This window comes from Acomys russatus, chromosome 21 (assembly GCF_903995435.1).
Source record: "Acomys russatus chromosome 21, mAcoRus1.1, whole genome shotgun sequence".
Classification (NCBI taxonomy): Eukaryota; Metazoa; Chordata; class Mammalia; order Rodentia; family Muridae; genus Acomys; species Acomys russatus.
Genome location: NC_067157.1, coordinates 52,679,106 through 52,794,651, shown reverse-complemented (window position 1 = coordinate 52,794,651; position 115,546 = coordinate 52,679,106). Strand labels below are relative to the sequence as shown.

At 46.3% G+C, this 115,546-nt stretch overlaps 2 protein-coding genes across 3 annotated transcripts; one reads left to right on the top strand and one right to left on the bottom strand.

Annotated features, from left to right (window-relative positions):
• The first annotated feature begins 38,552 nt into the window (after nucleotides 1–38,552).
• Nucleotides 38,553–70,625, top strand: Slc22a2 (solute carrier family 22 member 2). Of its 2 annotated transcripts, XM_051164481.1 has the most exons (12): nucleotides 38,553–39,105; nucleotides 41,254–41,357; nucleotides 47,147–47,301; nucleotides 49,924–50,092; nucleotides 52,686–52,800; nucleotides 54,211–54,317; nucleotides 56,611–56,825; nucleotides 58,166–58,274; nucleotides 58,731–58,843; nucleotides 63,432–63,531; nucleotides 65,984–65,990; nucleotides 70,261–70,625. In XM_051164481.1, exons 1-12 carry the CDS (start codon nucleotides 38,692–38,694, stop codon nucleotides 70,447–70,449), a joined length of 1,797 nt encoding a protein of 598 aa, XP_051020438.1. In that variant the 5' UTR covers nucleotides 38,553–38,691; the 3' UTR covers nucleotides 70,450–70,625. The 2 variants fall into 2 exon arrangements, with proteins under 2 accessions (XP_051020438.1, XP_051020437.1); XM_051164480.1 differs by lacking the exon at nucleotides 65,984–65,990 and having other exon boundaries at nucleotides 38,563–39,105; nucleotides 70,255–70,335.
• A 13,627-nt stretch (nucleotides 70,626–84,252) lies between these two features.
• On the bottom strand, nucleotides 84,253–114,895 carry Slc22a1 (solute carrier family 22 member 1). The gene is made up of 11 exons (XM_051164337.1): nucleotides 114,357–114,895; nucleotides 106,486–106,589; nucleotides 105,883–106,037; nucleotides 103,624–103,792; nucleotides 101,972–102,086; nucleotides 101,731–101,837; nucleotides 98,179–98,393; nucleotides 96,358–96,466; nucleotides 92,577–92,689; nucleotides 91,212–91,314; nucleotides 84,253–84,504 (listed from the first exon to the last, which is right to left on the bottom strand). Exons 1-11 carry the CDS (start codon nucleotides 114,768–114,770, stop codon nucleotides 84,438–84,440), a joined length of 1,671 nt encoding a protein of 556 aa, XP_051020294.1. The 5' UTR covers nucleotides 114,771–114,895; the 3' UTR covers nucleotides 84,253–84,437.
• Nucleotides 114,896–115,546: the final 651 nt, after the last annotated feature.

Sequence of the window (115,546 nt, the reverse complement as noted above, 5' to 3'; positions counted from 1 at the left end):
TAGAATTTACAGTATCGAAAGCTCATGGGGAAGTCTGTTTTTACATCTGTCACTCCTCACAAATACTAGCAAGATGTAGTCTTGTATTTTCAAATGTCACCCCTAACCCCTCCACCCCTCTTACACCGCTGGCCCCTTGACCCCTCTGACACCCTCATCCCGTCCACCCCCTGGCTCCCGCCAAGCCCCCACCCATGGATTGAGCTGTCCTGTGACTCTATCTATGGCTCAGTTTCCCTGACTATACAATAGGTTGTTTTAACCACTGCTGTGTTAATGCAGGCTGATTTGTCACAATTGTCACCCATTGTTTGCTCTGCTGCCCTAATCTTTGAGGACCTCCCACAAGTGTCATTGACAGTGAGCTTTTCTCTTTTAAGTCAGGGAAAGTAGACTAGGGGGCTTTCGGGGCCACCATTGTGTTACTTTGTATTTATATTTAATTGTCTAGCAACTCCATGTCACCAGTGACATTTCTTGAAATGTCCTTTTCTGGCCCATGAAGTCACCCCAACTGGAACTGACCAGTCAGGGGAATTCTCATTTGTATCTGCTGTTCTCACGTCCAACAAGCCTGTGAAATATCTGTCAGCACTTGATGAAAACATCTGTAGGGTGACTCTTCCCTCTCAACCTTTCTTCTTACCCAGACCCCAGTACTCAGTCCCATCCCAGCACAGAAGGCAGCAGACAAGCCGACCCTCTCTTTCCCAGAACCTCCTGCTTCCGGGCTAGACTCAACTCCTTTCAAGTGAAGACTTGCCTTCCTCACATACCTTCCCAGGGTTGTTCCACCCTGTTCCAGGCAACGGCATTGGAGTAAGTGTGACCTGCCAGCATTTGTGGGAGAAATGGGACTAGAAAGGACCTCCATGGTCAACATACGCCTCTCGTCTGTTTGTGCTTGAAGCTACGAGACTGCCTCCAACAAGGTTTAAAGACCTGGCACTAACTGGCTTGCCAAGGTCAAAGGACTAGCTCGGGGAGGGACAGGAACCCTCACAGCCTCCTTCTGCTGGGGTAGGCGATACTGGCCACGTGGCTCTCTTGGTGTGTTTCCTAGGAGAATTTGTGCCAATTTCATACACCGACTTTCAGGACCCAGCCAGCTGACACTTGGCTCTTGTGTCAAGGACACTCTCGGGACTGGCTAGCAGCAAGAACAGTTGCCTGGAAATAATGTCATCCTGGCGTTGATCAAACCCTCAGAGTGAGTCCTGGGTCTGGACCCCGGGGTTATCAGCAGGGGCACAGGGCACTTAGGTAGCTGACAGCTCCAAGCCTCAGCAACCCCCCACCCCCAAACACCTCAGCTCACATGTCCTAGGCCTTAATTAATCAAAGCTTCCTCTAAACATGAGTTTGGTTTTAGCTGTTTTAACTTCAGATAAAAATGGAACTTTTGTTTAGATGGCAAAATATGAGTCAAAGAGGAAGACCAGCTTCAGTGACAGATTTCATTGGTAGGTCTGTACGAGGAGCGACCTCAGGAATGTGGCCAAGGGTGTGTCATTGGTCCTGGGCCGGTGGTGGCTGCCAGATAATTGTGTTTTCAATGTCGGTGAGGCATCCTGCCACTGTCACATAGCACAAGGAAGGCTCTGGACCCTGGAGGGACCAGCAGCATGACTCAGGACCCCCTCCTGGTTCAAGACATGATAATCCTACAAGATCCATTTAATGTGAGATACAGGGACTGGAGTGGTGGCTCAGTCGTTAAGAGCACTGGTATCTCACAACCACCTGTAACTCCGGTTCCGCAGAAGCTGATACCCTCTTCTGGTCTCTTCAAACAGCAGGCACACACACAACACACAGACTCGAGCAAAACACTCATACACACACAAAAAAATAAAGAACTTAAGGTGAGCTACAGCTCAAATCTCCCTAAGCCAAATCCCCCCCCCCCAGGGAAGCCCTTACAGAGGGTGCTGGGCTAGCTAATGTTGGTGGGAAGGGAAAATGTGGGGAACACTTCCTTTCCTCTTCCCGTGGGCACGCCTGCCCCACCATGGGGAAACTGGAAACAGGAAGACCTAACGAATAACACAACTAAGAAGGGCAGGGGGGGGGGAGGTTTCCTGCCCATCCACATTCCTAGCTCAGCCTCAAAATGGTGCCAGAGATTGTTGACAGCTGAGGCCTGCAGGATGCCCAAGACAACATAAGGATACTGCTCAAATCTCTAGCATAGAGCTGAGCTCAAGACCCAAGATCCATGCAAAGGAAGGGACACTATGAGCACAGGGGACCACACACCCCAGTAGATGACAACCTGGCCTGCCCAAGGACCTGTCTTGTAAATACTGACAAGGTACATTCTAGGGGTCTGGGGTAATTATCAGCAGCCAGGAAAGGGCTTCCCAGGGAGGTGGGAAATGGATTTTTCTAGAAAGAAATGTCCTGATCTGGTTAGGTTCCTGTGCTGTGATAATAAAAGCGCTGAACAAAACCAACTTGGGGAGAAAGGGTTCATGTGGCTTACAGGTTGTAGTCTGCTATCAAGGAAAGCCAGGGCAGGAAGCTGAAGGCACGAGCTGAAGGGAGAGCCTGGAGGAGCGCTGCTGACTAGCTTCACCTCCTGGTTTGCTAGCTGCCTTTTCTTATACAACCCAGACCCACCTGGCCAGGGAGCACTGTCCTCAGTGGGCTGGGCTCTCCCCCATCAATGAGCAATCAAGAAAATGCCCCACAGACGTGCTCACAGGCCGACCTAATAGAGGCACAGGCCCAAAGTTGGCGCTTGCTTCTATTAGGGACAAAGCTAATGGAGACCTGGGCAGAGACAGGCTCCACCCAGTACCTGGAAGCTGAGGGCAGAGCCCCCTGCCGCCCCCCCCCCCACACACACACACAAGGCAAGACCTCCCTACCTGTTTTCCCAGTCACACACACCTATCTTCTCCTGCCTGCCCTTCCCTTCAGGGAAGCCCTGGTTGCACCCTGCTCTGGCGTCAAGATGCCTTGTTCTGAGGTCCCTGAGCACCTAGGCACACTGCAACTTAGGAATGGCCTGTTAGCCTGCAGGCTCTAAGTACCAGTGACTGAGCCCACCTCTGACGATTGGAAGTGGTGTGTGCTGTGCCCCCTAGTGGGGAGCTTCGGTAATGAAAGGAACGCTTCAATTAAAATGACTCTAGAGCCCACTGGAGGGACTCAAACACCTCAACACGACCCCTCCCCAACCCAACTAGAGGCTACCAAGGCTCCATGGCTACTATGGTAATCAGCCTCCTCTCAGTGCCTCAGTTTACCCACTAGAAGAAACATCTGTTTCTCAGAGATGTCATGGGATTCCCAGGTGCTATTAATGTCTTTAATTTAGATCCAGCAATCAACCCATCTTGGGAATTGGTCTTGTAAAAAAAAAAAAAAAAAGTATACACTAGCATATGAAGGCACATACAGGGGTATTAATGGTAGCAAGACACAGGAAACAAATGACACAGATCATCAAAGGGAACCTGATAGTGTCCGTCTGACATACCCCACACCAAGGAAGGGTGGTGTTGCCCTGGTGAAATGACTTGGAGAGATGTGTTTGAACTGTTGGTAAAACAAGGCTCTTTCTTCCCGCTCCTCTCTGCCCTCCCCTTCTCTTCCCTCTCTTCCTCCTCTTCCTCTTTCCCTCTGCCCTCTCCCCTCCCCTCCCTTGACTTTCCCCCCTTATATTTTTTCCTTTCCCCTTCTCTTCCTTTCTAAGTAACAGTCCTAGAGCCACCGAGGGGCTGAGTGAGGGGAGTGTGGGAGGCATTGAGTTCAAGCAGGGTGAGGAAGATGTCCTCCTAGCGTTCTGAACATCAAGGTGTCTGCACTGGTGGGGAGCCAGGTAGTGACTCGGGGTGTGAACAGCAGCAGGGTGGCCAAACGAGGTATTAGCCCAAGAAGGGAAAGGCCCTGCTCTCATGAGCACTTTGGTCCAGGTGCCCAAGACCCTAAAAGAGGGAACACCTAGCCCTGGTCTCAGGCTTGGCTCTGGTGGAGCCTCGCATTTACAGTCAGTGCAGGCGCACCCTCTCCCGGAGCCTGCTGTTCTACTGGCCACAGTTTCAGGTGCCCACAGGTATCTGTACTTCAAGAATATTAGATAGAAAATTCCAGAAGCAATTCATGCTGTTTTAAACTGCATGCTTCTCTGAACCGTATGGTAGTAGAATCTTGTAAAACTGTGCTGGGATTTACAGATGAGTTACAGGTAAATAATAACTGCCCTGGGATGGGACTTTTTTTTTTTGGACAAGTGTTTCCATGCTGTATATGTGACCAGCCTGCTGGTTATTTAGCAGCTGTCCCCCCAATGCCAGGCCAACTGTGACAGTATTGAGTGATGTGCGCATTGCCCTTATTTTCATAATGATGATTCCCGGTCACTGGAGCAGTGCTGCCACAGTGGGGTATGCTAAAGAGAAGCCATGAAGTGAAAACCCCTCCACTTAATAGGGGGAAACATGCCGACGTCACTGAGAGCTACAGCAAGAACAAACCTGTGCCTGAAACCATAGAGAAGCAAAGAGAAACCAATGCTGTTTTCTGCCATGGTACATAGGAAGTGCTCGGTCGAGACTGGGGAGTATTTCTACCTGAAGAAGATTCAGGGTGCTCCTGCTAGGTCCTTACTGATGACCAGGGAGTCCTTACCATTTGGTTTGCTCTGGCATCCATCTGGTAGAGCACTGGGTCTATGGAAGTAATAAGAGGGCTAACTTGAAGGCAGCAGGACTGGATGATGCTTAGTGCTTGCTTCAAGCCTGGTTCATCACTGGAAAGTGGGGTTGGTAGTGGCGAGCCCCCAGCTGCTGCAGGACACGCCACAGCTGTTCTGCCAGGAGTCCAGCCCAGCGATCCACATTAACCAGCTCCAGAGAGTAGGGAGGCCTGTCCCCCCTAGGGACTCTGCTCCTTGGAGTGACATTGTGGGAACGTCAACGTCAAGGAAGCTTGTGTCCTGACTTCCTGAAGACCAGCTCTTCCTTGGGAGACTTGCTCTTCTTAATACACTTCCCACATGACCTCAGGCTGGATGACCACAACCGGAAGATGCCTCACAGCTGGCTCTGCAGCCAGCCCAGCCCTTCTTCCTGTCTTTCAGATTTGCCAGGACTCAGTAGCCACCACAAGGGGGAGACAGCGACTCAGCCTCCTGGGAGACCAGGATCTGTTCAGAGATGGTTCCTGGTCCAACTTCAAACTCCTTGCTAAATCTGCTTCCCTCTTGATGCACATTCTGGTTGATGAGGCAGCTGCTGAGTGGCTCACACCATTGGCCTGGATCAGATCTTCTTCAGAGGCAGCTTAATCTAGCAATGCCACGTCTCATTGTATATCCAAAGAAAATGAGATCAGCCCCTCAGAGGGATAGCAACACACGACGTACACAGCAATATTACTGCCATGAGCATGGAGCCAACCTACAAGTCCACAAAGAAATGAACAAATAAAATATCACACACACACACACACACACACACACACACACGTCTAATGGAGTATTACTCAGTCTTCAAAAAGGATGAGGTCCTGCCAAGTGGGACAACATGGATGAACCAAGATAATACAACCTAAGTAGATATAGAAATAAAAACAGAACACAATCTCACTTACATGTAGATTCTAAAGAGGCCAAACCCGGTGAGTGCTGGTTGTCTGGGCCTACAACGGCAGTGGGATAAAATATTGGTCAAACTTACATAAAGGTCACCAAGCGTTAACCACACAGGGTGAATGTGTTCATGATGCCTGTAGTTAACTATGCTGTCACTGAAACTTGCTGAGTCTACGTAGGTCTTAAGCAGGAGAGATGGAGATATTACAGACAGACCTTACTAGACATTCAATCTTAGAGGCTGAGCACAGAGATGAGCCACCATTGCGGGGACAGATCATGGTCCAGAAGAGCTGTACACACAGAGGGTTTCAGGGACATGGGATGGATGCTCCACATGAGGCATGCAAGTAGGATCATGGCCCTCATGTGAACTCATGTTGAAGACCTCCCTACTGGGGTAGAATACTCACATTTTCACCATGTGCTGGCCAGACCATCTAGGAAAGCAAATCATTGAGAGGCCCAGAACAATCGTGTCTCCAGAACAATCCAGTCTAAGAGACCCACTTGAGAAGCTAATCTTTGAGAGGCCATGGCATGCATCAAAATCTCTAAAAACGTCTTGACACTTTGCTTTTCAGACAGGGTTTCCCACTGGCCTGGAACTCACTGAGGAGACTTGGCTGACCACCAGAAATCCTCAGAGATACAGTTGGGCTCTGCTCCCTAGCCTTGGGGACAAGTGTGAACCATCATACCTGGCATATTTGTCATAATATCCAGAGCTTGAACTAGAGTCCTCGTGCTAAAACAGCAAGCCTTTTACTTTAGGAACTATATGCCCAGTGCTCACCCCTTTGTTCCTTTTGTCCATTCATTGCTGTTGTTTTTTTAAGTAGGGTCTTGTTATGTAGCCCTGGTGGACCTAGAACTTGTTATGTAGTCCAGGCTGACCTTGAACTTGTAGGTGATTACTCCCACGCCCCACTCCTGTCTCTGCCTGTACTGGGATTGCAGATGTGTGCCATCTCACACAGCTCTGGGGTTGTTCTTACATGGTCCATGGTACCTTAGAACTCACAAAGCCCTCTAATAGTGCACTGTATTCACCTGAAGAAAATTCCTAGTAGGTAAAATATCCCAGGTACTGTTTTCAAAATGCCAATGGCTGAGCAACGGACAGGTACCAAGAGCCTGTATTCCTGCCTGATTAACTTGGTCCCTTCCTTTTCTCAAACTACATAGTAAAAATAACGAGTCACTTTTCATATGCTGTGCGTGTGTGTGTGTGTGTGTGTGTGTGTGTGTGTGTGTGTGTGTGTGTACCAAAGAGTATGTGGGAGGCTATTTGCTGGAGCATGGGCAGCTCATCAGTGCCTACACCAATCAAGACAGTGACAGTCTTCCCAGTCACCATCTATCTGTCCCTCCAAGAGGGGTGGAGCTTCATGAGGCCTTCCCCATTCTGTGAGGAAATATTGACAGATCCAGGTAACCATAGCTTCAACCACCATCTACTGCAAGAAGAAGCTTCTCTAGGGGAGGCTGAGAGAAGAACCAACTCATGGTTATAAAGGTAAGTGTTGAGGTGAGTTTGCTATTGAGCCCGCTTAGCTAAACCAGTAGCAATGGGTTCTTCCCTAGGGCCCATGACTATACTATCTGCAGATCTACAGTAGCAATATTTAAGGTCTTTAATAGCTTCTCATTACTTCAGGGGTTATTCTGGGAGATTGCTCCATAGGGGATAAAAATCCAATTACAAGAAAAGCTTGTCATCACTGTAATTAATTCAGGCTAATCTAGATATACCGTCTAGACAGATCTTACCCATGTCCATGAGTTCAGGAGTTTCCAGCAGCTTTTCCTTGTGGAGTCTGAGGTGCCCGCACATGAGAGCTAGGGAGAATGGTGGCTCCTCATGAGGTGTTCAGCAGCTGTCCCAGGGTGCTTGCTCTGTCCTTCCCTTCCCTCCCCAGTGCACACAGCACAGCACCCAGGCTGGAGGCAGGAACCCAAATGATTCCCATCTAACTGTATGCCCAGCTCTGTCGCGTGGACTCCCTCAAGGTCCTGTATCATCTGCAGCCCAGGCAGCCCAAGGTTGACAGTGAAGGAAGCAGGGACAAGCAGTGAAGGGATATCTGTGCTCAGTTCCCCAGTGGAGATCCTCATGCCACACAGGTTGGGTGGCAGCAAGGCAGTGTCTCCCCTGGCTCTGCTCACACATGTTCTGCTTTCTGTTAAAATTCCCAAGAGGAGCTGGCCCACGGACAGAGGGCCCCTTTCTGCTGTAGGTAAGAATTTTTATCATTAATTCACACACACACACACACACACACACACACACACACACACACAAAGAGAGAGAGAGAGAGAGAGAGAGAGAGAGAGAGAGATTCTCAACTCTGCAACCATTCAGTTGTATTAAAAACTAATTTTTAAATTAAATAATAAGAATACTTGTGTGTGTGCCTTACAATTATTCAGGTATTACCTTTCTATTGCTTACGTTTGTCTTTTTTTCAACAGAAAATGAATGTGGGTTTACCCTACATTTTACTCCATTAAACATTATCAGGCATATGACCACAAAGCCAAGCTGTGCTGTTAGTAATTTTCCAGTCTATATTTCATGTTTGGGTGGTGAAGACACCTTAGCAGAATTAGCAGGAGTGTATCTGGACTAGCAGGCATTAGCAGGGGGCTAGTGTTTTCTGTTCATTTGTAGCTGGACCTAAGTTGGCTCCAGACATTTTTCAAAATGAACCGTCAGATTTTATTATTATTACTGTGGTGGTGGTGGTTGCTGCTGCTGTTATTTGTTGTTATTGTTTTTGAAAATAGAATCTTCTCTCATGCAATACCTCCCAAGCACAGTTTTCTCTTCTTTCCACTCCTCCCAGCACTCTCCCTACCTCCCTTCTCACCCAGATCTAACTCCCTCTCTGTCTCCCTTCAGAAAAGAGCAGGCATCCAAGAGACAACAACCAAACATGACAAAACAAAATACAATACAGGGAAGAAGCCCTCACATGGAGGCTGGACAAGGCAACCCATCAGGAGGAAAAGAGTCCCAAGAGCAGACAAAAGAGTCAAGACACAGCCAATCCTATATTTAGCAGCTCCACAAAACACCAATTTAACGGCCACAACATACATGCAGAGGACCTGGGGCAGACAAATGCAGGCCCTGTGCTTTCCAATTCAGTCTCTTCGAGCCCATATAGCTCTGAGGGGAGGGAACCAATGGAGACCTCCTGCTTAGACTCTCCTCATAATGTCTGGCTGAGGGTCTCTGCATCAGCTCTCATCTGAAGCTATGGGCAGCCTCTTTAATGATGACTGCACAAGGCACCAGTCTATGAGTATAGCAAAATATCATTAGGAATCATTTCATTGATTTTTTTTTTAGACCAGTTGTGTTTGATTCTACCATATGTCTCTGGGCTATCCAGTTCCTGGCTCCTGGCAGCAGTATTACAATAGGCTCTCTCTCTCTCTCTCTCTCTCTCTCTCTCTCTCTCTCTCTCTCTCTCTCTCTCTCTCTCTCTCTCTCTCTCTCTCGGAGTGGGTCTCAAGTTAAACCAGACATTGGTTGGCCATCCTGACGAAGTCTGTGCCACCACTGCCCCAGCACATCTTGCAAGTAGGACAACATGTAAGTAGAAGGTTTTGTGTCTGGGTTGATGTCCATGTTTCTGTTTTAGTAGCCTGCAGGGTCCCTTCCTAAAACAAGGAGACTGGAACATAAGGGTGAAAGCTCCATGCAGGCACCAGCTCAACCTTTCCACATTCAATGAGCTGTTGTGAATATTGTCCTTGGCAATGGGGCCCCACTGTCATTTTGTGGAGAGCCACCCTCTATCCTGGGTTATTTGTGGGGCGGGGGGTCTACATAAAACCCTCTCAGCCAACAACTCAACACAGTGCAACCTAGTCCTGACACTGGGAGCCTTGCCTGGCTACACAGGATGGCCAGTTCAGACTCCACATCACCCATTATGAGGAAGCCTTACTAAGATGATCTTCATCAATTCCAGGAAGTGTCCATCGCAACAGGTTCTCACACCATCCCTCAAATTCCTCCCAACTCCAACCATCTCTCCCCACACTCTCTTCCTCCATTCCATCGCCCCCCCTCTGTAATCCCTCCCACTCCCATCCTTACAGGCCCCAACTCCACCTGCGAAATCTATTCTTTTTATGCTTCCAGAAAGATCCTTGCATCTCCCCTAGGGCCATCCTCCTTCACTGACCTCTCTGGGACTAAGGACTGTAGCTTCGTTATCATTTTTTAATGGCGAATACTCACTTATAAGTGAATACATACCATATTTGTCTTTCTGGTTCTGGGTTACCTTACTCAGGATGATTTTTTTTTTCTAGGTCCATCCATTTGTCTGCAAATTTCATGATGCCATTTTTTTTTTCAACAGCTGAGCAATACTCCATTGTGTAAATGTGCCACATTTTCTTTATCCAGTCTTTGGTTGAGTGACATGTAAGCTGTTACCAGTTTCTGGATATTATGAATAAAGCTGCTATGAATGTGGTTGAGCAAATGTCCTTGTAGTAGGATGAAGCATCCTTTGGGTATCTGCTCAACAGTGGTGGAACTGATTATTGAGGTAGATTGATTCCCGGATTTCTGTAGAACCACCATATTGGTTTCCAAAGTGGCTGTACAAATTTGCACTCTCACCAACAATGGAGGAGTGTTCCCCTCACCAGAATGAGCTGTCATTTGTGTTTTTGATCTTAGCCATTCTGACAGGCATAAGATGGAATCTCAAAGTCGTTTTGATTTTCAGTTCCCTGATAGCTAAGGATGCTGAACATTTCTTTAAGTGTTTCTAAACCATTTGAGTTTCCTTGTTTGGGAATTATCTGTTTAAATGTATACCTCAATTACTTAATTGAGTCCTTTGTTTTCTTGATATCTAGTTTCTTGGTTTTGAATTTTTATTTCTTACAGGCCTCTCTGGACAAACATGAAGAGTTCACACTGCCCACTGTGCTCTGAACCCCGCTGCTGGGACAGGCACGTGAGGCTCCGCAGGGTGAGCTGTGTGGATAGAAGCCCCTCCCTCCCACACAGTGGTGGAGTGGGGTTCTCTGATTTTTGCATCCTATGGTGCGTGGTGCTGTGTTGTGTTCTCTGCTTCTCTTCAGCCCTCTAGACCCCCTACTGTCTGCTTTCCAGTTTGCTAAGATTGTTTTGTTTTAATTTTCTGAAACCTGCTCTCTCCCCTCCACCTGCAATCCCTGAGGAAGACAGATGAAAGGGGAAAAGAGGCCACAAGGAGAAAAGGACACGATGCTGAACAGTGTCTGTGGCTCTATATCCAGATTTGTCCTTCTAGCCAATACAGTTTTCAGGCACCCTTTAAAGTAAGATTATCTTTAAATGCTGTCCTTATTCTAATAAATTCATTTCTATGTGTGTACATGCATATATTCGCGCGTGTGTGTGTGTGTGTGTGTGTGTGTGTGTGTGTGTGTGTGTGTCAGAGGACAACCTTGGCTGTCATTTCTTTCATGTCTTCCACCTTTTGTTTAAGACCATCTCTCATTGGCCTGTATCAAGCAGTGAGGCTAGCTGGCCACAGAGCTCCAGAGAGCATCCCGTCTCGGCTTCCATCTCTGCATTACAAGCAGATTACAAGCACACACCGCCATGCTCAGCTTTATGTCTGGGATCTGGAGGTCCAAACTGAGGTTCTCACACTTGCGAGTGCTTTACTGATCAAGACTTTGCCTCAGTTTGGTTTTTTGTGGGGGTTTTTTTGTTTGTTTTTGTTTTTGTTTTTGTTTTTTAAATGAAACCTTGTGAAGTCTTCCCACAACTCCCAGAGCCTGATAACAGATGAAGAAGCAAGGGTGCCTTGTCACAAGGAGGTGCCATCTAGGAGGTGGGATGGGGTGAGGGGAAGAGCACAGGGGGATGGAAGGTGGGTACCCTTCCTGTGGGGATCCCAGGCCCTGAGAACTCTGCTGTGCAGCCATGTAAAGCCAGCAACCCTGCTCTTCCAGAAGATGGAAATCTACGAGGTGACAGGCACTTCACAAAGCATCTGTCCTTGTCATCCTGAAGCATCACACCAAAGGGAGTCTATTGAGGACTCAGAGCAATAACACATCCAGAACTGCGCTGCCCAGTGTGTCTTGGCCCCCATCTTAACGGTCCATGCTTCTAGGAGATGTTCCAAGCTTCTCTTTGAGCCCCACCAGGGCAGCTGGTCCCTGTTCAGAATGCTGGACAAGAGCCACCACCCCCATATGCCAGTGGGGTACAAGATGTAGCTCCTGCATGGGGCATCAGACTATTATCCCCAGACCTTACTACAGGACAGGCTGGACCACTAAGTCAGAGTAAGGGGCCCTTGGATGTAGCAAGGGCCAGAGGGGGCCAAGGACCAGTTCCTTTATCTCCCATCACCCGTGACTGGAATAAAGCCATGAGCACCTTCAGCAGCATGACCTTTCCTCTGTGGTCTCTTCTCTCCTTTCCCCTTTTCTTCTCCCAACCCCTCAGGCCTCAGTAATGGAGGGAAAGACTGTTTTCTTTTCCAGGAAAAAAAAATAATGGAAAAGACAGGCTGAAGTTTAGATTGGCCTAATAATTTACAATAAACTAGCTCACTAAAATTCCAAACTCGGAGTGTCTATAGGACATTTATATGTATGACTGTGTGTGGCCAGGATGCGTGAAGGTATGCAGGGCCACACCGTTGGCAGGTATGAAAGGCTATGCCTTGTCTCCAGGTGGGGAGTGCCACGCTGTGAGCTTGCGAAGCTGCTGACCTCTGAAATGAAGCTTTCCAATCCTAACTCTCCATCTTGGGCTCATAGCAAGCTCATTCTGCATTTTTTGTTTAATTATTGTTTTTTCAGGACAGATGGGACCTGCATCTCCCATCACCGCTGATGGGAACTCTGGAGGTTATGGAAGAGAGCAGTCCTGGGGCGCAGTGGGTTGTTTGTGTGGGAATGGGGGAGATCAGCTGCTTTCCTACCTAGGGCATTGTCCCTAGAGGGCTTTCAAGTTACAATATCAGCAAAAACAGCAGAGAAGCATAAAAGTGTTTCAAGCTGGTAGTGGAGGGGTCTGTGTCATTGAACTCTGACCTCTGGGCTCACAGCACATACTTTGTAAAGCTGGCTCCCCACAGGCCATTAGAAAAGGGCCCTATTTTTCTATATGTTTGCAGAATACTTTAAATAAATTTCACTTTAAAACAGAAGCTCTTGCCAGGGTGTGGAGCTGTGCATGGTCACTAGCTGCCATGCTACCAGTCCAGCTACCTGCCCTGGTGCCCCTTCAGGCAAAGGTGACTCTAGAGTAGGGGGCTCCTATGATGGGGCTCCTGCATGTTTGTGTTGGCCCTTACAGACTCTTCTGGGGTGAGGGTCATAGCTGCAGCATGCCCCCACCCTGTGCTGGCAGTGTTCTCAGAAAACAGCCTAGAAAAACAGCATGGGAGGCTGGTCAACTGTCAACCCTCTGTTTCTACCTTCCATCAGTGGAAATATTGAGAATACTGAAGTACTCTGAAGATAGTTTTTCCCTAAATGGTTGTGATTTTCTACTTATCACACACAAAGTTTAATGCTAAGTTTTGAAAAAATACTTTATTTTTAGTTATGTCTCTGTGTGGATAATGTATACACAAGTACAGGGACCTGAAAAGACCAGAGGCGCTCCCTGGAGCTACACTTAAATCCTTCTGTAAACCACTCAGCACCTCTGCAGTACACTGAGCCATCTTTCAAGTCCCAATGCTAGTATTTTTTTCTAACTAAACAAAGTTAACATCATATTCATCTGGAGAACTGCATGATTAAGAATAAACAGTGAGAAAGAAAATATTGATCTTTTCTACAAAAGATTTCGGGCGGTGACACACTTGTGTTAGAAGCACCACAGAGGTGACAGGCAGCTCCTTGGGGCTCATGGGCCAGTCAGCCTTGCCTACACAGTAGCTCCAGACCAATGAAAGAAACTGTTTCAAGAGAGAAAGTGGATGCCCACCAAGGAGACGAACCAAGGTTATCCACTGGACTCCACATGTACACACACACACACACACACACACACACACACACAAACATACACAAAGTTAAAACAATTTAGAGACACATTACAGAGGGAGGTCATGTGAAATGGGAAGATAAATGAAGCAGCAGAGCACTTGTAACCAGCTCTTATGACGCAACAGCAGTGCACGGTTTATAAAAGCGGTGTTACAAGTCACTGAAGATGGATATGTCTTACATAAGTGATGTAAGAAAGTTTTTTTTTTACAAATTTTGGAATAATAATATTAATATCTTGTCTTATATCTTAGTAAATTCCTTGTGAATTAAGTGGTAACATACAGAAAGCAATCCCTGAAATAAGAACATATCAGCTTCCGGGTAAGATGGCAGACTAGAGACTGGGAGTTACTTGTATATGACGCAGGGAAGAGGAGCAGTCAGGACAAGGAAAATAGACTCCGGTGAGGACGAGGACAGTTATGAGGTATGATCCAACTAACCAGAGAAAAAACCGACAAAATTACAGGAATTAATAAAAGTATCTCATTAACACCCTTAAATGTGCAGGGACTCAGTTCACCGGCAGAGATGCAGACTGGCTAGCTAGATTAAAAAGAAAGACACCAACTATCTATTGTCTCCAGGAAATATAACAGACTGGCAAGGACATCCAGACACTGAGAGTCAAAGGCTAGAGTCCACTAATGAAGCAAACAGAAGTCAAATTTCAGAAATCTGTCTTAGTTTCTTTTTCCGTCACTCTGATAAAATATCCTGACAAAACAACGTGAGGAAGAACATCTTTCTTTTAGCTCACAGGCCAGCATGGTGGGACTGAAGGCAGTAGGAGCTTGAAAGAGCCAGTCATACCACGTCTACAGTCAACAGGAGAGAGCAGTGAATGCAGGCATCCCGCCTGGCTCTCACTACCCACTCAAGCGGTCCAAAACCTCAGCCAGAGGATGGCATCAAGTAGAGTATAGGTCTTTCCACCTCAATTCAAGCAGTCAAGTAAATCCTCCTCCCAGAGACCTGTCTCCAATGTTAGTCTAGATTTTGTCAAGCTGGCAAAATTATTATTAGCCATCACACTGGCATAGCTATTCTGACATCTAATACAGTAGATTTAAGTCCAAAATTAGTCAGAAGACATAAAGAAAGCCACTACAAATTAGTAAAGGGACTGCTTCATGAAGAAAACATAACAATTGTAAACACATAAGCACCAACAGTTGTGCTTTCCAACTTTATAAAAGCAAACACTAATGGGTACAAAAGGCCACACTGTCCTGATAAAATAATAATAGGCAGTTTCAGTACCTCATTCTTGCCTTTATACTGTTCGTGCAAACTAAAAATTATCAAAGAAACTTAAGAGTTAAACTACATCATAGATCGAATGAACTTAACAGATAAGAATACATTCTTCTCAGCGGCACACGCAGAGTTCTCTGAAATAGATCACATTCTCGTTCACCAAGGAAGTCTTTTCACATTTTTTTATTTATTTTTATTTATATGTATGGATGTGTTGTTTGCATGTATGTCTGTGCACCACTTGCATGCCTGGTGCCCAAGCCAAAAGATGTCATCGACTTCTCTGAGACTGAAGTTACAAATGGTTGTGAGCTGCTATGTGAGTGCTGGAAATCGAACAGACCCAGGTTCTCTGGAAGAGCAGCCAATGCTCTTAACTGCTAAGCCATTTCCTTATAGCCAGGAAATCTTAGCAAAAAAATTCTTGTATTTTATCAGATTATAGTGGAATAAAAGTAGAAATAACTAGCAAGAAAAACTTTAGAAACTATAGAAATACTTAGAGACCAAACAATAAATTCTTGAATGACCAGTAAGTCATTGAAAAGATCAAAAAGTAATTTTAAAATTATTAAAACCAAGTGGAAATGAAGGTACAACTTAGCAGAACCTCCAAAATATAGTTAAGGAAATTCTAAATGGAAAGTTGATATCTGCATATACTTATATTAAATTGCTAGAGAGATCTCCTAAAAATAACCTAATGGTGTATCTCAAGGTCATAGAAAAACAAGAACAAATCAAACTCAAAAACAGTAGCTCTAAAGAAATAATAAAAATTCAAGTAGAATTTAATGAAATGGAGACTACCAGAAACACAAAGAATTAATAAAACGAAGAGTTGGGTTTAAAAAAAAAAAAAAAAAAAGCAAGAATCAACAAAACCTCTGGCCAAATTAACCAAACAAAAGGGAAAGAAGAAATAAAATTTAGAGATGAAATGTGGTTGTTATAACAGATTCCAATGACATTCAGAGAACCACTAGGAAAAATATTGAAAACCTATATTTAAAAAAAAAAACCCTGAAACATTCCAAAGAAATAGATAAATTCCTAGACACATATGATGTACCAAAATTAAATCAAGAGGATGCAAACAAGTTGACCAGAGCCATACCAGTGCGATTGCACCCATAAGAAGTCTCCCAACGAGAAAAGCCCAGGACCAAATGGGTTCACTGCTGACTTCCACTCAACCTTCACAACACCAGAGCTCCTCCACCTGTTGTATGAAATAGAAACAGAAGCAACGCTACCAAATTCATCCTATAAAAGCCACTCTTACTCTGATACCATACCCAGGTAAGGATATAACAATAAACTATAAATCAGTTTCCCAGATAAACAGGAATATAAAAATTAGCAATAAAATTCTTACAAAACAAATTTAAGAATACATATTAAGGTAACGATCAAGTTGCTGTCATTCCAGGGACTCACAGATGGTTCAGCAGACACAAATCAAGAAGTATAATATGATGCATAAATAAACTTCCAGCCCACAATTTCACAGTCATGGCAGTTGATACAGAGAGCACTTAAAAATAATTTCATATTTACTTGCTTTATGTCTATGAGGTTTAGCTTACATGTGTGTCTATGTTTCATGTGTGTGCCAGGTGCCTTCAGAGATCAGAGGAAGGTATTGGATTCCCTGGAACTGGAGTTATAGACTGTTGTGAGTGGCCATGTGTGTGCTGGGAATCAAACCCAGGTCCTCCACAAGAGCAAGTACTGTTAATCACTGAGACATCTCTCCAGGCCTCAGGAAGCACTTTTGACAAAGTTTATCATCTGTTAATGACGCTGTTCAAATCCCTGAAGAAACTAGGAATATAGCGAACAAACCTCAGTTCAGGAAAGGCTATATAAAACAAGCCTATGGATACCATTGCACTAAATAGAAAACTGCTAGCATCTCCTCTAAAATCAGGAACAAGACAAAGATATCCACTGCCTCTTATTCAATATTGTGCTCTAAAGCTTAGATAGAGCAATAAGATAAGAAAATAAACAAAAGAGATGCACATAGGAAAAGAAGATGCCCAAGTATCTCTATTAGCAGATGACACGATCCTGTACATAAAAGACCCTAATGAAAGCTCTCAGTGCTAATGAATACTTTCATCAAAGCAGCAAGATACAAAATCAATATGTGAAAAGCTGAGGCTCTCTATACACTGAAAAAAAAATCAGGGGAGAAAATATCCACAAACCTTAAAATAAGGCTAGGAATGAGCCCAGCCAAGCATGTAAGAGATCTATCTATGCAATAAAAACTTGAAAGCACTGAAGGAATTAAAGACATCAGAAGACAGATGACATTCTGCTCTCATGGACTGGCCAAGCTAACGTTGTGCAATTAGTATATATTGGCTGAATACAGTTACAGATGAAACACAATTTCATTTTAAAGTCCAAAAATATTCTATTTTAGAGAAATAGAAAATGAATATTAAAAATTCACATGAAAGCACAGAAGACTCCAAATATGCAAAACAATACTAAGCAGTAAGAATGACCTCAGAGATATACCACCTGATCCCAAACTATACTGCAGAGCCGCGGTGACAAAAACAGCATGGCACTGACACTAGGACAGACACCAGGACCAGTGAAATGGAACAGGGGACACAGAAACAAACATAGTTTATAGCTGTATAAATTTGACAAAGATATGACAGAATACACATTGGGGGGAATGCCTCTTCAACAAATGTTGATGAGAAAAAAATAATATGTGGAAAAACAAAACTACGTTTATAGCTCTTATGCTGCACAAAAAAATCAATTACAAATAAATAAAAGATCTTAATACAATATCTAAAACTCCAGAATTTCTGGAGAAAAAAATCTAGACAATAGCACAGAAAATAAATCCAAGAGGTTCTGCACAGCAAAGGGACATATTATCAAAGCCAAGATACCTACAGAACAGGAGAAACTCTTTGCCAGATACACATCCAACTCGGGATTAGTCCCTAGAACCTATAAAGAACTCAAACATTTACATTCAAAAGATCCAGTCAATAAGTGAGCTAATAATTAGAAAGACAGCTCCCAATGGAAGACATACAAATGGCCAACTAAAAACTGAAATGTTCAACATCCCTTCCCTATCAAGAAAATGTCATTGAGATTTCATCTGCTCCTACTCAAAATGGCTATAGTCAGGCTTGGGGGGCAGGGGTTGGGGCAAACAAACAAAGGTAGAGCTGGAGAGACGGCCCAGTAGTGAAGAGCACTGGGACCTGAATTATTCTCAGCACTTACACTGTGGCTCACAAGCATCTGTGACTCTAGTGTCAGGGGATCTGTTTTCCCCGAGCAGCATGCACACCCAATGGTGCTCATACATACATGCAGGCAAAACATTCATATACATAAAGTAATAAACAAATCTTTAAAAAAGACTGAAACAGTAAGTACTGGCAAGGCATTGAAGAAAGGAACACTTTATATAGTGCTGGCTGGAACATAAACTCAGGCAGCCAGTTTCCACAGCGGAATACTATGGAATACAGTTGTGGAAGTTCCTTAAAAAGCTGGTGACAGAAATATCATGTGACCCAGCTATATCACTCCACAAGGTGTACACCTGACAGATTCTTAGGCCACATACCCACCAGCCACACTTACTGCCACAGTATTCACAGTAGCCAAGGCAGAAAAGCAACCGCAGCTCTAGCAGCTGGTAAATAAAGTGTGGTACATTTAGACAATGGAATTTCATTAACCGGGGGCATTTGTGGGAAAATGGGCAGAACTGGAGTTAACTGTTAGGCAAAATAAGCCAGTCTCAGAATGACAAATGTCACATTTTTCTATTGTATGTAGAATTCAGATTAAAATATATATACACATATCTCCATGTGTGAGAACGAGAGGTGTATGTGTGTATGTGAGAGACAGAGAGAGGGCAGCGGGGGGGGGGGGGGACAGGACAGGCACGAGAGAGATGAATGGAGGAATGCCACTTTGAGAGGGAAGAGATCTAAAGGAAGTGGCAGAGGACTAAGAGAGCATCACGTAAAAGAGAAAAGGTGTTTTTGTTGTTGTTTTGTTTTGTTTTTTGAGCAATAGGATCAGCAAAAGGAGAGATGTTGTTAAGAACCCAAAGCTTGTTATTTTGTATGTTATTAATCAAAAATACCCCAATACAATAATTTATAGTCTATGTCAAAATTCAATCTCATCACAGATTTCTTTAAGGCAATAGAATTTTTTAAAACTATTCAGATTTTGGTCACATTTCTAGATCAAACCCCTACAATGCCAAAGACCAAAAATAAGTAGCAGAGTGGTGGGGGAACCACCAGCACAAAGCTCCAGGTTCTTTAGCACACCATTATTGTGTTGTTCCCAGCCCTGACAAAGGACAGGCTATTTCTGGGCTGCTGTGTGCCTGCCTGTGTCTGCGTCTGTTTTTCTGACCTCTGTGTACCCATGAACTACAGACATGGGACGACCTTGTACGGAAATTCTACCACAGACTCGGAACCCTTATGAACGACTAAGGAAATGTCAAAATACTCCAAGACCACACACGTCATGTGAGTGGTGTCCCCAGATGCTGTGTTTCTCTAAGCCTCAATTTTAAACACCAGCAATCCGGGGCAGGGAGCCTTGGGTCATAAAATTCTCAGGGGAAGAAAAGATGGGATCTAAATAAGTGAACTTGGCCAACTTTCAAGGGGTCTTTCACAGGAACAACAAGACCCCAGTTGATGGGGGCATCTCCCAGGACAGAACTAGAGGTGCCTCAATGTCAGTGAGAAATCACCGAGGGGAAAATCCCCTACATTTGTCCGTAATTTAGCAGTTATTACCTGGCAAACTCATCTGGTCAATTCCAGCATAAAAACTAGAATCATTTTTGCTCACAGAAATGTCAATGTGTGTGCAATGACACTCACACATGTGCACATACACTCACACAAACATATGCACATTTATTAAAGATAATTCTTTTTTAAAAAATTAATATAAGTTGTTAGCAAGTTGTGTGAGTGGAGAATGCTGATACATTTGTCATTCTTTCTTCCTGAGATTGTACATGCTGTGTGTCCAGCTGCTGCCAGCTCCTCCACCTCACCCCCATCTCATGATAGACTAAGCCCCCATGAACTTGAGAAAAAAGCCTTTCCCCCCTAAGTCATGTTTTTAGAGTATTTTATCACAGCAATGAGGAAAAAACTAAGTCCCAGTTAAAAAAAAAAAGAAAAGGCACAGATTGTCAGCATATAAATAAGATAAAATCCAATTAAATGCTGCTTATAAGAAAAATAAATGAATAAATAAATATAAAGAAAGAAAAAAAAAACCAGGTTAAAAAGCTAAGGCCAACACTAGACAATAGCAAAAACAAAAGAAAAAAAAAAAAAACCCTGGAGTTTCTGTCCAACACAGGAATCTATGGACCAAGCAGGAACCAAGTATAAAAGGACTTTCAGTAGCATAAAAGGTTAATTAATTAAGTGGATAAAATCCTGAAAGTCTGTGTACCTAATAACAAAGCTTCAAAAACCATGAAGCAAATACCAGCTGAGGTGACAGGAGAAGCGAGACCCTGCGATTACAGTCACAGATCAGGAAGTGACAGGCGAGCAGCCGCTGAAGGAGCTGAAACAGGGCAACAGTGCTCCACAGGCCACCTATGAGCCGGATAGTCCCATCACTTCCCCAACGAGAAAAAGACTTCTGGTTTGGTTTGGTTTGAGCGTTGAGGGGTTTTTGTTTTGGGGTTTTTTTTTTCTTGCAAGTATATATATAAAGATGCTTACCAAGCAAGCCATATTCTTGGCTACAAAATAAGCCTCACTAAATTTGAAAGTTCATACAAATGCCCAGCTTCTGTATGACAAGTCAACAATATCACCGCAAAGTCCGCAAATATTTAAGAATTAAAAAAAAAATTCAAAATAACATATTTTTACACTTGAAATATGTTCTGGCCTGCGGGGTCTTCAATGGGTACCTGTGGAGGGGACAGACAAGTGGGGGGGACAGGAGACACAAAGAAATGAGGGCAAGTCTGGATTCTGATCAAACCCTGTTTATTGAAAAATTTCACAGAGTTTTTATAGGCACAGAGGCATGGGTATTTGCGTAAGCAAGGGTTGCTATGGATACCTAACTCTGGAATGCTCCAGCAGGTGTCTACCTTTACAGCTGCTATAATTGTAGAAGAGAGAAATTCCAGAGAGAAAGGGAAACTGTGAAAGATGTGGTTAGTCAGGAAAACGGTCCTGGAACTGCTGCTCGCAGGCAGCTGGCCTTTAACCTGATTTTACCAGTAGTCTTACTGGAAAAGCTAGTTTATAGCCAGAAAGGAGTAGCTCTTACTATGAGCTCGGGAGGTCTTAGAATGACTGTCCCCCACAATAAACCACAACAGGTGTCTAACTGCCTAACCACAACAGGGTCAGCTGGTTTCTGGTAAACGACAGACTGCTGGAGAAATAGGAACCTAGGCTCTAACAAGATGGCTGAACATTGGCCGTATAGCCGGTCCCTTACAGAAATATGTGCTAGGTGCTGTACATCATTTGCACATCAAAGGGCTCATTTTTTTTTTAACCTAGTACAAAATTGGAGGCCTACGTCTCCATGGTGTAGCCACAGCCACCTCAGAGAGCAGTGCTGGCCAAGGATGCTAAGATCCACACCAAAACACAGAAAGCGCCCTGTCCTGAAGGAGGCTTATTCATGAAGTCGCTTAAATATCCACAGGGGCCTATTGTGTGCTAGGGGCCCCTCTGGGCAATGAACAAAAGAGCCACCCCCATGTTCTCTTAGAAGACGTGCTTAAAAGAGTAAAATGCCCACAGATAAGCCAAAGCAAGGTAAAGAGTAAAGGACAGTGTGAGGAAGGAAGGAAGGGTCTAGGATAAAGGGAACAGCAGGGACCTCGCTGGAAAAGGGCTTGGCCCATGGGTATCTGGAGACCTGCAGGTGGGCAAGGAGGCTTATCACAAAACTCTTTTTCTTTACGTTCTTTACTTTTACAAGTCTTACTCTTTATATTTTATTATTATTGTGCATGGTATAGTATGCATATGCATGTGGGGGAGTGCATATGTGGGGGGGTGTGCTTCCTTTATGTGTTTATACACATGATGTCTGTGTGTACATGTATGTATAGGGGTGTGGATGCATGTGTGTGCATATATGTATGTGCACATGTATGTGTGTGTGTGTGTGTGTTTGTGTGTGTGTGTGTGTGTGTGTGCACAAGCGTGCAGGCACATTTGTGCCACAGTGCACGTCTGTAGGTCAGAGGACAAGTTTCGGGAGTCAATGTGCACAGCATGCACTTTCATGTTGCTGGCCCATGTCTTGTACTTGAGAGAAAGGGAGAGCCACAGAGGGGCAGGGGAGAAGGGTCTCTTGGGCTGGTGGGTAGGAGACAGATCTTGAAATGAGAGGCCAGGTGAGCATCCTCTGAACCAACCCATGAGAGCCTGTGACGGCTTAGGCCAGCAGGTGGCAGTGAGTACAGGGCGATTTTTGCATACTTGCTGAGGTGGTGCATGAGATAAGTGGCATTCAAGGGACACCTTGGTGTCTCTAGCATGAGCTACTGGAAGAACTGAGAGCTCAACTGTACCAACTCGCACGTTTGCTTCCAAAGGTCACCTTTCCAAAAGCTGAAACTCTGAACACAATTTTTTTTAATTTTTAATTTAAATTTATTTAGATTGCATGTTGATTGTTATCCCCCCACTTGTATCTTCCTGTTCCCACCCTCCCTCCCTTTTCACAATTTCTTTTTTACAAAGACTTTTGGTGGAGACATTTTAAGCTTACAAAAAACAAACAAGCAAACAAACAAAACCAAAACCAAAACAAACAGAAACCGCCATCTTCCTGAAAACTGGTAGCAGTGAAAATTAAGTTTTCAAAAAAAAGAAAATGAATTGAGATCTCTTCTGGCAGTTAGCAGAGAGGGAGGAGATTGGTGGCCTTCCAGTGTGGTTTGTGCAAGGACAGTGCTGTGCTGGGTAGGAGTATAATGTGAGGGGTCTGCCATTTGCAATTCAATGCGCACTCACCCAGCCGTCCATGGCAACTTGGAGCAGAGCTATAGAAGTCGGCTGTGGGTACCTACGTCAGCCACTAGGACAGGGTGCTGTAGAGGCAAGACCAGATCTTGGGAAAGAACATGTATGGCCTCACTTTCAAAGCCATGGTAGACAGCAGCTCATTCTTAGTTAAGCAAAAAACTTGGAAGGTGCTCATTTAAGAGTACAGAGTTGGGGCTGGAGAGATGGCTCAGAGGTTAAGAGCACTGGCTGCTCTTCCAAAGGTCCCGAGTTCAATTCCCAGCAACCACATGGTGGCTCACAACCATCTATAATGAGATTTGGTGCCCTCTTCTGGCATGCAGGTGACATGTAGGCAGAACATTGTATGCATAAATAAATACATCTTTAAGAAAAAAAAAAAAAGAGTACAGAGGGACAAGAGCTCAGGAGGTCATTCACTGAGAAAGGAGGTCATGGTTTGATGTGCCTTAAGCTCTTCCCTCAGTGATGCAGATTCAGCCACGGAGAACTGGATTATAGGAGAGGCCAAGGAGAGACACACATGAAATTAATATAATAGAAGAGACACACACACTGAGATCCAAAGGGTGAACAGTCCAAGAGAGCAAGCAGCTCATCCTAGAACAGGGACATGCACACGACAGGCCACCCCACAGCCTAGACAGAAGCACGTGCTATCATGTGTTGTCCAGTGCAGTAGCTACTGACTACAAGTGGCTGTGTAACCTCACACATGAGTCCCTTAAAAGGAAATAAACTTAAATTTCAGTTTCTCAGTGACTATAGCCAAATGTCAAAGGTCAGTAGTCACACATGCTGCTGTCCTGGCAAGGACAGATGCACAGTATTTTCATCATCCCAGAAGAGTCTAGGAGCTTCTGCTGTTGGCTCTACCTAGCCGAGAACAGCGCTCAAGTCCTGGTAGGTTTACGTGACCCCAGGCAGCTCTGTTCAGCTGCTCTCAAGCTGAGGCGCCAGCAAGACAGAGCATGGGACACACAGGGGGAATCTCAGACCGTCACCAGTGCCCTGGTGTCCTGCTCACCTTATACCCACAGGAACTGGGGAAGCAACTACTGCAGAGGCCCTGGCACGTGCTTCACTATTAGCATTTCAAATTCATTTTGTGTGTGTATGTGCTCATGTGGAAGGTTGCACGTGTGTGTTTAAGTATGTACATGTGTGTGGAGACACTGGGCTTCCAAGTGTGTGCCACCGGACCCAGATCTTTCTATGGAGGCTGGAGACTGATCTCAGATCTTCATTTTTGCAAGGAGGTCGCTTTACTGACAGAGCTACCTCCAGAACCCCTTATGAGAACATTTTTTTTATGTCTCCATTGCTTTTCCTTGGCTATGAAGTCTGGCCTGGCCATTTGTTTCAGTGTGGAGACAGATCAAAATGGAAGGCATAGACAGTGGCCCCTGCTCTCAGACACACAAGACTGGGTGGATACACTGTTTAAGCTCTCAGGACAGCAGTTTCTTCCACCATAAAAAAAAAAAAAAAAAACAGCTAGATCATAACTGGGGATGCTATAATGCTACCTGATTTACCAGAGTCCTAGAAGCTGAGGGAGTAGGGCTTGATTCTCAGGCCAGATTCTCAGGAGGAAACGGAGCTCTGAGGGTGTGCATACTCAGTGCCCCCACCTGCCCTGGAGAGCAGCCTCAGCTTGTACATGTGGGGAACCCTTCAATTCCCTTCTCAGAAGTCGTGAGGAGACTAAGGATCCCCCCAAGACAAGCTACTTGTCTCAATTCAAAAGAATGTCAGAGCCATGAATGGAACCAAGAACTTCGGACACAGTCAAGTGGCTCCACTGGGCCCCCATGCTGACCCTCTTTGCACTACACATGAGGACTAGGAGGCAAGGCTGCCACTGTGGAGTTGCTTATGCTAGCAGGAGTGTCCAGCTTCCGCAAGAACACAATTCTGGTAAGGCTGCAGAAGATTGTGTTTCAGAGCAAAGGTCAGAGCTCTGTGCAGCCACTAAACAGCCATGACAAGATTTCACATCCATGACATCTTCAGCAGGCCTCTGAGTATGCCTGGTTTCTGTCCAAAATGGATGGTGTAGCCACCCTCTGGCTCCAAACAGGCAACTCACAATATGGAGACTTGGTTTCTCCTGACTGGCGGCAGCTGAGAGCCCTGTGCTTCTACAGGTCCTAGCACAAGTGGGTCAGGGTGCTAAGCTGGCTCATGGCGTCAGCAGCATTCCCGAGTTATCTCCGGGAGCTGCTTGTCAGCAATGTCAGGCAGAGAAAAGCACCTGCTGTGGCCACTGGCAAAGGCCACTGCAAGAATCCATCCCAGCAGGCAACACTAGCAGCCCTGGGGGACAGCAGACTTGTGAATTTCGTCACTGGTATACTGACATAAATTGAACAGAGTTTGAATGTCACTGGCTATGTCCTGGTGTCTTGGTGGTCTTTCCTAGACACAAGCCTGGGACACAGTGACAACAGGCCTGTGGGGTGTCAGATTCCAAGTCGCCCTGGGGACCCCGAGTAACCTGTAGAGGAAACAGTCACCTAGGGATCAGCAGGGGATCAATCCCCAAAAGAACATTCCAGAGCCTGGTTTCATTCTCTCTTTGCTGCCACTTGTTCATCAGCGTGGTGACTTAGAGACAAGTGACAGGGCCACAGGGTTTCAAATAAGTGAATTGACTTGTTTTTGCCCCCGAGGCATTTGAATATATACTGCCCAGAAGAAAATATCTTAAGAAAAAGCAGATGTTTTCATGAAGCGAACTTTAACCTCGCACAGATTACTCCCCGTTATCAGAGGAGCAAAGCTATGCTATGGATCCACTTACCGCTTGGCCAGCATCCAGCCACACAATCCCCTGTGTCATGGAGAGCAGTCAGGTACACAAAACCCCTCTGAGACTGGCCCACGGGGTTGTTTTCGCAAGGAGAGGGCAAGATAAGTAAATATTGTCCTGAGAGAAAGAGTGTAAAACCTGGGAGGGATCAACTCAGAAAACATCATCCAAATGTCAAGAAATATCAGTTCTTCAGCAAACTGGAGACGTGGCAAACAGCACAAGCTGGCCACATTTAGCTTTGCGACAGATGCTCCCTTACTGTGTTTCTCTGTGAGTCTGAGCCCAGGGCTCAATTCGAAGAAGACTAAATGCTAGCTAGCAGGTTGCTAATCAGGACACGAGTAGAGGTCCTATGTCTTCTAAGCCACGTGACCTACCTTCTCTGGGACTTCATTTGCTTTCTCTATAGTAAGGACTCAGCCTGATCATCCTCATCCGGAGACATGCACGTGTTCAGACTTAAGAGGCTGCTGATACCTATTGGCTGGAAGCAAGAGAAATTGCATAGCACTCTACAGTATGGAGAACCGCCCCCCCCCCCCCGCCAGCCACAGACAGCTGGCCCTCCCCAAATTTAAGCCACACTGAGGTTAAGAAACTCTGGTTTCAACCACATCAGATGACATTCAGCAAGGTGACATTTAACTCAGACACCTGACAGCCCTACAGACTACCCAATGGGTGTTTTCTCTTCTAGGTCCCTTAGTTTGAAATTGCCCCCAATTTATTTCTCTTCATTATAAATAATTTTTATGTCTTACCAAAATTATGTGGCTAAAACACTCAGTTTTAATAAAAACAAATAAAACTTTCTAAGGCTTTGGGAGGAGACCTTTAGGGAATATTTACAATTACAGGGGCCCTCCTGTTGGTCTTTCCGGTAAAAACCCACACTCCAACAGTAGCATTAATATTTGGGAAGATACTTTAATGGTTGTTGGAATTGTGTTTTCCAAAGAAATGAGTCATCAAATGATAATTTCTTTGGTGCTGAAAGCAAGCGCTCACCTCACAAAAGCCCCATCCAGTGGGAGGGAGGCAGCGAGAGTGTCTGTGTGAGGTCTCTGTAGCTGAACCTACACACACTCCTTAAAAAGAAAACTAAGGTGGAGACGGGTTCCCTACAAAATGCTCTCGTGTCTTTTCCAGAAGATTCTGTGTGTTTCTCCCTCCCCCTGCCCCGCCCACCTCCCCACTTCCCTTCCTCTACACTTCCCAAAGCCTGGGTGAGAAGCTGGCTTCCTCAGGACCTGTGGTGCTTGTGTTTTATTACACACCCTATGTCCCTTCTCTGTAGCTCCCTGGACTTTCCTGAGAGGAGAGACTTGCTTCGATTCTTTCTGCATTCTCAGTGTCTACCCACAGGGAGCCCACAGTAGGCGCATTAGAAATCCCAGCTGACACGGGTGTCCATGGCAGACTCCAGCACGCCACACTATCTCCAGTGCAGAAAAATACAGTGTGTGGCACCATTGCATACAGACCTCAAGCATAGAAAAGGCTCATAGAAGCCAGGCTCAGAGAGGAACTTGGATTGGACAGGTGGCTCTTGGGTTTCCAGGCGCATGGGTGTGGTAGCCTCTCAGTACCAGAGTTTAATGACCATGGGGGAACAGATGTGCAACCTCAAGTCTGTAGGTCATGAATGGTTGAAACTGAGTCCCCAGACAAAGCCAAGGAGTGAGATGATCCTGCCTCTCAATCCAGGAAAACAGGAGTAAGATTTGACAATAACTTCATGAGTGTGGTGGTTAACCCCAACTGTCATTTTGGCAGGATCTATAGTCACCAGAAGTTGAAGCCGTGGGCTTGTTTCGGGGGGATCCCTAGGCTGGGCTAGCTGAGATGGGACAGTCCACCCTACATGGGGGCGGTTCTATGTAGATTGAAACCACCCAAACTGAGCGAGGAGAAAGCAAGCTGAGCATAGCATTTGTCTCCCGCTGCTTCTGCAGGAGTTATGGGCAACTCTCTCAGGCCCCTGCCACCATGCCATGGCTGCCATGACTGGCTATACCCTCCAACTGTGAGTGAGTCAAAAACAACCTTTCCTTATTCAAGCTCCTCTTGCCACGCGTCTTGTTGCATTGATGAGGCAAGCAGCTAACACGGTGGAGGTGTTACAAAAAGTCTGAAGGGAGCCTTAAAATGTGTGACCCAAGAATGCTAAGTTAAAGGAAAAAGAAGAGATAAATGGGAAAGAGGAAGTCTCTGAAGACAGACTCAACCACTAAATAAAGTGCCTCTGGAAGGTCACCCGGCAGGCTCAACACACAAGAAGGCCAGAGAGCCGAAAAGCATAGACCAAAAAAAAAGAAAAGAAAGAAAGAAACAGAGGCCCACTCTCTACTCCTATAACAAGATGCCCATGGTCAGGTAAATTATAAAACCAGTACAACAAAACCCATCCCCTACAGGTCTAGAGGCCAAGACTCCAGAGCTTGAGGCTCTGGCACAGTCAGTATCAGGTGAGGGATCCGCTGATGTTTTCTTTCTGTGTGCCTCACACAGCAGGAGCAGGGCCCCGGTGAGAAGGAACCTCTGTGGTACTATGTACAGTGTGTTGTCAGTCACAAGAGTAGAGTCCTCCAGACTTGGCAGATAGATTCCTGAAGCTTTCGCCTCTCAAACTGAACAGTCCGAACCCAAGGTGGCCCCGCCCCCCAACTTACAGCGTTTCAGTTTTATGAGACAGGTGTATCAGAATAGTAAATGCACTTAGGGAGGGGGAAGGCAGGTGCTCACACATGTGTAGCCATGCTTGTGTAGACCAGAAGGGCAGCCTCAGCTGGCCTTCCTCCCTAGGTACCATCCAACTTGCTGCGGGGAGGGGCTGTTTTAGGTTGTCGCTGTAGTTGTTTTGAGACAACGTCTCTCTCTAAGACCTGGAGCTCTTTGACTGACCTATGCTGACTGGCCTGAAAGCCCCCAGAGATTTCATCTCTCCACCTGTGACTACAAACCCCTAAATCCACCTCTTTATGTGGTGCTGGGGGATCACAGTTGGGTCTTCGTGCTTGCAATGCAAGCACTTTACTGCCTGAGCCATATCTTAATTCTTTAAAATGCATTTTTAACTTAACACTGAACAGACTCAAGAAAGGCTGTATTGATATACAGTCAAAATTTACCATCTCCAATCCGTGAAGGCACCAACATGTGAAGTTTTGGAAAATACCAATACTGTGACCATGGCAGACTCTACCCTGAGATTATGAACACGCAGGCCACTATCACAAGAAGACAATCCAAAGGGAGCTCCCTCCATTGATACAGCATAGACCCGAGACTAAGAGCTAATGGCCCCCCTGGCTCCCTCTCAGTGGGTGTGTTAGAGCATCCTGTGGCTGCTGTAACAAAACGCCACAACTGGACAGCTTAAACCAACAGAAACGCCTTCCTGCAGCTCTACGGGGCAGTCTGAGGTCATGGTTGGCAGGCCAACACCACCTCTCACACCTGCAGGGGGATCCTCCTGCCTTGCCTCCGCTAGCTTCTGGTAATGGCCGTACTTCCCCGGTTTTCCTTGGCTTCTAGCCACAGCACATAGTCTTTGCCTCCACCTGTGAATCTTCTCCTCTTCCGGGAGGGATGCCAGTCCCACTGGACAGGGCCCACCTACTCTGGCATGAGGTCATCTTAACTAGTTAGGTCTGTGCCAGCCTTGTTGCTAAATGAGGTCACATCCTAAATGCTGGAGGGTAGAACTTCAGTGAACACTTGCAAGATGGTTCCCTTCCATCCTTCTTTTAAAAACTAACAGTGATTGTATTTAAAAGCTTTCTGACAGAAAGACCTCAGTAGAAGGAAGGGTCGAGGGAGATGAAGCACCCCTTATCTGTAGCCCAATTTTCTTAACAATTATATTTTATTACAAACTTATTAACCAAGAGTACCTCACTTATAGCCCGACTAACCTAAACAATAGGAAAAGGAGATTAAAGAACACAATAATGAAACCGTAAGGATATCAGTTCTGAGGAACGATTCTCCTGGCATAATCAGCAGGATTTCTTCTACTAGAACCTGGAACAACCAGAACCTGGAGCCTCAGCAGGAGCCTGAAGCCCCGAAGCCTTCCCTCAAGTGGTTCTCTAGGAGTGTCTCGAAGTGGAGCAGTGAACAGCCAAAACTGTCCCAAGTCTCCAAAGGCCTCGCCTCTTGTTTTTGGCTCACATTTATATCTCCTCTCAGAATTTGTTCAAGAATGTTTTTCAGCTGGTTAACAACTGATCTCCCCTACACGGTGGTTCTACTTCTAAGGGAATAAACATCACCTGCTCTCTCACAAGTCTTTTTCTCATCCCCCACTTGTGATCTAAACAAACAAACAAAAAAAAAAAACATGTTTATCTCTCCTTCACCTTGCCTATCAGGTTTGAAAGAGAGGAATCCCAATGACAAGGTGGGTGGTGAAGGACGCACTGCTTTCTCCTGCTCCACTCTGAGCCCAGAGCACTTCCACAGAGCAGTTTGACAATAATGGAGTTAATCCCAGATCCAGCAGGTGAAGGATTTAGTACTGTGAGCCTGCCTCCATTGGATCTGGAGAGTCAGACGCAGGTGCTCTTACCCACTGGGCCATGGCTCCAATGCGAGATCTCTTTAAATCTCAGAATATCACAGTCCATTCCTTGCTCTTCGACACTGGGTCTTTACGGTAAAATGGTCCACAACTCAAGAGAGACAAAGATGCGGTCAGCATCTCCTGCAGCTCTTGTTTTACAGGCCAGGCCATCGCAGCATATGTAAATGTCTCCTGAGACAAGACAGGTTTGCAGACCTTGGCTAATTTTGCCATGTTCCCATAACAGATGTGGCCTCCGCAGAGCATCCCCCTCTCAGGTGTCTGGTGGGATGGAACTAAGAAACAATGCGATCTTTGGCTCTGAGACTCTTTACATGTATGTGTGTTTTGCCTGCATGCATATATGTATACCATAGGCATGTAGCGCCCACCTGTAAGGTCCAGAATTGGATCCCCTGGAACTGGAGTTATAGATGGTTGTCAGCTGCCATGTGGGATGCTGAGAATCAAACCTGGGTCCTCTGGAAGAGCAGCCAAAGCTCTTAACCACTGAGCCTCTCAGTTCCCACCCTGAGCTATTTTTAAGGTGTTGATGGAGTGAAAGGAAGTTAAAGGAGCTGTCCTCTTCATAATCCATTTACGTATTCCTTTGTCTGCAGTTGCTATGGACATTTCTCTTTTCTACTTTTAATGTCACTGTATTTTCAGTACTTTGTAACTGAACCCAAGGCTTTGTACATAAGACACAAACAGTACCATTGAACTATGACTCCAGATATTACTTTTTTAAATGCTCAAACTTTTTCACCTCGAAGGAGCCATTAGGTTGTGTTGTGCTGGTCTGGATTGCAAACCATGGTGTAGCAGGGTCTTCCCACGCATCCACTCCCACCTGGATTCCAGAACTGGCATGAGCAGAGAATTAATGACCTGCATGTACCACATACCCCTAGTCAAATTCAGCATTGACTCAGATGGGGTTGAAGGCACAGCCCACCCCACCAGGCCCTGAGGAATTCTGCCCTAAGCAGTACTTTCTTCCTTAGGAAGTGTGCTTGCTTTCAGCACTTGTAATCACAGCCCTCATTTTATGACATAGGAAAAAAAAGTTGAGATGATGTGGGGAAGAAAGAGAAGCAGCACTACAGTCATTACCTCAGCATGTTCCTTCTTGAGCAAGAACAGTCAGACAGCATCTTCCTCAGCCTTGGGTCCTCTAAAGAAACAGAGGATGAGCTAGTGGGGGCTGTCCATCAGTGCCGCTCATACCGTGTGGGAACACACACTTGTGAAGGTGTGAGCCAGCCCTTCCTGGTTTGTCTCCCTATTTTACACAATCCTCGCCTCAATTGCCTGCTCAGCTCCTCTAGCAAATTATCCCACACAGGAGGCCAGGGCTCTGCCCACTGCTGGGCACTGTGGGCTGCATTCCTTGGTCTGAATAAATGATGACTAATTTCTCAAATTAGCAATTTAACTCCCCACTGTGGTTCTTCTGTTACATTCTGAGGCTGTGTATCTTCGACAAGACACATAAAGTGCAGCCCTGGAGTTTGGCCCACTCTTGACAAGGCCCATTTGTAGTCCCTAGAGCTACCAGCATCAGTCTGCCTTGCTAACTCATTCCAGTGTCTTATACCCAGTGACCATGCCACAGAACCATCAAAAGTCCTCATCTCTCGTTGGTAGACAATACAGTTCTTGTCATCATTTTGTGTCTCAGTCTAGAGTACATGAGTGTTATGTTTCCATTGAGCCGTTCTCAGCCCCCGCTGGAGCTGTCTGTGTCTATTTAGGGACCTAGATGGTCGCTGTAAATGAACACACAGTGACATCTGCTTGTGGATCACAGGTACCTTTTGGACATGGCAGGAAGTTTGTCTGATGAGCACCAATGTGTACTGTTTTAACACACCCCCAATATTCCCATGCTAATTTCCATAAGATTCTGCCCCATATAAATATCTCTTATTAGACTGGCCATTGGCCATTGGTCTTTGCCCATGAGGCAGTAAAACCCAACTCAGGACTTTACCACCGCTGAATTCTTCAACATATGATGCAGCCCACCAAGCTAGTTTGTTTTCTTAATTTTCTTCTCCTTTGTTTTTTGAGTGATGCCCATCCAAACGTCATCTGTTCACCCTGGAACTGCCATCCGTGAATGGAGCAGCTCTTGGGTGGTTGATTGACACATGTGCATGGAGCAGAACACAGTTAGAGTGATGACTGAGTGTAGAAACACGATTAGCAGTCCCAGAGTCAGCCCCAGGGTGGGATGCTCCCTGTTTCCATCTTCCTCTGCCTTCATGATAGTCTGTAGTCTGCTTCTCCCCCTGGAACTCCTTCCTCAGGGCACCTCCACCCCAGTAGAGAATTTATTGGACAGCACCTAAGACATGATGGGCGTTTCCGGTTTTGAGTCCCCAATCCTCAGAGTAGCTTCAATTAGTGTCTCATGGGAAGTCAGGCAATGCCTCTCCAACAGAAGAAGTCTGGTAGCCGTTGCTGGGAGACCCTCAGAAGGTTTGACCCTAAGTCTTAGACTATACTACCACATAGCTGTCTACACCAGCACCCTCACTTCCAGTCAACACTGTGGAGCCCAGCATGTCTGGTTAATGCAGCAAGGATGGTAGACCCTCAAGTGCCCAGCCGGGTGCAATGTCTATCCTATAACAAAATCGGGTAAAGGGGATGTAGCTGCTTCACACGAAGCCTTCTCAGACATCCCCAGTTTCCTAAAAACTCCCACCTGGACACCATCTGCCCTTACTTTATGAACTGTGGGTTCCAATAGGAGTCTGATATCTGGCCTGAGTTTCCAGAACCAGGTAGAGTAAATGCTCCTGCAGACAGATATAATATGTACCTTCATAAAAGTATCCAGACAAGGGAACCACAGCTTCTTTACACAAAGCTTGTTTAAATGCTTTTAACATTCATAAAGCATAAAGCGATTTGTGTCTCATGCCAGCCCAAGCCAGCTCTTCATAAAGGGGTACTGGTACCTCAGTAAGTAGGGGTGACATATCAAAGGATATATATTGATGGCCTGGTAAGTAGAGATGACATATCAAGGAGTCTTGAGACATCTCCTGGCCCTTGGCCATTTTATACTAGCAAGCATAAAGCTTTGGGTCCAGAGGAAGGTCTCTGGGTAGTGGACACTGCTCCTCCTGTCAATCATATTTTAACTGGTAAGATCTGGCTACCCTGATCTGTCCTCAACATGATCCCTATTAGGTCATTTTAGCCATAGTCTCTCTAACGCTTGATGTAACCTCTCAGTAATTTCCTGTCTATTCCTTCCACTACGTTTCTTTCTTAGTAACAGAAGGTGCTACATAAACTACCAAGGAAGGAAGCAATTAATAGTCCTACCCAGCTGTGACCAGCACGTCAGGAGATCCCTAAACATGCAACAATGGTCTTTTTATCTTGGTGATAACCAACAACTGTCTAATTGGACTTAACACCCACTCTGTAGGAAGGATAGAACACCTGGTAATGGAAACCTAGTCTGCATGGATTTTAGAGGAGAAACCTGCGGCTTCCACTTTGCTAGGCCAGCATAATCCCTAACTGCAGTCTAAATACTCATCCTTAGACCCACGCATAAGTGTAGCTCTCACCCCTCATCAAAGAAGCCTCTCTTTGCAGCAGGTGGAAACCATTACGAAACGCTACAACTGTCAAAATGCAGAGAAGAACTGGCTGTGGGGAGCCTGGCCCCAGCTGATAATCTACACCACAGCCCTTAAACCAAAAGCAAGGGGGGCATCACAGAAGATGAGGCAGAAAGACTGTAAGAGCGAGAAGGCCAGGAAGTCTGACGCTAGGTTGTGTCTCCTAGAAATGAAGGGGAAAGCACACCCAGAACACCTCAACAATATCACTGTCTGAATAAGACCGGAACAATGGCAACATCAATAGATGTGCAAATGTGGGGAGGAGAAATCAAGGGCCCCACCTGTAGACAAAGAACTGCAGGCAATTGGGAAATGTTCAGAGGATAACTAGGTTTCCCCAGGGATAACTTAGTTGATTATCTAATACCAGTGGTCATCCCTGGATTCATATGCATACAAGCGACACTAAGCAGACTCGGTGAGCTTGCACTTACATATTTATGCACATGCATATGCAACAATACTAATTAAAGAAAAAGAGACCATGGCTTTCAGGAGAAGTGGGGGAGAACAGGAGGAACCGGAGAGAGGAGAGGAAGGAAGGAAATGATGTAGTCATATTTTAACTTTAAAAATCAGAAAAAAATAATAATTTAGAAGCAGGGGGAGGTTCCTACCTATCCATATTGCATTCAGAGTTACAAAACCCCGTTGCTCTGGTCCCTATGTCTAGGAAGATGACTTTGAAAAAGTCTTCCTTAACAAATGTCACTGAATATGTTTTGCTGTAAGTGAAGCTAACTATTGTCTTGGGTTCTTTTCTTGTTGCTGTGATAAAAATTTGCTGGCAAAAGCAACTTAAGGGAGAAAGGGTTTATCTTGGCTATGAATATAGTCCATCGTGTCAGGAAAGGCGTGATGGCAAGAATAGGAAGCTGGGTGGTTATATAACACCCAAATTCAGGAAATTATATAAACAAGAAGTGGAAGGCAGGCACAATGGTACATGCCTTTCATCCCAACCCTGGTAGACAAAGGCAGGTGTATCTCTGAGTTTGAGGCCAACCTGGTCTACAGAGTGAATTCCAAGACAGGCATGGCTACATAGAAAAAAAAAACCCTGTCTTAATACATACATACATACACACATGGAGTCCCAAGGCCCATACCCTGAGAGTCACATTCTCTACAGAGGCTCCCTCCCTAAAGGTTTCATAGCCTTCCTGAACAGTCCCACAAGGTGGTATGAAGCATTCAAACATGCGAAACCCTGGGGGCCATTTCACCTCCAAGCCACAACACTAGTGTCTGCAGAGGTCAGACTTACTGAAATCAGACTTTGGTCTAATATCAGGGTTGGACTCAATATGCCCTTTCACTTCCCTTGACTTTTGTAGACGGCAATGACCAGTGGCTTGAATATTTCACCTTTGCCTTATTAGTTTCCTTGTGCTTATAAATCTAGGAAAAGCTCCCAGGGATCGGGGACTTGGTCTATACACAAGTTCCCTGGCAATTGTCACCATGAGTAGCACAGCTATGTACCTGGGCTGACCCTGAGGTCACCCGTGAATCAAAAGGGCCTTTGACCACCCCCCATTTCTTTATCTTTTCTTTCCCCAAACTACAGGTTTCTGTGGGCCAAGATCATCCTAGCAAATCCTTCTCCGTGTGTGCCAACTTGCGCCATAGGAAAAGTCAGGCTATAAAAAGATAGGAATAAAGAGAGCTGCCTACATTTATCTCTCTAAGTTAATAAAAAGCCATTAAAAGATGGCCAAGGAAGCTCCCAGAAGCAGGAGAGGCTCATTGTTAGCTATGGAGTTTGTGGTCTTCATTTTGTCAATCTTCTTCCATTTATATCCACTTTGTAAAAAGCGTGTTAGGAGCTCAGGAAGTGGCTAAGTAAAATGTAAAAGGGAGACTACTGTCCCAACAAGTGGGAAGGGTCAAGACGATGAGTCTAGACATACCACGAAGAAGCCTTCTCAAGCAATCACTTCCAATAGCGGGGTGAGTTCAGAGTTCTGGGTCAAAGAGGCTGTGAGCATCTACAGGTCCCACATGGCTGGGCTAACCCTGGAGAGGCAGGTGATGAAAAGGAAGACAAGATAGGAAAGGTCTGGACAGGAAAAGAGGGGAAGAAAAGAAGGGAGAGGGTTGGAGCACAGGACTGAACGTCTACTGACTTATAAACAGACCTGCTGAGTCCTGTGTGGTCACACACATCAGCCCTGACTTGGTGTAATCCCCAAGTTTACCGGGGGAGTTGAGAGTATGCCTGGCGACATGGCTACATGTGAGGGCCAAGCTGCGCTGTTGTATCCTTCCTGGCCCTACTTGACTGACTGCTGTAGACCCCGTTCACCCTGCTGACAATATACAGTCTCTGTGGCTCCCAGGACATCTGCTTCCATCATCCTTGCTTTGGGTGGATTCCATGTGACTAGGGGATGGATACACTGACGCCAAATATCAGAAACCATTCCTGAAAGCACCCTGCATGACAAGTGGCCCCAAGCCCTCCTCTCTCTGCTCTGTCCTTCCATCTCTAAAGTGCCTGTGGCCTGGCCTAACTTCCCTGTTTGGCTAGCTGTGCCCTTTGGTGTGGAGAATCTAGGGAAATTAAAGTTGGCATGACTGCGGGCCGTCCCCGCCACACTGAACAGAAGGCAGAAACCTGTGGACAACATATATTTATGTTACAAGGAACCTGATAGACAATTGAGAAATACTTCTGCCATTGATTACAATAAATTATCCATTTGTGTGGATTAAGCGATCAGCATCCCAGATTACCCCTGGGTCATTTTTCTGAATATGGAAACATCCTGCAAATAAAGTGACAAGAATACAAGATGTCCATACTGATGGGCTGAGCACCGCCCAGATAGTTCCGGGCTGTGGCTTCTCCCATGGGGCAGCATGGAGCTGCTGGTTTGCCTGTGTGGCGCTAGTCTGTCACCTAATAGCATTGATTTTACAGCTGCTCAGCTCTGGGCTTCACTTCTGTGTTAATGTCTCAATGGAAACGTGTCAAATGATGGCGGAACCAATGTTGTAAGTGATCTGAGCGCCCTCCTTCACCTTATCTGATTGTTCTTTCTAGTTCAGGGTGAATTTCAACATCATTCCTTGGCATGAGATGCTGTTCCTGCCTCTCACCTGGAGGCCTCTTGCTCACGGGCGTGAAGATCTGGCGTCCTGATACAGACGGTACCCATGAGTCAATCACAGGTGCAAGTGCTTGTGAATTTCCCAGTAGGAGGCAGCCAGGACCATGTCTGGTCCCCGGGAAGTACAGAGAGGTTTGACAATCATAGTTGCTTTTTAACTAGCCCACTCTCACAGCCTGCCCAGTGAATAATAGATGTCCTCAGCCCCTGACGTCGTCACTTAGGATGCCTGGACGTGACTGAGGAAATCCCTAAGTGGCTCTGATCCCACTCACTCAGCAGATAGCCAAGGGGCTGAGGGGCCCAGGTAGTGGAGCACCTCTGGGAGGCAGACAAGGTCATTGGAGGCAGTCTCAGACATCCTCACCGGTGTCCAGCCAGCAGCTGCAGGGAGAGGGAGACTGCTATGGGTCACTGTTTTTGGACTGAGCTGTCACCCAGAAGAGAAGGAGGAGGGGGAGGAGGAGGAGAGGAAAGGCAGGATAGAAGAAAGAGGGAACGGGAGTGAGAGTGCACAGAAGAGAAGAGGGGAGAGATCGGCAGAAAGACAGGCCGCATTCCTGTTTTATCATGCAGGTTTGTCAGCAGGCCACCCTTCTCTGCTTTTCTTGGCAGCATCACAGTGCCCTGGGATTTTTCTGTCCAGTAGGAAACACACTGCTTGTTTACCTGGCTTTGGATGCACCAGCATCCTAAAGGAACATCGTTACATTAGGGTAATTAACACAGGTGGAATAACCTACAACAACAACAAAATGACAACGGAACAAATCCACCCATGCCCTACATTTGCACTTGGGGTGTGTGTGTGTGTGTGTGTGTGTGTGTGTGTGTGTGTGTGTGTGTGTGTGTGTGTGTGTGTGTGTGTGAAATGTGTTATTCTTTCCTCACAAGGGGATGAAGAGGAAATACATATCAGGGTTGAAAGGCAAGAATGCCAAACTGGAGTGAACCCTTTGAAAAGTCAAAAACGATCCAATCTGAGAGAAATCAAAGCAAGCCACCACAGCATGCTGCTCCCATGTGTGTCACTTACAAAAGGATCCAGGAGAACATTCAAGAATATTGGAGGTGAACCCAGCCCCTGGTGCATGTGCAACCAAGTGCATGTGCCACCTCTATCACACCTTTGCAGGAGAGACTGGCTGTGTAGGTGACATTAGTATGTATTAACTTTCTGGCCACTTAATGCGCTAGAGAAAGATTAACCGGCTGTGGGATGTTAAGGGACTCAGATTTCTCCCTGTGGGATACAGAGGAGGATTGTTTGTAGTGCTGGTGTGAGGCAGAGGCGAGCTCACAGAGAATGAGGCTACGGTAAACACATCACACTCCAGGGCCCGCTCTGGGCATTTCCGGACAGCAAGGTCTTCCCCCATTGGAGAGGTACAGTTGGAAGTTGGACTGCCCAAGGAAAGTCTGACCCGAAGGCTGGTCCCTCTCTAAATAAACTAATGCTCACCCTTTGACTCTTGGTCAAGAGTCGTCCTGAGCTGACCGTAGCCGCCTTCAGCAGCATTTTGAGCTCTGCAGGTGAAGCCTCAGGACCAGCTGCCTCCAGGAACCATGCCGACCGTGGATGATATTCTAGAACATATTGGGGAATTCCACCTTTTCCAGAAACAGACATTTTTCCTTTTATCTCTGCTCTCGGGTGCCTTCACCCCTATCTATGTGGGCATTGTCTTCCTGGGCTTCACCCCTGACCACCGCTGCTGGAGTCCTGGGGCGGCCGAGCTGAGCCAGCGATGCGGCTGGACTCTGGCAGAGGAGACGAACTACACCATGCCGGGCCTGGGGTCTGCAGGCCAGGCCTCCTACCTCAGCCAGTGTATGCAGTATGAGGTGGATTGGAACCAGAGCGCCCTTGGCTGTGTGGACCCGCTGTCCAGCCTGACTACCAACAGGAGCCACCTGCCCCTGAGCCCCTGCCAGCATGGCTGGGTGTACGACACTCCCGGCTCCTCAATCGTCACTGAGGTAAGTGAGCTCAGCAATCAGGATGGGGCGGGGGGGGGGGGTAAATAATCAAGTTTGTCTCCAGGAAGAACCAGGAAATACATGGTTCTTATACTTGCCCAGACGTGCTTTCTGGACCCGTATGCCTTATAGAATCCTAGTTTCCTGGTAAAAACATGCAGCCTCTCACTTGCCTGAGGTAGTTAAGAGAGAGCTCCCTGGATGCTGGCAGGCATGATTCTGGTATGTGCAGGTCTCAGCAGTGAGCAACACACAAGCACACAGCGGGATGCCCAAAAAGCAATGCCCGTAGCCCTGCTCTTACACCACCACACACACGTCACCAGACCCTCCCTCAAAATGTGTTCTGCTAAGGGGTATCCCAAGATGCCCTTTTCTCCAAAAATGGTTTTTCCTCTTTAGCGTAGCCGAAATGCCCAAAGAAAACTTTGGGGCTGGGGGTTAGACCATGACACAATTATTTTTTGTTTTGTTTTGTTTCTTTGTTTTTTTTCAAGACAGGGTTTCTTCGTGTAGCCCTGGCTGTCCTAGACTCACTCTGTAGACCAGGCTGGCCTCGAACTCACAGAGATCCACCTGCCTCTGCCTCCCAGGTGCTGGCATTAAAGGCATGCGCCACCACTCCCAGACACAATTATTTTTATTAAAAAGTGTAGTCACATGGAAAGGCAAGATGGCTTAGAGGGTCACAGCACGTGCCATGCAAGCCTTACAACTTGAGGTCAATCCCAGAACCCACATAAAACAAATGGAGAGAACCAACTCCACAGAGTTGTCTTCTGACTTCCACATGCATGCAGTAACATGTGCACACCTACTCACACACATTATACACACACAAATCACGATAATATAAGTGTTTTAAACAAAAGAAGATACAGATGCAGGCCGAGAGTATTGCCTTGTAAGCATGAGAGCCTGAGTTCAATCTCCAGAACCCACAGGAAAAAAGGCAGGTGTGGTCATGTAATCATACTTCCTGCACCTAGGGGAGCAAGGACAGTTGGGTACCCAACACTTGCTAGCCATCCAGCCAAACCTAGTTGGCCAGATTCAGGCCAATGAGTGACTCTACCTCAAAAAAAAAAAAGTAAGATTGGCTCTTCAGAAACGCCAGTGGGGTCACTCTGGACCCCTAATTGTGTGTACACACCTGTGCACACACAAACATTCACATACATGCATGCGCACACTTGCGATCTAATTGTGAAGCCTCATTCCATAAAGAGAACAGCAAGCGTGGAAACTTACTGTGGAATTGTCCCGCACACACAAAGGAAGCTGTTAAGCAGCGGTCGGAAGGCACTGCCTGGGTCCTGTGAGGCTAGCCTGGCCTTCAGTGGAAGAGCTTTATGGGGCAGGGCGGGGCGGGGACCCTGAAATGGTCTTCACACCACATCAAGGCTCCTGGAACGGCCACACTCTGCTGCTCTAAAACAGCTCTGCAGAGTGACTCGCCTCACCCCTTTGTACGGAGGTCAGGAAACCGAGGCCACAGCAGAAGAATTTGGTGGCAGAGTAAGAGATAACAGAGTGAGTGTTGGAAGACCATCGCTTGCTTGCCAGGTGATCACCATTCACTCTCCACCTGCCTTCAGAGCAAACCCGACCAAATGTACTGATCTGGCAGGACACCTTGAATCCCCCTATTGTTTAAAGGGGGCAGGGGACGGAGTAGCTAAAAGATGCTCACTGCTCACTTCCTCACTAGCTGCACATGGGTATCAAGTGTCTGCCTCCACTCACATCTGTGTCTTACGAATGCAAGGAAGAAGATGGCTTTGTCTCCGAGTCACAACCTGCTTTAGGCCGATGATTAGGCAATAATTAGCCAGATGCCAGCCTCATGCCAGATGGCATGCTAAATGGATTCCAGGGGAAGTCTTTTGGAGGAGTATAGATAATTAGCATGGGTTAGGACACAGCTGGATTATTGGCAGTTGGATCAAGAACTGTTCGGATAAGTACCACACAGTAATCAGCTGAACTCCTGGGCTCCCAGGAACTTCCAGTTAGAAATATTCCGCGAGATCTGTGAACTGATTTGTATCTGAGATTCTAACAGCATTTTCTCCCTCTCCCCACCTCCTGCTCTTCTCTCCCCCACCCCCCACCCCCTGGCTTGGACCACCCCTCACATCTGGACAGTTTAACCTGGTGTGCGCTCGCTCCTGGATGCTGGACCTGTTTCAGTCAGTAGTGAACGTGGGGTTCTTCATCGGTGCGATGGGGATTGGCTACCTGGCAGACAGGTAGGTGAAACACCTGCGGGCCTTTTCAAATAACCTACAGGTTCAGACAGCACTTGGGCTCACCTACCCTGTGTGAACCCTTCCCTGCTCCAAACACACAGATGGCCGGCTCACTCCCACCCACCTTAATGGTGGTTGCTTTTATAATCATGGATTTTTTTTTTTCTTCAGCTGCTTTGATAATAATGACTCATGTTTTACACTCAGATCCTACAGAGGTCAGGGGAGGAGGTTTCCACCACCAGGCAGGAGGTTTTCCTTCCGGGCTCTCTACCAGTTCAGGGCTAGAAGAGAAGGTAACAAACAGCTTAAAACCCTCTTGTGGTTCTCAGTCTCTTCTTCGGCCTCACTGTCCCCCAACACAGTCACGAGCCTTCAGGAGCTCTGAGCTCCATCCATATGGGCTAGCTAATTTTCATATATCAGAAACCCCACCTCTAGACCCTCTGGCTCCATCTGTCTGTATTTAGTCTCTCTACTGGCCAAGCTGTGCCTCCTGGCTCTTGGCTTATCACCACTGTGGACTCCTACTCACTGTATAAATTTTTTTTTACATTTTCATATTTTTGTGCATTTCATTTCTCCATTGATTTTTTTACCTTTTTGATTCATATATTATTTCATCCTCCTCCTTCCGTTTCCTCCCTCCAGTCCCTCCAGTGTCCCCCAAAACTCTCAAACTGAGACCCTCCTCTTCTTCAATTATTGTTGCTAATACACACATATATGAACAAATATATAACCACAACCGGCTGTGCCTGTCTTTGTTGTGTGTATATGGTCTCAGGGCCGACCAGGACAACTAGCCAAGGAGCTCATCCCTGGGAGAGGCTAATTCTCAGTCTTAGCTGCCTCTAGTTCTTTGTCTAGGAGTGGGTACCGGTGAGATTGTTTCCCCCTCCCGGGTTACTATGTCTACTGACATTGTCAATGTCTGCATCTTGTCTATGCAGCCATTTCTAAAAAGAGGCAGTCACACCGCATACTTTAGACGCCCTGGTCCTCTGGCTCCTACAGTCTTTCCAGACCTTTTCCATGATGTTCCTTGAGCCACAGATGTGTGCACTGTGCTGCAGGTGTATTCACTGGGGCTGCTTGCCCCATCATCCATTGACCTTTGCATTGTGTTCGGTTACAGTTTCCTGCAATGGTCTCCATTTGCTCTAGACAGACAGACACTTCCTTTTCGAGGAAGAGTAACGGCTACACTTACCTGTTGGGTATAAAGATAAGACTTGGAATACAGTTCAGGAAGTTCTTTATAGCAGACGTCTTTGCTCTGCAGATGACCATTAGCTAGTAAGGGGAGTCCTCAACAGAGAGAGGAGTGAGACTTGTGGATACCTGGGTATCAGGGTCAGTGATACAATATTCATAGTGCCCCCCCCCCACCGTGTGCAAAGCGCTTTCCATAAGCCAGGCACTGAACTCCAAGACAGCACCATTCTAATTGCCAGCAACCTAATAGCATATTGATATGCACCTGTGTATTTGCGTGCACACTACATACTAAGATGATACGTTTGTATGGTTCTGTATGTGTGTATACAGAAAGACAGGCTAGAAGAGCATTCCTATCACCTAAGTACAGCGAGTGCATGACCAGACGTGATAACACAAGTAGGAAGTGAGATACACTTTCCACTTTGCGTGTTGACTGCACTTGTTTTCAATGAAATTTAGTTACAAGTGTATATAACTCTTAATAATGGCCATATTAAACAAATATAAATATAAATATGTTTGACTAAGAAATACGCAGCGACTGCGTCCTGTGCTTGCTGCCTTTTCAAGCCTCCCGCAACAATCTTTCGACTGTGAACACAATCTAAGTGTAAGACAGCTTTCTTCGGTTATACATCAAGCTGGCATCAAAACTGCAGAGGAATTAAAGGCTCGTAAGAATGTACGGGCTTTACAAGAGCCTGGGGCCTCGTTGGCAGCAGGAGGGAGGATCAGTGGAGGAGGAGGCACCATGCCAAAAGTCGCAAAGCGTTTGTAACTGTCTGCTCAGCCTCTCTGGCGAGGCTCTTCCTGGGACTGGCTGTGGGAGGCTGTGAGGCGGACGGGAGCTCATTCGTTTTTATTGTGATTACACAGAACTGAGAGCAACTCTTTGCACGCTGCCCAGAGAAGTTAAGACAGACACGTTAATGGGAGGTCCAGGGTCCAACCTCACTCGCTGGCCACAGGCCAGGCAGCTCCTGGTTCATCCACTCCTTGGTACACCAAGGTGGACATTAACACCAGATCTCCAGGACGTGTCACGCATGCAGGTGACGGCCTCACTCAGGAGGCTGCAGGAGCCTGTTAATGATTCTCATCCCACTCACTTAGGCCAGGTCCAACCCCTCCTCACAGAGAAGAACCCCACCAGTTCCCCTCCCCCTCAAGTGAGCTCATCAGTCTGTTCCTATGAGGGCAACGTCTAGAAAGCTATTACTCCACATTGCTCCTCTGGAGGCCTCAGTGAGTCTCTGCTTCTTTCCCCAAAACTACCTGGAGTTTTGCTGGTGACCGAGCTTTCTTCTGTCCTACACGCATGCAAGAGGACAAAGCATGACTAGGAAAAAAAGACATGCCTGCCTGTATCTTCTGCATGTTTAATTCCCACTACTGGCTTTAGACTTCATGAAGTAAGTCAAGAATGTCATGGAAGCTCATTTTATCCACACACGGTAACCAACATTAAAATAAAATATATTGTCTTCCTTCAAATAAATTAAAATATGCCCTAATAGCTGTTGGGTATGATGTTTAGAAGAAATCCAGGAGGATATTTCGAAATTATCCAAATAATAATACTGGGGCAGGGGTCGGGGGGTGGGGAGTAAGGAAAAAGAGAGAAGGAAGAAGGAAGAAAAAGGGAGAAAAGATAGGAAGAAGGAAGGAAGGAAGGAAGAAGGAAGGAAGGAAGGAAGGAAGGAAGGAAGGAAGGAAGGAAAATACATTGTCTTGAAGAAAAATCAAATTTTCCTGGGTCAGTTTGTGGCATAGATTTTGAAATTGGTTGTTTCCTAAAATGTCTTATTTATTTCTTCCCTCACAACTTCCCAGAGGAGGGTTTTGAGTGTCACCTGACACACAGAAAAGTAATTGTTCATCAGTTCCAAGTATGGTTCTCTAGTAAGAAAAAAAGGGCTCCATTTGGTGGTGTGCTCGCAGGCATTTGATGGCAAAGCTTCTGGAGGGATCTGTCCATCACAGGCGCCCAGAAGCAGCATGTGTGCCAGGGCAGCGCAGTGAACGTAGACAGCCTCAGAGGCTCTGGAGAGCAGTTATGATAAGCAAAGTAGGGCGTAACACGTTGTACGCCTGTTTCTTCCTTTGTTTAAATGTAACTTATTTAAATTGTATGTGTCAGTTGAATTTTAATTTGCAATTCTGTCCCAGTAGAAGCAGCTAAAAGCAGAGCCTTTGGGCTGTGGTCAATTGTAACCAAACGTTTAGAATCATTGGAGATAAACTCACCACCAACTATACAGAGGAGCGTTTGCACTAGGCACCTTCATTTGTCCTCACTTGGGATCATGGCAGCCTTGTAAAGTAGATTTTACTACTTACTGTTTACAGAGGTAGAAACTGAGGCAGGGTAGAATCGAAGCATTTCTTCCCAGATATTAATGAATACAAAAGTCACTCCAGACTTTAATATAGGTCAGGCCGTGACCCATCTGTCTAGGTGAGCCTGGGGCTCTGCACCTTTACCCAGCTCCCAAATGATGCTGTTCACCCCTCCCCCATTCCGAGAGGTCCTGACCCCTATATTGAATAGTAAAAAGCTAAAGGATACCCCAAACTGGTACCCAGCCTCTCTGGCTCTGTCTATTTTTCATTAAATAATTTAAATTACTCTACAGTGCATGTAGTGGTGGAAGAGAGGTATCTCAAGCTACTAACTCAGACTTCTTAGGAAATGTCTTAAGGAAAAAACCCACTCATACACACACAATAAAATAAATAGCCCAAGCGTGGTTGTATATCCATGGATTCCAATACTGGGGAGGCAGAAACCCTAGGCCAGACAGACAGCCTAGCCTACTTAGTAGTAGGGGAGAGACTCTATCTCAAAAAGCAAGCTAAACAGCATCTGAGGAATGATGCTTGATGCTGGCTCCTGGCTTCCACATGCACACCAACACATATATGCACACACATATACACACAAACACATATGCACACATGCATATGTATGTGTGCACACACATAAACACATCTACATATGTGCACACATATATTTGCACACATGCACATATATGCACGCACAAACATATGCACATACATATATGCACACACATATACACATATATATACACAAGCATACCAAGAATAGATTGAAGACCCCAGAAAACCTCTCTGTTCCCTTCTGCGGGCAGGTCCCCAATGACCTAGGCACCTCCCAACAGGCTGTACCTCCTTAGAACTCATTGGTTCCCACCATCGCCACACTGAGGACCAAGTTCTAAATGCACGAGTTCTTGAGGGGACAAACCAGAACATAGTTTTATGGGCAAGTAGGACAAAGTCCTGATGTCTCTCTATCTAATACCTCATGGAACCCCCTTTCCAGATAACCAGTTAGGGTTTGTTTTTCCAATGTGAAGAAATGTGGTGATGTTGAGTAACTCACCCTCCATCACAGTAAGCGGTGGGGTCGGTTAGCCTCTAGGCTCTTCCCTCTATTCCATTTTTCTTGGACAACTGGTGAGAGCTGAGTTCTTTAGGTAAAACTATGGGAACCATCCCACCATGATGCTTCATAACAAACGCAATGACAACTGTGAGAAACCAATGCGGAAACTTTCTTAGGGAGGCAGTTGGCTGGGACTTAGTGCCAAGCCCTCAGCTCATAGCTCTGTGATCTGACTAGACTTATATACAGGGCGTCTGGAAAGCGAAAACCTCTCCCAGAAGAACAGCCACAGGACCTGGATGAAGGGCATTCGATGAGCTTTACATTTACCCGTGTAGCTTCACAAAGGTTGTAAACAAAGCTGAAGCCAGGGCTCAGTGTGTGTGCGTGCATGTGTGTGCATGCATGTGTGTACATGTGCACGTGCATATATGTGTGTGTATGCATGTATACATGTGCAAGTGTGTGTATATATGAGGGCATGTGTGAGTGCATGCATGTGTGAATGTGTGTGTGCCTGCATGTGTGTATGCCTACATGTGTGTGCATGTGCACATGCATATGTGTGCACATGTGGATGCATGTGGATATGTGCATGTGTGTGTACAAGTGTGTGTGTATTAGGGCATATGTGCATGTGTGTGTGTGTGTATGTGTGTTGCGAGGAGGTATCAATCGACACCTCTGGAATTCAGAACTAACTCGGATTTTGATCCCAGTTTTATAATGTCTGTGACTTTTCTCCAGTGTTCATGAGTCCAATTGTGATGGCTGACCTTGGCACCTTGTTGGAACCTAGAATCACCTAGAAGGCAGAAGTGTGCCTATGAGGGGTTGAGTAAGTTCATTGAGGTGGGAAGATCCACCTTGATGCTGTGCATCACCCTTCTATGAGCTGGGGGCCCTGGCTGAGCAAGTGATCTAAGTAGCAGATGCCCCTGCTCTCTGTTTCCTGATTACAGATGCAAGCTGACCAGCTGCCTCGAGCTCCTTGCTCTGACTGCCTGTCTATGACATGCTATACCATAGAACCGTGAGCCAAAATAAGCCTTTTCTTCCATCCACGAGCCGCCTTTACCAGACACTTTGTCACAGCACAAGGAGAAGTAATAACACACCAGCTAACTCCACGCCCTTCCTTGGTTCTTCTCCACAGGTTTGGCCGAAAGTTCTGCCTCTTGGTCACCATCCTCATCAATGCGACCTCTGGCGTTCTCATGGCGATTTCTCCCAACTATGCCTGGATGCTGGTGTTTCGCTTTCTCCAAGGGCTGGTCAGCAAAGCAGGCTGGTTAATTGGCTATATCCTGAGTAAGAAGGTTTGGGGTGCTATGGGGTGTACATGGGGACTTTTAGTCACGCAGAATCTGGTTGGAAAGACAATGTTGACTTTTATTCTGTACCTAAAGAATTTTTTAGCTGGGTGGTGGCGGCACATGCCTTTAATCCTAGCACAGGCCGGCCAGTCTGGTCTACAGAGCAAGTTCCAGGACAGCCAGGTCTACACAGAGAAACCCTGTCCTGGACCCCATTCCCCCACAAAAGAAGAATTTTTTTAAACCACTTAATCAATTCTCTCTGTTTCTCCAATGAACAAAAAATATAGAGGCAGAATTGCCACACCACTCAGAGTCCTATTAGCTTTTTTGGAATATTTGGTTTCTGAACCCTAGAGTGTCCTATGGAGAGACAGTCTAGTCTACCAAACCTATGCATACAAAAGACTCCAAGATAGGAGATGTGCTGATATGTGAGGGAATTTTTCACTATATCCCATCTGTTCTGATAAACCACTTAGGCTTACATGCAGGGAAGCTGGGAACACAAACATGGCGGCGGGCCTTGGTCCTTCAGCAAGATCTAGAATGAGCCAGGGGACAGGCTGTGGCATGCCCACGAGGGGTTATCTGAGGTAGGCTAACTGAGGTGGGAAGGCCCCCTTTCCTTGCTGGCAGCACCATTCTATGTCCTGGAATGGAGAGAAAAGTGGAGAGTGAGCTGGAAAATCTGGAGTATAATTTACTGCCTGGGAGCCAGAGTTGCAGTTAAGGTCCTTGGGGTACAAAGGCTTAATTCTGTAGCCCAGAAGCTATCCAGCAGTTGAGGAAAATTAGCACCTATTTAAAGCTTAGAAATCCCCATGACTCCCCCTTCAGCTGCATTTGGGGATTAAGGGAGTAATACTGAAGCTTTCATTGCACAAGAGGTAAATAAAATTATGTGCTTATATAATTTTACCTGGTAACATGAATCTGGGGAGATTTCAAGGCAGAAAGAGAACATTATTCCTTCCAGAAAAGACAAATAATAAACGGCTGGTGAATGAAGAACTTGGTGCACACAGCTATTCGACCCATAATTTGGCTTCTAGAACGTACTGCGTAGAAATCAACTGTACAGATGTACATTTCGTCATCGGTCTCAGCCTCTTACCGCTCATTTTGTCCAGAGTCTCTGTGACTGTCAAGTCCTTAATGCCCACCTCGTAGCTCCTCCCCACCCCCACCCTACATTTCCCTAGCCCAACCCAGGACCCCAGCCTCTTTGAAAGACGGACACTCGCATTGGTCAGACACCTGTGCCACTTCATTTAATTAAACCAGCCTTTTGAAAGTATTCCAGAAGGCTTGCAGTAACTTAGAGAAATAGGTTTAGCATGTATGTCTGTTGGACTAGAAATAGTTTAAAATAGTTTTAAAAGCAGGTTTGTGAGACATTTAAAGCAAAGAATCTGGCTTGCAGGGCATGTGAAATTCCAATTTTAGTTTGTCAGTCACATGGAAACGACTTGTGTCCTAGCTCCCAGCGTACAGACCTTATATGCCTGTCATGACACAGACATATGACCGTAAATAAAGCTGACTTTCCCTCCATGTGCAGTGGTGGCTGGTAACTTGACTCTGAAAGGATATAAGAATCCTGAGTTGTGTGTTCTCTATTGTCTAAGCTTTAACTACTCACCTCCCACCATGAAGGTTTCAAATAGATATGTATTTAACAACTCATTTGGAAAAAATGAGTTGTTAAAAAAGTTCTTGAAAATTTTTAAATGGCTATTTTAGCAGGCTAGAACTAGCTAATTACTGCCCACCACAAGGTTTTTAAGTCTGTCATATAAGTAAACATAATTACAAATTCTTTATCTCTGTAAGAAGGCAACTTTCATGTAAATGTTCATTTATATATGAAGCATCTATAACCCAAATTCAGTTTTTAATTCATTTGTTCATGTCTTGCATTACCACTGCCCAGTTTTTGTGCAAAATTTGTGTGAAATATAGTTATATTCATTCCTGAAATTTTAAAAATATTGTTTTGTTTTGTTTTATTTATGTATGTGTATATGCCACACATGAACAGGTACCTATGGAAGCCAGAAGAGGGTGTCAGATCCCGTGAAACTGGAGTTAGAGGTGGTTGTGGGTTACCTGACATGGGTGCTTGGAACTGAGCTCAGGCCCCCTGCAAAAGCAGCAAGTGCTATTAACCACTGAGCCATCTCTCAGCCCTGGAAATGTTGTTTTAGTTGTTATTGTTGCTACTTTGGTTTTTCTTTTTTAATACATAAACATGTATGTAATCCAGAATGGCCTTGAATTTGCAAAAATTCCCCTGCCTCTACCTCTCTAGTACTGGGATTATAGGTATGAGACACCATGCCCAGCCTTGTGCCTGAAATTTTTCTGTAAATCAAACAGATTTGTTCATTTTGTTAATATGGTTCAATTAATGCGAGTTTATAATCAATACAATAACAAGGGCCGCAACAAAATGTCCAACACACACACACACACACACACACACACACACTTTAAATTATTTGGAGAGCTGCGTAGAAAATTCTAAATTAAGCCTATATTTTTTCAGCTGGTTGCCCTAAGGTTGGAAGCAGCTTTGGCTCATCTCGCTGACCACGAGGCTTCTTTTCTGTAGTTACAGAATTTGTTGGGCTGCGCTATCGCAGAACAGTGGGGATTTTTTACCAAGTCGCCTTCACCATTGGGCTCCTGATACTAGCGGGCGTGGCCTATGTGATTCCCCGTTGGAGGTGGCTGCAATTTGCCGTGACTCTGCCGAACTTCTGCTTCCTGCTCTATTTCTGGTAAGTCTCCTGGGGAAAGAAAAGAAGATGGAACAGGGTAATCTATTTCGTCCAATGAACCACCCTCCTTGTAAATGACAAGGCTGTTTCACAAAGAAGCCAAGACCATGTTGATAAAATAAAAACTGCACAGTCCCCTGCTGGAAATGCAATGTCCAGCAGCTTGGGACACAAGACTATTGTGACCTGTTTCTTTCATCTCTCTTACTTACTTGATGTCTCGCTCCCAGCAGCTAGGGTCCAGCATGGATGGCACACCCTTTAAAAAGTCAACAATGTTGCCCTTTGTTATTCGGTTACTCCTTTACAAAAACTCTAAGATGGACAGGCAGAGCGGCAAATGATTACGTCACTACTTCCCCATAGGTGTGATCAAGACAGACATCTCCAGGCAATCATCACAGCAAGTACCCCAAAAAAGGCTGACACAGCAATCCAGCTAGACCATACTGATAAACCTGAGTTACACAGGCTAGTAAAATATGCTCATCACTCCATCATCTAAGCAGCAAGCTGGTTAGAGGGGCTCTCTAGGTGATGAGTTGAGCCTTGGATATGTCAAAGTTGAGATGTCAAAGGTAGGTTATGTACAGATATCCAGAACCCGTGGCATTTAAGGATCCAGAATTCAAGTACATTGCATGTACATCTTGCTTGCATGTGAACAGATGGACTAGCTCTTACAAGTGAATCGAGTTAGGAGATGAAGGACAGAGAACTAGAACTCTAGAGATGCTGGTGTCAGAGAGAAGGCTACGTGCTTTCCACATAAGTGCAAAGACCTGAGTTCAGATTTCCTAGCACCTGTGTAAATGCTGGATATATGTGGCAGCCCATCTGTTGTGTCAGAGATTGAAAGGAAAAGTCAGGGGATCCCTAGAGCACAGCAGCTAGCTGGACTAGCCATATTGGCAAGTTCTGGGTTCAACTGAAAGAGTCTGGCAGAGCAATGGAGGGTCTCCCAACACCAGCCTCAGACCTCCACACACAGGCACAAGCACAGCCACATACACATATGCCCACACACATGCAAACACACATATACACGTGTGCAAAACAAAAGGAAGGAGATAAATCAGCGAGCTGGTACCACAGTAGAGAAAGGGGGCTTCAGGGCAGATGTGAGGGAAGTGGCCGCAGGCAGGAGGTCTGGTTAATCTTCCCAGTCCTGGTGGGGCCTCCCCAACATCGGTAACCCATGGCAGCATCTCTGTAGGTCATATAGTATACCATGCTCTGTGGTGGCTTCCTGTCCTAGGCACCCCCACAGTGAGGCCCCAGTGACTGCCCAAACTTCCTAAGCTCTACCTTTCCCAGAGCAGTGAGCCACCAAGACTTCCAGTTCTTATTCCCGTGAGCCTAGCCCATCTAGCTTCCAAGATGGCTCCCCACCCTCCCCACCCCCACCTCCGTTCAACCTGCCTTTGGCTGCTCTGAGCATTTCAAGACAAAGACCCTTGGGGACTTGCCTCGGCTATTTGAGCCTTCTAGGTCAAGATACAGGGCCCTTGCTTAGAATAGCGCCCTAGGACTTTCAGGACCTTCTTAAGCCGTCTAGGGCAAGCTCAAACCATTCAGTCCAGTTTCTGAATTCTGCCCACTGCCTGACCTGAGAAGCTTACCTTATTTGTTCAGCATAAATCAATATATGTATGTACGTGTGTGTGTGTATATATGTGTTTATATATACTATATTCATACAGCATGAACTAATAACATGTAATATATTATCTATAATATATAGCTATACAATCATATAACAACCATGTATCACATAATATTTAATATATAATATATGTGTGTACGTATCATAGATATCATAAACATCCTTGCTTCCTTCCATGATGATTTCCAACTCCCACCTTTATTTATTGACCTTAGCTCTCAGGCCCATGCCTCTTTGCCCCTCCTTGCCCTCTTTGCCCCCTCCTCACCTCTCCTTACCCCTCCCACCTCCTCGCCCCTCCTCACCCCTCCTCACCCCTCCTCACCCTTCCTCATTCCTCCCACCTCTTCATCCCTCCTCACCCCTTCTCACCCCTCCTTGCCCCTCCTCACCCCTTCTCACCCCTCCTCATCCTTGTCACCCTCCTCATCCCTTCTCATCCCTCCCACCTCCTCGCCCCTCCTCACCTCTCCTCATCCCTCCTCACCCTTCCTCATTCCTCCTACCTCTTCATCCCTCCTCATCCCTTCTCACCCCTTCTCACCCCTCCTTTCCCCTCCTCACCCCTTCTCACCCCTCCTCATCCTTGTCACCCTCCTCATCCCTTCTCAGCCCTCCCACCTCCTCATCCCTCCTCCCCCTCCTCATGGTGACACAAGCTGCATGTTCAGCTGCACCCTGCTTAGCAGCTCACTTGCCGATGTTCAGGGTAGGAGCCTCTAAGGAGGAGGCCCGAAGGCTTCCTGGTCATGCACTGACTTAAGTCAGCTCTCAACGGAGGACATATCCTCACACGCCTGCATAGTATTCTTGGGCTCCTTGGTGGATCCAACTGAACCTCCCTGTGCAATACACTCACAGAAACACAACTGTGCGCACTGGCTATGGCGAGGCAGCAAGGTACCCCTCCCCTGCCTTATACCCTAGGTGCATACCTGAATCTCCAAGATGGCTGATCTCCCAGAACAAAAATGCAAAAGCCATGAAGATAATTAAGCACATTGCTAAGAAAAATGGAAAATCAGTGCCAGTCTCTGTTCAGGTGAGTTGAGGCCTTGGGTGTCAGATGGGGGGGGGGCGGTAGTGGGAAGGAAGGGTACAGAAAACATGCCACATGTGCTAACCATAGAAGGAGAGAGGCACGGGGCCCATGCCCTTGCATTTTGGCCTCACTATACAGAAATACAATAGAGACTTGTGTTCCCTGGGAGACTAAACAGATAGCAAACATCGGACTCAAACATGAGCCAGATTTTTTTTTCACAAGTCCGAGAAGGAACTGTTTCTATCTTGTGCAGCTCAGGGTTTTGTTGTTCCATTTCCTGCATGCCCAGGTCAGACTCTAGACCCACACAGCAGTGCTCTAAACACAAAGATGTCATGGAGCTGTAAGCACTTTGGATGTAGTCACTTGGTCTGCTTCAGATTTTGCCTTTACTAACCTCTCACCACTCTGAACTCAGGCCTTTTAGTCTGATGGGACCAGAAAGGAGAAACGGATTGTATTAAAAGCTGTGTCAGGGGTTGGGGTGTAGTCCAGTTGACACGGTGCTTGCCTAGGATGCATGAAGGCCTGGGTTCAATTCCCAGCCCTGCATGAAAGCTTTGTGTGTGCATGCCTGGTAACTAGCATTGTGGAGGTGGTGGAGGCAGGAGGCTCAGCAGCTGAAGTCATCTTTGACTACAATAGTGAGTTCAAGGCTAGCCCAGGCAGAGACTCTGTTTCAAAAGAAAAATAATTATGTCACAATAAAATTATTTCTGAATGAGAATATAGCATGGATTAACTGTAAGATGCTGCTAGCTACATGACTTTTGATTTGAGAGACCCAGAGACTGGGGAGGAGAGTGTTAGACCTGCAGTTGATGTCAATAACCCTCTTTGATCACTCTCCCACCTTATTCATTAGGGCAAGGTCTCTCAATCAAGCCCAGAGCTCACTGATTAGGCTAGTCTTGCTAGCCAACTTGCTCTGGGAATTACAGGCTGGTAATCATACCCACCTAGCATTTAGATTGATTCTGGGGATCTGATCTCTAATCGTCACACTTGTTCACCAAAGAGCTTTAACTGCTGCGCCTTCTCCTCGGCCTCCTGGTATTTTATTCCTACAGAGCTGTAAGTGATGCTAGCACTGGCCTCAATGTCTCAGGCCTGAGCTTCCTTCCTGTTCAGAGGGGTCCAGATGAGTCACTCAGGACCACATAGCTGGGGCTCCATGGGATCCCAGCATACCTTACAAATCACATGCATGTGTGGTCTAACTGTTCTAGGTCCCAGCTTCCCTCCTGTATAATGGAGTGAAAAACAGACCCAAGGGTAAAGAGTAAATAAGACAGTGTGCTCTGTGGCCTGTGCCCATGATGGGCACTCCGCAGTAAGTGCAGCTGGTATTCTCTTGAGGACCCAAAGCCCCTTCTAACAGAAAACACCTTCTTCTTGTTTTCCCAGAGCCTGCGAGCAGATGAGGATGCTGGTGAGAAACTGAGCCCTTCCTTCCTTGACTTGGTCAGAACTCCTCAGATAAGGAAACACACTTTGATCTTGATGTATAATTGGTAAGGCAGTCCTTTAACTTAAAATTCTTCTGTATTCACACAATTATAGTCACTCACATTAAAGAAAGGAAAAGCACACCCTCAAATTATCACCCCAAATTGGCATCAACAGAGGATGCTGAACCGGAGCTCACAGATAGCAGGTCTGGCTGATAACATTGTCTTCAAACAAATGTGAACCTTGGCTTGGGATAGGGACAGAGTTTCCAACAATTTATGAAGTGGCCCATGGCATACTTCTGGTGTATTTTGTACTGTGTATCGTATGAAGTGGCATTCTCTGATTGGCAATTACAAAAGTATCGGTTGGTTCTGAAAAAAATATTGAGGATGCACTTGGTCCTGCAGCATCAAATACTCAATCAATATGTAATTATTTACATAAAAATAAATATGGAGTTGGTGAGATGGCTCAATGGTTGGAAGTACTTGTCGCTCTTGAGGAAGACCTGGGTTCAGTTTCCACATTTGTGGTTCACACTGTCTGTAACTCCAGTTTCAAGAGACTGGCCGCTATCTTCTGGTCTCCATGGGCACCCGACCCCACACAGTACACTTACATGCAGGCAAAACACCACCACACGCATGCTGAACATAAATATTTTTTTAAATAAGCATGCATATCCATGTCATTAATATACAAATTTGCTTTCATCTTAACAAATGGTAAAATCATGTATAAACCAAAACCAAAGAATTGTTTTAAAATAAATTTCTTAATAGTATCAGTAAGTGTTGGATTTCTATGCCTACTTTACATGCCTATGTACTCAGAGTCTCATAAAAATTTCTTGGGTGAAAAGCAGTTAGGAGTATAAAAATATTTAAGGAGCTCTGGCCTGTGCCCCAGGAACCAGTAGGTTGGTTTGTTTGTTTTTCTTGTTTGTTTTTAACTCTCCAAGTGATTCTGATATAATCTAAACTGAGAAGCGTTCGCTTAGATTATTTGATCCTAAGTGCAGACCCCCACAGGTGTACAAAGCTAGGGAGGAAAGGCTCCCCATCCCCTCTTTTACTTGGAAGGGGAAACAAAACAAAACAAACAAACAAACAATCAATCAAACCATGCAGAGATATATGGAATACATAGCACTGACCCTACAATGCAGGGACGGGGCTCCTCAGGACTGGCTGTGCACAGGCGCTCTCAGAGCTGTGGGTATTGGTATGATGAACCCCATTCTGAGGAGGCTGTTTCCCCACAGTGAGCACTGCCCCTCCCACTGCCTGCAGAAAGGCCTGTCCCCACTGGCAGAAGCCACATTTGTCACAGTACTGCATGTCACAGGCAGCTTTGACCCTTGGCCACATTCTCCTTTCCCTCTCTGAATACTGACTCTTGCCCGTCAGCCTCGGGTTTTCCATAATTTTAAGTCAACAGAATTAAAAACCCTGCCAGAATGCCCCTTGTGATAATGGGCCAGAGAAGAAACCATTGAAAAGGAAAGCCACATACATTGCATTTCAGGTTCATGAAATTTGAATTAAATAGTCAAGTCTTCGCATCCAAATGCTTTAGAAGACCACAAAGAGGCTAAAGGCAGCCCAGTGGGTTAAGCACTCACCGTGCATGCATGGAGACATGACCCCCAGCATCATATAAGAAGCTGGATTTAAAGGCATGTGCCTGTTATCCGAGTGCCAGGGAGGTGAAGTCAGAGGATCCCTGGGGCTTGATGGACAGTCAGCCTAGGCAATCAGGGTCCTCCAGGTTCAGTGAGAGACACTGGCTCAAAAGTGAGGTGGAGAGAAATAGAGGGGAGTGCATGACGTCAACTTCTGGCCTACACATATACCTTCACCACAGGAAAAACAACACACATACACACACACACACACACACACACAAATATATATATATTTATATATACATATATATAACATTAAATTAAATACACACAAAATATATAAATAACGTTAAATTCACATAACACATACAAAAATATATAAATAACATTACATTAAATGCACACACACACAAATACATAAAATATAAAGAGAGAAATAACTGACAATCATGAGCCGTTATTATTCCCTAAATCATTCCATCAGGACTCTTCAGCCTCACCCTGGGCCAGTGAATGGGATGTCCCCCAACTGTTTCTGCTCCTCACGTCCCTCCAGCCACAGTAAAGCAGTGGGTATAAAAAACAATGGCACAGATGGGATGATAGAGAAAAAGGCCACAAGCAAAGGTCATCCACCACCAACTCTCCAACCTCCCCGAAGCCTCTCCTGGCAGGAGTGTGTGCGTCCGGGGCTCCTCTTGACCTTGGCTCTCCTCTTTGCTCAGGTTCACGAGCTCTGTTCTCTACCAGGGCCTCATCATGCACATGGGCCTCGCAGGGGGCAACATCTACCTGGATTTCTTTTACTCCGCCCTGGTAGAATTTCCAGCTGCCTTCATCATCATCCTCACCATAGACCGGGTTGGTCGCCGCTATCCCTGGGCTGCGGCAAATATGGTGGCAGGAGCAGCCTGCCTAGCTTCGGTTTTTATCCCCGATGGTAAGTTCAGAGAGTAGGGGGTGTGAGGAGAGTGAAAGTGGGGCAAAAGGCCATGGAACAATACTTTCAGCCACGTGGAGCTTCGTTTGAAGCCATCATAGACCAGCAATCACTTACAACACGTCCACAGCCTACTGGTTCTCTGGGATGGCCTCTATAATGGTACCCTGGCTTTGGAAACTAGTGTAACACTGCTATCTTCAAAAGCTGAGTTACAAGCCAGGCAGTGGTGGCGCACACCTTTAATCCCAGCACTTGGGAGACAGAGGCAGGCAGATCACTGTGAGTTCAAGGCCAGCCTGGTCTACAAAGCAAGTCCAGGACATCCAAGGCTACATGGAGGATCCCTGTCTCAGAAAAAAACTGGGATACAAATAACTTAGAGGTAGAATGGAATGCCCAGGATGGAGGGGGAAGGCCAAAGAGCAGAGGACTTTCAGGACAAGGAAATGGTGTATGTGACATAATGGCAGGTACATGTGTCCAGACTCACTTAAGAGTAGCTGCTTGGGCCAGCGATGGACTTGGGGTGGCCATGGTTTATCTGTGCAGATCCATCAGCTGCTATAGAAGGAATATTGGTAACAGAGGAGGCCATATGTGTGCCGGTGGGGGAGCCAGGGGAAATCTTTACTTTCTTTAAGTTACTATAAGCCTAAGCTAAACTTTTAAAACTTACTTTAAAATGTCTTATGCATATGTATATTTTATGTATGTCTGTATGTGGGGGTGTGCGCATGGGTACATAAGGGGGTATCTGATCCCTTGGAACTGGAGTTGCAGGCAGTAGTGAGAAGCCTGCTGTGGGTACTGGGAGCCACACCTGGGTCTTTTGTAAGAGCAGCCAAGTGTTCTTAAGCAGAGAGCCATCTCTCCAGTTCCACAATTTGTTTAGAGAGACCGTTAGTCCTAGAAAGATGGCTCCGTGCATAAAGCACTTTGTGTACAAGTATGAGGGACCAGAATTCAGATGGCAGAACCCACACACATGCTGGCAGGCATGGTAGGTAGAGACCCAGCACTCAGGAGGCAAAGACGTAAAGTTGGCTGGCCACACAGTCTGAATTGGCAACCTCTGGGTTCAAGTGAAAGGTCCCGCCTTGTTATATGAGACGTGGGTTGAATGAGAAAGTCACATGACATCAACCTCCAACCCACACGCATATGCATGTGGGCACATGTGCACACAGAATGTTAAAGCTACATCTAAGGCTAGAGCAGACAGATCTGCAGAGGTCGTTCCATTTGTCTGTGGAGAACTGTGCTTGCTTCCCTGCCTGATTCTGCAATGTGGAGTTCGCCCTTGCAAGCCAACCCTGACTGCTGGGTTGTCCCCTCAGATCTACAGGGGCTGAAAATTGCCATCGCATGCTTGGGTAGAATGGGCATCACCATGGCCTATGAGATGGTCTGCCTGGTCAACGCTGAGCTCTACCCAACATACATCAGGTGAGTGGGAACACTTGGGTTTCAGCAAGACAGCCCTACTTCTCATAGCACGGCGAGTGGGTAGGCGGATGTTCAAAGACAGTAGCCAATGGCTCACACTCAGGCTTACAGGCTGACTAATGCCCAGAAGGCACAGGACTCAGGAGCAAGGTCACCATGCAGAGGGAGACCAGAGCAGCTGAGTGGGTCTATGGACACCACAGATGTGGTATGGGTGTCAAGTGACAAACAGAAAAGGAGACATTACGTTCTGTCCAATCTGAAGGCTTATAGATAACCAAAGCAGGCCATGGGTGAGATTACATCTACACATCGTTTCTGCACATTGAAATGAACAGAACTGATGGCTTTCTGTTCTCAGACATTTAATGGTTTGGGACAGTGGGTGTCTGGAAAAGCAGTGGTAGGTAACTACTACAAGAAGTTAAAGTGTTAAATTGGTTTTTGGTGACTTAGGAATCTTGGTGTCCTTGTCTGTTCCTCCATGTGTGACATCGGTGGCATCGTCACACCTTTCCTGGTCTTCCGTCTGACCGACATCTGGCTGGAGTTCCCACTGGTGGTATTTGGTGAGAAATGCCTGTAGTTTTGGTTTTGTTTTTGTTTTTTCAAGACAAGGTTTCTTTGTGTTAGTCCTGGCTGTCCTGGACTCACTTTGTAGACCAGGCTAGCCTCGAAATCACAGCAATCCACCTGCCTCTGCCTCCCAAGTGCTGGGATTAAAGGTGTGCACCACCTTTAATTACTAGTGATCAGCAATATTATTAGTATCGCTTTAATGCTCCCAAGTCAGTATTATCACCGAGCTATGGGACTGATGCCTTAGAAACACAAATCAAAGGCAGGATGAAAAGAAAAGACATTTTGCTGAGGCACCCCCAACTCCCTCTCCAGTGATGCCCATCTCTCTCAGGTCTGCCAAAGAAAGAATCTTCTGCCTCCATTCCCAACGCACTTTGACTTCAGTACTTCAAAGGCAGATGCTTACATTTTCAAAACCCAGACAGTATGGAACTGACAATTAATAAAATGTGTCAGCAAGGCAGAGGCCATGTGTTGATACTCACCTCACCCCGACCTTTTCCCACTAGAGTTCAGGATGAGGCAGGACACAGTCCCTTCTGCTACTGCCAAGGGGCCCAGGAGCTAAAAGGAGTCACCTAGCTGCTTCCCTCCTTGCTAGTAGACAGCATATGCCAGCCTCTATCAGATGCTGGTCACAAAATCTGAAAGCATCCCAGAGATCCTGGGCACCTCCTCCAGTCACTGCCCTCTGCCCCATTGTAGACTGTGGGGCAGCAGCTTGCCTACATGCACCCACAAGGATAAACAGATTTGGATCGAAACTCAGAGCCACCTGCTCAGGGTACCTGGAGCACCTTGGTACACCACTTCAGTCCACTTTGTAGATCTACTTAGAGAGACTTTTAGACTTAATTCAAGCTACCCTTTTCCCAGGACACAGCACACTGACTTATCCCCTAGACCTCATGGCAAATACAACCACTACTGCTCTCTTGGCACTACACGCTGCCCCCTACACTTTCCCTGATTCCTTCCTTCCCTTGCCTTGTCCTCAAGCGGTTGGGGAGAGCAAAATTTTCCATGCCTCAAGACCTGCCAGGGAAAGTTTCAAGCTGTTGCTACAACTCTCCATCAAAACAGACCCAGTGAATTCCTCCATGGTCCATCATACTAACAAGATAGACAACACTGATAGCACGTGTGCTCTGTATGCCGAGATAACCAGAGTTATGAGGCCTACTGCCTGGAGGCACATGCCCCAGATATCTGACTCCCAAGTACTGGCTGGCTGAGGGGCCTGTCCCAGAGCCCCCCACCTCCTCAGGAAGTGACCATCATGCCCCAACTTCTCTCCAGGAGGAGTTAGAGGTGCCTAATCCTTGGTAAGTGATGGTGACTGGAGGGCTCAGCAGGACACTTCTGGATACCAAATAGGGGCTCCATGTTTCTGTAACCACCACTATTTAGCAGGTCTAAGAAAAGTCATGGCCTGTGTGAAGTGGTGTGGTCTTTTTCCCCACCTCACCTTCCCTGGAGGACACAAAGGACAAAGCTGTATTTCAAAGAGGGTCCCAAGGTTACCTCTGCAAGGGTTTTTTAAAAATCATCTCCCTTTGCCTACCTTTAACCTGATGGCAGGAAGATAAGATTCTTTTTCCTATTTCTTCTTCTTCTTCTTCTTCTTCGTCTTCTTCTTTCGTCTTCTCTTTTTCGTCTTTTCTTCTTCTTCTTCTTCTTCTTCTTCTTCTTCTTCTTCTTCTTCTCCTTCTTCTTTTCTCCCCCCCCCCTCTCTCTTTCTGTCTCTCTCTCTCTCTCTCCCCCTCCCTCTCTCTCTGAAATGAGCTGTTTCATCTAAGAAGCCTAAAACTACTGGCTAAGAGCGTACTAGAGGGGCCAGGGGTAGCTCACTGGCACAGCATTTGCTTAGCATGGGTACAGCTTTAGTTCCATCCGCAAAAGCAGGACAAAACAGATAACAATTACAGGGAAGGTGGGTAATGCCATCCTGGTTAGCAGGCCTGATCCTTGCACATGGAAAATGCTAAGCTTGTGGTCTGCTGCTCACTGGACCTTACCCTCTTCAGAGACTCAGAGCCAGAGAGACATGGTAGGGCACTCCTGTGATCCCAGCACTTGGAGAAGCAGGCACAGGAGGATCTAGGCTACTGGCCTCGTTTCATTTCTGTTGCTGTGACAAAACACCCTGACAAAATGCAACATAGGGAAGAAAAAGATTTATCCTACCTTACAATTCCAGGTCACAATCCACACTGCACAGGAGTCAAGGCAGTAAACCAAGCAGCTGGTCGCATCATATCCACAGTCCGAAGCAGAGATAAACACATGCATGCTCACTTGCTTAACGCTCACATGATTTTTCAACTCTCATACAACGAAGAGCCTGCTTAGGGAATGGTACCACCAACAGTGGGCTGGGTCTTCCTATATCAAATATGTTAAGACAATCCTTCTCCCATAGACACGCCCACAGGCCCACCCAGTGTAGGCAAGACTCTCAGAGACTAAGAGTCTCTTCCTTCATTCTAGGTTCTGTCAAGATGACAAAAGCTAAACATCACGGCTACATAGTGAAACCCTGTAAAGGGAAGAGCCTCTGAGCCAGCTGGAGTAGCTGGGTCTTGGTTGCATTTGCTACTCATTATGGTGCGGATGATCCTGAGAGGTTCAGAGAGTTAATTATTCTCAGCCATGACCATAGTTCATACTGTGGGTTGTGCCTTATCCTGAAGACTTGGCAAGCATTCGTTCACCTCAGTCAGAACAAGCCTATGAGGTAGATCATGTCCCTTGACAAAGGGCAGGAAGTCGGAACAATCTCAGGACTCCCCAAGCCCTCAGGCCAACCATCCAGTTGTCAGAGTCAGACCCAGGCATTGAGTCCTGGGCTTATGCTTGAGCTCAATGCACTATGGGTCCATCTCTGTTGTTTCTAATGAGTTCCTTGAAACCCCAAACTAATGAAGAGCCGGCACCCCATTTCCCAGAAAAAAAAAATCAAAGCATACCTCTTAAAGTATATATTCCCAGTATGAACTTAAAGAAGCCAAAAATATTAATGTGGTTATTTAAAAATATAACTAGAGAACTAAAACAAAGGGAAAAAAGAAAAAAACAAAGAATCTGAGGGCCACGTTCTACCCCTGAGTTGGGCCTGCATTAGTTTTCGGTACTGGGGATTGACCTAGGACCTCACATGTATTAAGCAAGCTCCACCCAGGAGCGTTTAAGACTGTTCTAGATTCTTTTATGTTACTTGTGATTTTTTTAAAAGCAGCTTAGGGAAGGAAAGGGCTTGTTTGCCTTACACTTACAGGTCACAGTCCATCACTGAGGGAATTCAAGAGAGGAACCTCAGAGGAACCCCGCTTCCTGGCTCACTCTCTGGCTCACTCTGTTTGGCTCAGGCCCACCTGCTTAGGAATGATGCCACCCACAGTGGGCTGGGTCCCTCCTACATTAATCATCAGTCAAGAAAATCTCTCACAGAGGAGGCCACAGGCCAATCTAATCTGGGCAATTACTCAAATGAGGTTCCCACTTCCCAAGTGACTCTAGGTTGTTCCAAGTTTACAATAAAAACTACCCAAGGGACAGAGTGACTGCTTAGTGGTTAGGGGCACTGGATGCTCTTGCAAACTCAGGTTTGGTTCCCAGCAGCCACAAAGCCACTAACAACTGTCCAGAGGGTCCAGTGCCTTCTTCCTGCCTCATCACCACTGTACCATGTGGTACACGGACATACATGCAAACAAAACACCCATATAGATAAAAATGAAATGTTTAACTCTTTAAAATTAAACAACACAGAGACAGCACCTCACTATGTAGACCACGCTGCCCTTGAATTCACAATCCTTCCACCTTACTCTCCCAAATCCTCGGATTACAGGTGAGTGTCACTGTACTTATAGCTCTGAGCATCTGACCTTGAATTAAATGGTCTCATTATGGCTTGTTATGGTATTATATATTCAGTAATACACAATGCATTGTCATCTTATTAAAAGGACTTAATGGTATTCATTTGTGTGTGTGTGTGTGTGTGTGTGTGTGTGTGTGTGTGTGTACACGTGCACACCATGGTGTGACATATGGAGTTCACTTCTCTCCTTCCATCATGTGGATAGGTCCCAGGGTTTGAACTCATGTCATCAAGGTTAACAAAGAGCGCCTTTGGCCCCACTGAGATTTCTTCCCAGCCTTGTTGCGCTTACTCTTGTTTGCTAGCGATGTTCCAAGTTTCTGACCTGTTCTCAATGCTGATTGCTTTCAATTGGCAGAGGTATATTCTTCATATGGTTAGGGGTTTGTTTTTTTCAGAGTTATTTTCTAACTCTGAAATGTCTTAACACTGTGGCAATGTCCCATAGCCTAGAATAACCTTGACTCAAAATGTTAAGTATTTCATTTCCCTAAAAGGAATTGTAACTCAATGGTGTTTGGCATTGGGTACGTTATTTATGATGGAAAATAGGGTGTTGAAAGATGGCAAAGGCGTCTATAAATAAGAATGGGAAAACATATCCCCCAAAAGCGAGGGGGAAACAAGGGGAGCCCTAATTATAGCGAATGCCTTTCTGGTTTTTGACGTGATTCTCATCTGTGTCTTAGCTGTGGTTGGCCTTGTCGCTGGGGCTCTCGTGCTGTTGCTACCTGAGACCAAGGGGAAGGCTCTGCCTGAGACCATTGACGACGCGGAGAACATGCAGAGGTGGGAAGCCTCCCTTGAGTGAACTCCTCCCTAGACGTTTAGGGACAATTCTGGATCCAACTGTGGAGAGAGATTAGGTTGAATCCATATCTCATACCATGGGATCGAGGCAGACTATATCAAAGCGTTAAACACCAAAAAGAGACCAAAAAAAAAAAAAAATTAGTGGAAATGCCATAGGAGGATCGGTTATAACATACCTTCATAATGGGCAAGGTCTGTCTAAATGTGGGGGGAAAAAATTCCAGGAGCCTTTAGGAGAAAAATTAGTCTTTCTGCATTCACAGCAAAAAAATGAAAGTTGGAGTGAAACGCTGTCATCACTGGTAAACGTGGACAAAGTGTTCAGAAGTATACGAAGGGCTGGCTCTCTGAGTGTACGTGGAATACTCTAACAAAACCACAGGAGCTAGATGGTGGTGGTGCAGGCCTTTCATCCAGCGCTCCAGAGGCAGAGGAGGGTACATCGCTTTGTGCTCAAGACCAGCCTGTTCTACAGAGTGAGTTCAAGGACAGCCAGGGCTACACAGAGAAACCCCTCTTGAAAAAAAACAAAAAACATGAGAACTTCTGCCCAAAAGCAAGGGACAGGAAGGGGCTGGCACCACTGACTCAGCAGAAAGGAAAGTAAAATTGCTCACACATACCTGAATGTAAGTCCCACCTCCTTCACAACGAGAAGAATGAGGGCTGGCCCAGACCTAGCATTTCCCTTCAGTGGAGAATCCAGCTGAATAAATTATTATATGCCATACAGCAAAGCACTTATAGCCACTAAAAAGAATAAAACAGCTTTATATCAACTGATAAGAAAAGTTCTCAAAAATACATTATTAGATAGAAAATGTGGGGACCAAACAGATACCATTTTGTACCAGGCTGCCTCCATCTTGTCCCCAGGGTTAACTCCCCCTTCTCCCAAGTTCTCAAAAAATCCACAAAAGTCCACCTGGTAACAGCTCCCAGAAACATGCACCTGAGGCCAGCCAGTCGGGTGCAAGTGGGGCAAGACCACAATGTCAAATAGATAAAATTCTCCCCTTGTGGCTTAGCACAAGCCCCCCAAGCCCTCTACCTCAACCAGCTTTAAGGCCAGCTTTCCAGTAAGCCCCTTACCCAATCATGTAACTCCAAGGCTTGGAAAGTCCTGCTGGCAGTTTTTGCCTTTATAAGCCCTGGACCCCAAGGAGACAGGGCAATACTTTCCTCCAGTTACTGGGGAACTGTCAGTCCAAGCTCCGGAGCTTGTTCAATAAAAGGCCCTATATGAATTGCATCCAGCCAGTCTCTGGTGGTCTTGGGGATCTCGTGAGTTGGGCATGACAAAAACAAGGCATAGAAAATTATTCATTCTGCCATTTGGGTCAATACAATATAAATACATAGACAAACAAATATAAAATAGTATTGAAAATAAAATGACAAGAATATAGAAATATTCAAGTAATCTCCCTTATCTGTGCTTTTTATTTCCATTCTTTCAATAACCTGTGGTTTCTCGGCTTCTGTGGCAGTTTGGAAATATTAAATGGAAAATTCCAGAAAGAAGAATCCATATCTATATATGGTTTTGTGTTGTTTGATTCTCTGACTGCCATTATAAAAACTTGCATGCTTGTCTCTGTCACACTCATGACATCAATCTTTCCTTTGCCTGGTGCATCCACATTGTATATGCTACCCCCCCCCATTAGACCCTTCACTGACACCTCAGTCACCTTTAGACTGCCCAGATAGCACTGTGCTTGTGTTCACATAGCCAGTACTTCACTTGTTCATGATCCAGAATGATGCTAGCAGCTCAGACATGCTGAAGAGAAACTTTATGCGAAGGGCTCATTTGTGTATGTATAGAGGCAAAAGTTATCAATTTAATAAAGCTGAGAGCGCAGGCCTCAGCTGAGCCAATTGTCACACATAAGCAGCCATGGGACACAGTTCTTTTTCTGACCACATGATCTTTTCTTTTGTTTTATTATTATTTTTTATTTACTTTACATCCCAATTGCATCTTCCCATCCCTTCTCTTCTCCCAGTCCCTCCCTCTCACCTCCCCCCTCCCATCCCCCATCCTGCCTTTCTCCTCAGATCATTTCTGAAGTGAAAAATGTCATGTAAGCTAAACTTCCAGAATCTGTGATTAAGAACCAGATGTGGGAACACTGTTTCCTCTTGTTGGCAATTTGTGGGAGCTCCTGGATAATGGTTCCATTCTTTGGAGAGGAAACCTTTTGTGATAGACCACAGCCCCCCATTTCCTATTGTTCTGGGCCTGGACCACTTCTATTACTGTCTGGTTCTCATGATTATTTGCATTCGAAGCACCTAAGCTAAAGCAGCCTGTCCTGTCTGAAGGCATCTTCCTATGCATGGTATCCTCACTGCTGGAGGACGGAGACTCCATCCTGAACATAGTCACATTCCTAGAGCTGTCACGCATTAGCAGAATAAGTCCCAGAGTCCTACCGTATACTAGTCAAAGTCCTTCCAGGCTTTTCCTCAGCTGCTACCAGTGGCAGGCAGCAAAGTTTCTAAGTCTACCTAGTTACAAATACAGCCTGCCTGACCTGTCTGCACCTTGTCTTCTAGGCCCGCCTCTTTCTGGAAATGATGTGGGGGCAGGAAACCTGTTTTAGCTCTCTCAGCTAGTGCGTTCCAATGCTTTCCTCACCAAACACTCATGACAGCCCTACAAAATGGGTCTTACCCTTATCCCCATTGAAACTGAAAAGAACACAGACATAGACAACTTTGTCACATAATCAGTTAGGGACAAAGCTATGGTGCCATTTGTGCCAGCCATAGGCTCCCCTTATCCTAAGAGGGTTGCTCACACTCAGGACAAGGCAGCTCCACGTGTGTGCAGTGCCAGGCATTCAGGCAGTGTCAGTCAACATGCCTGCTGATGTTCTTGGTGCTTGTGTTGAAGAGGTTGCTTTGGTGTTTCTCACATTGTGCTATTTGTTCTTGCTGGGATTGCTGCATTTTTGCTGATGCTCCCATAGCCGTTGATGTTACAGTTGACACAGCTGCCATTGTTAATGCTGCTGTTGTTGCGGCCACTGTTGCTGCTGGTCTTAATGTCTCTATTACTGTTGCTGCTATAGTCGATGATACCACTGCTGCTGTTGCTGGTGCAACTGTTGCTCGTCTTACTGCTGAAGCTGGCTGCCATTGTTACTGATATTCTTGTTGCTAATGCTACTGTTGCTATTGCTCTTGATATTGTTACTGATCTGTGTCATTGCTGCAGCTGCAGCAGCTCCTGGTGTTGTTACTACTGCTCCTATTGTTACTGATGCTAATGCAGCTATTTCTTTTGGTGAGAATGCTGTGGCTGCAGCTGTTGATGTTATTGTTGCAGTTGCTGTTGCTCTTATTGTTATTGCTGCCAATGTTGACGTTATTGTTGCTGTTGATAATGCAGCTAGTGCTCTAATTATTGCTATTGGTGCTGCTGCTGTTGATGATGTTATCATTGCTTCTGCTCCTGTTATAACCAAGTTATTGTTGCCACTGCTGCTGCTGTTATTGCTTCTGGTGCTAATGCAACAGTTACTAGTGTTGCTGAAAACAATGCTGTTTCTGCTGAGACTTGTTTGTACTGTTGTTATTGTGGTTAGTGCTGTTTTTTATGCTGATGTTGTTGCTGCTGCTGCTATTGCTGCTACTACTGCTGTAGCTGTTGTTGCAGTTACTCTTGCTGCTACTGTTGCTGTTACTTCTGTTGCTGTTACTGTTACACTTGCTGTTGTTGTTCTTACTGTTGTTGCTGCTGCTGCTGTTAGTTACCATTGCTGTTGTTGCTGTTGCTGTTGCTACTCTTGCTGCTGTTGCTGTTGTTACTGTTGCTGCTGTTGCTCTTGCTGTTGCTGCTGTTACTACTGCTGCTGTTACTGTTACTGTTTCTGCTGTTAATGTTGATGTTGCTGCTGTTACTGTTGCTGTTACTGTTGCTGTTCCTGTTATTGTTGCTGCTGTTGTTGCTGCTGTTACTGTTGCTGTTACTGTTGCTGTTCCTGTTATTGTTGCTGCTGTTGTTGCTGCTGTTACTGTTGCTGTTACTGTTGCTGTTCCTGTTATTGTTGCTGCTGTTCTTGCTGCTGTTACTGTTGCTGTTCTTACTATTGCTATTGCTGTTGTTACTGTTGCTCTTGCTGTTGCTGCTGTTACTATTGCTGTTGTTACTGGTACTGTTTCTGCTGTTAATCCTGATGTTGCTGCTGTTACTGTTGCTGTTCCTGTTATTGTTGCTGTTGCTGCTGTTACTGTTGCTGTTCTTACTGTTGCTGTTGCTGCTGTTACTGTTGCTGCTCTTGTTGCTCCTGTTACTGTTGCTGTTGCTGCTGTTACTGTTACTATTGTTGCTTCTGTTACTGTTGCTGTTGTTACTGTTATTGTTACTGCTATTACTGTTACTGTTGCTACTGTTGCTGCTGTTGCTGTTGCTGCTTTTACTGTTGCTACTGTTACGGTTGCTACTGTTCCTGAGGCTGTTGTTACTGTTGCTGCTGTTATTGTTGCTGCTGTTACTATTGCTATTGTTACTGCTGCTGATATTACTGTTGCTGTTGTTATTGTTGCTGCTGTTACTGTTACTGTTGCTATTGTTATTGCTGTTACTGTTGCTGCTGTTACTATTACTGTTGTTACTGTTGCTGCTGTTACTGTTGCTATTGCTACTTTTGCTGCTGTTGCTGCTATTACTATTGCTATTGTTACTGTTGCTGTTGCTACTGTTGCTGCTGTTATAGTTGCTGCTGTTACTGTTGCTGTTGTTGCTTTTACTGTGGCTACTGTTACTGTGGCTATTGTTACTGTTGCTACTATTATTGCTACTGTTGCTACTGTTACTGTTGCTGTTGTTGCTGTTGCTGATGTTATTGCTGCTGTTACTCTTGCTACTGTTACTGTTGTTGATGTTACTGTTGCTGTTGTTACTTTTTTTGCTGTTACTGTTGCTGTTGTTACTGTTGCTGTTGCTGCTGTTACTGTTACTGTTACTGTTGCTGCTGTTTCTGTTGCTGCTGTTACTGTTGCTGTTGTTACTGTTGCTGTTGCTCCTGTTGCTGCTGTTACTGTTACTGTTGCTGTTGCTGCTGTTACTGTTACTGTTGCTGTTGCTGCTGTTTCTGTAGCTGCTGTCACTGTTGCTGTTGTTACTCTTGCTGATGTTATTGTTGTTGCTGATGTTACTGTTACTATTGTTAATGTTACTGTTGCTATTGCTACCATTACTGTTGCTGTTGCTGCTGTTACTGCTATAACTGTTACTGTTCCTGTTGCTGCTATTACTATTGCTGTTGTTACTGTTGCTTCTGTTCCTGTTCCTGTTGCTGATGCCACTGCTACTGTTGCTGCTTTCACTGTTGCTACTGTTCCTGTTGCTGCTGTTGCTACTGTTGCTGCTGTTACTGTTGCTGTTGTTTCTGTTGTTGTTGTTTCTTTTGCTGTTGCTATTGTTGCTGTTACTATTGCTGCTTTTATTGTTACTGTTACTGTTTTTATTGTTGTTGAAGTTATTGTTGCTGCTGTTGATTTTGCTGCTGTCACAGTTGCTGTTGTTTCTATTACTGTTACTACTGATGCAGTTACTGTTGCTACTACTGATGTTGCTGTTGTTGCAGTTACTATTGTTTTTTCTGCTGTCACTGTTGCTGTTACTGTGGCTGTTGCTACAGTTATTGTTGTTGCTGCTGTTACTGTAGCATTTGCTGTTATTGTTATTGTTGCAACCCCTCCTGCTATTGTTTTTAGTATTGTTGCTGTTGTTATTATCAGTATTGGCACTGCCATCAATGCAGTTACTACCATTGTTGTCCATGGTGTAGCTGACACTGCTGCTCTCAGTGCTGTTATTATTGCCACTGTTGACATTAGTACTGCTCTCAATGTTGTTGTCGTCCTTATTATTGCTGTTGAGGCTGGTACTGCCACTGACATTGTTGCTGCTGTTGACGCTGCTGTTGTTGCTGATACTGCTGCTGCTTCTGCCATTCATGCTCCTATCACCATTGCTGTTGCTAGCACTGATGCTCTGTTGTTGGACATGGAGACTCTGGGAGCTGAGTAGGTTTGCTTGTTTCCCTGCTTGCATCATGAGAGGCCAATAGCCCTGCTGGGTGAATTGATGAGATTCTGTTATCTGCATCTCAAATTGGACTGGTCCAGAAACTGAGACCATGTGGGGAAATGGAGGGTAAACTTGGAGAGCTGGGGCAGCCCATGCCTGATTCAGTACAAACAGGAACATGTGCAAAGGGAGCAGCTCAGGAAGGAGAATAGCTCTCCTCCAAAGACTATCAGCATATCCCCATCTTCATAGAGGAGATACTCAGAAAGCTGAACAATGTCCTAATCACAGCCTTCACTCACAAACAAACAAACAAAAATCGGTGAAAAGAATCTCTTAAATTCTGTGTTAGAACTGATCCAAATATCATTAGATTTAGACTTATTTGTGCAGAGTTTTATTTAATCCTCAGTTACATGCTCTATTATAGAGGAAGGTGAAACACTGGGGAGTGAACTTAGGAACATCCTGTTCTGTGAGTTATTCGCTAAACTCTACCCATTTTCTTCATGAAAATCATCACTCTGAAGATATCACAAAAGTGATCTTGGACAAAGCCTATACTTAAGTTTTGTTTCATCTATTTATTACCCATTTGATGGCTCCTCTTGACTTCTTTCTCATCAGTCTAATTTGATACCCTATTGCAGGCCAAGAAAAAAGAAAGAAAAGAGAATTTACCTCCAAGTCAAGAAAGCAGACCTTCAGCTAAGCTGAAGAGGAAAAGCAAGTGCTGTGGAAGCTGGCTTTGCTCACTCCGAAGCCAGAGGCAGAGCTCCCCTCCCCTCTCAACCTACACAACCCAAGTGCTCTTCCCCATGAACTCCATCAGCAGTGAGCTGTAGCCCACACTGTTTGTTGCACTGATGTGTCAAACTCTACCTACCAGCCAGGGTCTCCCACCTCACTATGCTCTCAACACTCCCAGGAAACAGCCATTGGTTTACTGGATTTGTCTTTTCATCTTTTCATTTCTTTATTTGGTGTCTTTCTCCATCACAAAATCAAGCCAAAATGTACAAGGGGGCTGTGGGCCAGGACAACCAAATATTTTTTAATCTGAATAAAGATAAACTTGAAAGAAGAAATTGTATTTTTTAAGAAATAAAAAACTCAAAGTATACATCATCGAGTACCTGGAGTGAAGCCTTTCAGTATCATAAGTGTGATGGAATTTCAAATATGGTGTTTTCTATGTGGATCACACTTGAAAAGAACTCCAAACAAAAGAATGAGAATGCAAGCTGAGCCATCACCAAGCCTGCCTATATTTAGCAGATAAGTACAAGGGCATGCTTTCTGTGACCATGCAGTGAGGAGCATTCCTGACATTACTGAATCAGTCATGATAACTTTTCAGTGTGATAAAACTTTTCTCAAAATCTTAATGGGTCTTAAAAGTGGCATTAGTATCTCACCAAAGTAATGTAATAGATGCATTTTCAAAGGATAAATACTAGGCCTCAGGGGATGGCTGAGTCAGTAAAGATGCTTAGCTTGCAAGCATGAAGCATTCAGCTTAATCCCCAGGCCATGTAAGAAAGGGACTAGGAGTCGGGGGTGGGGGAAGATGGGGCAAGGGGGAAGGAAGGGGGTGCTGAACTCTTGTCATCTCAGCTGGGAAGGGAGAGACAGGCAAGTCCTTGGGGCTCACCAGTCAACGAGCCAAGCTTACTTGGCAAATTGCAAGTCAACCAGCCAACAAAAGAAAAACAAATACAAAGGGGCTGAGCCGATTGATCAGAGGTTAAGCGCACTGGCTGATCTTGTAAGGACCCCGGTTTGATCCCCCCTTACCCATGGCTACTAACAACCCTCTCTAACTTCTGGCCCTGGAGATTTGATGTCCTCTTGTGGCCTCCACAGGCACAAGGAAATGCACTGTGTACATAGACACACAAGGAAGCAAAATGCCTGTGCACATAAAGTAACTTCTGGAACATTTAATCACAAAAATGATAACATAGAAATAGCCACTTACAGCTGGGTGGTGGTAGTGCATGCCTTTAATCCCAGCACTTGGGGAAGCAGAGGCAGGTGGATCTTCGTGAATTCAAGGCCAGCCTGGTCTACAAGTGAGTCCAGGACAGGCAAGCCACACAGAGAATCCCAGTCTCGAAAAAAAAACAAAAAAAAAAAAAAAGAAAGAAAGAAAGAAAAAAGAAAAAAGAAATAGCCAGTTACAAAATGGAAATACAAATTAAAACTGAAATGACATTTTTACTTATCAAATTGATAAAATAACACTGTGACCAAGAACAAAAAACCAAAAAACCTTACAGAAGAAAGACTTTCTGCTTTCCTTGAGTTCAGGATGCCAGGTCACGGTCCATCACTGGAGGGAGGTCAAAAGGGGAAAAACCTAACAGCTAGTCATGTGCACCATGACAGAAAGACCCTGAGAGAAGCTTGCACCTTATGTGTACACAGTCAACCACACATTTCTATTGATGTATATCTACTTAGTGTTTTAAGGGCATTTCAATTATTAAAATTGTCACAAAAGCAGAACTCATTCTTACATGCATGTAAGAGCTACTTACAGGACGCGTCAGGTCAGGTGGTTTCATTACCAAACATGGGAGAGAAACTGATTCTGGAGTGAATGCAGATGTCTCTTAGGCAGCCTGGAGGTGGAAAGAGAACTGTCATGTGGCTGCCTGACTAGGAGATGCCGCCTCACCCACTGACTTTACAGAAGAATCATCCCTGGGGTAATGAAGTCCAAGCTGGCGGTGTGGGTTTCTCTAAACCCAGTGCCAATATTGTAAGCAAAACCGAGTTGATCCGCCACGCCTCGATGATGATGATGATGATGACGTATCCAAACCTGTTTCCCTTGGCTCAGTCAGTAGGTCTGAACAAAGACCTCTGATCCCCAAGGACTTTAAAACAACTCGTGTCAGCCCGAGAGACCTCCATTGACCCTGGCAGCTTCCTTCCACTGAGGCCAGTAGATTGATGGGTCTTGTGCTTACCTGGACCTTCAGATCTCTTGCCATGTTCCCTCGAGGCAGAAATATGGGTTATAAGATCATGCCCATGACCAACATCGCTCCAGCTGGGTGGCCTTTAGCCTTGGGTGGTAGCCATATCCCTTCTCTTTATCCATTCCCTGGTGTGTCTGGGACGTGACAAATCATTCACCAGAGGGCTTTCTCGCCAGCACATCTTCCTGCAAGCTCTGGGCCTCAAAAGACTGACATGTCCGCTGCTGGCTGCAGCTGCCCTGTCTTGGCCACCTCTCCTCTTGCCTCATTCCCACCTGCCCCAGATAATCCGTGGCTTTTCCCTGGGACACCAACCAAGCTCCCTTTGGGTCCTCATCAAGAAATTCACAACCTATGACCTAGAGTCTGAGGACACTGCTGTGAATGACGTGTGGGCATGGAGGACACTGCTGTGAGTGACATGTGGACCTGGAGGACACTGCTGTGAGTGACGTGCAGGGTGAGGCCATTGACCTTCTAAGTGAACACAGCTGTGCTATGGAAACTAGTGGTCACTATACAGAGTTCGAGGACTTTACGTTTTCTCAGGCTCCTGTGCCTAGAGACTCCTAAAAAGCAATGGGTATCCAACACCAGGTACCTGCCGTGTGGAGTTGGCATTCAGACTCTCTCTCTAGGGTCCAATTTCACCAGGTATCCTATGGGAGTGGCGGGGGTGGGGGGCTTCATTTTGTTCTGCTTTGATTTTGAAGCCTAGGCTAGCCCTGGATGCACTATGTAGCTGAGGATGGCTATGAACTCCTGATCCTCCTGCCTCTACCTCCCTCGTGCTGAGATTACAAGCATGTGCCACCACATTTGGTTTAGGAGCCCCAAAGCTTGGTACATGCTAGGCAAGCAGCCTACCAACTGAACCACAGCCCCAGCCCCCTCCTAAAGGTTTCCTAGGGAGAACATTTCCACCTTAGAAGTTTGCTGCCAATGGGGACAGCGTTTCCTTGCCTGTGTGTATTGGTAAGAAGATTCTGAGGAAACCTGCGATTGAATTTTGCTTGTCTGTTTTCTAAGTTCCCTCCCATCCCCAGAAAGGTTACAAACACCCAAAACTAGACACTAGGAAGAGTGAAACAGAATCCTCAATGCCCAGGTCTCACAGTCTCAGGGACCAGCCACCCCAGCACAGCAGGATGTTATGTGCTTGCACAATGCTATTGTAACACTAAACCACAACCGCGGTCCAGGGGGTGGGCTCTGTTAAGTTTCCCTACAGGTTAATCCTTGCTATTAAATAATAATGCTGCATCATACTGGGTACTGAGACAAGACGGACTATTTAGGTACAGAGTTTGTCTCCACTGGAGACAGAGACAGGAAATAAGCAAGCAAGCAATGATACCACAGTGTGATCAAAGCTCCTGGTGGAGGAAAAAGGGTCCAGGATTCACAAAGTCACAGCTGGGTTCTGCCTGCAGAGCCGGGACAAGGCTCCATGGAGAACAGACACTTAGCTAAAAATTCTTGGGATTTTCCAGCAAGGCACCTGGACCCAGTCCAGAGCGGGTGGGTGGAGAGGACTGGATGAATAGGAAAGAGATTTGAGGGAGAAGGATGGCTGATCAGATGTTTGACAGAGGTCAAGGGGACTCCAAGGCAAGCATCCTATGTGTGAGAGTGACAAACCAGAAATGAACCCAAACCCTTACAGCCCAGAGATACCCAGTAAGGGGCGACAGTCCTGCCTTTTTCTGTCCTGTCACCATCAGCTCTCCTATCTCAAAGCACAACATGGTGCCATCGGCCCACAAAACAACAGAGAGCATGCCACCAGGTCTCAATGCTTAGAGAGCTTAGCGAACTCTTAGAAGGCAGGGAAGATGAAAGACATTTTAGAAGCAGTTTCGTCCAAATGGTTAAAAGACAAATAGCCAAAAACACTATGAATGTAACAATTTTATAATTCCTGATTGTCTTGTGGCTCTTCTTGCTGTAGGTGGTTTACTGTATATATGTGTAATAATATAAATGTCTATGTAAAAAAGGAAAAATAATAAAAAGGAAAAAAATTTTTAAACAAATAGGCTTAAATTGTAGAGAAGGATCTTTTTTTTTTAACTTTCACAAATTTGGTGTTTTCTCAATTTTCTATAATGCACGTATTTTTTTAAACTATTTTTTTAGGGTCTGGGGTGCCCAGTGGTGGTATAATTGGAGACTGCGTCTCAAAGAAGAAGGAGAAAGAGAAGAAGATGACACTGTCACACTAGGACCCAAGCTTCCACGTCCAACCCACAGCACCAGTGTTTCCTTGCATCTCAGAAACACTGAGTCACACCTATTTTACTTATTACTATATGTGACCCAAGCTTTCTCCTATCTTGGTCAGATTCCCTACGAATCTGTCTGTTCTATTATTCTGATGCATCAGCACGTGGATGCTGCCTCTTGTCTTTTCAATGTCTCCCACATTTGTGATTTCACCCCCGCTCAACCTGACATTATTACTTTGTGACATTTCTGTTTTTACTGATCAATCTCACTAGGGTGCTTCTAGTTCGTTACCCTCTCCTGCTTTTTCTTTGCATCTTTGTCTTGCACTTTATCCTTTCCTGTGTTTTATCTCTGTTTTTCTTGTTTTATGGTTCATTCTCATCTCTATCCCACATTGCCAAACGTGGAATTCCTCCTGTTTCATTAATCTATGCCCAGAAAAATATGACACACTTCAAAAGAAAAGAAGATCGGGGATTTTGCTCTATGTTCTGCCATTTACAAACACTCTTCCATTACAGCTTCCCTGGGTGTTCAGACCTCTGAGGCATCATTTTTGAGGGATGCACGTTACAGCGTGCATAGCATTGTGCTTATATGTAATTCTGAGTCTTCCTTCCCCCATATTTGGCCCAGTAAATAACTGCAGCGAGTAATTGCCATCACATCACATTTTGTTGAAGGAAAATGTTCTTTTCCTTAACAGAGAACAACTTGGCTACTAACCAAGGAATAATCTTCCAAGTTCTTATCAGATGAAACAAATGAACCATCGTAACTCAAAAGCGTATCTGGAAGAAGGAACCCAGAAATATTTACTTGAGGCCTCTGGATTGTTTGGCCATGTTTGGAAACAGTGCTGATTAACTTGGCCCAATAATCCACTAATCACCAAAAGCTGTAGAGCAAATTGATTAAATGGACCGTGCCTGTTTTCATCCTTTCACACCCAACAAAGACAAGGACTGAGACGTGACTGTGGGTAGCAGGCTTCTTCTCCAGCTTTCTCCGCAGAAACAGAGGCTCACATTTTTTTTTTTAGAAAGCAAGGGTCATGGCCTCTATGTGCTGCAACCCAACCACGTCTGTGAAGCCAAGAAAGATGACAGGAGGATTCCACTAGCCCAGAAAAGACTTTTTAAAAAGCAAGCATTTACCAGCAAGCAGTATGCAAGTGACCACAGCTGACTATGAACATTACAAAGCCCTCTAACAGCTGGTTTGGGGGGTAGACGCTGCGGTAAGATGTGTTTGTTTTGTCTGCCATGCTGGGGGCCAGGCTGGCTGTAAAGCGAGCTTCCAGCAGAATGGAAGGTGTTTTCTGCATCATGTGGTGGTTCCACCAGACCGAATATTCCCAGGTGTTTTCCTACAATATCCTTCAGTCGTCCAAGAAAAGATCCAATATTCAATTACATGGGAGACCCAGGTACGGTGTCATGGTTAGACTGATGTCTCCCAGGCCTGGGTTTCTGGGTCTTCTTCTGCAGGCGGCATCGCTTAGAAATGATGCTGTAAGAACAAATACACGGGCTGAGGAGATGCGCAGTCTGCAAAGCACTTACCGGACAAGCATGAGGCTTGAGTGCAGAACCCAGGATCCACAGAAAAGGCCAGGCACGGAGGCGAGCAACCGCTCTGCTCAAATCCTTGTTAAAACAAAGATTTCCTGCTGTGGACACAAGAGAATCACTGTTCCCTGTGGCAGGGATCCTGGGAGTGATCAACTTAGGACAAAGGCTGCTCCAGACCCCTTTAAGGTTGACGCCAGGGAACTCTGTCAGCTTCCACTAGGGGGCGTGATTCAGGCATCCCAGAGGGGCGTACCGCTAAAGCCAAGTGGCCCGGATTAAATAAATCTATACAGATGATCAAGTGAGGCTATTAAGCACAGTAAGTCTTTGTGGATGTGTAAGTGAAAAAGAATAAGAGTCTATAAAAAGAGCCAGGGAGGACTTAACAGTCTGTAGCAATTCAATTACTTTGGGTTTCCACTTGAAATTCATTGCTGAGGCAACAGGCAGGAGAGGCTTAGGCGCATGGACGCTGTAGAGTTTCCCATTTGCTTCAGGACTCCTGCTGTGTATCTCAAACCACCCTTCAGGGCACTCAAATGCCTTCTGGATAAAATAACTTTTCTATAGCCTCATTCCTATACAAGGGGATATGCATTGTGCACCCTCCACCATCCTCTGTGTGTGTCTCTCCATCTCTCTCTGTCTCTATCTCTCTCTCTGTCTGTCTGTCTGTCTGTCTCTCTCTCTCTCTCTCTCTCTCTCTCTCTCTCTCTCTCTCTCACACACACACACACACACACACACACACACACACACACACACACACATTGGAAATGACCCCAATCTTTTAAAACCTCAAAGCTAGCCCCCAGGGACCCACCTTTCTCAGGAAGACCACATCCCCTAGCTCTCCCCAAACAGTCCACTAATGGACACCAAGCATTCAAACACCTAAGACTATGGGGACTGTTTTCATGCACATGTCACAGTACAGAGAACCTTCTGTATAGAAAGACTATTCCTCCATTTGTCTACGTTGTTCATTAGAGTTTTTAAGGGCCTTCCATTAATTATTTTCTACATGTAGAAGTTTACATTTGTTTAATTTTATTTTCTCTATACATATGGGTGTTTTGCCTGCATGTATGTCTACACACCACATATATGCCTAGTGTTTAGGGAGGTCAGAAGACATCATTGGAGCCTCTGGAACGAGAGCTACAGACAGTAGTTAGTCACCATGGTGCTAGGATACGAACCCGGGTTCTCTGGAAAAGCAGTTGGCACTCCTAACCACTGAGCCATCTCTCCAGCCCTGAAATGCAAATGTCTTAAAGCACATAGGTGGATCTGCCCTTGTTTTCTTCTGTGCTTTTGTAATGAGACCTTCTGCTGAAATGGTTTTGCCTGAGCCTAAATCACAGAGGTGTTGACTGGTGCAGAATCCTAGGGTTTGAAATCATTCCTCACATTAAATAATGTAACTAGAATGGGCCTGGGTGGCAACTGGAAAGCATTGACAAATGACTCCAACTTTTAGGAGGGTTGGGCAGCCGGTATGACTGAACTAGGTGGCCTAGGTCTTAATAACCCTCCTCTGGAGGTGTCCAGAGTGGTGAAGCCCTATACAAGCTCAGCTCCACCCTTCTACCCATACTCCCAGCTCCCCTGGGATCCTAGCTCCGGCTCACTTCCCCTCTGTTCTGTCATTCAGGCTCAGCCTGGAAACGGGGCTAAGGAGAAATTTAATTTCACATTTCATCCCCCTGCCTGAGCTTACTGGGTCTACTGTGCCGCCGCCGGCTTTTCTAGTCTTTTCTATTGGTGCTGGTCACACTCACCTGGCGTTGCAGCCATTCCTCAGACCTACCTTCTAACTCTTGATCTAACTGTTGGTCCTGTAATATTCAATATGCTCTTTGTTGTCTCTGTGGCTTTCCCAGAGTTTCTTTTCCCCCTAAAAGAAGTACAGCCATCAAAAGATTCTTCTGTTGCCATGACTACATCATCTTTTCCCTTGTTGGAGGAAGCCAGAGGTAAAGATTCTGCTATTGTTTGCTTCTCTGCAGGGGTCGGGGGAGGGGGTGACACTCTTTCAGAAGGAAACATATTTATGTTCAATTCTCTCTCCTCTGCTCATTTCTTCTTTACAGAAACAGACTCTACAAAGGGTTTGCCGAGCAGAAAGGCCACCACCATAGTCCAACACATGAACTGTGTGAGTCATTCTTCCAGTCATGTGGGCATGGACCTGTAGAGAAGACAAAAGGTTAGGTCTGCCCATGTTTCCCTTTGCCATGGGTCTTAAGGGCCCTGTCGATGAGTTTGGGTGCCCAACCATGGATGACTCTGCTCCCTGATTCCCTCAGAGTGATGGACATGCACTGGCATTGAGGTCCCGGCCTCAGGATCCCACCCACTCCCCTTTCCTGACTCTACACAGTGCCTGAGTGTCCTCTTTGTGTGATCTGTGCTCTTCTCAGCTTCTGCTTTGGGTCTGGAGAGTCAAGACTGGGCCTTTTGAGCTGGCAAGCTTCTGTTTCTGCTGCAGGCAAGAGAGCAGGCTAATCCAGCCACCATCTAGAGATTATTTTGAGAGTTTATGGGCCACTCTAAGCTAGCAACCAAAAGTTAAGGGGACAGAAGCTGTAACTTGGTGAAAACAGGAATGTACTCATAGCTTCCCTAGGATTAAACATCAGTTCATCTCATTGAAAAAGAGTGAACCTCAAACTAAGACGCAATTATCTTCTTGAGTAGGCTGGAGCCAGAAAGGGCCCTGAGAGAAGACTTTCAGATAAACTGACTCCATTTATTAACCCATCCTCAATAGGAAAACAAAACTAGATTCCATGCTCATTCAGAAGATGTGATGTAAATGTATCAATATCCTTTATTCTGGAAAACAGGGAAATGATTATGCAATTACCCTAAAGTAGCTGTGGAGGGCGGGCATCCACTCACACGCTCCCACATCCCTGTCATCCTTAGTGACTGTCTCTCCTGATATTGCTTTGGACATCTGTTTATTGCTGTTGTCTGATTTTCCCAGGGACCCATGAAAGAAAGAAGATGGTACCCATAGGCCGAGGAACAATCCACACATGTCTCACCTGTTATAAGTCAGCCAGTTCCCTAAATGTACCTTACAGGGATGTACCAACTCCTGAGGGCTACATCCTCCCAATGTGCCACATACACCTCCATCTTCAAAGCTCCTGTTTTGTATGGCTTTAAGTCAGGATTGAGGTAAACTTGGCCTTAAAGTGCTACCTAAGTAGCATTAAAGAAGCAGAGGTGACTACTGATGGACACAATGTAAGACATTGGTAAAAGCGGCCCTGGAAAGCTGTGTGCCCGTATATACCCGGCCCTGCTCTTATCGGACTTTCTGCTGGTCTCTGCAAGCACTGGGCAACTGTCGCAAGGACGGCTTGCTTTGCTATAGTCCAGTACGTACAATAGACAAATGAAGACTTGTGGCCAAATGAGGTTTAACCGGCTGGCGTTCAGAGGACTGACCTCGCTACACTGTTGTCTATCTCTAAGGTCAGTGAGGCCAAATGTACCTCAATTAACTAGAGTCCAATAAGAGCAAAGGCTTGCCTTTCTCCTTGAACTGAAACCCCAGTGTATGGGATTGTGCCCGGCACATAGCAGATGGCTGATAAATAAGGGTTAACGGCGTATGAGTGGATGACAAGTCAGAGGGTATAAGTACAGAAAAGATTCTTTGTGGGACTGGAGAGATAATGGCTGAGCAGTTAAGGACCCTGGCTGCTCTTCCAGAGCGTCAGTTCCTAGCACCCACAGCTGGGGGGTCACAGCTGCAACGTCAACCCCAGGGAGATCTGCTGTCCCCTTCAGGCCTCCCCAGACGCTCACCCTTGGCGTATACTCATACCCAGATACAAAAATAAAACACAAAATAAATCTAAAATGTAGTTCCTATGGTGGAATATGCTTTCATTTTGGCCTTCACTCAAGATAAAATAAATGTAGAGAAAGAGGCAGGGAGCTGGTCCTGCAAGCCCACGGTGATGGTTAATTCTGTAAAAGCTCAACATTTTAGACAAGAGAGATTTTCATTGTTTTTCTTGAGAAACCCTACTTTCTGTAATTACCAAGCCCACCACATACTCTGCCTGCCATTGACTGGCGTCTCTGCACCCACTGTCGCTGTGGCTCCCACGTGTGCTTTGGCCAAAACTAGGCTACTTCAATTATATCTGAAATAGGAATCACACAACTGTCCTCACAGCAAAGGCATCAGAGATAAACAGGTTCAAAGCCTCTCATAGGCCTCACATGAGCATGTGGCAAGGACATCAGTCCTGGTGGCACTTGTTCCTCATCCAGAGAGAGTAAATAGGCTTTAGTCTGGACCCCTGAGCAGCAAGGGGTAGACTGACCCAGATACAATGGGTGTGTCTTCAGCTTCGAACAACAGCAACTGGTCCATGATGAGCAAACTGAAAACAAACAAACAAATGAACAAAAAACATCTACTATCTCAGAACTTGTTATGACTAAAGGCCCAAGGCTCTTTCTCAAATACCCAGGCAGTATTTCTCTGCACCTTTGGTTTCGATTGTGGAGGTTTCATCTTCTTTTTGCCTCCTTCTCAGCCTCTCGGTTGGGAGGCTTTTGCCTTCTCATCAGCCTTTCTGGCTAAGTGTAATCAGTAAAGGAACATCAGAAGATCATTTCTATTTGTTGAAGTAAAAAGAACACATTGGCTAGAAGGCTATCCCAATCAATAAAACACATGCCTTGCAAGCACGAGGACCTGACTGCACGAAGGACCAGAGCCTGCTTGAAGAGCTGGCATGGGGGCACACACTTGTTATCTCAGTGCTGGTAACAGCCAGCTCCCTGGGGCTCACTGGCAAGTCAGCCCAGCCTGATGGGCAAGCTCCGGGCCAGTGAGAGACCCAGGAAGCCAGGGGTGAGGAAGATGGCTCCGCAGCTAAAGTGCTTGCTAGACCAGAGCTTGGATCCCCAGAGCCGGTGGAAAGGCTGGTACGTGTGCTAGCCTGCATATGGCTGCAGCCTCGGAAAGCAGAGATGGGGAAGAGCGAGATGGCTGTGATTTATGAAGCAGTAGTTGAGCCTGTCTCTCTGGAGCCCTCTAGCGGCCAGGACCTCACCCTGCAGACAAGAAGTCTGTATCTTCCATTCCCAAACTATTAGCTTTAGTTCAGATGGAGAGCCTGACATTTTTCACCCTGGTCACTGTAGCTCTGGGTAGCCAACATATTTTAGTATAAAATGACCAAATCATAAACGTTTCTATTTTAAGCATGCTGCAATTGTCCCTCCCTTCATCGGTTCATTGTGTCCGCTTACTAGCTGGGCTGTTAAACCTGCGCCCCACTCCCGGCACAAGGCCCGTGTTGGTTGTGTTGACTTAACAGAACAGTCTATAAACTTTATAGAAACCCATGGGTGCCTTTTCCTTGGCACAAATTTTATTATTTGTTCTCTGCAAGCTCTGTAGCTCTTTTTATAGAGCCAAACTTATTCCAAGTGACCATAACTACTGTCTTTGTGATGTTGACATAGTCTCTGCCTGGCCATCTGGAGGACTCCTTATATAGGCATCTTTGTCTTTTTAACACTGCCCTGGGCATCTCTGAGGCCTTGCTCTTTGGCAAAAACACTGCCCGCCTTTGTGATCTCTGATTTTTCCCCCTAAGTCTAGCCACAATACTCTTTCTTAAAATCCTATTTTAGTAAATTACGGTTTCCTCTGTGCTATTGTGTTCTTGTGTGACAACAGATGTTTCTTCATTTAACTAGACCACTTCTTCTCGTCCTTGCAATTCTCTCATGTGAAAGGCCTTTTTTATTAATTTTGATTTCTTCCTTCCTATCAAATGATGTACTAAACTATAATACCATCCAATGCCTTTTTTTTCTTTTAAGAAAATGGTACCAGATAGCAATTTTTAGAGATTTTTAAATTTGTTATGTATGATGTTTTGTGTGTGTGTGTGTGTGTGTGTGTGTGTGTGTGTGTGTGTGTGTGTGTGTGTACCGTGTCCATGTCTAGTGTCTGCAGAGGCCAGAACAGGGTGTCAGGACAGCAGGAACTAAAGTCACGGATGGTTGTAAGCTACAATGCAGGTGGTGGGATTTGAACCCACGTCTGCTGTCATCTGAGAGAGCAACAAGTGCTTTAAGCCACGGAGCCGTCCCTCCAGCCCCACAGCCGGCAATTTTAAGATGCCCAGTCGTGGGCTGGAAATGTAAATCTGCTGCTAGAATGCTTGGCTGACATGCAGGAAGCTCTGGGCTCCTTCCCCAGCACCACACCAAACCAAGCACAGTGACGCAGGCCTGCAGTGCCAGCACGTGAGGGGTGAAGGAAGGATGAAGGGAGCTGGAATTCAAGCTCATTTCTTAAGACTCTATCTCAAAACACATACGCACACATATGTATATAAATATGTATACACACATATATCATACATGATGCATACATGTATCTTACATGCATGCATACATTATTAATACATACATACATATGTACGTACTTCATACATGCTTTTCTTAGATGCCCCATCATGATAGAGACCATGAACAATTCTACAATTCAACAGCTGGGAAATCACCATCAGGAGACGCTGACAGCCATGCCCAGCAAGAGAACAAAAGTAAGCCTCATAGACTACCACGTGTGCTGGCTCATGCACATGTATGAGAGAACGTGAATGAGCAGATGCATGCAAGGGCATGCCATGGCCATGGGAAGCTGGGATTCATCTCCCAATGCTGTCCCCCCTTGGGCATGAGGTAGGAAGTCCCTCTCTTTGTACAATGCTAATAAACGTCCCCTCCCCTACACACCAAGATGGCAACACGGCCCAGCCCTTCTGATGGCGGACTTCGAGCACCTGCCACACTGAGGTGACTAAATTGCTGAGCAGGGCTGGGTTTTCTCCCAAGTGCAGGAATCCCTCCTGCAAGATTTGCACGTGGCAGAACGTAAACACAGTTTCCTCCTACGAGCAACTCAGTGCGGAGTGGCTGACACGGGGCCCATATGCGCATGTTTGCCAGTAGCTCCCCAGTTCTTCATATGGGAGAATTACTTGTTCTTTTTCCTCATCCTGGGTTTTATCCTCACTCCTAATCTCTTCCCCTTCCAGGTAGCTCATCCAACCTCCAGCCTTTGTGCTCTGTCTGAGGCTGGCATTGTCTACTCTAGGCCCGAGCTCCGAGCTCCATAGCCCGCTGGACCTCTGCTCTGCCCAGCCCATATAGCTCATGTGCAACCCAAACTGCACTTCTCACTGTAATGTTGTAGGAGGGCGTGGAAGTTCACCTTCTGAACTCACCAATAAAACCCAAAAACAGAGCAACATACTCCCAAAACATAGCTGGGGGAGGTAGACAGACGTCTTTCTGAAAGGGTCGTGGTGATTCTGGCCAGGGAACATGGGTCATGTTTGTCCCCCTCACATGTCCAGAACATGGCTGGGAGCTGCCATTTCTCAAATGAAATGACTAACTGCCCTCTGAGCCATGCCCAATTTAGATGCTTTTTGACGATGTAAATAGTTGCAGGTGCTAAGGTGTTTTTTCTTCAGAGATGAGTATGATAGTTACTGCGCAAACGCGGAGGCCTGTTTGAGCAGCTGTGCCTAAATGCTGTTGGATCTTCAACATGTTCAAAGTGTGCGGTGGTTCTCAACTGTCCTAATGTGGTTGCTGTGACTCCCAACCATGAAGTCATTTCCAGTGCTGCTCCATAACTGTAAATTTGCACCAGTTATGAATCATAATATAAACATCTGTGTTTTCTGATGGTCTTGGGGGGGGGGGGTGAGGTCATGACCCACATGTTGAGAACCGCTGCTTTAAGGCATGAAACATCTACACTAGAGACAGACCAGTCAAAGACAACCAGGGCATTTTGGGAGTCAAAAGAAACAAGACAACAAGTTTCAGAAAACTCTTTAGGGTTGATGATTCATTTGGAACCTGGTGAATATATAGAAGGGTATGGAAGGCAAAGGCTTCTGGGAATCCTCCAAGCTTTAAGGAGTCCTCCTTCCTCTCTGCCACTCAGCTCCTGGCACAGTGTCCCTGTCAGGTACCTGGAGATTTTCCTGTTTGTACCTGAAGGTAAATTGTGTTTTCTTTGGCCTTTGATTTCCTGTAGCAATGATAAACAAAGGTTAAAGTTAATGAACAGTTAACATCTTGCTTGTCTGATTCTTAAAACAGGGGCCTGTAATATAGCTCTTGCTGGACTGTCACTCACTGTGTAGAAATGCTGGACTCAAAGTCACTATGTAGATTAGGCTGCCTCCATGTCCCAAGTATTGGAATGACAGTCACAAACCATCATGCTCAGCCTAACAATCAACATCTTGATGAGGAACTTACAAAGTTGAGACATCGGGGGGCGGGGGGTGGTACTGCATAAGAGGAGACAGAAAGAATTGAAGCCAGAGGGTGGGGAAAGGTGCTGTGAAATGCCATCTTCTAAACATGGCAGCCATTGAGCCCACGAGTTCACTGCAACTATGGTGACCTACAACAAGACCTGTACAAGATCAAGTCAGCAAGGTCAGTCAAGATGCCATCAGGCAGCACTAGTTGGAATGGGCGTTGAACAGTACTATCCTCCAAGCCGAACAGCCAGCATCTTCCTCAGACATCTATGTCTGCAAAAGAATACCACAGCTGGGACTGTTGGCATTCCCTCCCAGGAGGAGGGTGTGGGGAGGACCATTAAACTACTCAGTCGCTAGTCATTAGTCCCCCCTTCCAAGGCAGTTGTATGCAATGCTGCCCTAGTGACATATGGCCTTGGGGCCATGGGGAGGGGCTAGGGTATATAATCTAAGGAAACCTAGAAGAACATCCTCCATCCGTGTGAGGGGATGACTTTACAACGCTGCTGCTTTTGGATCACCCACGATCTTACTTAGAATACCTGACCCAGGATCTGGAAGTAAGTCCAATAAACTCACTGGTTCCCCAGGAGTTATTTTGGTAAAATCAAACTTTAGTTTGTATGGAGGAAACACCTGACCTAATCCCTCTGCCGAGGAATAAAATTCTCAAAAAGATGGGGTACTAAAAACAAACAAACAAACAAACAAACAAAAAACCAGAAGAAGACATGAAGAGGGGAGGGGAATACATTGTAAGTACCTGGGGGAAGTGTTGGGGGGCCATGCAGGTGGAGAGGTTCAAGGTGTGTTATTTAAAAGTGTCAGAGGCAGCAATGGACAAAGAGGAGTTGGCACAGGTGGCTGGCACTGTGTTTTTCTATGGCCTTTAAGTTAAGGCTGGAACAAAGAGAACAAAGGCTGCACAAGTTAGGATTCAGACCGTTCAGTGTGAAGCTTCTCCTAGGGGAGACTGGGTGGGCTGAAGTGTTCCACAGCAGTCTATGTGCTTCTAGTAAGTCAGATGACAGAACATTACCTATACACTCTTGTCACTTGGAACCAAAAGGAGGCAGTTTTCACCAAACAGAAACCAGGTACATGGTTAGACTGGTGCTGAGAACCCCAGAATGTCTCATGACGGGCTTTAGAGAGGGGCACCACTGACAAAACTTAATTCTGGGCTCACTCTCTAAGTCAAAAGCAAAGAATCACTAGGCGTAGTTATCCACCTTCAACCCCATGGCTCATGAGGCAGGTGGAGCTCTGTGAGTTTGAGGCTAGCCTACATAGTGAGATCTAGGCTGTCCAAGGTGACAGAGAAAGACTCTATCTCAAACATTTTTTTTTTTTTAATCTGCCCTTTCCCAAGGTCCCCTTGTGGTTCTTTTGTGCCAGAGGGTTGGAGAAGCACTGAGGAAATCTCACCGTCTCAGGAAGACTGGAGAAAATCACACTCGTCAGATACCTCTGAGATACCTGGAAATGGGTGAGTCCCTCATTCTCATGTGTGCTCACTTGGGTTTCCATGGCAACCCTTAGAATTATTACATTTGAGACAAGGAAACCAAGGGTTCAGTGACAGTCCCCACACCAAATGAGGACATCTGAATTTAAGGCCAGGTCATATGACCCCCCCAAGGCCTCTCTCTCTCTTGTACAGGGGCACTCATGCCCTTGAACGGAGCCAGAGCAACCACCCTACCGGCACGTTTCCTTCCTCACTCCTCACCGCTCCCCTTTTTCATGGTCTCCTCTTATTACTGACTTAAGAATCATAAGCTCCACTGTCTGCATCACACACCTTTACAGAGAACGAAGCCCTGGAATCATTCTTTGTACGAAAAGCCACTAAGGAACCCGGCCAACAATGTCTAATAAGGCCAGGAGACTCGTTCAAAGATGTTCAAGAGTCGGGGTGAGATAGTGATCCCGGTGCTCCGCCGGTCGGCACAACTAGCAAAGGCCAGTCATCCCTGACACAGTGTAGAACTGTCTACTGTCCCTGATGCAGCACCTGGCAACTGCCCTTGTCCCCGATATAGCAGGAGACAACTGTCTGCTATCTCTGATGCAGCATGGGACCACTGTCAAATCTGATTTTTATCAGTTTGGATGGAACCCCAGTGTAGCACACGCCCTGTTCTCCGCATTCTGAGGTTAGGATGTCCTTGAAATAGACAAGCTATTATAATTCAGCAGTTCTTGTATAATCCAATGCCTCTCAGCACCTTGTTTTTTGTTCATTAGCATTTAAGAAATTTAAAGTCAATAAGCATTATGTAATCTATCTGGGGGGGGGGTCTTTGATACTCCTCTCTGTTTTTTAAGTATCTCTTTTAAGGTATGATTGGATCTTTCAACAACTGCCTATCTTGTAGGATTATGTGGTATACTTGTAATATGTTTTACACTGTAATATGTAAAAGAATATTTCATTTTATTAGAGACATATGCTGGAGCATTGTATAGGTACAGCCATAGTTGCCATAACCTGCAGAACTTTTCAGAACTTAAAGCTGTTGTCCATCCCGAATATAAGTCTATAGTATGGCACACATATTTCAGTTTACCAAGCGCTATAAAATGCAACACACCCAGTTGCCAATTTTTATTTATTTTAGCTACCTTTAGAATTACTTCCTGCAGGTAATTGAGTTTGGTTATATAAAGAACAAGTAGTAGCTGGGTGCAGTGGCGCACACCTGTAACCCCAGCACTCGGGAGGCAGAGGCAGGCGGATGTCTGTGAGTTCAAGGCCAGCCTGGTCTACAAAGTGAGTCCATGACAGCCAAGGCTACACAGAGAAACCCTGTCTCAAAAAAGAAAGGAAGGAAGGAAGGAAGGAAAAAGAAAGAAGGAAAGAAAGAACAAGCAGGACATTTTTAAAAAAATCATTTCTTTGGCTTGTTGTCAAGTGATAGAAAATTTCTTCTTTAAACCTTTGCTGTAAACATGATGTTTTTGTTTGTTTGTTTTTATGAAACTCTGAAACCTCTAACACATGCCTGTTACTAGTTGGTCAATTCCATCATTGCCTTGTGCTAGATAGCCTGAAAGATCCATATGAAATTGTGTATGTGTTATATACAATGGACGGTTTCTATTTCTGATCCTTTGTTGTAACTGAATAAACAGTGAAATTAGTTTGAAATCATCCTGAATTAGATCAGCAGTTTCAATGTGCAAAACAACTCTTTCTGCATACTGAGAGTCAGTTCCTATATTAAGGAATTCTTGAAAATCTTATAACACCATCAGAATTGTATGTGATTCTGATTTTTAATTGAGTCATAAGGACTTTCAATCACCTTACTTATATTTCCTGACTTATAACCTGCCTTTCCTGATTAATTTCCATAAGTGTAAGGTGTAAGAGTCCAGAAATTGAGCCGGGTGTGGTGGCGCACGCCTTTAATCCCAGCACTAGGGAGGCAGAGGCAGGCGGATCACTGCGAGTTTGAGGCCAGCCTGGACTACAAAGTGAGTCCAGGATGGCCAAGGCTACACAGAGAAACCCTGTTTCGAAAAAACAAACAAAACAAAACAAAAAAAAGAGTCCAGAAATTGGAGTCCTTTTTACTACACAAGGGAAAATCCAATTAGTTCTTTTTATGAATTCAAGTCACTTGCCTTTTGGGCATCTGTTGTTAATTTCTCAAAAAAAAAAAAAAAAAGTCACTACAAGCTCTTTGCCAATGTTCATTGTCTGCCCATAATGAGGCAATCTCAGCATTACTAAAAGGTACCACAATCTCAGCAGGATCTATTCCAGCTAATTAACAGTCTCGGGTTTTGTTTTTTTTGTTTTGTTTTGTTTTGTTTTTTGTTTTTTTGGGTTTTTTTTTTTTTTTTTTCCCCTTTAAGGATCAACTTAGAAACCTTTTCTAGACAGGTTTTTGTTTTGTTTTGTTTTGTTTTTAAACTTCATTTGTGTGGTAAAGATATCCATTATACGATATAACCTTCCCTCTGCATAAGAATTTCTGGGAGAATGAGGGGCAGGCAACATAACTAAAGTACAGACCGTCCTTGGAGCAAGGCAGTCTCACAGTATAAAAGGACATTCCTCAGGTAACAAGGAAGACAATGGAATTCCGGACTGTAGAGATCCCACTGGCTGAATAAATTTATTAGCTGCTCTGAGACCTGTTAACATCCTCGACTTTCTAGATTTCGTTTTAATGACAAATACAGGAGAATTCCAGGGGCTGGTAGACTCTGCTTTATGTTGAGCCTCCAGCTGCTCTTGGACTGGCTGTTCTAGTGCCTGTAACTTATCTTTAGTCATAAACATTGTTCAATCCAAATAGGTTGGTCAGTCAACCACCTGAGTGGTAAAGCTGTAGAGCGCCCCCTGCTGCACCTTGTTTATGGACAGCCTCCACAGTCTGTAAATGGTTTTGAGGGTATTTTTTAGAATAATTTTAAATTTTGTGTCGAGAGTATCACCTGTTTCCTGGTTTGTCTCTGAAATTGGAGGGATATTAATCTGGGTTTTCCATTGTCATAACAGATCTCTTCCCCCATAAGTTTATGACTATATCAGCCTTAATTTTCCTATTTGACCTTCTGGCTCTGTACATTTAAGGCACCAGACACTTTGTTTTATCTGAAAGACAGGTCCAACTCCTTGAAATTGAATATCTACCTCTTAGAGTGACCAATCTGGAGGCCAGGATTTAGGAGAGGTAATTGTGACGTCAACTCCAGTATCCACTATGCCTTCAATTTCAATATTATTTATAATTACCTTTAGTTTTGGCCGCTGGTCACCTATAGAGGTTTGCCAAAATAATTGTTGTTGGTTTGGGGATTGCTTTTTTGTTTTTGTTTTTGTTTTTGACCCCTAATGGGTTTTTTTTTATTTATTTATAGAATTCACTATAACCTTGATGTCTGTTTTTTTTTTTTTTTTTTTAATGTCTGTTTTCAGAGCAGTGGTGTTTAATTGCCTTGTGGAAGAGCATTTTCCTATTTTGTACTGGGGCCTTCAAGAGGCCACCATGGCCTTTTTTTTTTTTTTTTATAAGGGATACCCTATTTGTCTTTTATTGATCTACATTCACTACTCCAATGTAGGAAGCATAGGCTCCCTTTGGGGATTAATTTGTTTTTCCTTGTAATTCCCTTTGCAGCAACCTTGTCCACCAGAATTAAGACATTTAGAGTTTGAATTGTCTTAAAGTCTTTAGTGGTCGCTCCTCCTATTGAGGCCATATTAGGCGAGTGAGGTCTGATGTCAACTGTATTTCTAAGCCAGTCATCTATCTATGCCTTATTACCTCTTTGCATTCAACATGAGCATTTACAAAAGCTAAAGAATCTATTAGTGCTTTTCTAGCTAGTGGATCCAACATACTTCTGTACACAGCTGAGGTCAATCTTTACATAAAGTCAGTGAATGTTTCTCTTGGGCCTTGCATGACCTGACAGAATGGTTCAAGTTTTGTTTGTTTGTTTGTTTGTTGTTTTTCCTATGTCCTCAACCCTGTCCAAGATATTTAAGGCTGCCATGCATATTTAGACAGAAAAGGGAATTGTTACAGCATGGTCGGGTGTTTTGATGTAATTGTTAATTATTTTGCTCCCCAAGGTCTGCTTGCTATCTTTTATAAGCAGACTCTCACATACCCAAAATAACGTTTTTGAACTTTGCACCTCAAATTATCCGTGATTGGCTAAAGTTGCCTACGTACCTGGGCAGGGCAGAAGTGAGGTAGGTAGAGCTAAGGTTCATGGGGTTGGAGGACAGAAGGCTCATGGGAAGGAGAGATAGGAGAGGAGGGTGGGGGACAGGAGAGGAGATGCAGAACTGCCATGGGCAGCATAAGAAGAACCATGTGGCTGGGAGGAGCTGGCTGAGGATCAGTGATGGAGCGAATCAGCCCAGATGAAAAGACTGTGCAAGTATTTATGGGAATTGTGGGTGGGAAGTAGCCCAGATAGGAATGATTAAAGCAAGTGGCATGGGGTGTGGGGCTCGGAGGTAAAAGATAGCTTAGGGATTTAACTTCTGCCCATCTTCAGTGTACAGGCATATTAAAAATCTAACAGGTGTATGTGTCTTTTATTGATACAATAGTGGGTTAAATAATAACCAGCATAATAATTACATGTGTTAATAGTAGATCTTAATAAGCAATTTTATGCACTAGCTTTCCCTGGTGCAGCGTGGAACAACTGTCCACCATCTTTGACACAGCATGGTACACATGTCCCTGATGCAACATGAGCTACTGTCTGCTAAGAAGTGGGTTCTCGATCGCTGCCTTCCTTGTGGACAGTTACTGGCTGAATTCTGTTCCTATCTCCAGATTCTCTGGAAGTCATTCTAAGCCCACAGACATATGAGAAGCTCTCCCCAACCTTTAATGTAGAATAAACAGGAGTGTGCTACAATGTTATGACCCTTCCTGAAGGATGAGGCCACACCCACCCATCCCAGCACCACAGCCCTCACCTCCTCCCCAGGTTCTCCGCTTCTTCAATAGTCTCAGGCAAAGCCACACCCTTGGTCTCTGGCAGAAGAAGAGTCATAGCCCCAGCAGTGAGGCCCAAAACCCCTGCAAATGAAACAGAATCCAAGGAACAGTGTTAGAACAGGCTCATGCCCCTTACATGCTGTGAGCCAGAGGGCAGGGAGGGGACGCTGTTAGCTTTGAGAGTTGTCAGGAACATTTAGGGGGAAATTGAGGTAATTGGATAGTTAGAGAAATGCAAGGGGACTGTTGAAGGTGAGTACCTCAAGAAAAATATAAATATCAGTTTTAGGTTGTTATTTTAGATAGACAGATGGTGACAGATGCCTGGTAAATAGATGATAGATAGATATATACATTGGTAAATAGCTAGGTGATAGATAGACCAATAGGCAGACAGACAGACAGACAGATGGATAGATAGGCAGATAGACAGGTAGATATGTGATAGATACAGATGATAGATAATAGATAATGACGTGATAATACACAAGCAGGTGATAGATCTATAGATAAAAGATAAAAGAAATACAATAGAAACATGCATAGATGACAGATATATGCATGTACAGATACACAGATGATAGGTACATGGGTACTTAAGTATAGAGATGGAGATGGAGACGGGGCTAGAGAGCGAGGCCAACCTGTGTGTGCATAAGCCCTTCTTATTACTCTCCCCCCCTCGCCTCCCTCCCTCCCTTCCTCCCTCGCCTTTGCCCCACACACAAGCAGACATTTAGCTTTTGGCTGGTGGGTAAGTAGGTCTTAGACCCCTCCTGCTCCAGGCTTTGGGACAGAAATTGTATTCCCATCCTCTTCGTCCAGTCCAGCTTTATCAGCAGAGAGGACCCAGGACGTTGTTGATTCCCATGTGTTTCTTTGTGCCCTTCACCACCTTGCTCTCTGAGACAGGGTCTCACATACAGCCCTTGTAGGCCTTTAATTCTCTGGTTGCCCCCTCTCTCAGCCTCCAGTGTCCTGGGATGACAGATGAATGCCACCATTCCTCAGAAAGGGATAACCCCTCAACACCATTGTACCCATAGCAACAACATACTCGGTGCACACAAATTAGAAATTGAATGCATAAGAAGGCAGGACGTTGTGTCAAAAGACCATCATGGCGTGCATGATGGACTGATGGACTGATGGGTTGTGGAGGCACGGGATGGAAACCTCTGGCCACTACATGGGAATTGCATCTTACACTATGTCCTAAGATGCAGGGCAGAGTCAGCCAGGAGACAGCTGAGGCCCAGGCTCCATCCTCAACACTCACTCACTCCACAAACAGCTTCTGAGCGCTCACACAATGGCCTCCACCAGATGGCAAGAAGTCTTACCAAACAAAATGAGGGGCAAGGCTTGCCAAATTTCCATCAGCCTGAACACCATGAAGGGGGTGAAGATGCCACCCAGGTCACACAGGGCAGAGCACACCATCATCCCAAGGTTCCTGGGAAGAGACCAAACAAGTCACGTTCATGCATCACCTTCAAGGTGTTAACAGCATCCTAGAACAAGCACGAGGTCAGCCATGGGCTAGTGTTCAGCACCCCAAAACCACAGGACTGGGAAGAGCTGTGGAAAAAGAAGGTGGCAAGCTACTGAAAGCTACACTGCTCAGACAGCTGGAAAAAAAAAAAAAAAAGACACCCTACCTCTGCAATTTTACTCTCAGATGCTCAGCCCTCACACTCCTAGAGGTCAGCTAAGGGCCTGGGGGAGCCAAGCAAGTGCACATGCTCTCTGGATTAAACTGTAGCTCTCTCCCGACTCCTGTCCTGGGGCTGCGATATGCAGTCACTTGGGAAGAGACCGTGATATCTGTGTGTGTAGCTGTTTAGTAAGACCCAGATTCGTACAGGCAATGCCTGGTGTCAACACCCAATGAATGTGATACCCAGAGTTTGAAGACAGCTCCTCAGCTCAGACATCCCTGTGAATAAGAAGCAGGGTCCTGTGGCTCATCTAGTCCCTCTTTGGATCAGGAGTGCTTACATAGCAATGGGCGGCCAAAATGGCTGCCTTTTGCTATCTGCTTTTGATGCAATGGAACTTATCCGGCTGTATGTGCATAGGCATCATGTTTAAGATTGTTTCTTGGCATCCGGCTTCCTCCCCGGCTTTCTGTGAATGCTCACCACCCCGTGCACAGTGGAAAGGGGCATCCAGGAAGTAGCCTTTGGGCTCCTCCATAGAGGACCCAGCCCTTGGTAATTGCTGTTGTTTAGGGAAGTATCCAGATAAGCCTGTGTGTTACACAGTTGGTCCCTGGCTGATGGTGTTCTAAACAAGGTGATGGAGCCTTTAGGACAGCGGCTCTCAACCTGGGCGTCGTGTCCCCTCTGGGAGTCACATATCAGAGATCCAGCATATCAGATATTTATATTACAATTCATGACATTAGCAAAATTATGGTTCTGAAGCAGTAATGAAGTAATGTCATAGTTGGGGGGTCACCACAACATGAGAATCTGTATTAGAGGTCACAGCACTCACTGCTTTAGCAGGTAGGGTCTAGTGGCAAGAAGTCTGGCTATCAGGAGTATGCCTTTGAACAGAGAGATGGGAACCCCGCTCCTTTCTCTTTGTTTCTCTTTGGTTTTTTTTCTTTCTGGTCACACATTCTGGTCATAATGTTTTGTGCTATCTCGAGACTCCAGGCCCCAAGGCCACAGCAACAGGGTCAAGTGACCACAGACTGAAGCCTCTGAAAGAAGAAGTAAAAATTGACCTTTTCTTTTAAAAATTATTTTATTAAATATTTTAAGACCTTTCATTTTTAAAAGTTGACTGTTTCAGGTAATTTGTCACAGTAGCACACAGCACCTTTGACCATTTCTTTGGATCTGGCAGCTGTGACAGTAGACTTGTTTGTCCCAGCTATTTCATTTTTAGACTCTTGGTTCAAAATTAGTAGCATAGAAAATCTTCTCCTGCCCCCGTCTCTGGTTTTTTTGTTTGTTTGTTTGTTTGTTTTTTTGTTGTTCAGTTTGTTTGTTTGTTTTGTTTTGAGACAGGGTCTCATTATAGAGCCCTGGAAAGCCTAGAAGAAAGTTTTCTCCTTAATTTCCCTTTATCTCCTTGTACTCAGACCAAGCCAATTCTTTACAGGCAAGAGTTTAAACATGTTCTTTTGATAAAGGACTTGGCAGAAAAAAACAAAGAATAGACTGGAGTCACGTGACTTCTGGCTCAGTCAGCGGCAGGCATTAGACGACATGGGGGAGCTGGAGTGTTTCTTAGACATTTTCACAAGAACCAATGGAGAAGAAATAACTTACACACGGGAGGGGGCGGGAATTTAAGGTACTAAGACAAATTCTAACCAAGGACTGGTTATGACAATGGCCATTTTTTAAGCTTCTCAACCTGTGGGTTGTGTCCCCTTGGGGAGTTGCATATCAGATATTGAGATAAAGTGGTTACTTTTACAATTAAAATAATCTTCATTTCAAGTTAAGATCTTACGGCTAGAGACCCAGATCAGCAGGTAAAGGCGCTTGCTGCCATGCCTAACGACCTGGTTCAATCCTGTGGCAGAAGGAGAGAACAACCTCCTGAAAGTTGTCATATGACTTCTGTACACAAGCTGTAGTACACACACACACACACACACACACACACACACACACACACACGATAAGTATGTTTTAAATAACTCTAAAATCTAAGTTCTTAAAATTCTGGCAGCCGTGAGCTCATGCACAGATACTGAGAATCATCAGGGGCTAGGAAAAGTAAGGCTACTTTGATGTCTCCCACCTGCCAGGAGGACCCAAGAGTGACCACACTAAACATAGACCTTCATCCCCTACATATGCCTGGAGGATGCAAAAAAAGTACAGCATCTTTGTAAAATAGGTCTACTGTTCTTTTATATAGATAAATATAAAATTAAACACAGCCAGGTGTAGTGGCACACACTTTTAATCTCAGCAGTTGGGAGGCAGAGGCAGTCAGATCTCTAAGTCTGAGGCCAGCCTGGTCCACAGAGCAAGTTCCAGGACATCCAGGGCTACACTATCTTGAAAATAAAATACAATAAAGTTAAACACGTGCTTATCTAAGCCTGGCCCTGCAATCCCATTCCTGCATCCACCCAATTCAAGTAAAAACACATGTCCACTCAAAGGCTTCGGGATGTTGGCAGTAGGTGACATTATCGTCCTGTGCTGGTAGCTGTGTTCACCTGCTGGAGAAGCAGGTACTGGGACATTCACCCTCTGGAGTTCTTTTCAGGAAAGAACAAGGCAGTGGCAAATGCAGTGGGGTGAGTACAGCCCATCACAAACAAAGGACTACATGTCATGACCTTTCATTTGCTAATGGTCTGGGGAAGGCAACACTGTACAGATAGAATGGGGTCTACAGGGAGGACTTTCTGTGAGGAGGCTTGAAGAAACTTGGTGGGAACGAGGGCACCATGCTCTATTTTGGCTGTGCCAAGAGTTGAAGAGTAATAAACATAAAAATATATGTGCACGTTACACATATGTCACCCAAACTCAAGCTGTATATTAGGGGGAAAAAACCAACTACACTCTATGTGTATGAGACTTTTAGGGGGGAAAAGGAGTTTTTCAACACCAAAGCACAGACAGCAAGAGTGAAAGAGATTCTGGACTGTGTGAAAAGGTAAAATGTGTGCTCATCAGGGATGCAATCCACAGGGTGGAAAGGCAGCCTTTGAATGGAAGGTTGATTACATACAAGCCCAGTATCTGATGAGGGCTTGATATGCAGAATATATATAGAACCACAACCCAGCAACAACAGAGATGGCCCAGTAAGAGGAAGACTACCTCACTGGTCATTTCCCTAAAGTCAAGGAACTGCGTTCCTAGGAGCAGACCTTGGTTTTATAATCTGACCTCACTTCCTGTTTACTTTCTGCTTCCTGGCTGCCAAGACAGTGTGACCAGCTAGCCTCCCATTCCCCCACGCCTTTCCCCACCATGATGGGAGCCAATTAAATGCTTCCTTCCTTAACTTGCTTTGGTTAGGTAGTCTGTCACAGCAAAGAAAGGAAGTATTACAGCAACCCGTCCTTGGAGGCTTCTCACGGAAATGCTGCCCTCTGCCTGACTATCGGGTGTCCATCCCCATCTGTGGCCTCACCTGATGAACGTAGGGTACAGCTCAGCATTCACCAGGCAGACCATCTGTAACACAATGGTGGCTCCCATTCGGCCAAGGCAAGCGAGGGTAACATTCAACCAATGTAACTCTAGGAAGAAACAAACAAACAAACAAACAAATGGCTGGAGGGAAGAAGCTCCCTGGGTGAGCTGGAGTTGACAGAGGAAAAGCCTGACTGGACTGGGCTGGCCTAGCTAGGACCACTGAACGCTGAAGAGCATAAAAAGTGATCCTCTTTGCTTGAATAAGTAAACTGATACCTGAGTGACTTGGGGACTTGCTAGTGATGTATTCTGGAAGGTTCCATTGTGCAGAAGAAAGACTGGACTGTTTACACCTGTTCTGCCTCCTGCTGTCAGTGGACTCAACATCTACCCCTGCTCATCTTTCTCCTCTCTCCTCTGGGAGTCGGCCCACAGCAAGAGCCTCTTCTGTTCTGCCCTCTGACAAGACTCTAGAACCCACAGGTGTCTGGAATGCCCTAACATGCTTTACAGAAGCCAAAAAGGACTGCCATGGAATGTGAACTAAGGATGGAGCCAATGGAGGGTGCTATGGCCAGAAGAGTCCTCAGACCAGCAATAGCCCAGCTCTGACAGGCAGGGAAGACTGCCCTTAGCCCTTTGCACTCCACTCCCTGGCATCAATGCTATGCAGTTCAAAAATGCTACTCAGGCTTCTAGAAACAGGGATATGAGAGAAAGGAGAGGAGGTCTAAGTTTGAAGACACCACAGAACTTCCCACTGCTCATGCATACATGCACGCATGCACGCGTGTGCACACACACACACCTCTTTCATGTCTTGCCCAGTATGATTCTTGAGAAAATCTGAGATCTCCAGATCTTGCCCACAGCACCCTGCATGGGAGACGGCCAAAGTGACTCACCAGGCTCACAGCCCAGGACACAGCAACAAAAGGTGCAGGTGGGAGAGCTAGAGGCTCAGCTTCATTGGAATCTACAGTTTCCTATACAAAACCACCTCAAGTACCTCTGCCTGGACCCTCTATGCAGTGCGTTTGTCTTGGGTTGTAAGAATTATGAAGCAACGATCACATTCATCACCCAACCTCCATCGGAGACGTGCAGAGCCAAGCGCTACAGTGAGAGCTGGACGATTAGAACACCCCCATGTTCCTGGGGAAAGCAGAAAGTGGCCCAGCCATCTTTGGCAAACTTTCAGGGTCCACTGAAGCTAAACTCAGGTGTCCCTGTGGACTTGGCCAGTGTGCTCCCAGACATGTTCCCCAAGAGAACAAAGGACCTACGTCTACCAAGAAGAAATACGTAGCCCAGCTCTACACCCAATGGACAAAGACTGTGAGCAACAATCAGTAGGGGAGATCACACAGTGTGATGTTTGGTATAAAGCACAAGATAATATTAAGAAGGGAAAAATGCAGCCCACAGAGAAGCCTCACAGGAACAACGGCCATGGGGGACAGGAGAGGCACATTCAAGGCGGCTTCATTTATGAACCTGGGCTAATCTGTGGCAACAAAGGTCAGGAGGGGTGATTGACAGTCAGTGGTATTGATCATGAGGACTGGAAAGGACACTAAAGATTAGAAGGATCCTGCGTCTGGGTTCTGCAAGCCAGGTGTCTGGATGTTTAGCAAACTGAGTCATTCACTTTGAATGTGCTCCTTATATGTTTGCTATACCTCAATCCAAGACTGTTTCAAGTCATGCCAAGGCAACGCCCTACCTTTGTTCTTGTTCCAGTCGCTTATCAGAGGGTTACAACACTGTCCCCACAATTCGATCACCTGGGAAGTGATGACAACAGACAACTTACCATGTGGGATAAAGATCATGAGGAGGCAGGCTGCCCCTGCCACCAGATTTGAAGCCGCTATCGGGTAGATGCGACCAATGCGGTCAATGGTGACGAGGATGACGATGGCCGCAGGGAATTCCACCAGAGAGGAATAAAAGAAGTCCAGGTAGAGGTCCACGCTTGTGGCCCCCATGTGCATGATGAGCCCCTGGTACAGCACAGCACAAGAGAACCTGCCAAAGAGGAGACCACAAGTTAGAAGCCAGCTCCGAGGAACCCTGCCAGCTGGACAGAAGGACGCATCACATGGTACAAGATGGCTACCCTAGGATGACACGAAGAGTGTCCTCCTAGGATCCTTGACAGGCGAGTGTGTCTTACAGGCATCCCCAATACACCTACTTTTAAAACCTTCTCCCCCCTGCCACCCCCACCCCGTCCACCAGGATATCTGGAACAGGAAGATGGTGAGAGATTGCAGCCTGATACTCCTGCTTGCTGCAAGCTCAGATGTCTGGGGCTTGGCTGAGCTTAGGCACACAGAGTGACCTCTAACAGTTGTACAGGCCCACAGCATAGAAAGTAGATGCAGGCAATGAGTGAGTGAACTCGACCTGGTGTCAGGTTGCTTTCTATATCCTTCAGTCTTCCCATGAGTGGGTGGGAGAGTGACAGCATGGAGAATACTGCTCTGTTGTGAACACTGACTGAGATAACAGATAAATGAGCTGAGTGCAGCTCCTGGCTCGCAGCAAGGGTAGGAATACTGTCACGGTCATCAGTACCATCCTCCCAAAGTTTAGAATCCATGGCGGGCTCAAGTCCAAACTTAAAGAGAGACCATGCGTCACTAAAGGGAAATGAAACCATTTTGGAAACTGTCACCATTGCATAAAACTTGGCCTTGCATGGTAAGATTTTAATCCATAAGAAATCACTGTTTCATCCCAGCAGGCAAAATCGCTTTCAGCCTTCATGGTCACATTTAAGACAAAACTCTATAACACAGAGGAAGAGGACACACTCAACCCTGATATGACTTGATGAGCCGGGGGGGGGGGGGGGTTCCCTCCCCTTTTCTGAGGAATAGGGGAGGGAGGGTAGGACTGGGAGGAGAGGAGGGGAGGGGGCTATGACTGGGATGTGAATAAATTAATCAGTTTTTTAAAAAACTGGTGGTGCACACCTTTAATCTCAACAGTTGGGAGGCAGAGGCAGGCAGATCACTGTGAGTTCAAGTCCAGCCTGGTCTACAAAGCAAGTTCAGGACAGGCAAGATAACACAGAGAAACCCTGTCTCAAAACAAAACAAAAAAAACTGTATAACCACGTGCAGTAAACCTTGAACCCCTACCCAGATCTAGCCAATGGACAGGACATTCTTCACAGTTGAGTGGAGAGTGGGGACTGACTTTCACAGGAACTCTGGTGCCCCATATTTGACCACGTCCCCTGGATGGGGAGACCTGGTGTCACTCAGAGGAAGGATAGAAGGGTACAAAGAGGAGACTTGATACCCTATGATCACATACAGGGGGAGGAGGTCCCCCTCAGTCACAGTCATAGGGGAGGGGAAAGGGGGAAAGCATGTAGGAGGGATGAATGGGAGGATACAAGGATGGGATAACAATTGTGATGTAATATGAATAAATTATATATATAAAATAACTGGTCAACCAGTCTGTGAATAAGTGCTGCCATCTTTTGGCAGACTCAAGAATTGCACATATATTAAAATGTGCAAAATACTTTTTGCAGCTATGTCCACCACTATGCCAGGCCCTTTACACAGATCTTCTCACTCGTTTCCAGATGCCTATGAGCTGGGCATATTATTTCTCACACTATTGATGAGTTTCCTGTGTCACACACTGGTGCAGGTAATTTCATACTGTCACGTGGTCAAGATGTAGAAGTGGGCGGGTCCTTTGGGTTGCAGTAATTTTTAAAAAGCAGGTGTGGGCTAGGGAGATGGCTCGGTTGGCAAAGTGCTTGCTGTCCAAGTGTGAGTTCAGAACCTCTTCACGCATGTAAAAAGCCAGCATGCTGGTGCATTCTGTAAGCTCAGAGCTGGGGAGGCAGAACAGGAGGACCCCTGAGGCTTCCTGGCCAGGCAGTCTAGATAAACTGTCAAGATTCAGGTCCAGTGAGAAACACTGCCTCAAAACATAACATGGAGAATGGTAGACAATATCTAATGTTGACCTCGGGCCTCTATACACACACACACACACACACACACACACACACACACACACACACAGGCCTCCATGGACATACACACACAAACACACACACAGTAAGCAGGTAGAGGGGATGGAAGAGAGATGGTGAGAGTCACCAAAGGCCACATAGGTCACAAGAAGGAACACAGGTCCATTCCTGCTGGATCCAGAAGCCAATGGAAAGCGTAGAAAACGTTTGAGAAAGCGCGAGTGCCCTGCAGTGCACAGCTTGAGGGAAGTAGGGAGGATGCAGGCTGCTGCAGCATATATGAGAAGGCGTGCTGCAGTGCTCCCCTCAGGATGGAGAGCACACACCAGAACCTCCGGCACTGTCCAGGCCATGTTTACATAGAGTTCACTGAAGGGCTGGCTGGTGGGGGTAAGGGAATGGAGAGGCTTCCGTGGGATGAGTGTATTTGGGATACAGATGAGAAGCTGGGCAGGACAGCAGAGCAAGCCACTGTCCCTATCTGCAGTGGGTCATGTGCCAACATGGAGGACACACTGCTGAGGCAAACACAGAGTAGACACGAGCATGCCTGTAACAGCCATGGCTGAGCACAGGACCCCAATGTGAGGGGTAAAAGGTACTGAGGCAGGAGAGTGGTGGTAAACCTGGTGTCTAAAAAGATCAGAGGAGTCCATGGAACCATGGATACTCATTCAGCAAACGATTACCACCAGCCTACTATGTGCCCAGCAATACCCTTCTAGCTCGGCTCTTTGTTCCACTAAAACACATTAAAGCAAACAGGGCAACAGCGCAGATCCTGTGTGAGAGAGGAGGCCCCAAGGCCAGCCTTGGCTGCTAAGGGAATGGCTTAAGATCTCTGTTTGTTTTGAAAAGGCAGCCGTGTGTGGAAGACTGACTAGTGTCCTGAGGGAACAGGTAGAATTTTTCCTCATGAAAGCAAGAAGGGGCCATGAACTGCCCTTGACAGGCACAGGGAAAGGTGTATCTGTGTGCTACAAGGTCCTTTCCCGTGAACCAAGGGTGCACAACGGCCCAGAGGTGAGTTACAAGGTTTTGAGAAATGAGGAAATGCATTATCTACTTAAAGACACTGAGCCACTGGAAACTTCTCCCCTACCCCACACCAGCCGCCCCCAGAAGATAAGTCACTTAGACTGGGGTAGCCTCAGAAATGCTTTGTTCTTCTCTGCCCTTCTCAGTGTTGGCCCTTCACCCATTCTTACGAAAACAAGGGAGCAAAAAGGCCTTTGGAAGATTCTGACCCAACAACTGTGCTGAGCACTTATCCATGCTCTTTCTATGGGCTTATTGGTACCCAGCATTTGGACAGCAGCAGAGCGGCTCCAGGGGATGTCCAAGAAAGATGCTCACCATAGATACATCAGGATGAAGGTGTGCTTCCTCAGGTTGGGAGTTCGAAGCAGGTCGGCAAACGAAGGACTCCGCTTTTCTGACACATCCTCCTCAAGGCAGAGCATCTGAGGGAGACTGGGTCATCACTACACATGGTCAGTGTGCAGGAGACGGTCTCCCAGGGAGGGGCCCCATCCCATGAAGATTGCAAGGCAGCCCCAACCCCACAAAGGGGCGAGCCCCTTCTGGACTTCAGTACCTTCAGGTCGGCGGGGGGCAACTTCCCATTCTTCTGAGCAATTTGCTCCATGATCCTTACTGCTTGGGTGGTTCTCTTCTGGGACAGCAGCCATCGGGGGGACTCGGGGACAAGCCTGCAGACACAGCTTATAACCACAGGGCCTTTCCCAGAGGATTCGCCCCCACCTAAGCATTGGTGCAATGCTCACAGCAGCCCCAAATCCTTGGGTAGGACTGTGACTCCCCAAGATGCTTGTGAAGAGGGGGTCCCCCCAAGAGGCTGTGGTGTGCGATTATGGTCCCCGCTGTGTGGTGCATGCGTGAGCTCTGTAAGTCACTGCTACTTGGAGCCGCTGGCTGAGATTACCAAAGCAGAAGGTAACTGGGGCTCCCTCCACAGCCTCTCTGTGAAGTGGGGTCCCATCGCTCTTAAAAGCTGGAAGTCCAGGGAGGGAGGAATAGGAGGATGCAAGTAATGGGATAACAACTAAGTTGTAATCTGAATAAATTAATAAAATTAAAATTAAATAAATAAAAAAAGCTGGGAGTCCTAGTCCAGAGAAAACACAGAGTAGGAGCTTCGCATACCCTGCCCTACATACGTCGTGTGTATCGTGGGCTGCTGAACAATGCCCATGCTATTTCCCAAACAAAGGGGTCACTTGCCATAAAATTTGATGGACAAAAGCCAGGCTTGGTGGTGCATGCCTTTAATCCCAGCACTCTGAAGGCAGAGGCAGGGGGATCTCTGAATTCGAGGCCAGCCTGGCCTACGGAGCGAGTTCCAGGATAGCCAGGGTTACACAAGGAAACCTTTCTCAGAAAAACAAAACAAAAAACAAAGCAAAAGAACAAAACAAAAACAAAAACAAAACATTGACACTTCGTTGGGGGTGTCCTGTTCTGGAATGACTCAGTATGCGTCTTCCCCAGAGAAGGCTGCCAGTGGGGCCCTTCAATGCGTTCATTTACTTGTAAGTTGTTTTAACTAAGACCAAGTGCCTACTGTGGAGCTAGAGGAGAGGCAGGGCGGAGGCTTACTAATGGAGACACTAACATGAAACATTGAAGTGAGACAGGAAGCAAGGAGATGAGGAGGGAAATCAGGCAACAACGTGAGATGACCTGACTTAAAGCGGTGTAGCTAGAGGGGGCTCTGGGGAATACAGGATGGGAGGCCACGGTAGGAAAGTGTCCACTCCTGCCTGTCATCCCATGCTACATAGCTTATAAAACTATCTCCAAGGTTCCCCAGGGCCTCTGGGAAGCACTGTTGGATACTGACCCAGGGCTGATGCCCTACGGCCAGTCTCCCTGTGGTTGGATTGGCGTGCTTCTAGAAGAAGGCGCATATCCTTTGAGATGGGCGGCCTACCCCTGTACTTCCTTGTAGTGCCACTCCTGTCTATGTGAGGGTGGAGTGAATTTGGACCTGCTCTGTGTTAGGAGAGCAGCCCACATGTGAGGAGCCCTGGGCATATCAAAAGAATGATGTGCATTGCGTGTAAACACCAGGCCACAGGACTGCTAGTGTAGGCTCAGGCCTCTTGGAAGGTGGCCTGTGCGGTGGCTGAGGTCAGCACAAAGCCCTCCATACACCCAGAACCCAGCCCTGCATGGAGCCCGAAGGTCATAGAGAGCCAACTTGTCTCTGGCAGGGGGAGGCATTACCAGTAATACAGCAAGAAGAGGAAGGTGGGCACGGAGACCGCCAGCTGGAGCCAGCGCCAGTTGGGGATGGCGTAGGCCACACCAGCAAGTCCCACTAGCCCCACGGTGAAGGCCACTTGGTACATGATTGCCGTTGTTCGTCTGTAGCCAGAGCCGACAAACTCCGTGACTGAAAAAGAGACGGTGGTGAGAGGCTGTTCTCAGAGAAGAAAGACCTAGAGGGAGGCTCCTAGAGGGAGACATGCCCCTGCCTCCTGCTTCTCACCAGCCATGGGCCTTGCTTCATCCACTCCTGCTTTCTTTCTGCATCTGTGTGTTTTCTCCTTCTCCTTCCCCTAAACCCAGTCTGCATTGCTGGAGGTTTACCAGGCCAGTTTGTTGTCAGGTTTTCTTTTGTCGCCCCCTCTTTTTGCCTTTTTTCTTGCTATCTATGTCTCCCCTGGCATGCTTCAAGGCTCGAGCTTCTCCTCCCCAAATATTCATAGAAACTCCAGGCTGAGCTAGAAAATCCCCCTGGGGTTCTGGCGCAATCGCTAACTCTACAAGTATTCTAGCATGTTGGCACTGCTCTTGGCCTGGAAGGCAAATGGAGCCTCTTGTTCCCAAACAGAACATATACGAGACAGGGGGCGAGACATCTTATCTACCTTGGTGCCTCTACCCTCTATCAAACACTAAGTGGGAATGAGACACTTGCCGAGGAACACAAAGTGCAGCGGGGCTGCTGTTTTAGAAGGGTTGATGGTCATGAGAGTGGATGGACCAATAGGAAAGCAGTCCTGGTGGTAAGGATGCCATAAGGTGTGGTGAAGCAACTATGTGGGGATCCAGATAGTAGGAAGAATAGGGGAAGAGTGGGGTACAAAGGCAGAGGAGTAAGGCTGAGTTAGGGGACAACAGAAAATCCTGGGGCCATGCAGGGCACTAAGAGAACTTCACTCTCGCTGTGGCACCATAGCCCACAATAGTGTCACATAGTGTTACAATGGTTGTGTGTCCACAGAGGCTCCCTATGCTAAGGAGTTGAGAACTGAATATGCCTGCAGCTAGGAGGTACACGTGGAGATGAGGCAACGGTCGGGCTAGGAACAGTGGGTTCCTCTCTGGACATATGTTGAAACTTAACACAATAACAAGATCCACTGAAGGAATATGGGGGTACAAGGTGGTGGTTTGTGACCTGAGCAGCTGGCAGGAGACCAGGGTGTGTGACTAAGGAGGTCCCAAAATGAACAGTCTTGGAGTCGCTGGAAGGCAATGTCCTGAGGTCGTGCCATATTAAGTGGTCAAGAAAGGAGACTGAGAAAGAGCCACCAGTGAACAAGAGGGGATGGCATAGTATGTCCTGGCGCCAACAGAAGCACAGGGGACAGAAGTCTTCTGAGACTCCTAACACATCCTGCTAAAGCCACTTGGGCATCTGGCTGTAGACCTCTCTCTAGCCTTGAGATCCAAGGAGGCAGAGGGACATCTTATCTACCCCAGTGCCTATACCCTTTATCGCAGTGCCAACAAGCAGCACCAGCAGTGTTCCTAGGCGGGGCTACATGCCTGACACTGGGCCACTTGGATACCCAGCAACCTGCCTATTTCTCAAAACAACCCACGGGATGAAAGTGACACTATTATCCTCATTTCCAAGATGCTGAAGCACAGAGAGGGGTGACGTAACTTGCCCAGATCCTACAGCTACTTGGACCTGGAATGGGGGTTCAACACAGTTTCTTTCTTAATCGCTCATTATCAGCATGCAGGTGTCATGGGCTAGTCTGCACTACTTGGGCCTCACTAGTGAGTCATTATTTCTCAAGGCAGAACCTCTTTTTGTCTCCATATCTAGATATCTCATGGCCTCCTAGGTTTTCATAAAGTCAGTTGTATCTGTAGCCTGGCTTTGGAGGAGTTGTCGGTTCTTTCTACATTAAAATTAAAATATACTTCGGTCTACTTTGCTTCCTGAACCTCCACTCACTCCCCTTACCAAGAATGACATGACTGCTGAGAGAAAAAGATCTCATACAACAGCCCTAGTCTCTCTCTCTCTCTCTCTCTCTCTCTCTCTCTCTCTCAACTAACTGCCTCTTTTTCCCTAGCCCCCACAAACATCCCCTGCTCCCCAAACCTCCATGTCCACATTTAACTCACCTTGGTGTGCCCCACTACCTCATCCCTGTCTTTCCTGAACCCAGGGACCACACCCACACCCAGCCCCACACCCACACCCACAGCCAGCCCCACACCCAGCCCTCATATAATTACTCAAAGTGTAGCCGGATACCCAGCTGCCCTTGCTGACCATGCCCTGCAGCAGGCGAAAGAGCAGCATGGATGTATAGTCTGGGGCCACAGCTGTCAGCACACCCGACAGGGAGGTGACCAGAGTGGTCACCAAGAGGCACAGCTTACGGCCAAACCTGCAGAGATAAGGAGTTGTGTAGGAGGGAATTAAGAATCTGGGGTCACGCATGTGTATACTCACTTGCCTACCTGATAGCCTTCTTGAGCACCTCCTGGGCCATTTAAACACAGTTTCAGACTCCACCTATCTAAGTTAGAGTGCCACCTTTGGCACAAGCCCAAGCCCATGAACAGATGAGACTTGGCTGTTTGCAAACCCAAAATGACCCACAGCCACCTCCCTACTCAAAGCATAACATTCACTTCTCTCAGCCCCCACCCCTTCTGTCCAATCTACATGCTCTTCCACGGCTGTCCAGCTCCTCTGCTGGTAGTCCCAGTGGCCTGACGCCTCCACTGCCGAATCTTATCTGCACCCACCCTCTGCAATAGAGCCTGACCAGCCATACGTCTCACCCCTGTCCACTCTCCAAAGTCCGACTCAAATGGACCACCTCCACATACCTGTCTGCCATGTAACCCACAACCAGGGAGCCCAGGAAGAAGCCCAGGTTAACACAGGACTGAAAAAGGTCCACTTTCCAGGCGTCTTCACACACCAGGTTAAACTGAAGCAATAAGAAAGAGGGGGAAACATCTGAGAATCGTGGGAAAGCCGAAGCCCTTCTCCCAACCTCCACCAAACAAAGCAAACTGCCACACTGAAGTTGTTCTCCCCAGGCTGGGTCAGCTGTGTCTAAAACATCCGATAAGCCTAGCACCGCCATGCCCAGCTCGTTCCCAAAACCTTTGTGTCTGTGAAGACAGCTGCCATTGGCTTTGCTGGCAGTTGGCTACCATTGGAACAGATAAACGCCCTCAGGGGAGTTGTGGCTGCCAGGGAAGCTCTCCACAGGGAAACACAATCGAGGTCCAGGAAGGTGGCTCAGTGGGTAAAGTGTGCAAGCGTAAAGTCCAGAGTTCAGATCCCCAGCACCCAAGTAAAGATCTGGGGGCAGCAGCATATGCCAGTAGGCCTAATGCTGGGCAGAAGAGATGAACAGCTCCCGGGGACTGGCTGAGCAGCCAGGCTAGCCAAAATGTAGAGCTCTGTGTGCAGAGACAGACCGTACCTCACAAAATCAAATGAAAGGTGGTAGGGAAGGACAGTCACTGTCAACCTGTAGCCTCCATAGGCTAGCACCGACACACATGCATCACACACACGGGCACACATACACACACACATATGCACACATATACATACATGCACATGTGCCTGCATATACATGTTCACGTCCACACATATGCGCACACAACCAAGAAAACAGAGCCAAATACAAAGACACATAACAAAAGAAATGCAGGCCTCGTAGCCCATGCCTATGACATCAGCACTGGGGGAGCACCGATGGGAAGACAGGCAGGAGGATTGGGAATTCAAGGTTACCCACAGCTATACAGTAAGTTCAAGGACAGACTGGACTCTGTAAGACCCTGTCTCAAAAAAAAGGAATCTTGTTTTTCAGAGCATGTAGATATTATATATTTAACTGAATTCTATCACTAAAGGAGCTGTGAGTGGAAGTAAAACAGAAGACAGAGCCAGGACATGGAGGAGTGTGAGAAGTAGAAGTGGTCCTGCGTGTGAAGAGCGAGGGGGAAGAATTAACGGGGAGACAGAGAAAGGGGCCGGCCCTAGATGTGCACCACTGTTCAGAGGCCTGGAGGGAGCAAGGCTGGGGCAGGGTGTGGGGCATGGGGCGTGGGGTATGGGGTGTGGGTGAGGGGTGTGGGGCATGGGGTGCAGGTGTTGGGCGTGGGGTGTGGGACATGGGGCATGGGGTGTGGGGTGTAGGTGAGGGGTGTGGGGTATGGGGTGCAGGTGTGGGGTGTGGGGCATGGGGCGTGGGGTGTGGGTGAGGGGTATGGGGCATGGGGTGCAGGTGTGGGGCGTGGGACGTGGGACCTGGGGTGTAAAAGCACAATCAGGGTGAGGTAAGAAGGAAATTCAGCCCGATTCTATTGTAACCCGTGCTGGATCAGGACTCCTAGAGTCTGGTCCAGATCTGTTTAGTTTAACCATATTAAAACCCAGCACAATTTTGGGGAAAGGGATTCAGATAACAATTAGCCCAGTCCCACACGCACAACAATTTAAGGCATGTTTTCACTGAGAGCCTTTACGAAGTGCATCTGGCATCTCTCACAAAAACGGAAACTGTTGGCGCAGAGACAGTACCCAGGCTCTATGGTCTAGGGAGGTAAACACAATGCTTGTGTGCATCACGACTGTCCTGGCACTGAGAGAACACGGAAGTCACTTAGGCTCTTGTAAAACACAAATGACATCACTCTTGAGGATGGATTTTATGGTCTAAAAGCAGTGCTCAAGATTTAGGAGATAAGGGTCTGAGATAAGTAAAAACAAAAATTCTGCAAGATACAGGTAGAGCCTGCCTGAACAGACAGCCAAGGAGCAGCTGGTTGTAGAACTATACCCTTCCTGGCATCCCAGGAAGAGCAGCTGCACATCTCATTGCACCGAAGCAGTAAACTGTATGTTTAACTTTCCTGGCTTCTTCTTTGCTTACCTGTGTGCCCAAGGCCTTTTTTGACCTCTACACTGGCCCAAAGCACAGTGACAGGGCACATTCTGAGCAAGACCTGGGCCTGTGTACAGCAGGACACTTTCCTTCAGAGCTAAGGAAGACAGACCAAACAGATGCCAGGAGGCTAGACACTAACCCTGAATGGAGCCTCTTGCCCTTCTCAGTGCTGGAACAGCTCTTCCTGACCTCCTCACCTCTCCTCTGCTCTGTACTGTGCCATGGCTCTAGCAACCTGGAGCAATGCTATGAGGTATGACAGCAGTAAGTCACTTAGCAACTTGAGGCCCTTCCTGAGGCTTCCCAGTTGAAAGCATCCACACCGTGTCCCTCCGTGGCTGCTGTGTGCCCTGGAGGTAAGAAACTGGTAAATGATGAACTGCTTTAATTCAAACGCTAAGATCTTATTAGCTCATCCCGTGACTCTAAAGTTGGCATATGAGCTGTGCCCTTGTCCGGCTGCAAGGTCAAACACACCAAGTCTTAGGGGCACTGTGCTCAACTGGCTGAGGTCGCTGTGACACAGCCCCTCATTTTTCTGAAAGATATACATGATCACGCATTGCCACTCAACACCAGGGAAGGGGGCAGAAAAGCAGCCTTGTCACGCACCAACCTGTGCCCAGACCCCGTTATCTGTCACTCTGGGAGGTGACAAGGTCCTGAACAGTGTCACTCTTTTCTCCACCTAACCCCTCTAACACACACCTTCATGAGCTACATGTCCCATACCCCATTCAATGTGTCCCTCTGAGGCCCTGAGTCCTCCAGGTCCCCTCCTTGTCATGTGCCCAACCAACAGGACACACTGGGACAGACAGTCCTGGGTGTTACCCAGGCATCAGAGGTCCTATATCTTCATAAAACCAACAGCCTCCTTGTGGCTCCACTCTGTGTCCCATGACGTTCTGTCTGTCACTAAAGTCACAGGAGAAGGAAGGCCTGTGGGACTGCTACCGCTAAGGCCTCAACTTGGTCCCTTGTTGGCCACTGTTGGGGTTTTTTTGTTGTTGTTAGTTTTTGTTGGTGCCTCAGGACAGGGTTTCTCTGTGTAGCCTTGGCTGTCCTGGACTCACTTTGTAGACCAGGCCTCGAACTCACAGCGATCCTCCAGCCTCTGACTCCCGAGAGCTAGGATTAAAGGCGTGCGCCACCACACCCGGCCCCATTGTTGGTTTTCAATCTCATCTTTGCAAGTCAGTGTTGCTGCAGGATGTCTGTCCCTTCCTCAAAGGGTCACTCTTGCCTGGGACTATGTGTGGGGCCAGATAGATGCCACAGCTCGAGGAAGCCCATCCATCTTGACTCAGTTTCACCTTCCAGTGCTGCTGCTCTCTGAGAACCAACACTCCCCCAAGCCTTGTCCAGTATTAATGTCTAAAACCCCTGCTCCCAAACTCCACCCATCCATTGCACCCTAGACAACCCGTGCCCCTACAGCGAGCCTCAACCTACACAGAAGGCAAAGATGGCGGGGGTGAGGGTTCCCAGGCACATCTGCTACCCTTGCTGGGGTTGCACCAGGGATAGACAGCTTTTCCAGTGTACAAATCAACCTTCATGTTTGCCTCCTCAGAGTCACCCAAGGACCCTTCCCTGTGACTTCTACCTCGGTGGATCATGAAGGCAAGTAAGTTTAGGAAGTACCAACGTGGCCACCTCAGCTCACCCTGTCCAAAGGCTATCTCTATTGCTCAACACCCACAGCTGGTGGGGCCAGAGGCTCTCTCCAGCCTGATGTGTGGGCTGTGGGAAAGCTGGGCCTCACAGAGCAGGGAAGGGCAGCAAAAGTTAACAGACATCTAATTCCTTCTCCCGGGGGAGCCTTCCGATCCCAATCCCTTAGTCTTAGGGTGGCACCTAAACAAAGGTCATTCGTCTTCCTCCCTAAAGCAAGTTCCAATGTCCAAGTTAAAAATTAGTTTTGTGGAAATGAGTAACTACACTTAGCTTCCGATCTCAGGTTTGGGATAAGTAATGAGGCAAGGGTGCTTTGAAAGCAGGTAGAAGAGAAAGGTAAATGGAAGAGACTGCCTGTCCAGACCAGTCTCTGCTGCCCTCCTACCCTGCCACAGCAGAGCTTCTTTTGTGTCTGGCCATGCACGTGTTACATGCACATGTACTTGTTTGTATGCAAGCCCACGGGTGTGTGTGCCTGCACACAGAGGTCAGGGGTGAGCATTAAGTGTCCTCCTCTACCAATTTCCACCTTGTTTTTCTTTTTGTGTGTGAAATGTGTTTGTATGTGTATAGTGTGTGTATATGCGCATGTGTATTGGAGTGTGTGACTGCAGGTCTGCATGTGCCATGGTATATATGCGGAAAACATTGAACAGCCTTGCATGCTAGTCTTCACCTTCCACCTTGTTTAAGACAGGGTATATCTTTTTATATATTTACTGAGTGTGGTGTGTGTGTGTGTGTGTGTGTGTGTGTGTGTGTGTGTGTGTGTGTGTACATATATGCATGTGTACCACAGAGGAAAACTTGCAGGACTTGGTCCTCTCCTTCAAGAACCGCCACCAGCTGAGCCCTCTCAACAGCCCTCTTTGTTGAGATGTCATCACGGACACCAGGCTAGCTGGCCCACAGGCTCGCAGGATTCTTCTATTTCCGGCTCCCGTCTCACTATAGGAACGATGGGGGTACAGGTACATGCTACCATAGCTAGTTTTTAACAGGAGTTCTGGGTGTCTGGATGCAAACCTGAGGTTTACATAGTGGTGCTCATGATCACACAGTAGGCACTTTTCCAAATGAGGCATTTTCCCAGCCTTTACATCCATGTTTCCTCTCACCCTAGCTTTCAAACTCAACCCAGCACGGTGCTTTCCTCTAAATCCAAGCCTTCGCTCTCCCTTTCAATGCCACTGCACAACTCAACACTTTCGTCAAGCTCTGCTGTGGGGTCACGGAAGCCTCCCTCTGTGCACACGGTCAAGTCTTCCTAAAACACTTTCTGTCCTTTTGCATATGTCCCCTCCTCTCTAGCCCTGACCCTGCAGGGCACCTCCTCTACACCTGCCCAGGTGTCTACTTCCTCTGGGTTCTCATCCAGGGCTCCACAGCTCCCTACCCCACTCCCCTAAGCTAGAACCCTTAAATTAGACACTGCTCACACACACCATGTGGCACCTGTACCTCTTACACCCTGTCCTTCTGTCCCGCAACATCTGTGTTCAATGATCCTTCTCAAATCACTTTACCTTTTTATCTTTTTCTGGGTTTCTTGTTTTGTTTTGTTTTTTAAAAATAGAGTCTTGTGTTGCCCAGCTAATGAACAATGATGAGGTTGCAGATCATATAGGATATTTTCTCCTGATAACTGATATTGGAAATACAACTATTACATGTGAGTTTTATTATATAATATAATTATACATATAAACTTATTTATTTACATTTATATAATATCTATGTACATATTATAACTACACTTAGCATCCAGTCTCTGGTTATTTTTGTGTCTGGGCATGCACATGTTACATGCACATGTACTTATTTGTATGTATGCCTATGCGTGTGTGTGCCTGCACACAGAGGCCAGAGGTGAACAATTTACACCTTATTTTTCTTTTCATGTGTGGAATGGGTGTGGGTGCACATGTGTGTGACTGCAGGTATGCACGTGCCATGGTATACATGTGGAAATCATAGGACAACCTTGGGTGCCTACAGACACACAGACACACACACACACACACAGAGAGAGAGAGAGAGAGAGAGAGAAGGAGAGAGAGAGAGAGGAGGAGAGAGAGGAGAGGGAGCGAGAGAGAGAGAGAGAGAGAGAGAGAGAGAGAGAGAGAGAGAGAGAGAGACGTTAGCCAGGTATGGCAATTCATACCTTCATTCTCATCACTTGAGAGGCTGAGGCAAGGAGGTCACTATGAGGTTAAGGCCAGCCTCATAGAAACAGTTGCTGTTTATTTCAACTTTACCTGGGCATGCCCTATTTTTATTGCTAAACACAGCAACCCTATCCTACTGCCACATAAAAGTGTTTGGCCCTGTTTAGAGAGCGGAGCAGTTCCATCCACACCTGGTGAGTTGCTCAGAATGAAGATGGTGTTAGCGTTGAAGGCTTCACAGGGGGTGTGAGATGACAAGAAGGCCACGGGAAAAACTCAGCCGGGCATGAGGAGTATAATTCAGTTGGTAGAGTGTTTGCCTAACATACATGATGCCCTGGGTTCTGGGCCCAGGACTGCATAAACTATGTCATGGTATACAACAAACACCTGTGGTGCCAGCACTCAAGAGGTGGAGGCAAGAGAACCAGAAGCTCAAGAGCCTCCTTGACTCCATAGCAAGTTAGAGGCTGGTTTGAGCTCAAGCAAAGAGTGTCCTAGGTCCATAGAGACAGTGTTGGCCGGCTCCTAGATTTCGTAGCAGAGCAGCCCTGCAAGGTGAGCCATCTGAACTTACTGTCAGTCACTGGAAGATGCCCAGGGGCCGATGTCTACGTCCAACCACATACATCAAGGTGTCCAGCACTCATTCTGCCGGTGAAAAGGAGGAGCCCTGAGCATGCCAGGGCAGAGGGGCACTGGGTGTCCTCCTAGCAGCAGCCTTACCTGTACTGACATTAAAAGTATTGAGAATGGGTGCAGCTGGGGAGGACCACGGCCTAGACCTTTCACTGCAGATGAGCTAGCTGTATGCTAGCCACAGTCAAGATATTGCTGACATCACTTCCGAGCCTGGGCCTGAGGCCTCTCCATGGGACTTCTCCCATGAAGTTAGGAGGAGCCATGGTGGGGAAAACATCTACTGGCACTTGTTACTAAACTCTATCTCTGGGTGTGGTGGCAAAACCTTGAATCCCAGCACTCGGGAGGCAGAGGCAGGAGGAGCTCTGTAAATTTAACATCAGCCTGGTCTACAAAGAGAGTTCCAGGCCAGCCAGGGCTACATAGTGAGACCCTGTCTCAAAACAGACAAAAACAAACAAAATACTCTCAAAGTCAAGTGCACAATCAACTAAATGACAGAGTCAGGCTTCTTGGACATCTTCCTACCCCCTCCCAGGCCATAAACAGTGTCATTGTGTTTATGTTTGGTGCTCATCTTCCCAGTTCTCAGTTGATCCTTACAATATGGCAGATGAACTTACTGTAATACCGTTTGCCTACAGGGAGGTCAAGGCTTGGAGAAACCAAGTAACTTACCCAGATATATTCAGCTAAGAAGAGGCACAGCCGGCATCACATAGGCTGACCCACGTCAAGGCAATCCTTATACTCTGTCATTGGTCACTGTTTAGGCCACTTGTTAACACCCAAGGAGATGAGGAGAGTACCCAACACCACTTCCAGGGAAGCAGGTATGGTGAGGGCTATAGATTCTGAGATGAGCTAACAGAGAAAAAGTGATGCTGGCGCTGGTAAGATTCTCAGACGCTAGAGATGCCTGCTGCCAAGGCTGATGACCTAAGTCCAGTCCTTGGAACCCCACAAGGAGAGAATTCTTACAAGTTGTCTTCAGACCTTGACACACACTTGTAAACACACACACACACACACACACACACACACACACACACACACACCATGACATGCACATACCCACATATATAAGTAATTGTAAAATATTTAAAAAAAAAACATATGTTCCCCCACATAGCACCTATGCCTCAGTGTCATCAGTAGGTGGAAAGACCAGGGCACAGCCTACTACCTGCTCAGCTTACCGGAAGTTGAGCCTCTCCTTACTGTCTGAAAAGACACTGAACCACCTAGGATTTGCTTTCAATCTCTAAATTACCCAAAATGCAGAGCCCATTAGTACCTCAGTGACGATGGAGGAGCCGCGAGTGTTGTACACCCAGCCATGCTGGCAGGGGCTCAGGGGCAGATGGCTCCTGTTGGCAGTCAGGCTGGACAGCGGGTCCACACAGCCAAGGGCGCTCTGGTTCCAATCCACCTCATACTGCATACACTGGCTGAGGTAGGAGGCCTGGCCCGCAGACCCCAGGCCCGGCACAGTGTAGTTCGTCTCCTCTGCCAGAGTCCAGCTGCATCGCTGGCTCAGCTCAGCCGCCCCGGGACTCCAGCAGCGGTGGTCAGGGGTGAAGCCCAGGAAGACGATGCCCACGTAGATGGGGGCTAAAGAAGCTGAGATGAAGCATAGAAACAGGAAGGCTTGCTTCTGGAACCTGCCAAACTCCCCAACCTGCTCCAGGACATCGTCCACGGTGGGCATGGCTGGGTAATACCCTGACCAGATTTAGCCAGACCTGCTGCGGACTACCACCAGGGGTTCAGACGGTGTCTCATTTAAAGTCCTTGGAACTGTGGTGGCTTGAAATCAAGTTGCTGTCCAAGCATGATACATCTGGAAGGCAACCAACCAGAAATAACCTTTTGCCCCATGATACCAGTGTGAGGGCCAGGGCAGGATACACCAGGCTTACCTGAGGCCTTGTTTGCTTTTCTGGGAAGTGAGCCAGGACTCAGGCCTAGGAGGAGGAGGCAAACGCACACCCCATCCCTCAGGACTTTCTGAAAAACACTTCCATTACTGAGCCTTCTGCAGGTTAGGCATATCAGCTGGTAGAGTGCTTGCCTGGCATGGATGAAGCTCCAGGTTCAATCCCCAGCAGCCCATAAACCAGACATGGCAATGCCTACCCGTAATCCCAGCAGCCAGGAGGTGGAGACAGGGGTCTCTGAAGTTCAAGGTCATTCTTGGCTACATGCCGGGCATGGTGGCGCATGCCTTTAATCTCATGGGAGGCAGAGGCAGGTGGATCACTGTGATTTCAAGGCCAGCCTGGTCTACAAAGTGAGTCTAGGACAGCCAAGGCGACACAGAGGAACCTTGTCTCAAAAAAACAAAACAAAACAAAACAAAACATTCTTGACTACACAGCCAAGTTTGCGATCAGCCTGGGCTACATCAGTTCTTGTCTCAAAAGTTGAGGTTCTTACGAGTGTCACTTTTCTAGGATGGTGAGCCACTGTTAGGTAGCTCTGAGC

Excerpts from the sequence above, each read along its gene's own strand:
- Slc22a2 (XM_051164481.1), top strand. The coding sequence starts at position 38,692 with ATGCCGACCGTGGATGATATTCTAGAACATATTGGGGAATTCCACCTT. Across the intron at positions 39,106-41,253 it reads GCTCCTCAATCGTCACTGAG|TTTAACCTGGTGTGCGCTCG; the intron begins GTAAGTGAGCTC and ends ACATCTGGACAG. Across the intron at positions 56,826-58,165 it reads TTCGGTTTTTATCCCCGATG|ATCTACAGGGGCTGAAAATT; the intron begins GTAAGTTCAGAG and ends TTGTCCCCTCAG.
- Slc22a1 (XM_051164337.1), bottom strand. The coding sequence starts at position 114,770 with ATGCCCACCGTGGACGATGTCCTGGAGCAGGTTGGGGAGTTTGGCAGG. Across the intron at positions 106,590-114,356 it reads GCTCCTCCATCGTCACTGAG|TTTAACCTGGTGTGTGAAGA; the intron begins GTACTAATGGGC and ends TTATTGCTTCAG. Across the intron at positions 91,315-92,576 it reads CTTGCCCCTCATTTTGTTTG|GGGTTTTGGGCCTCACTGCT; the intron begins GTAAGACTTCTT and ends TTTCATTTGCAG.